This window comes from Ornithorhynchus anatinus, chromosome 2 (genome assembly GCF_004115215.2).
Source record: "Ornithorhynchus anatinus isolate Pmale09 chromosome 2, mOrnAna1.pri.v4, whole genome shotgun sequence".
Lineage (NCBI taxonomy): Eukaryota > Metazoa > Chordata > Mammalia > Monotremata > Ornithorhynchidae > Ornithorhynchus > Ornithorhynchus anatinus.
The window spans coordinates 35,950,479-36,094,239 of record NC_041729.1 but is presented as its reverse complement, the minus strand read 5'-3'; the positions used below and the strand labels follow the sequence as shown (position 1 = coordinate 36,094,239).

Sequence of the window (143,761 nt, the reverse complement as noted above, 5' to 3'; positions counted from 1 at the left end):
TTTTACAGTAGGAGCAATTAAGGCCAGAATCCTTCAATAAGTCAGACATAGACCTGAAAATAAAATAGATCAGTGGCTTTTATCGAGTGCTTACTGGGTACAGAGTGCTCTACTAAGCTACTGGGAAAGTACAATTCAACAGAGTTGCATTTTCCACAAGAAACTTACAGTCAAAGCCAGGTTTCTTGGCTCCAAGTTCTGGGTCCTTAACCGCTGATCGTGCTACCTGTGCAGTTTGATCAGCTACAAACCAAGTCTCAGGAACAGACATTTCACTATTAAAGAGAGTCAAAGTTCCTCGGAAAGGCAACAGAATCCAACATTTAAATGTCGGAATTTGAGAGCATAAATGTACTGGGTACTTTGCTTCTCAGAAAACCTTTCCTGACTGCTTGAAGCTTACATTCTAGAATCCTTTCACTCAAGAAGCAGTGCCTGAAACGAGTCACCCCCGAAATCCCTGTTCCCATGGTTACAAAGTAGCCACTCATTCCTGGGAAAAGCTGGTCCACTGAAAGATAACTGAAGGAGTGAGAAGCTCTTGCATCCCGGTAGAAAAGCAGCTTATCTGAGGCTCCCCTCGAGACCAGATATCGCCATCGACCTCTCAAGCTAATATCTTCACAGAGTCTTGTCCTGCTGCTCTCTTTCTCTCGCCCTCCCTCCTGCCTCCCCCTTTGGATCTAGCAAGTCACCACTCTCCCCATCTTCAAAGCGCTTCTGAAATCACATCTCCTCCAGGACGTCTTCCTTGATTAGTCTCTCACCTCCCCACACCATATTTCCATTCCAGGACTTCTGCCTCACCTAGTCACTTGGGTACCCTTCCCCACCCTCCCCCAGGAAGCACTTATGAACATACCTTTAAACTCTGTTCTTTCTCCAGCTGAAATGTATTTTAATGTCTGTCTCTCCCATTAGATTGTAAGCTCCTCAAGGGCAGGGATTGCATCTTACCCTACTGTACCCTCCCAAATGCTCAGCACAGTTCTCTGAAGAGAGTAAGTGTTCAATAAACCCGACGGATTGAATCAGCTTAAACGATCTGAGCCCCATGTGGGACAGGGACTGTGACCAACCTCATTAGCTTGTATCTACCCCAGTGCTTAGAACAGTACCTCACACATAGTAAACGCTTAACAGATACCATTATTAATTAAGAGGTGGGCCTGTGCCCAGAGACTGAGGGAGCAAAGAAGCAGAGGCTAGGGGAGCAGTAAGCCAGGCCTCCAGTGGAAGATTTTTCGCCGACGGTAACGGCTGGGGAAGGAAAACATATAGAAGAGTCGAAACAGTAGCAGCATCAGCCCCTGGTGAACTGCCTTCTGCGACTCAATTTCATTAGCCAGCAATCCTTTCTCCAGGCCTCGCTCTCATCTGAGTACAAGCACTATGGGACACTTGGCAGAATTAAAGGGTAATAAATATAGAACCAATAAAAGGCAGATGCGCTTTGCACAGAACAGAGGCATCGGGTAGAACTGGTGGCTGCAGGAGTCCAGCAAGACAGATAGAGCGGCTGGATTATTCCTTTCCTATTTAGAAAAGGGCCAAGTCAGTTTATGATTGCTCCCACCCGCCACATATATTCACTCCCCTCCTCTGTCCCGAATGCTGTGATCTCCTTACGAGTCAAGGGAAAGGAATTGCATGCCTCTTAGTCCTAAATGAGTATTTCTGGTGACATCAGAAGAGGGGTAGAGAGAGGGAGAGGGAGCGGAATGGCAATGCTAGCGGGGTGAGTTAAGTCACTGAAGTCAACTCGTCTTCTGGGCCAATTTCAGCCACGCTGAATCTTCTTGCAGGATTGGCCTAGCTGACCATATTGGAATGTACTCCGTTTGACCCTGGGCAATGGGACCCCACAGGTCTTTCTCCCCATCCCGCAATAATTGTAAGGATCCAATGAGAAGCATCACGGCGTAGTGGATAGAGCACTGGCCTGGGAGTCTGAAGGTCATGGGTTCTTATCCCGGCTCTGCCACTTGTCTGCTCTGTGACCTTGGGCAAGTCACTTCACTTCTCTGAGCCTCACTTACCTCATCTGGAAAATGGGGATCGAGACTGGGAGCCCCACATGGGACAGGGACTTTGTGCAACGCTTTTAGCTTGTATCTACCCCAGGGCTTAGTATAACGCCTGGCACACAGTAAGCGCTTAACAAATAACAGATAACAAATGTCATAATTGTTCATTTTTATTTTATCCAGAATCTGGAAAGTGGAATGGGTCTGTTATTGCTTTGTGCTTTATCCAAGCACCAAAGAACCCTCTCAAAGATCGGGAAGAAGGAGAATACCTGAATTGTCAACCCCCTGGGTAGACACCTAACCTGCCTTTTCTTCCCACTCTCGTCCTACAAAATCCCCCAATCTCTAACCCACCTCCACTTATCCCAAACCATCATGCCCCACTTGGACTCCCTGCCCAACTCTCTTATCTCAGTGCACCAATCAATGCGCCCTCATCACTCTCTCCCCAAAACTCGATTCCCTCGCCGCCCCCTCCATTAATCTTAATACCACCAACCTCCAAACCTGGATCATCCCCAAAACACGCTTTTTCCACTTCTTCCCTTGTGCTGGAATGATGTTGGTGGAAATCTATACATCAGGGTGACTTTGGCCACTTCAAGTTTATTCTTCCCTGTTATACCTCTACCCTCTCTTCGGCTGGGCGGGATTATCGCTCCTCCCTCACCAGCTCCTTCACCCACAGTACCCACCAATTATTTCAGCCCTTTAATTCCCTCCTGAACCTGCCAAGTCGCCTCCTTTCGCTCTCTCACATGAGACCATGTCAACTACTTTGCAGGCAAAATCAGGTCAAGCTTTCCCAGATTATTCCCTTCACCTCCCCAATTTACTCCCATGCCCATGCCACTGTGTCTCATCCTTCTCAGTCACTCTCAAAAGGAGATCACCCACCTACTTTTAGAATCCACCTGTCGCCCCCCAACTTCTTCCCATTCCTTTTCAAATTCTTCAAATAGGTTGTTTAGACCTGCTGCCTCCACTTCCTTTCCTCCAACTTCCTTCTTGACCTTCTACAATCCGTGTTCTGTCCTGTTCATTCCACAAGACTGCCTTCCCCAAGGTCATCAGTGCCCTCCCTTTTAGGCATATCTAACAGATTCTACTCTATCCTAATACTACTAGACCTCCTGATTGCCTTTGAAACTGTGGACCTAGAAATTTTGTCTAACCTTGGCTTTACTGACACAGTTCTCTCCTGCTTCTGCTCCTGTTTCTCTGGCCAAGTCCTTTCTCAATCTCTTTTGCCAATTTTCCATCTGCTCCACTCCCTCTAATGCCACCCCAGGCTCTGTTCAGTGTCTCCTTCTCTTTCTCCTTTATGCTCTCCCTCTCTGAGATGCTCATCCACTTTCACATCTTCAACTACCACCTTCATTCTAATGGCTCCCAGATCAACCTGCCATGTTCCGACCCCCTCTGCAATCGTACTTTTCTTCTTGCCTCCAGGACGTCTCGACATGGATGTCCCTCCACTGCCTAATCTCAACAGGTCCAAAATGGAACTCATCTTCCCTCAAAAACCCTAACCTCCCCCTAGCTGTCCCATCCCAGTCAGCAACACCATGCACTTTCTGTCTCTACAGCCCACAGCCTTGGCATTATCCTTGACTCCTCCCACTCATTCAAACCCCGTGTTCAGTCTTTCACTAAATCTTGTCCGTTCTTCTTCCATATCCAGTCTCCATTCCTTTCTCTCCTTCTGAAGACCACTTCACGCCCGGCTTCAGTCTCTCCCCTCTTCAGTCCTCACTTCGCTCTGCTTCCTGGATGGTTTTTCTAAAATGAAATCCACACGTCCCCCAGTCTTCAGAAACCTTCCATGTGGCCTATTTCTCTCCGCATCATGCAGAAACTCCTGACCTTTGGTTTTAAGCCTCTCATTCAGCTCTCGCCCTCCTACTTATCTTCCCTCTTCTCCCACTGCACCCCAGTACATTCAGTCACTGTCATATTTATTGAGCGCTTACTGTGTGCACAGCACTGTACTAAGCACTTGGGAGAGTACAATACAACAATAAACAGATATATTCCGTGCCCACAACGAGCTTACGTCGTTCCTCTCAAGCTAACTTACTCACGGTGCCTGGTTCTCATCTCTCCCATTGCCGACCTCATCTTCTCCAATTAATTTCTTTCTCCTTCTTATATTCCTCCAACTGCTACTTCAACAATTTGGGGCCACTTAAATATTCATACCCTTCCAGAGCACTTCAGTCCCTATTTTAAGTAACCTGGTATCTAAGCTCTAACTCTATCTCCTTTTGCTTTATCCAACTATCTCTAATTTATTTTAAAGTCTGCTTCCCCCAGTAAACTGTAAGCTCCTGGAATTAATAATATTGTTTTTAATTATATTATACTCTCCCAAACATTTAGAATGGTGTGTTACATCTTAAAAAAACCCTCTTTTGACCCCACTACCCCTTTCAGTTATTGCCCTATCTCCCTCCTACCCTTCCTTTCCAAACTCCTAGAGCAAGTCATCTACACTCGCTGCCTTGAATTCCTCAATTCCAACTCCCTCTTGGATCCCCTCCAATCTGACTTCTGTCCCCACCCTCCACCGAAGGTGCCCTCTCAAAGGTCACCAATGACCTTCTTACCAAATTCAACGGCACCTACTCTATCTTAATCCTCCTTGACCTCTTAGCTGCCTTTGACACTGTCGACCATCCCCTCCTCCTCCACACCTTATCTCACCTTGGCTTCACGGACTCCGTCCTCTCCTGGTTCTCCTCTCATCTCTCTGGCCCGTCATTCTCAGTCTCCTTCACGGGCTCCTCCTCTCCCTCCCATCCCCTAACTGGAGGGGTTACTCAAGGGTCAGTTCTTGGTCACCTTCTGTTCTCCAACTCTACTCACTCCCTTGGTGAACTCATTCACTCCCCGCTTCAACTATCATCTCTACACAGATGACACTCTAATCTACATCTCCTCCCCTGTTCTCTCTCCCTCCTTCCAAGCTCATATCTCCTCCTGCCTTCAGGACGTCTCCACCTGGATGTCTGCCCGCCACCTAAAACTCAACATGTCCAAGACTGAGCTCCTTATCTTCCCTCCCAAACCCTGTCCTCTCTCTGACTTTCCTGTCACTGTGGATGACACTAACATCCTTCCCATCTCACAGGCCCGCAACCTCGGTGTCATCCTTGACTCCGCTCTCTCATTCACCCCACACATCCAATCCGTCACCAAAACCTGCCGGTCTCACCTTCACAACATTGCCAAGACCCACCCTTTCCTCTCCACCCAAACTGTTACCTTGCTATACAATCTGTCATAATATCAGTCTGTACTTCACTCCACTGCCCAGATTATCTTTCTGCAGAAATGGTCTGGGCATGTCACTCCCCTCCTCAAAAACCTCCAGTGATCGCCTGTCAACCACTGCAAGAAGCAGAAACTCCTCACTCTTGGCTTCAAAGCTCCCCATCCCCTTGCCCCCTCCTACCTCACCTCCCTTCTCTCCTTCTACAGCCCACCCCTTACACTCCTCTCCTCTGCCACTAACCTCCTCACTGTGCCTCGTTCCCACCTGTTCTGACGTCAACCCCTGGCCTATGTCCTACCGCTGTCTTGGCATGCCCTCCCTCCTTACATCCACCAAACTAACTCTCTTCTCATCTTCAAACCCCTACTGAGAGCTCACCTCTTCCAGGAGGCCTTCCCAGACTGAGTCCTCCCTTCCCCTCCGCTCCTCTCCCTCTCCTCATCGCCCTTCCTCTCTCCCTCTGCTTTACCCCTTCCCCCCCCACAGCACTTGTATATATTTGTAAATATTTATTGGTCTATTGATTTTATTAATGATGTGCATTCATCTACGGTTCTATTAATCTATTTGGAAGGCAGTGATGCCAGTCTACTTGTTTGGTTTTGTTGTCTGTCTCCCCTTTCTAGACTGTGAGCCCGTTGTTGGGTAGGGATTGTCGCTCTGTTGCCGATCTGTACTTTCCAAGCACTTAGTACAGTGCTCTGTACACAGTAAGCAAGCACTCAATAAATATGATTGAGTGAATGAATGAATGAACAATAACCGCTCAGGAAATACTATTTATTGACTGACTGACTTTCCCCCTGACTCTAAGAGACTTCACCCATGGAGAGTCTTGCCAGAGATTTACATTGTTTTAGATTTTGAGGCATTAATAACCTGGAACCCACAGATCACCCCATGGAAACCAACTGGCAGTCAATGGCAACTACACCTGTTACTATAGGAACAAGAACTGAAACAAACAGAAATTACCTATTTCCCCTCCCTTAACATCATCTATGTTGCATCACCATAGTAACTAATTATCTGGTTAGTTATCCAAACTGTTGTTCGTGATGGTCCAGAAAAGCCTTCTCCAACCTATTTCCTGGATGCTGCAATCTCCTCAATAAGATCCAACTGGAAGAAGTCATTTTGAAGACACTGCTAAGTCTTTGGATCGTTGGGGAGAGGAAGAGGGAGGAGAATGTTCAGAAATGATGATCTTGGGGGAGATGGATGAATCCTGCCCTTTGGTGATGATGAAGTCTTGAAGTATCTGGCTAGTGGGAGTTTAGCCGTTTTTAAAATGGACGGCTCCGGTCCCCCTCTCAGTGGGTCGGGGGAGAAGATTCAATGGCAGAGGAGCAGGGCTCAGATGAAAGGGTGGAGAAAAGCTCACCCTACTCACAGAGCAAAGCCTTATTAAAGTCATTTCTCCTCCAAGAGGCCTTCCTTGATCAACCCTCTGTTCCCCTACTTCCTCTCCACGTATGTCACTTACCCACTTGGATCTGTACCCTTTGATCACTTGATAATCAAACTGTACATTCCAAGCTCTTAGTACAGTGCTCTGCACATAGTAAGTGGTCAATAAATACTACTGAATGAATGAATCCTGTGATTCACCAATCCCACCTCCACAGTGTCCCAGAATATGTGGTTCCTGGTTCTGCCACTGGCTCAGAACTCCCCTGAACCCCACTTTGAGGAATACCAACTTTGCCCATCCTAGAGAGACATGTGTGTCTCTTTAATGCTGAAACTAATTATTAGTCTGAGCCCATCACCGTGCTAAACCCTGGGTAAATACGAGATCATTCAGTGAGTCACGGACCCTGTCCCACACAGCGCTCCCAAATCGGAAGTAAGGAGAACAAACTCTTTCCAGATGAGGAAATGAGGCACAGAGGTTAAAAGAGTAGGCTGTGTCCCCTAGACACCCTAGATTGTAAGCTCGTTGTGGGCAGGGAGTGTCCCTGTTATATTGTTACATTTAGTACTCTCCCAAGCACTTAGTACAGTGCTCTGCACACAGTAAACACTCAATAAATACAATTGACCGACTGACTGACCCATCATTAGAACAAGGATTGAAATTGATTCTTTGACTCCTTGTCTCAGTCTCCTTCTCTTAAGCCTCACTACCTCTTTCTCCTAAGGGTTTCCAAGGAAAGAGATTCCACAACATAACAGGGTTAATATTTAAAATGCCGGCCGATGCTTCCTTATAGCCAACCTCTATGCCCCTTACTGGGTTGCCGTAACAGTCCCTTTTTCTCTTGTTTTGTCCTCAGTAGGGATGCTGGCGCATTGCTCACATTTTCCCTTATGACACTCCTTCATGCTGGTCTGGTATTCACTACTCCTCCCCACTTGGCTTCTCTCCTCCAGGTGAAATCAAGCCAGTGTCATTTAGCTTTCCTCAAAGCAGGAAGATCTCATTCCCCGAACCTTCCAGCCCCTCAGCCATTTCCGTTGTTCTTCTCTGGACCGCATGCAGAGTCTCCTCATCCCTTTGGGTAAAGGCCAGCTCTGTTTGAATCAGCCTGGGGTCCCTTGGGACTATCTGCCCGAAGCTCCTCTTCTCAGCCTTGGCTTTGGCTGCTCTGGAACTTCTTATGTGACAACTTCCATTTGTTCCCTCATCACCACCTCCCCGCTCCCCCGACCACGGCCTGCTGACGCCTTCTGCAGGGACCACTCGATTCCGCAGCCTCACCACTTGTCTGCTGTGTGACCTTGGGCAAGTCACTTCATTTCTCTGGGCCTCATTTACCTCATCTGTAAAATGAGGATGAGACTGTGAGCCCCACATATTTGCTTGTTACCACACCTGCGCTTAGTACAGTGAGTGGCCCATAGCACTTAATAAATATCATAATTATTACTATTATTATTATCCCATCTCCTCTGTAGCTCTATCGGTTGAGGACCTTTGTCTTTAGAGTCTGTGCTATTGCTAGAAGCTCCCAGGCCCGCTCTGCTTCAATCTCACAGCCCTCCAAGGAAGAAAGGAGGGAGGGAAGAGAAGCAATCTGGCCTAGTGAAAAGAACATGGGCCTGGGAGTCAGAGGACCTGGGTTCTAATCTTAGCTCACCAATTTCTTGCTGTGTGACCTTGGGCAAATCTCTGTCTCTCGGTTACCTCATCTGTAAAATGAGGATTAAATCCTCCTCCTGCCAATTCAGACTGTGAACCCCATGTGGGACAGGGACTGTGTCCAATCTGGTAAATTTGCATCTACCCCAAGGCTTAGAACAGTGCTTGATACATAATAAGGGCTTAACAAATACCATAAAAAAGATTAGGGATCCTTATCTAGGGTGGAGATGGGGAAATTGAGGCCTGGAAGGGGAAATGACTTATCTAAGGTCACTCCGTTCGGCGGCAGAGGTTGGACCCAGGTGACTGATATCCAATGGTTGATGTTCTTGGAGGGTGGTAGGTTGAGAGCCTGAAAGGACCACCTAGGGTACCCTCAGGGGTGGCGGGAGGAAGTTTAGAGAATAAAAAGCTAAAATGTTGTCTCTTTCTCTTCTATCAACCATCTGTGAATAGCTCAGGTCTGTCAGTCTCCTCTATAAGATTATAAAATCCCTGAGGGCAAGAACCCTTCTCTTTCTTCACTATACTTTAATTTCCCCTCCTCACCCTTCCCTCTGCATCACCTATGCACTTGGCTGTGTAGCCCTTAAGTACTTTGAATGCTCACCCCAGTGCCACAGCACTTATATAAATATCTCTGTAGACTGTAAACTCTTTGTGGGCAGGGATCATGTCTACCAACTTTGTTGTATTGCACTTTCCCAAGTACTTTGCTCTTCACACGATAAGAGAGCAATAAATGCCACTGACTGTTTGATATCGTCATACTCTACTGTTTCTCCTATTCATAATTTATTTGAATGTCTATCTCCCCCTATAAACTCTAAACCCCTTGTGCACAGGAATGGGGTCCACCAGCTCTATTGTACTTTCCCAAGTCAGTCAATCATTCAATCTATTGTACTTACTGAGCACTTACTGTGTGCAGAGCACTGTACTAAGTGCTTGGGAGAGTCCAATGTAACGATATAATGGATACAGTCCCTGCCCACGATGAGCTAGAGTCTAGAGGGGGAAAGCCAAGCCTTTAGAAGAGTGCTCTGCATATAGTAAGTGCTCAATAAATACCACTTAATGACTGACGGGTGGATTTATTCCCCCAGCACCATCCTCATCTCTGAATCGTGTAGCCTTGAGCCTCCACTCTTGCCTTCCCTCGGTGAAAGTACCAGGCCACACTGACTTCTAGGTTATAGCCCTTTGGCTTAAATAGGAGCCTGACACCTCAAAGAGTAGAGAGGACACTTCTTAATAACATGGGCAATGGGGAATCAGAGTGTCTTTAAACAAGCCCATCACTTTCACTTCACCTCCTTAGAGCTGAAAACTCACTTGACTTCAACAATGCAATAAGAATCAAAGGAAAAATGGAAAAAGGAAAGCACCCTGGGGGGTTAGTAGTTCATTTGTCTGAGTGACTCAGAGCAGTTGGAATATTAAGAGACGCTGAGATTGGCTCAGGTCAGGGGTCGGGGGAAACAGGACTGGCTGCCGCTTAAAGGATGTCACTTTCAATCTCTAAAGTTTTCACTGATACCTCACCCCTCTGGAAGGAGAGATTGGCTGGTTCAGAAAAGAGGGACTCATCACCTGTCAATCTCCAGGGCTCTCAGAATCCCCTCTGAGTCTCAAATGTGCCTAGCGGGAAGCTGAGAATCACTTCTCTGTAGGAAGCTTCACAGAGAGGTAAAAAGCCGAAGTTGAAATATGGTGAAATGCGGTGATGGGAAGAAAAAACGGTCAGGTCTTTTAGGTGGAGATTCCCAACCCCAAAGGTTCAGGATGGTAAGAGGTGTAGTACTTTCTCCCTGCCATTTTCTTGTTACAGAGTTCAAAAAAGACCTTTTCTACTTTCTTCCACTCAGTATAATTTTACCAACTGCTCCTTGAAAGCTTGTGGCCAAAAGCCCTGTCTTTGTTAAATTGTGTTTTCGCTCCATTAAGTCTTGCCTGCTACTCTGCTGTGCAGGTTGGCTCACCGTTTTGAGGCTGAGCTTGGGGAAGGGAGCCCCAAGCTACCAATGGTGATTGTAAGGCTCCTGGCCATTCCTCTATGTGATACAGGATTCCCTTTCATCTTGAGATGTCCCTGGGCACAGATGTCCATTCCACATGGGGCGAAGGGGACAATCGTCCCCACGGTTGGCTGAATTGGATGCCCAGACTGGCTGTTCACATCAAATTTCTGACTAGGCTTGAGAGTTTCCACTCAGGGCTGAAGAGGGGCTAAAAAGTGGCTTTCTGGCCTGCAGGCTCTATGAAACCTGCCAAACTCAACCTCAACATCACCACCATCATCATTATTATCACCATCCATGGTATTTATTGAGCATTTACTATGTGCAGAGCTCTGCACTAAGAATTTGGGAGAAAACAATAATAAAACAGAATGTTGGTAGATATGTTCCTTGCCCACAAGCAGCTTACATCTCCACTAAACTCCCTGCCTACTTCTTTTCTTTGGTATTTATCAAGTGCTTACTATGAACCAGTCACTGTACTAAGCACTGGGATAGACACTGTCCCACATGGGGCTCATAGTCTTAATCTCTATTTTACAGATTAGCCAATGTTTCTCCCCCAGCTCACAATGAAAAATAGGCATCTATGTGCCTGGGTGGGTCTGGGATCTGGAAAGAGAATAAACTCCATTTGAAACTTTTCTTACAAGTGTTCAGCTTCTTCCAAGAGAACTAACCCTTCATTGCTGATAGATCTTTCCTGCCTGGCCTTGAGGGTCTTCTCAGGGCCTGAGCTGGGACTCCCTGGGACAAATCACTTGGACTCTGGCCATCTTGATCGATGTATATGAAATGTGAGGTGACATGAGAGTCCCTCTGCAGAAGTCATTTTAACGGGGCCAGTCTTAGCAGTTACGGTGTCCTCTCTTGCCATATGACACAGAAATCCAGGCCTCAGAGTGGATTCCCAGTGTGCAAAATGGCTGCCACCTCCAGGCATAGGCCAGATGGGGAACCAATCCTTGGACCTTCTCATCCAGACCCTTTCTGGGAGGTTGCGGGGCCAGGGTGCTGGTTGGGTCGAATCCAACATTTCCAGGGCATCCAAGGTGTCAGTGGCACCCTCAAGCAGATCTAGGCAAGGCCCAGGTGAGAAGGGAAGGATCAATAACTCCTGCCCCATCAATGGATCAAAATAATATTAAAGTCAAAAAGAGGCAAATGCTCTGCAACATTCACGGATCCATCAGGCAAACTGATTTTATTTCTGGCTGTCTCGATCTGATTAAAAAGTTTCTGGTCGTCGTTGGCATGACAACCTGGGAACCAACCAACTCTCAGAATGTTATCAGCCCTACCCTGTCAGATCTGTAAGGACTCTGATTAGACATTTTTCAAGAGTACAAATCTTCTACAAGCTGGTAATCTCTAAGCACAGAAGCCATAGAATTAAATTCCTTTGGAGACCTTGAACTGAGCATTCATAGTCTGGCAGTGAATCAGTGAATATGTTGCAGGCCTAAAACATAAGCTGGAATATTTATTATTAGAGTATGTGCTTTACTGTCAGGAAGGTTTTCTGGAACCCCAAGGGGAAGAATTAGAATGTGACCAAAAAAAGAGAAATAACTGAAGGGGAGCCAATATTTAGAAAAATTATATAATTTGATGTTTTGAAACTGGGTGACATTTAAAATTGAATGCTGTAAATGAGTAGCAGACAGGTAAACCAGAGACCCTCAGTAATCCTTTCCCACATCTAACAGGAAAAAAACACCATTCTAAACTCAAACTACTTGGGAACATTGGCAAGAGAGAATAAATAGCTTACCACTGATCCAAATTTGTTTACTGTGTTGATTTTGGGTGAAATAAACACAATCTACTGGTATTTTACCTGTGAAAAATACGATGTACCAGTCTCAGAGTGACTTTGAAAAATTGTAGCCAGGAAAAGTTCTCCTCCAATCACAATGTGCTTCCCATCTTTCTCAAATAAACCAGCATCAGGTGCATTAGTAGCCTGAAGAAGCGTGTTACTAACATTGAGTGTCATGTTTTATTAAAACTTTTATTTGTCCACAACCTGATTTCCATTAGCCTCTGCCTGCTTTCTTTTAAGCCACTGATGTATGGGATTGCTATTGCCAACTCCCTGGAGGTCAATTTTATACCTCTTGGGCAGCCACTCTCCCCAAAACCTGACCAGTGGGATGGTAGCCGCTGTCCATTCCAAGCACCCCTTTCCAAGGCAAGACCAGACAAAACCTAGACTTGCAACCTGGTACTAACAAGGTTTGGGGAGAGGAAAGCTGTTTCCCATCCACAGGTGTCACTCAGGCAGCTTCCACTGTTCAGCTGCAGAGATGGTTTTCTAAATCCACCAATGGGAAAGGGGGCTGCTGTGGTGGGCAGAAAAAGCAGCATGGCCTAGGGGATAGAGGCCAGGCCTGGGAGTCAGAAGGACTTGGGTTCTAATCTAGACTCCACCCCTTGTCTGCTGGGTGACTTTGGGGAAGTCACTTCACTTCTCTGGGCCTCAGTTACCTCATCTGGAAAATGGGAATTGAGAATGTGAGCCCCAGGTGAGACACAGACCAACCTGATTAGCTTATACATATCCCAGTGCTTAGTACAACGTCTGGGACATAGTAAGCACTTAAAAAATACCAGATAAAAGAACCAAAAGAAAACTGGGAACTTCCTTGAGTTGAGTCCAGAGTGAGCAATGCAGGGCTGCGTAATTGGGGGAGAAGGGTGAAGTGATGTGCTCGCTTGTTGTCATGTGGCTGAGTTTAAACGGGTTATATCACAGTCATGTCATTTAGGATTATCCTCTCTCTTTCTTCTGATATTTAATCCTCACTGCAGTGCAGCACCAGGCTGGCAAGCCCAATTGGGATCTTTCGTAGAAGACTTTCACTTTCCCCATTCAGAGGTCCTGGCTTCAGTTTGAAAAAACCCCAGAGGACCCAAGCTTCTTGAATCAAGCCCTTTAGATCAGAGGGAGCTGTGGTTTGGCTACGGGACTGGGAATCGGCCAAGAGATTTGCATTCTTGTTCAACTTTTTTGACTTTTGCATCCTGGGGAAGTGACTTCTCCTCTCTGTGCCTCCATTTCCATGCTTGCATAAAAAAAAAAGGAGGAAAACTCTTGTCCCCCACACTCCCTCAAAGAGATGTCGGGGGCACAAATGAGACTCTTTGGTTGAGGGGCTCTGAGTTGTTCCTTCTCCACTCCTGAAAGGGGATTCATTCTTAAGATGAGCAAATAGAATGTTTTAGTCAAAATATTTAAATAGGAGCATAAAGCATTACTAAACCCTAAAAAACATGAGAGGAGGTACCTAGAAGGGTAAGAGGGTTGGGGAGATGGGGGAAAGGAATGGGGAGCTCCCTCTTTCATCCCTTTACCCACATTCCTTCAAACCACTGCTCCTTTCTCCAGCTACATGAATCAAGGAGTTGATCCAAAGATGGGACTTCTATCCCTGGATCCAGCTGGGCCCCAGTCATGGTGCTGGAATGGGGCAGAAGATGGTGGGGGAAAGAGGGGGTGCTGCATATTGAGGGGAGAGAAATGCAGGTGAGAGGACCAGGCCCCCAGCCCGGGTTTCTAGTTCCCATAGGGCCTTGCCTGGAACAATTCCCGGACCTCAAAGGACAACTCCCAGGGGGCCCAGTACGCCAGCCTCCTTCAGCGGATCCCAGTCCTGTCAGGCCTAAGCTTTATAAATTTTACATGTCTCAGCTATGTATAGCTTCCTCAGCCTCCAGACAGTTCAAAGCCTTCGTCTTCGAAGAGCCGTGGAAATGGAGGACGGGAGAGAGAAAAAGGAGGAGGAGGAAATGATGAACATTCACCCACAGCTTCTGCTTGACATTCTGGCAGGCCCTGGGGGCTCTCTGAGTGGAGAAGCTCCTTTGCAGGTTGGGCTCGGGGGATGGGAAGGGACCACGCAGAAGAAAAGAGGAGGCTTCTTTACTTCTCTGCTGGACGTTCATTAGGCACCGGACCCCCACTCTAGGCTGGTTGTGAGGAGAGGCCCAAGGGATAGGGGAGGGGAGTACTGTCTTTGAAGAAAGCCCCCTCCACCACCTTGTCACAGCCATGGCTACCCTCCAACGCCCCCCCCCCCCACCACCCCATGATTCTGCCACCGTAGTGCAGGAGGCGTAGAGTTTCAGAAATGGGCAAAGGTGCTACTCACTGATTTGAACTGCAAATCCCTCCTCCCGCAGGAAGCCTTCCCTCAGATAGAATTCCCTTGGATGATAATAATACTAATAATGGCATGTGTTAAGCACTGACCATGTGTGCCAGGCATTTTTCTTAGTGCTGGGGTAGATACAAGAAAACTGAGTTGGACACAGTCCCTGTCCCGCTTAGGGCTCACAGTCTTTATCCTCATTTTACAGGTGAGGGAACAAAGGCCCAGAGAATTGAAGTGACTTGCCCTTCAGAACCTAAATTAGAACCTAGAACCTTTTGACTTCAAACCTGTGCCCTACTCACTTGGCCAAACTGCTTCTCAGGTCCCTTCCACGTCCATGCATGCAACATCTATGACTCTCCCTTTTCCCAACATTCCACATCCCATGGCTCTCCCCTGCATAGGGATAAGGAGCCCATTCCTCCTCTCTGAATGGGAAAGGAGAGAGGCCCAGCCCAAGTTTAGACGGGACCATGGAGAAGGGATTCATTGCTCCATGGTGCCCCTAGGTCTTCCCGCATGAGCAATGTGTAGAGCTGCCTGAGAGGGGGCCGGGGGCCGTAACCCAGGAGAAATGCTCAGACTAAAAGGACGGGAGTTCTAATCCTAGCTCTGCCACTTGTCTGCTCTGTGACCTTGAACAAGTCACTTAACATCTCTAGGCCTCCGTTCCCTCGGCTGTAAAATGGAGATTAAGACTATGAGCCCCACGTGGCACATGGACTGTGTCCAACCTGATTAGCTTGTATTTACTCCAGCATTTAGTACAGTGCCTGGCACATAGTAAGCACTTAAATGCCATAAAAAAAATATTGCTTCCTGCCTAGTGAGCTCCCATTTGGCACCCAAGTTTGCTGCCAGAGCTCTTCGGGGAGGGGGATGCTACAAAGGTGGCCAGCGCCTGGAAGTTCCCTAGATCTGAGAAGGGATCGGGTCCCCGTGGAGTACCTGTAGAGGAACTTGGTTGGGGAGACGGTTCCTTGTTTGGGGGCTCTCACAGGGGGGCCGGGATGACTATGTGGCAGCTTCGGTGGAATCTGGGAGGGGAAATCAGCGAAGCCAGGCAGATCTGGAGAGGCCCAGCAGGCTGCAGTGAGGAGGGGTGATGGAAGAGGAGGTGTGTGTAGTCATAGTATCAGAGGGCTGTAAGGGACATCAGGAGAGCATCCAATTCAGCTCTCTGCCTCTAAATATATACTACTTTGCCTAAAAGTAGCTCTGGAGAAAGCCATGTCTTCTCTCTAGAGCTGAGGGTGTACCCTCATTCAGTTAAGCCCCAGGCACCGAACGAAATGAGTTCCAAATATCTCAATCAAGTTCTTAGCAGTTCAAAGCCAAAAGGAGGCTGTAGAACTTAGAGGAAAGTCGGAATGGGGTGGGGGGAAGGGGTGGGGGCGATGTCAGGAGACCTGAGTCCTAGTCCCAGCTTCAACTATCCGTGTGGTCTCGTACCATCATGATAACACTTTCCTTCTTCCCTGCTGTGAGGATTCGAGAGAGAATAGCTAGGAGGTACATTTCATTAACGTTCCTTTAGTGAAAGATGTTTTAGGAATCCGCTCATTCTCATGATTATTGAAACCATCTTTAAGGATGCACAGAGAAGTGAGGTGACTTGCCCAAGGTCACACAGCAGGCGAGTGGCAGAGCTGGGATGAGAACCCAGGGCTTTCTGACTCTCAGGCCCCGAGCTCTTTCCATTAAGCGTTATTGCTTCATTGGCAGGTTAGAAGGGTGGAAGCCAGTCGTGCAAAGGATAAGGAGAGTCAGCATCTGTCAATCCAACACTTGAGCAAGAAGCAGTGATGCCTAGTGGATAGAGCACGGGCAAGGGAGTCAGAAGACCCTGGGTTCTCATCCCAGTTCTGCCACTTGGCTGCCGTGTGACCTTGGGAAAGTCACTTCACTTCTCTGGGCCTCATTGGTCTCATATGAAAAATTGGAATTAATACGGCGAACCCCATGTGGGACATGAACTCTGTCAAATGTGACTAGCTCGTATTTATCCCAGCTTTTAGCACAGTGCCTGGCACGTAGTGAGAGCTTAACAGATAATACCACAAACGTACACATACACACAAAAAGGGTACCTGACTCATTAAACACTTCTAGGGAGAGAGGAGTTAGACAAAGAGCGTGGTATCCTCACCCTGGTCCCTCCCCACAGTCATTTTGCGGCCTACACCCCCTCCTCTCTCCCTGGCGGATGTTTAATACACAAACCGCCCTGGAGAAATCAAACAAGTGACAATAGAGTCGAGTCCCGGCCGCCTCCGTGCCCAGCACGGAGGGAACTGACGGCGAAGGGGGAGAGGGAGGGAGGAAGAACATCGTGACATCTCAGGAACAGTGGCGGGCGATGGAGGCCAAGAGGGAAATCTGGTACTGGGAAGAAGTGAGTCGCAGAAGCCGGGGACAGCTGGGAGGGATTCATCCTCACATGACGAAACACCAGAAGGCTCTCAGCCCAACACATTCCACCCACTGTTCTTTACCTCTGATGTCTTAATTAAGCATTCAATGGAGAGTTATCGGAGCCAGGCATTGTGGGATTCCTCCTGCCGATCTCACTGAAGTCTGCAGGCCTGCTGGGCCCAGCAGATCCCCACACCTCATCAAGCCATTACCTATCAATTACCTAGGCACTAAAAGCCCAATTAGACTCCCCAGAGGAAGGGAATTCTGCCCAGAGGAGGGGCCTTACCTTTCCCAAGATCCTTGCTGGATTTAATTGGCATTTACCCTAAAAGCTCCCAAAAGTTAAGTGAGCTATAGCTAATTGATTAATTTATCACGGCTTTATCTGTCATTCAAGTCTGCAGGATAAAGTGGTAGCTGATCCCAACCACAGTTAGCCACTCCGGGAGCTAAAGTGACATCTCCTGGCTCTTCTCTGGAGGGAGGAGGGGGCCCGGCACAGACCCTGCCGTAGACTTCCTTGGGGACAGTAACTAACAGAATCATCCAGGCCCAGGCTTCCCTCTCTCCTGGTTTCCAGAGGCTTCCAGGGCGGGAGTAATTTCCTGGTGCAGGGAGGGGATGCTGAGAGCATTGGAATCAAGCAACTTTTAGCTCAAAAAACCCACCTTCTGAGAACTCCATCTCCCCATCAAAATTCAAAGGAGAGGCGAGTTGTGGCCGCCTCAGCACTAGCACATTAGCCCAATAATTCAGGTTCCAAAAGTGGACTCGGACTTCCGCTGCCTGAATTTTCAAGGGAAGGGACCGTTTGGCTTGAAATAACCAAGGAATGGAGGTCAAAGTGAAACTTTCATTCAGTGGTATTTATTGAGCATTTATTGTTTTCAGAATACTGGGCTGAGTGTTTGGGAGAGTATGATATAAGAGAGTTGGTAGGCCCATTTCCTGCCCGCAGTGAGCTTACATTCTAGAGGAGAAGACAGACATTATTGTAAATAAATAAACGATGACTCTGTACCTTAGTGCTGTGGGGCTGAGGGAGAGGTGATAAAGGGTGCAAACTCAAGCTCAAGGGCAACGGAAGGGATTGGGAGAAGAGGAAATGAGGATCTAGTCACGGAAGGCCTCTTGGGAGATATGTACTTTCAATAAGGCTTTGAAGGAGGGGAGAGCGATCCTCTGTCAGATAGGAAGAGCGACGGCGTCCGAGGACAGAGGCAGGATGTGGGCGAGAGGTAGGAGACGAGATAGACGAGATTGAGGCACAGTGAGTAGGTTGGCATTAGAGAAGCGAAGTGTGCGGGCTGGATTATAGTAGGAGAGTAGCGAGGCGAGGTAGAAAGGGGCAAGGTGATTGACTGCTTTAAAGCCGACTGGTAGGCTTCAGGTCTGAGTCATCCAGGCAGTGTGCCTGTGTGGATCCGGACTTTAAATCCAAGGCGTCAATACTCGCCGACTTGGTGATAGTTGTTTGGGGTCTCTTGGGTGGCTGTCTAGATGCCTGCGTGGATCAGGGTCAGACTGCACACTGGGGAAAACCCTACTTAAAACTCACCTCCTCCAAGAGGCCTTCCCAGACTGAGCTCCTCTTCTCCCTCTACTCCCTCTACCACCACCCCCTTCACCTCTCCGCAGCTTAACCCTCTTTTCCCCCCATTTCCCTCCGCTCCTCCCCCTCTCCCTTCCCATCCCCTCGGCACCATAGTCGTCCGCTCGACTGTATATATTTTCATTACCCTATTTATTTTGTTAATGAAATGTACATCGCCTCGATTCTATTTAGTCGCCATTGCTTTTACGAGATGTTCTTCCCCTCGACTCTATTTATTGCCACTGTTCTCGTCTGTCCGTCTCCCCCGACTAGACCGTAAGCCCGTCAGACGGCAGGGACCGTCTCTATCTGTTGCCGACTTGTTCATTCCAAGCGCTTAGTACAGTGCTCTGCACATAGTAAGCGCTCAATAAATACTATTGAATGAATGAATGAATAGTGGGCCGCTGTCCGGGGGAAGGACCTGTTGGGCAGCCAGGTGGGAGGAGATAGGGCTGGAGCAATCGGCAACGGTGGGGCTGTTCAAAGCCGGGAAGCAGCTGTGGGAACAGACCACACAGAGAAGCAGAAAAGCAGAAAGGCCTAGTGGATAAAGCATGCGCTTGGGAGCCAGAAGGCCTAGGTTCTAATCCAGCACTCGCCTGCTGGATAACCTTGGGCAAGTCGCTTAACTTCTCTGTGCTTCAGTTTCTCAACTGCAAAATGAGGATTCGATACCTGTTCTCCCTCCTCCTTAGCCTGTGAGCCCCATGTGGGACAGGGACTGTATCCAACCCAAATAACTTGTTTCTCCCCCAGCACTTAGAGCAAGTACTGGACACATAGTAAGTGCTAAACAAATACCATTTTTTAAAAAAAAGAAAGAAAAGAGTCACTGAACATGGACAGCTTTCAGCACCTCAGACAACCCTCCGAATCCCAAGTCTTTACGCTGGGGAGACCTAAAAACCTCAGAGCCAACGTTTCGATGCCAGTCCAGCCCTGGAGCAGATCCTTCCATCTGTCTGTCCTTTTTATTTATGGTATGTGTTAATAATAATTATTATTATGGTATTTGATAAGCGCTTACTATGAGCCAAGCACTCTCAATGGGGCTGGTGGCATCAGTTTAAGATTATACACATTAGTTAATGACATTGTTTAGCACCGGCAGCACTTCGCCTCGCCGTTGTTCTGGTGGAAAGAGCACTGTGTTGGCAATTAGGAGACCTGGGTTCTAGACCCAGGTCTTCCCCTTGGGTTCTGTCATCAAGAGTGAAGGTTTCAGATTGAAGGTCAGTCTGCAAGGTGGACAGGCCCGGAAGAAATGCTGAAAATTAGTGTGCAAATGGGTGGCAGAGACCAGAGCAGCTACGGAAACAACTGCCTCCTGGGTCCCGGTGAACTGGAACAGTATTGATCCTCCACTGTGGTCAGTTTGGCCAGTCATCAGTAGGTTCTATACATAACAAACCTTTCCCTCAAGGATATAAGCCCTCTGTGGGCGGGGAATGTTATATTGAACTCTCCCAAGCTCTTAGTACAGTGTTCTGCACACAGTACGAATGCTCGTAAGTAGGAATTAGAAGTAGCGCTCAGTGAGAAGCAGCAGGGACTAGTGGATAGAGCATGGGCCTGGGAGTCAGAGCGCGCTGTGGGCAGGAATGTGTCTGTTGTGATATTGTACTCTCCCAAGCATTTAGTGCTTTGCACATAGTAAGCGCTCAATAAATACGATTGAATGACAGACCTGATTTCCAATTCCAGCTCCACCGCTTGTCTGTTTTGTGATCCAGAGCTAGTCACTTAACTTCTGTGCACCTCAGTTACCTCATCTATAAAATGGGGATTAATCGGTGTCCAACCTGATTAGCTTGTATCTACACAAGCTCTCTTTCTACCGCCCACCCCGCACGCTCCGCTCCTCTGCCGCCCACCTCCTCACCATCCCTCGGTCTCGCCCATCCCGCCGTCGACCCCCGGGCCACGACCTCCCGCGGTCCCGGAACGCCCTCCCTCCTCACCTCCGCCAAACTGATTCTCTTCCCCTCTTCAAAACCCTACTTAAAACTCGCCTCCTCCAAGAGGCCTTCCCAGACTGAGCTCCTCTTCTCCCTCTACTCCCTCTACCACCTCCCCTTCACCTCTCCGCAGCTTAACCCTCTTTTTCCCCCATCTCCCTCCGCTCCTCCCCCTCTCCCTTCCCATCAGCACCGTACTCGTCTGCTCAACTGTATATATTTTCATTACCCTATTTATTTTGTTAATGAAATGTACATCGCCTCGATTCTATTTAGTCGCCATTGCTTTTACGAGATGTTCTTCCCCTCGACTCTATTTATTGCCACTGTTCTCGTCTGTCCGTCTCCCCCGATTAGATTGTAAGCCCGTCAGACGGCAGGGACCGTCTCTATCTGTTGCCGACTTGTTCATTCCAAGCGCTTAGTACAGTGCTCTGCACATAGTAAGCGCTCAATAAATACTATTGAATGAATGAATACACAGCATTTAGTGCACAATGTAAGCGCTTAACAAATACCCTTAAAAAATAAGTATAATTGATTTATTGCCCACCTACTCACTTGTTGGACACCGTGCCCAAGAAGGAGCTTGTCCGGCAGGAAAGTGCCTGCCCAGGACACTACACTTTAGTCAACTCCTTTAGTCAAATCCTGAAGCTTCAGGGTTGAGGTTCTTGAAAGGTTGAAGGCTTCATCATAATCCCTTTTAACAGACAAAGTGAAGGAGGGAGGTACAAGGATTCATTCATTCAGGCAGATTTATCGAGCGCTTACTGTGTGCAAAACACTGTACTGAACGCTTGAGACTGTACAATATAACAATGAACTGACACGATACCTCATCAAGGGGGCTCAAAATCCAGGTGGGGAAGGAGAACATATTTCTGGGGCAAGAATGATGGTAAATTCAGAAAGACACCAATTCAACAGCCACACTAACAAGAACGGAAAAAAACCCAGCTCTGCACATCACCTCAGGGAAGGCAGAATCCTTGGGCTCCTCATTGCGCCGGGCAGGACTGCCTTGCTCCAAACAGCCCCAAACTCCCAGCGAGCTAAAATGGAGAAGATGACATCTGCCCACTGTTTCTTGTGGGCAGGGAATGTGTCTGTTTTATTGTTATACTGTACTCTCCCAAACGCTTAGTACAGTGTTTTGTACACAGTAAATGCTTGGGAGAATACACTGCAACAGAGTTGGTAGAAACATTCCCTGCCTACAAAGGGTATACAGTCTAAAAGGGAGGGGGCATTAAAATAAATTACAGATACATACATAAAAATAAATTTTAAAAAAATGTTGGTATTTGTTAAGCACTATGTGCAGAGCACTATTCTAAGCGCTGCGGTAGATACAGGGTAATCAGGTTGTCCCTCGTGAGGCTCACAGTCTTACTCCCCATTTTACAGATGAGGTCACTGAGGCACAGAGAAGTGAAGTGACTTGCCCACAGTCACCTAGCTGACAAGTGTCAGAGCTGGGATTCGAACCCATGATCTCTGACTCCCAAGCCCACTGAGCCACTCTGCTTCTCATAATAATGTTGGTATGTGCAGAGCACTATTCTAAGCACTGGGGTAAATGCAGGGTAATCAGATTGTCCCACATGAGGCTCACAGTCTTAATCCCCGTTTTACAGATAGGTAACTGAGGCACAGAGAAGTGAAGTGACTTGCCCACAGTCACACAGCTGACAAGTGGCAGAGCAGGGATTCGAACCCATGACCTCTGACTCCCAAGCCCATGCTTTTTCCTCTGAGCCATGCTGCTTCCAATGGTGGCAGAGAGGAAACGGGCCAAAGACAGGGTCCACGTTTCTTTAACCCACTTTCTAGCAGCAGCAGCAGCAGTAATAATAATTACCGTATTCATTAAGCACTTACTATGTGCCAAGCACTGTTCTAAGCATTGGAGTACATACAAGGTAATCAGGTTGGACACGGTCCCTGTCCCATATGAGTCTCACCGTCTTATTCCCCATTTTACAGATGAGGTAACCGAGGCACAGAGAAGTTAAGTGACTTGCCCAAGGTCACACAGTAGACAAGCGGCGGAGCCGGAATTAGAACCCGCGTCACCTGACTCCCAAGCCCATATTCTTGCTACTAGGCCATGCTGCTTCTCTAGTAGTAATACCAAAAGCATTCACAGTAATAATAGTAATAATCATAGCATTTACTGAATAATGGCAGATGGAGGTGAGTCTTGAGTATATTATTCCTGAAACTGGTATTTGTGAAATCCTCCTTATATGCTGAGCAGTGGGTCACTCAGACCCAAGCTCACAGCCTAAGAGGAAGGGGGAACAGATACTCTCTATCTGTTACCGACTTGTATATTCCAAGCGCTTAGTACAGTGCTCTGCACACAGTAAGCGCTCAGTAGATACTATTGAATCAATGAATGAATGAATACTTAATCACCATTTTGCAGATGAGAAAACTAAGGCCCAGAGAAGCCAGATGACTCGGCCAAGGTCACCCGGCCGGCCAGTGGCAGAGACGATGGTTTCTCCGTCAGGCTTCAGAAAGCACGCTTGGGCGTTCCCTCCCTCTTAGTTCGAATTTAACGTTTCCCTCAGCAAACTCTCGCATTTCTCCGTGCCCAGTAAGGCCACCCCGTTCCTGCTCAGCACAACCGGCTCAGCCGCTCGGGTGCCCCTTGGGAATAAATAATAATGTTGGTATTTAGTGAGCGCTTACTACGTGCAGAGCACTGTTCTAAGCGCTGGGGTGGATACAGGGAAATCAGGTTGTCCCACGTGAGGCTCACAGTTAATCCCCATTTTACAGATGAGGTAACTGAGGCACAGAGAAGTGACTTGTCCACAGTCACACAGCTGACAAGTGGCGGAGCAGGGATTCGAATCCATGGCTTCTGGCTCCCAAGCCCGTGCTCTTTCCACTGAGCCACACTGCTTCAGAGAATCAGGAGTCAGTGGAGCTGCTCCAGCCCTTCCCCTGGAGCTCTGAGAGTGTCCAGTGCCCTAAGGGGCCTAGCAGGGATCTGAGAAATGAGCTCCAGATTCAATGAAGCCCAGGGGGCCTAATGCATTATTCAGGGTTGACTACTCTGAAGAGGGAAACCAGTTTCTTCTCTTAAAAAGTTTCCATGCCTTCTTAAATGATTTTTCTTTCCCCCCTAACCTGCTGCAGTTGGAGCCGGAAAACCTCTGAAACAGTCAAACAGTCGCTGGCAGGAAGGAAAAGGGAGAGAAGGTGCTCTGGCTTGGTTTTCCCACGGGAGTGCGGCTTTCCAGAGAGCAGGTCACTTCATTCGATAGTATTTATTGAGCGCTTACTATGTGCAGAGCACTGTACGAAGCGCTTGGAAGGGACAATTTGGCAACAGATCACTTCTCACTAAGTAACCCCTGGGTCACTCTGGGACGAGGGGAATGGTGGGTGGAGACGGCGGGAGCGGCTGCAGAGGATCCTGACGGAAAAGATGCAGATGGCCTGGATACGAACGAGTTTTCCGTAAGGAAATTGGGAAGCCCACAAGTTATCTGCTTTCGCTGCCTGCCAACGTGCCCTACGACAGGAGCGTGGAAAATGAAGACATCCCTCTTCAAAAAGCCGATAACAGGATTGTTCCCAACCGATTAATGATCCCTTTCATTTATCTGATACTTTTGTTTAGAAACTTCTAGCAATCTGCAAGCATAGTTTCATCACAATCTGCGACCTAGGATTAATCGATCAACAGTATTTATTGAGCGCTTGCAGTGTGCAGAGCACTGTTCTAAGCGCTGGAGAGGATACGAGGTGATCAGCTTGTCCCACATGGGGCTCACAGTCTTAATCCCCATTTTACAGAGGCAGGAACTGAGGCGCAGAGAAGTTAAGTGACCTGCCCAAAGTCACCCAGCTGACAAGCGGCTGGGCTGGGATTTGAACCCATGACCTCTGATTCTCTGATTCCACTGAGCCACGCTGTACTAAGCACTTGGGAGAATACAATAAAACTGAGTTGGTAGACACGTTCTCTGCCCGCAAGGAGCTTTTAGATGCTAGGGAACTCTGGAAAACTTTTAGTGCTGGAGCGTTAAGCCAATTGTCCGGATTCCAGTGGTGCTTTGCTTGAACTCGAACCCAAATTTCCAGATTTCCCCCCCTTTGCCAGCAGCCCAGCTTGGCTCCCAAATTAAAGTATAACTCTAGAACTTCCTGAGGTCACAAAACTAAGAATTAGTGGAGACGCCCATGTTTTATAGGAGGTGGCTCGAGACTAGAGGAAGAAGAGGAAACCCCCTGAAATACTTGTGGTATTTTTTAAGCGCTTAGTATGTATCAGCACTGTACCCCACTGTACAGTGGGGTAGATACAAAAAAAAATAAGCATTTACTATGTGCCAGGCACTGTACTAAGCCCTGGGGAGGATACAAGCAAATCGGGTTAGACACAGTCCCTGTCCCACACGGGGCTCACGGTCTCAATCCCCGTTTTACAGATGAGGTGACTGAGGCACAGAGAAGTGAAGTGATTTGCCCAAGGTCACAGAGCAGACAAGTGGCAGAGATGGGATTAGAACCCATGACCTCCTGACTCCCAGGCCACTACACCTTGCTGCTTAGGTTCCACATAGGGCTTGCAGTTTAAGTAGGAGGGCGTATGTATTGAATCCCCATTTTGCTGGTGAGGGGACTGAAGCACAGAGAAGATAAGAGGACAGAGCCCAGGTCTGGGAGTCAGAAGGACCTGCGCTCTAATCCCAACTCTGCCATTCCTCTGCTTTGTGAGCTTGGGGAAGTCACTTCACTTCTCTGTGCCTCAGTTTACCTCATCTGTAAATATGGGGATTCAGACTGTGAGCCCCATGCATGGGGATTAAGACTGTGAGCCCCACGCAGGACAGGGACTGTGTCTAACCTGACAACCTTGTATCTACCCCAGTGCTTAGTACAGTGCCTGGCACAGAGTAAGCACTTAACAGATATTTTTTTAAAAAACCTGCCCCAGGTCACACAGCAGACAAGTGGTGGAGCCGGGATTGGTACCCAGGTTCTCTGACTCCCTGCATACAGCTTTTGGGCACGGTGAGAGGAAGAGGAGAAAATGGCAAATATTCTCACCCCTGACTGACAAAGAACCCAAGTGACCGGCCCTAGAACTAAGACCATCCCTGGAGGGAGAGATAGAGGAAGAGGTCTGCTGCCCTTAACTGCGTTCTGTGGGACAATGTGCGCTGGAGAACTGCAAGGGCCCCAGATGTTTGGATCACGGTAACTTCCATTCCTTCTCATCTCAAAATCAAATCTCATTTGACAAGGAAAAGAACTCGGTAGGCTGCAACCCAGATTAAAATCTTCCTCCCGTCAGATGAAAGGGGAGAGTCGGCTGGCGCTTCATCTTTCACTCTGTCGCTAGTTAAAAACAAACACAAACATAAAAAAAGCCCCGACGTGTCCAACGAGCCTTGCAATAGGAATGATAAAACTATCGTCTTCTGAAACGATCTTCTCCACGCTCCTTCCAATGGGCCTGGACTAGGAAGAGAAGGGACATAACAAAACTCGGGACAAACTATCATAATAAATATTAGTTCTGAAGAAGTTTGGTTGGCATTTGTAAGTTTAAATATACCTCCTAAATATCCCAAAAGGTTGTTCAAAATTTAGGGCACTGGGACCGCTCCGCTTTCATATACAGGCTTACAAGGCACATATTTTGTATGCGTGGTTATTTAAGCATGCAGTGGGCTTATTTCTAAATAGCAGCAACTGGAAATAAATAACCCACACATCTCAGCAATGAATGCAAATGTGAATCTCATCTTAAAAGAGAGTGGGTTGGACCATGTTTTCTTTCCCAATCTACATGATGGGCCTACAAATAGGTAACTAAATAGAGGGAGATTGGGGTCTAGTGGAAAGAGCAAAGTCCTCTGAGGCAGGTGACTTGGATTCTAATACTAGCTCTGCCATTGCCCTGCTGTGTGCCCCTGAGTTAATCTCAACCTCTCTGGGCCTCAGTTTCCTCAACTGAAAAATGGGGATAACACACCAGCTTTCCATGTATCTAAATTTTCTTGTATCTCCCCAATGCTCTGCTCATAAAAAGGTCTTAATAAATGTTGCTATTAGTATTAATACTAACAATAACAATAGTTATGGTATATGTTAAGTGCTTACTATGTGCCAGACACTGTACTGAGTACAGGGTGGACACAAGCAAATAGGGTTGGACACAGTCCCTGTCCCAGGTGGGGCTCACAGTCTCAATCCCCATTTTACAGATGAGGTAACTGAGGCCCAGAGAAGTGGAGTGACTTGCCCAGAGTCACACAGCAGACTAATGGTGGAGCCGGAATTAGAACCCATGACCTTCTGACTCCCGGGCCCGTGCTCCTTTCACTCCGCCATGTTGTTTCTCTCTAGGCCAAGCACAGGTTAATTAGATCAGATCAGAGTCCCCGTCCCACGTGGGCCTCACAGCCTAAGGGGGAGAGAGAACAAGTATTTGATTCCGTTTTATGGGGGAGGATATTGAGGGGCAGAAAAGTTAAGTGACTTGACCAAGGTCACAAACAGGCAAGTGTCAATACTAGAATTAGAACCCAATTCTCTTTACTCAAAGTCCTGTGCTCTTTCCACTAGGCCATACATTATTCTGAAGGAAAGAATTAGCACTGGAAAAAGTCAGCTTGGATTTGATTTATCCAAACCTTTAAAAATGTTTTAATATTGCTCTTATCTGATTATGTATGGCATTTTGGAAAAGAATACCAAGGGGAGGGTAGGTAATCTAGTGAATGATGAGAAGGGCTGGTGCATTTCTCTGTTCATTTAAGGGAGACTCAGGAGCCAGATATTTTTCTCTCGTCCAATTCCCTGGGCGATTGAAAATAATCCAAACATTGGGTTGTTGTTTTTAGTGTGTGCCCCACATGCTCCAAGCCAAACCCAAGGTCACTAGAACAGTCGTAAATAATGTTGTCAGGTTGAGTCTCCTATGACTGTCTATATGTAGCACATGATCAATCAGCAGTATCTATTGAGCGCTTACTATGGGGAGATAACTGCATAAAGCACTTGGGAACATATAATACAACAGAGTTGGAAGATGTGATCCCTGCCCACAAAGAGTTTAAAATCTTCAAGAGGAAACAGACATTAAAATAAAGTACAGGTAAAGGAAATAATACAGACCAAGGCTATTTACATAGGCACTGTGGGGAGTATCACAATACCAAGTCTTCAGCTGACCTGAAATCTTCTTTTTTGGATATTTGTTAAGTACTTACAATATACCAAGGACCGGGGTAGATAAAAGAACATCAGGTTGGTCACGGTCTCTGTACCCTAGTCTAATTGGGAGGGAGAACAGGTATTGAATCTCCATTTTACAGGTGAGGAAACCAAGGCACAGAGAAGTTACGTGTCTTGCCCGCACGGCAAGGCAAGTGGCAAAGCTGGGTTTAGAACCCAGGTCCTCTCCCAGGCCCGTGCTCTTTCCCCGAGCCATGTTGCTTCTTTAGCCAAAAGTATAAGCCTTACAGGTTCCCTTCAGAGAGCTAAGGTTTCACTCTTACCTGGTTCGGGTCTAGGATTGAAGGAGGTTAGGAAAGGTAATCAACCAGCCTATCAACCGGTAGTAACCAAGGGAGACGTGGACCCTCCTTCTCTGGGGACGGGTGGGAATAGAGGCTGGGGCACCATTTCCTCACGGCCTTCATCATCTTCACCCGGGTTGCTTCGCCTGGACTTGGCCATTGGGGTGATCGGTGAACTGTAGGGTACCTGGAGCCCAAGGATCTACGATCAAGGTGATGAGGAGCCAAGATGACAGTGACCTATTATACATATCACTGGTTCCACCCACAGGGGCTGGATGCCGTCTCCCGGTGGCCTATTAAAACGCACACCACCTGCTCTTAGCCATGTAGACCAAGAGAGAGCTGCAGAGAAGGAAGGGAACGCGAGAGTCATGCCTAATTTCACCGAATGAAAAATGCGCACCCCGGTAAATTGGAGGAGAGATACATTTTCCGTCAGCACTTTCTGGTGGAGCTTCATTAAAAAAGATGTATTGTCTCCGATACAGTTAATACCACCGGTGCCGTCTAATTGTTCCTGACATTTTCCTGTTGCTCAGCTGATTCATCATCCCAGAAGCACAAGTCCCAGCTAGCGATAGAGATAAAAAAGAGCCTCGCTCCTTGGGTCTATTTCAGGAAGAGCTCCAGCGTCCGTGGCATCGGTGCCTGAAAGTTGCCATCTTCAGCGGGCAAAGAACCGGGGCACAATCCTCCCCCTGATCGAACCCCTTGGGATGGGGGTCTCCCATCCAAGCTGGGGAAGCCGTTGCTGGAGAAATGCAGGCGGCCCGGCAATTTTGCCTCCTTTTTCTGGGGCTGCCACAGGGAGACTCAAAATGCGGCTCTCTGAACTGCTGAGGCAGATTAGGCTGACTTCACCACGTCCCCCTAAGACCCAATCTGAAAAGGGTCTCGGGACTGGGTAGATAGTAGAGCAAAATATCCTAACTCAAGCTTGCTGGGAAGTGATACAGCAGCGGAGCCCGAGAAGCAGCGTGAGTGAGTGGAAAGAGCCTGGGCTTGAGAGTCAGAGGTCATGGGTTCTAATCCCGACTCCACCACTTGTCAGCTGTGTGATGTTGGGCAAGTCACTTCACTTCTCTGTGCCTCTCCCAGATCCTGTGAGCCCCACTGGGACCACCTGATCACCTTGTATCCCCCCAGCCCTTAGAACGGTGCTTGGCATATAGTAAGCGCTTAACAAATACCATCATCATCATCAATCAGAAATAGTTAGAGACCAGCTATAGTGTGCGCGATGCACGTCGTCGTACAGAAGGATTAGAAGACGGGATCACTGGGAGCTTAGAATTCTTTCACTCGATCATATTTATTGAGCACTCACTGTGTGCCAAACACTGTACTAAGCGCTTGAGAGAGTATACTGCAATAGACACATCCATTCATTCAGTCGTATTTATTGAGTGCTTACTGTGTGCAGAGCACTGTACTAAGCGCTTGGGAAAGTACAATGCAACAGTAAACAGTGACGTTCCCTGCCCACAATGAGCTTACAGTCTAGAGGGGGGAAGTCGTCATAAGCCACGCTACCTGCAGTCTCTGTCGGGGCTATGGTACGACAAAGCACAACAGAGCAACCCATGAAGCCACGAGAGAGAGGAGCGGTTCTGAAATATACGCCATCCCAGACGTGTGCCTCGCTAAGAGGCAGCGTGGCCTAGTGGAAAGAACACAGGCCTGGGAGTCAGAGGACCTGGGTTCTAATCTTAAATCCACCGCTTGCCTGCTGTGTGCCTTCTCTGTGACTCAATTTCCTCATCTGTAAAATAGAAATCCAATACTCGTTCTCCTATTCCCTTAGGCTGTAAGCCTTATGAGGAACAGGGACTGTATCTAATCTGATTATTTGATATCCTCCTCAGCATCTAGTACAGTGCTTGGCAGGATGGCCTAGTGGAAAGAGCATGGACCTGGGAGTCAGAAGGACCTGGGCCCTAATCCTGACTCTACCACTCCTCTGTTGTGTGACCTTAGTCAAATCGCTTCACTTCTCTATGCCTCAGTTGCCTCATCTGTAAAATGGGGATTAAGACTGTGAGCCTTATGTGAGACAGGACTGCATCCAACCCATCTTGCATTTACTCCAGCATTTAATACAGTTACTGGCACGTCGTAAGCACTTTTTTCTTAAAAGTTTAATAATTACCACTACTATTAGTAGTAATGTCAAACGAGGTGGCTGCCTGGATCTTCTCACCAGTCTGATGACATGGAGTTGTGATCTGAGCCACTCCTGGGCTCACGATTTAGATTGGGTGAATCATCAGACCACCTGTCCTTGAGATGAAGGCATTTCGATTCATATCTCCACCTCAAGAGACCAAACCAGGACTACGAATTTCTGTGATGAGTGAAAGGATCATGAGATTCAGAACAGCAGTCTATCAGCTTGTAATTTTGACAGCCTCCTCACAAGCACACAACCCATTCCATTAAGAAAACATGAGAGAACAAGAAATCTCCGTTCTGAGAGTGTTCTATAAGCCTGAAATGGAATGGATTCCTGTGACTCCAGATGAGGGAAACTCCCTGAACTCAAATCTTCTTTTGATGGCAGGAAAGACCATAGGCTTCTTCAGATTCTCGGGTGACATCTTCCTCTTTTCTCTCTGGAAAAGGAGTCCGGGTTTGCGGTGAAACCCAGAGAGGTTAATGGATTTTAATTTAACAGGTGAAGATGTAAACTGAAAAAAATCACCAAACTGGTGATCGGGTTTCACGAGGCATGGAGCGAAACTCCTCTCTCCCTGCTCGTGTTGCGCTTCATCAATTTAAAGCAAATGGTGATACCCAAAGCGAGGAACAAAGAGGGCACAGCTGGCCCAGGATCTCCCCTACCGGCCTAGGAAAGCATTTTTAATTTGTGAGCAGGTTGGGTGGGAGAAAAGGAGAAGATTTCAGACACTTTAATGAAGCAGGGGTTGCTTTGGTTCTGCTGAGAGTCCCTTGGGTCACAAGGAAGAGCAGGAGTATAAGAACAATACAGCTCTTGGGGCTAAGAAGGACACGGGGACTCCAGAGGTGAGCCAGGCTGCTCCAAATTGCTCCAGAGGGGTTGTGTGGTCAGATGGGGGGCAGGCAAGAGTGAATGGGGGTGACAGGAACTGGCGACCACTGAAGAGGGATGGCTACTGGCTGCCGCAGCTGGGGAAATGGACGTAAGTGCCGGTCAGTCATCGAGAACGGTGACGAGGCCGAAGAGGTGAGGGAGGGGAGTGGAATTCAAGCAGGCACAAGAGGGAGGCTGCTGACAGTGGAGAGAAGCTGGAAATACAAGTTGAAGAGGGCAATACTAAAGAAGGGAGAAGTAAAAGAGAAGAGGAAACAGAGTTAAGGAGAGGGTGAGGGGAGAATAAGTTCCTAACTCCGGGTGAACAAGCATAATGCCTAGAGGGCCTTTGATTGTGTCAGGTGTCTGCTCTCCATCAGGTCTTTCTTTAAGCCCTGCCAGCTCCCACTCATCATGCCACCCTATTAGCTTTCCCCTTTCCACACCTCCCCATTGGCTTCTCTCAGCTTCTCCTGTTGGTTTTTTCAGCCCTCTGTTGGCTTCCCCCTTCACCATTCTGTTACCTTCCCCCCGTCGCCCTTAACCAGTCCACTTATTTCAGGATCAGAATGTCTGTGGGATAGAAGGAAATCAAGATGAGCATGGCAATTTCCAGGCCTCTTTACTATTTCCCTTCCTTCTTTTCCTGATTGAGTCAAGATTTGACTCCTCCAGAGGAATTATGGCCACTTGCCCATTGACTTGTGGGCAAGCTGTATCTTCCGTATTTTTCCGGTTGTTGATGGAGGTAACAACAATACTTCAAAATTGCCTTTATTTCCACTCTCTCATGATTCATTCATTCAGTCGTATTTACTGAGTGCTTACTCTTTGCAGAGCACTGTACTAAGTGACTAGGAAAGCACAATACAATAGTAAACAGTTGAATTCCCTGCCCACAACGAGTTTACAGTCGGGGGGGGGGGGGACACAAACATAAATATAAATAAATTACAGACACGTACGTAAGTGCTGTGGGGCTGGGAGGGAGTGTGAACAAAGGGAACAAGTCACGGCGACACACAAGGGAGTGGGAGAAGAGGAAAGGGGGGCTTAGTCAAGGAAGGCCTCTTGGAGGAGTTGTGCCTTCAATAAGGTTTTGAAAAGGCGGAGAGCAATCGCCTATCAGATTGGAGCAGGGAGGGAGCTCCAGGCCAGAGGCAGGATGAAGGTAAGGGGTCGGTGGCAAGATAGATAGGATCGAGGCACAGTGAGAAGGTTGGCATTAGAGAAGCTAAGTGTGTGGGCTGGGTTGTAGTAGGAGAGTAGTGAGGAAAGGTAGGAGGGAGCAAGGTTATTTAGTGCTTTAAAAGTCAAAGGTGAGGAGTTTTTGTTGCCATCCCGGCTTGGCATCCCATGATGCCAATCAGGATGCCACTATCTCCAAACTCTTCAGCCCTGGAAACTCTGGGAGGGGTCTGGCACTGTGGGAATTTAGCTCTATGGCTGTGGGGAGAAACAGTACAACCATACTTTGGGTATCTTCCCCGCTCTCTGCTGCATACTTCTGGTGCAGAGGGAACTGGGTCAAGGTTAATGCGGGGATGAATAGAGAAGATAATATTTTAAAAAATTAAAGGAAGCAACAATATTATTTTAACTTGAAAATTACCTCTGAGACTATCTTGTATAATCTGTGGTGTCTATTATGCAAAGACTATGCAAATGAAGTTGTGCTTCGCCTAGCTATTTTATGCAGCTCGTTGGGGCTCTTGGGAAAATCCACGGGAAGACCACTATCCCAAAAGTCTGGAATGCTGGCAGTGGTAACTCAAGTCTTGAGGGAAAACCTCAATTTTTTTTAAAAAAGAGTATTTGTTAAGTACTTACTAGGTGTCAAGCACAGTTCTAAGGGCTGGGTTAGGTACAAATTAATGAGGTTGGACACAGTCCCTGTCCCACATGGGCTTCACAGTCTAAGTAGGAGAGATAATGGGTATTGGGTTCTCATTTTGCAGTTGAGGAAACTGAGGCATAGAGCAGTGAAGTGACTGGTCCAACGTCACACAGCAAGCAAGTGGTAGAACTGGAATTAGAACTCAGGTCCTCTGGCTCCCGGGACAGGCTCTATCCACTGGACCACACCGCTCACTTCTGTTCTAGGAGAGCCTAGAGGCCCTTTCCCCATCCCAGCTTCCTTCCCCGGCCTGGGAGAGGAGATCCCGGATGGTGATTGGGCTGGAGGATGAAAGAGACTGTAGGAGAGACCAGCTGGATTTATGGCCCCAAATTCCTGAAAAACCCTCCCAGACTAGTCAGGCTCAGGACCCTCCTCAGACATTCCTCCTCCATTTCTTACTTGCCAGCCAGTTTACCTCAGAAAGGGAAACGGGGACCATCACAAATACTCAAAATCCAGTATGCTGAGCTGCTGCAAGAGCTGATGAAATGCCCTTCAACCCTGAGGGCACCCTTAGGGTGTCTTTAGGGAGACAGCGTGTCTGGTGCTTCTGCATTACCACGCTAAACTCTGCCCTCTTGGAGATTAGCGAGAGAGGAAAGGCAGGATGGGGAGGCAGAGGGCAGGTCAAAGGGGAAAAGTCCCTAGTCGAGTGAGCAGTGGCCGGGGGGGAGGGGGGAATCTTCTACTCAAAAACTGAACCTGTTTTTATGAATAATTAGTGCCCTTCAGCCCTCTCCCTAGCTCACCTGGGGTTTCCGGCTAAATGCAGGCTGTGTGCTGGCTGCAAGAACAATCAGCACAAAAAAGACTTGGCCCCCACTGGAGCCTGTCTGCCACAAATGAAAAGCTGATGGAGCGAGTGAAGGAGTGCAAAGCCTCCCAGCCAAGAGATGCTCGTGCTACTGAGCAACCCAAAGGCCCGAAGCTCAGTGGGGTCATCGACCTACTCACAAACCCAACGCCCCACTCTTTGGGAGAGGCGAGCTCACTCCCAGACCGTGTGGGGCAAAGATGGAGTTCCACCCTATTGCCTCATTGCTTCCTAGAGGAGGTGGCCACAGGTAGCTTGTAGTGAGTAGATATAATTGAAAAAAAAATACATCCAGGTGCCTTGGCAGTCAGTCATATGAACTACTAATCACGCTGAACTAAGCGCTTGGGAGAGTACAGTAAAACAATAAACAGACACATTCCCTGCCCACATCGAGCTCACAGTCTAGGGTACTTTTCATAAGCAAGTTTTTAATCCTAGTTATTCCTGAAAATCAGCTGGTCCTCCTACCCACGAATGTGCAGCTCTAGGTCAGGGTCTTCAGAGCCAACTGGAAATGTCAGCAGACTTCCCCAGCTCTTCCTCTCCTTTGTCAGTGTCCCTCTACGAGAAGCAGCGTGGCTTAGAGGAAAGAGCCCGGGCTTGGGAGTCAGAGGTCATGGGTTCTAATCCCGGCTCTGCCACTTGTCAGTTGTGTGATTTGGGGCAAATCACTTCACCTCTCTGTGCCTCAGTTACCTCATCTGTAAAATGGGGATTTAGGCTGTGAGCCCCATCTGGGGCAACCTGATAACCTTGTATCTCCACGAGTGCTTAGAACAGTGCTTGGCATATAGTAAGCGCTTAACAAATACCATCATTATTATTATTCCCCACTATGGTGTCCCTGCCAAGTTAGACTGAGAAGGAAGAAAGGGCAGGAGGTTCGTGGCATATGCTTTAAAAACATCCAGAGGGCTGTCTGTCTTCAGGGGAGGTTGAACATCCTTCAGAATAGCCATCCACGCTCTTCTAAGACACTGTTGATGCTACTGTGATAGTCTGAGACCCAGAAGGGTGCAGCGTCTCCATGATCTCCCTGGAATTGTAAACTTTTGAGGCAAGAACATCCCTCTGGAGTCACCTAGCCCATTCTGCTTCCATGCAGAGCTTCATGTAAACCATTCCAGATTGACAGACACCTATCCCTTTTTCTGGAAATGTATCAGCCTTCCTCCAGAAGGCTCTAGTGCTCGGTTCCCCTCACTAGCAGAATATCCTTCTGTATGAGACCTCAATTCCCCTGCTGTGGTTTCAGTCTATTTGCTTTTGCTCTGTTCTCTTATCAAAGGGAGTTTCAAAGCCTCCTCTGCAGCTCTGCTTCAGGTAGGCCTTCAGATTTTTTTTTAACTAGCTGGTCTGTTTCAGCTTTAAACCACAATCAATCTAGCCCCCCTCAAGGGAGATGGTCTCTCCTCGACCAAGAGTCACCCCAAAGCAACCCTCAGGTCACCTCTCACCCTCATTCCAGGGTAACCCTACTTCGGCATGCCGTAGTGGATAGAGAGCACGAGCCCGGGAGTCAGAGGTTGTGGGTTCTAATTCCGCTTCTTCCATTTGTCTGCCATGTGACCTCGGTCAAGTCATTTCGCTTCTCTGGGCCTCAGTTACCTCATCCGTAAAATGGGGATTGAGATTGTGAATTCCACCTGGGACAGGGACTGTGACCAACCCAATTTACTTATATTTACCCTAGCGCTTAATACGACAGTGCCTGGCATGTGGTAGATATTTAACAAATCCTACATTTTTTTTTCAAACCCAGTCCAATCCATCAATCAGCAGTATTTCCTGAGTTCTTATCGGGTGCAGAACACTGTTCTAAGTGTTTGAAAGAGGTTGTAAGCTCGTTGGGAGCAAGAAATGTGTCTGTTTATTGTTATATTGTACTCTCCCAAGCTCTGAGTATGGTGCTTTGCACAGAGTAAGCACTCGATAAACCCGATTGGTTGAATGAATGAATGCAAGATAGTTGGTAGGCACCATCCCTGCTCTCAAGAGTCTTACAGTCATCTAGAGGGCTTATAAGTCTCTTGGCTCAGGCCATCTGATCTTCTCAACCCAGGAATCACGTGATCAGTCTCCTGGGAAGTGGGGGAGGAAAAGGAGAATTCCTCTTTGGTTCCAAGGGGAGTGATCCTTCCTGAACCATGAACTTTTGTCTCCTATCACTCACCTTCCAGTGGATGTCCACTCATCCCGTCTCAGTATTCGGTTGCAGAAGGCCCAGTGGCAGATCCAGTAGCCCAGTGGTCCATGGAGGCAGGTCTTCCAGTCCTCTATAACCTGGGACTACAGGTAGCCCGTGGTGGGCTCACTTCCACTTGAGAGATTATTTTTCTTGTATTCGCCTCAGCGCTTAGGACAGTGCCTGGCACATAGTAAGTGTTTAACAAATGCCACAATTATGTTATTACTGGTAGTACTATTATGCTAATTATAAAAGGAACCGTGAGGCTGTTCCTACCCACAAGAGTAGCCTTTTCATCTTTGTTTGGCTGCCACAGATCTCTAGCAATATTCCCTCAACATGAAGGTAGCACATGTTCGAGCCTAGTTAAAAATACATCAAAACCCTATTTCTATTGATTTTTCCTCTGAATTGTGGGAAAGTCCCTGCCTTGCCCTTAGCTAGCTGCTTAATTCTCTGGTCCTGGAGGCTGCCGTCAGTGCTGGGAAATCAAGAGGTATGGAAAGCAGTGGAAAGAACACAGCCTTCAGAGTCAGAGGACCTGGGTTCTAAACCGGCTCCACCACTTGATGGAGCAGGTCAATTAACTTCTCTGTGCCTCAAATACCTCATCTGTAAAATGGGGATTAAGACTTTGAGCCCCCCATGGAGCATGGATTCGATTAGCTCGTCTCTACCCTCAGCAGTTAGTACAGTGCCTGCCACATAGTAACGGCTTAACAAACACCATAAAAAAAGAGCTTCTCTCATCCTGGAGAGATTTAAATTTACTGACCTGGATCCCCAGAGACCTAGGAAGCAAGTACAGCTGGAAAAAATTGCCCACACCAAAAAGAGCTCTTGAGCTAAGGAGAAAGAGCCACTTGGTAAGTGAGTTACCCAGAAGGGGCAATAAGGGGCCTGGTTCCAACCCCCATTCTATTGCCTGACTAGGTGGACCCTTGATCAAATCACTGAACAATGTCTTTGGGCTTTGGGGTCTCTACCCGCCTTGCAGGAGTAATGAGAAGCACTGGAAAGAGATCAGTACTAGGACCTCGGTGACGTTGGGCCATAGGCCAAAGGCCAGGAAGGTGATTCACCACCCCTCGGAGAGCAGGTAATAATAATAATAATAATAAGCCTTCCTCTCCTCTTCTCCTTCTCCCTCTGCACCACTCCTACTTGCTCCCTTCCTCCTTCATCCTCCCTCCCATCCCCATAGCACATATGTATATATCTGTTATTTATCTATTTATTTTTATTAATGTCTGTCTCCCCCGCTAGACTGTGAACTCCTTGTGGCCAGGAATATGTCTGTTTCTCGTTATACTGTACTCTCCCAAGAGCTTAGTACAGTGTTTCGCACACAGTAAGCACTCAATAAATACGATCGAACGAATGAGTGGTATTTGTTAAGGGCTTACTGTGCGCCAGACACTGGACTAAGGTAGGAAGCAAGCCGAACGCTTGCTGGATACGCCCCGTGACTCTGTCAGTGCAAGGACAACAGGCTGCATGCAAGACCACCACACGGAGCTTACAGCCTCCTGCCTCTCTTTTCGTCAATCCCGGGAATCATCCAACTGACAGGCACTGCCCGGAAGTCCTGCCTGCCTTATGCTCTTCCTCCATTCCAGGCTGCCCGGAGGTACGGTATTTGCTGAGGACTGTGCTAAGGGTTAAGGTTTTGGGCTAAATAGCTGAGATAGAGGCAAAATAACAAATTCACATCTGGTTCCTGCTCCCAGAGGGGCTAATAATCTGGGCGAAGGAGGAAAAAATCAATCATAGACAACAATCCACAGACAATGGGAGCACTGAAAATCCAAGAATCAATCACTAAGGGCATAGGTCAGTAAACCAGGGAATAAGCAGTCCTTGAAGGGGGCAGTCATCATCAGTCATATTTATTGAGCATTTACTGTGTGTTGAGCACTGTACTAAGCGCTTGGGAGAGTACAACGCCACAGAATTGGCAGACCCGTTCCCTCTAGTCTGCTGTTGGTACAGTGCTCTGCACACAGAGAAGCAGTGTGGTCTAATGGATTGAGCACAGGCCTGGCAGTCAGAAGGACCTGAATTGTAATCTCCGCTCCACCACCTGTCTGCAGCGTGACCTTGGGCAAGTTACTTAACTTCTCTGTGCCTCAGTTCCCTCATCTGTAAAATGGGGATTAAGACTGTGAGCTCCAATGTGGGACAGGGACTGTGTCCAATCCAATTTTCTTGGATCCACCCCGGCGCTTAGTTCAGTGCCTGGCACATAGTAAGCACTTAATATACCCCAATCGTTATTATTTGTATCCCTTTCAAAGCCTTACTGAAGGCACATCTCATGCAAGAGGCCTTCCCAGATTAAACCCCACTTTTCCTCATCTCCTCCTCCCTTCTTTGTCACCCTGACTTGCTCCCTTTGCTCTTCCCTCCTCCCAACCCCACAGCACATACGTACATATCTGTCATTTTCTTTATTTGTACTGATGTCGGTCTCCCCCCCGTCTCTAGACTGTAAGCTCACTGTAAGCAGGGAATATCGCTGTTTACTGCTGTATTGTACTTTCCCAAGTACTTAATGCAGTGCTCTGCACACAGTGAGTGCTAAGTAAATATAGCTGAATGAATGATTAATATTATAGTAGAGAAGCAGCGTGGTTCAGTAGAAAGAGCCCAGGCTTGGGAGTCAGAGGTCATGGGTTTGAATCCCAGCTCTGTCACTTGTCCGCTGTGTGATTGTGGGTAAGTCACTTAACTTATCTGTGCCTCAGTTGCTTCATTTGTAAAATGGGGATTAAGACTGTGAGCCTCATGTGGGACAACCTGATGACCCTGTATCTACCCCAGTGCTTAGAACAGTGCTCTGCACATAGTAAGCGCTTAACAAATACCAACATTATTTTAAGAAATCAGTAAATATGATTGACTGATTGTCCACAACGAGCTTACAGTCTAGAGTCCCGATGTTGCGCCATGTCCCAGGATTCCAGAAGCCCAACCCTCTGCCACATTCCAACAGATCTAAAGGTTTTTGCCGGGCCCTGGCCCCTGACCATCCCCCACCCCCAGCTCCCAGGGGGAGAGGGAGGATGGAGGCTGAGTCTTTGATAAAATGGATGGTCCGGTGGGGAAAGACTGACTGGACCATGATTGGCCCCATGAAGATCCTGGAGTGCACACTGACATGCTGACTTTGTGTTTGCAAGCCCTAGTTGTCCTTGTCCCCTGTCTGGGGTCTCTGGAGACAGTCCTGAAGCCCCCCTGGAGTGAAACCGGGGTAGTGGGCAAGGCCAGCAGAGTGAAAAAGCCAGATACAGTTGGAGAACAGTGCTTGGCACATAGTAAGCGCTTAACAAATGCCATTATTATTATTATTAAGATGGAGCGAGAGTTTCTGGGGCAAACTCAGAGGCAGGGCTAGTGCAGTCATAACAGTAAAAACAGTGATGGCATTTGTTAAGCACTTACTATGTGTCAGGCACTGTACTAAGCACTGGGGTAATTCGAGTTGGACAGAGTCCCTGTCCCACATGGGTGTCACCATCTCAATCCCCTCTTTACAGATGAGGCCCAGAGAAGTGAAGTGACTTGCCCAAGGTCACACAGCAGACAAGTGGCCGAGCTGGGATTAGAACCCAACGCCTTCTGACTCCCAGGCCCGTGCTCTATCCACGTCACCACGCTGCTTCTCATCATCATCAGTGGTATTTACTGAGTGCTCACTGTGTGCAGAACACTATACTAAGTGCAGAACACTATACTAAGTGCTTGGGAGGGTTCACTACAACAGAGTTGACAGACACGTTCCCTGCCCGCAGAGAGTTTACAATCTAGAGGCTCCACACCCACAAGACTTGCCTCCAGGGAGCAATTCTTGTTAATGCTGAGGATCAGCCTTAGGGTTGGCCTGGACAGAAGCAAAAGAAAAACCTATTTTTATTCCTGAAAAACTACCTCTGAAAAGCTCCCTTGCCCTGGCCAATAATACCAATAATTGTGGTATTTAAGTGCTTACTATGTGTCGTGCACTGTTCTAAGAACCTGGAGGGGGGAGATACAAGCTAATCAGGTCGGGCAAAGTCTGTTGGACAGACACTATCACAACCAGGTAGACTCTATGCTCCCTGTGGTCAGGGAATATGTCTCATGCTTTTCAATTTCTCTAAGGATTTAGTACCATATACTGTTCCCATTGGGTACTCAATAAATACAATTACTACACTACTAATACCGTAAGAGATGACCATAAAGAGAGGCATCTTATCCAAGAGCAAGGTTTGGCGTGGAGAGGAAGTTTTTCAACCCAAGAAGGGCCATGGGTTCCTTGGAATCAATAAAATTATGGAACGTATTGAGCGCTTACTTCACGCAGAGCATTTGGGAGAGTGTAATGCAAAGAGTTGATAGGCACAGTCCCTGCCCACAACGAGCTTAGTTTAGAGGGGGAGACAGACATTAATATAGTATTTTAAAGATACGTACGCAAGTGCTGTGGGGCAAATATCAAATGCCCAAAGGTTTCTTCTTCGGAAGAAGAGAAGGAGCTGGAGAGAGCAAAGGCGAGGTAATGTGATGTTGGAGTCTGGTTCTCTTCATGCTTAGGACAATGCTCTACACACAGTAATCGCTCAATAAATACCCCTGGTTGATTGATAAGGGCTCCCAGCACATTCACTCTCACTCTTTGCGGGCTTCAGAGCTCTCATCTCTTGGTCCCCGGCCAAGTTCATGAACCACACTGAGTGATGCGAGCCACGACTCCTGGTCTCCAGGGAGGTGGAATTAGGTGAAATTAGGAAAGTAAATTTGTCCCTATGGTGTCCGTAGGTATAATCTTGCCTAAGGGTTAATAATACCACTAGGATTCCCGGAAGAAGCAGCTACCAAAACCCGGGGAGGGAAAGAGAGGCAAACATCTCTAGTCTTCAACTTCCAGTGCAACTAACAGTAAAACTTAGGCAACTAATGAATAAAATGAGAGCAAAAGGTAAAACTTCTTTTCCTTTTTTCAGACAAACATCAAAACTGCAAGTGGGAAGGGCAAATTAGTCAATCAGTGGTATGTATTGAGGGTTTACTGCGAACAGAGCACTAAACTAAGCACTTGGGAGAGTACAATGAAATAGAGTTGGTAGCCACGTTCCCTGCCTATGACGAGCTCCTCAGCCCTATCCCCGTCTTTCCTAGCAAGCCCCCTTTCCACGAAAAGCAGCATGCCAAAGTGGACAGAGCATGGGTCTGGGAGTCAGAAGGTCATGGGTTCTAATTCTGACTATGCCCCTTGTCTGCTGCGTGACCTTGGGCAAGTCACTTAACTTCTCTGTGCCTCGGTTATTTCATCTGTAAAATGGGGATCGGGACTGTGAGCCCCATGTGGGACAAGGACTGTGTTCAACCCGATTTGCTTGTATCCACCCCAGCGCTTAGGACAGTGCCTGGCACATAGTAAGTGCTTAACAAATACCATAATAATAATCATTATTGTAGATTTTAAAGACCCTAGAGGAGAGGGACCGTATCTTTGGCACCTGATGTACTGCCCCAAGCGCTTAGTTCAGTGTTCTGCACACAGTAACATTCAGAAACCACCTTCGATGATGAAGAAAAGACTGGTGAAGGACAATGAATGAAAGTACGTGAATATGCATCAACGAGCCATTCGTATTCACCATGATGATGATCTTGCTGCTGTTAGGTACATTTTTGATTTCCTAGGGCACGGTGTGTGCAAGCCCTACTCCTATTTCCCATCAAGAGGGTTAGGCACAGGGAAGACTCCAGAATGCCCCCCATCCCACCCCCCTACTCACTCTTAAAGCTGCAAGAGAATCCTTTATTTAGCTGTTACTATCTCTTTTTTAGGCATGAACGTGAGAGTGACTCTTCCCCCGCACTTTCTCTGGGGAAGATTGAGCAGGGGAGAGCACATTCTGCTCACTAGAACCTACTCCACCCTAGGAAAATGGGATAATGTGTTTTTTCTGCTTTTACATCGCCCCCCATCCCCACCCACTACCTCCCCAAGTTTCCAATGTCTCCCCCCCACCCTGCGGGGACTCCAGGAACCAACTGGACTGAAATGCCGCTGACTCAGCGCTCTGTTGTCAGACACAACCGAGAAAACGATTCAGACGCTGGCAGAATTCCCACCCCAGAGGCAAACAACCGAGGGAGTCAAAAGCAGACTGGGAGGCAAGGCGAGAGGGACAGATTAAAGCAGAAAGGAGAAGTAACTCCTCATTACCCTGCTCAGTGACTTTGGGCAAGTCACTTCACTTCTCCGTGCCTCAGTCTCCTAATCTGTCAAATGGGGATTCAATAGAGAAGCAGCGGGGCTCAGTGGAAAGAGCCCGGGCTTTGGAGTCAGAGGTCATGAGTTTGAATCCCAGCTCTGCCACCTGTCAGCTGTGTGACTGTGGGCAAGTCACTTCACATCTCTGTGCCTCAGTTCCCTCATCTGTAAAATGGGGATGAAGACTGTGAGCCCCACGTGGGACAACCCGATTTCCCTGTGTCTACCCCAACGCTTAGAACAGTGCTCTGCACATAGTAAGCGCTTAACAAATACCAACATTATTATTACCCATCCTCCCTCCCATTTAGACTGTGAGTCCCAGGTAGGACAGGGACTGTGTCCAACTATCTTGCATCTTATGTCTTATCAGTACTTAGTATATACATACTATGTGCTTAAATATCACTATTATTATAGTAATAGTAATATTTGTATTATTGGTATTATTATCATCATTATTATTATAAGGGCAATGGGATCCAAGGGATCATGGAGGAGTTTTGTCCTGACAATCCTTGTCCTGTTGGCAAAGAGTATATACAGGGAAGCTCTCTGGTGGAAAAGGAGAATTCAGGCCCTGGCAGGGGTGGAGATTGCTCACTTAGAGGATCAGCATCTGGCGGGTGATTCGCCCCACCACCCCAGCAAACTGATCTCATGATTTTTTTTTAAAAGTCTGCTCTCCATTTCCATCAGTAACACTGATTGATTGATTGATTGATCACACCGATCATGGGGTGTCCTGCTTCGCAGCCTTTCTGCACTCCCCGAGAGACTGCCTGCAGCTGTCTTTTGGGGTGCTGCCCTTTCAATGGAAAAAATAAAACCTGTTCCCGATTGGCGGGGAGAGGGGGAGCGGACAGGGTGGGTGGGTGGGAGCTATTTGTATACTCCCTGTAACTTCTCCCCTGCCAACTCTTGATGCTTTCCTAAAAATCCTCCCCACACCAGCTGGGCCTGAGTTTATTTCCAGCAGCTCCAAAGATACCTGTGTGCTGAGACTCTTGGTTGATGCCAAGAGGTGGGGAGGTAAGTGTCTGGAAGCTGGGAGCAAGCGGAGAGGAGTCCAGAGACCTCCCCTCCTATCCCAGAGGCTGCTGTCTGTTTGCCCAAGGTAGGAGGAGGACTGCCATAGTAGAAAACCTCATCCCTATCTCTCTCTCCTTCTCCCTTGCTTCCCTACTCCCTTTTCTCTTTCTCCTTCCCTGTCCCTCTTTCCCCCGTCCTCTTCTCCCTCTCTATTTCCACTTTCTCCTCCTTTTACCCCCCATCCCTGAGGAGACCCCATCCCTGCCCCATTACAGAAACCTGAACTCTAGTTGCATTCCTCTAGTGAGGCAATAGAGAATCACTCAGGGGTAAAGGAAGATGAAGAACAGGGGAGACACAGAAGGAAAGGCAGCATTTCTGGGGAGAACTTGTTCCCCTTTCTCCCATCTCTGGATCTCAGTGGGGTTCAGGGAAGGCAGTGTGGCTCTGATGGAAAATTTCAGCTTAGGAAATGGGACAACAGCCTTAAACACTCTCCACCTTGCCTGCAGTGGCTGGCTGCAGAAGCAGAGTCCTGGCTGCCGGAGGCATCTGGAGGGAGCGATCAGGTTGTGCATACGCTGAAACCCCCTGGGGAGAAATCATTTGCTTTTTTCTCCTCTTGGCACAGGGACTTGACCTCCTGAGATCAGTTCCCTTCAGGGCAGCTCCAGGACAGGAGGCTCAGCCAGGAAGGGAAATTAAGATTTTGTTTCTTCAGAGAGAAGAGGCGGGATCCTAGGGTCAATGTTGAAGTGGGGACAGAGCCTGTTTCTCTACACTGTCTCTTCCTGCCCAGTGCTGTCACCTGGAAAACACCTTAGTCAATCTTCTTCTTCATCATTATCAACATCATCAGTAATTACTAATACCCTACTTATTATACTGAGCATTTGAAAATGTTTAGTAGAAATGAAAGAAGACATCGTTCCCACTCTTTAGTACTTTGCAATATTTTGGGGAAGAGAGAGAGAGTTGCACATTGTAAATTAAAAAGGAAAGGAATAAAAACGTAGATACAAGAGATTAATCAACCAGTGGTATCTGTTGAGCTCCTGAGAGTGAAGCACTGTACTGATAACAGAAGCAAGGCACCTATTCTTTACCCTCAAGGAGCACACAATTCAATAGGGAGCAGGCCCAAAATTATTTATAAATAGGGAAAGTAGAAGGATACAACAGTGTGATTGAATATGCTAATGGTAATCTAAATAAAAATATACAAATGAACACAATTGTTGAGGATAGTAATAAAATACCTAAGGGCTAAGGCTCAGTAATGGAATGCCACAATCAGAGAGGTGGGGTTTAGTTGGGGGAAGTAAAGGGAAGAAGAAAGACGTGGTGAGGAAAAAGTGTTTGGGATTGAAAACTCCACTGGAATGTAAGCTCCTTGAGGGTAGGGATTGTGTCTACTCTTCCAAGAGCCTAGTACAGGGCTCCTCACACAGTAAGTGCTCAATAAATACCATTGATTTGATTGATGGCAAGAATGATGACGTATTTTACAAAAGAAAGGTAGCTTAGTGGTTGAAGCACAGAGTGTTGAGGCCTGGTTATCTTGTTCACTGTGTGGTTTGAGGCAAAGTCCTTCCTGCCTCAGTTTGCAAAAATGGACCATCTGTAAAATGAGGGAAATCACCTCTTAGCAATGTGGAAATACATTAGATTATAAACGTGAAAGCTCTTTAGAAGAAAGGTGCTGTTTAAATCCAAGGTAATGCTTGCCCTATTGAAGTATGTTTTGGGATAGGAAGATGGAGAGTAGAGGAAGAATAAAGACTCAGAATCAGGAGAAGGAAAGGAAGGGTAAAAGTAGAGATATCTGCACTGGACTCAGCCACTCTGGCTGAAATACCTAGGCAGTTGATCAAATCTGAGGAGTTGAGTTTTGAATTGTTTTAATCTCTGAACTCTACTTTGTACTGAGCCCGATTAAAGTATAATGGCAATCTCACCTAAATCCTTCTCTTTATGCTTTTTTAGTCTACCCTCTAGTGTGTAAGCTCCTTGTAGGCAAGGAACATGTCTCCCAACTTTGTTGTATTGTATTCTTCTCCCAAATGCTTCGTACAGTGCTCTGCACACAGTTAGCATTCATTTAATTCGATTGATTGATTAACAGATGATTCTGTTTCAACTACTGAAACCATATGACTTCTGCGTTTCTTGCTTGGACCTGGGACTCAGCCTTAAATTTGTTTTCACCTAGGAATAAAATCAGTGGCAATAGCCAGCAGCATGCATTGAATTTATCCACAGAATTGGCTTCTTAATCATTCATCCTAAACCTGATGAGATTTTCATTACACACCCCCTAAAGAACTAAAACCTGGGACTGTCCTTCCAGGGGACAGGAGTCCTCTAATTAGTAATTTCCTTCACTAGGCTGAGAAAAAAAACATTTAAGGAGCTAGGATTCTAGTCCCTCTCCCACCCCTGACACAGTACACCTCTATTTTTATTATTTATCTAATATTTCTATTGGGGAAGCAGCATGGCTCAGTGAAAAGAGTCAGAGGTCATGGGTTCGACTCCCGGCTCTTCTACTTGTCAGCTGTGTGACTGTGGGCAAGTCACAACTTCTCTGTGCCTCAGTTACCTCATCTGTAAAATGGGGATTAATTGTGAGCCTCATGTGGGACAACCTGATTACCCTGTATCTCCCCCAGCACTTAGAACAATGCTCTGCACATAGTAAGCGCTTAACAAATACCAACATTATTATTTTAACGACCAGTGGGAAGGGTGATGATCAGAGCTCCACACTTATTGGGTCATATTACTATATCCCAGGACTTTGTTCATACAACTGTGCTTCTCTCTGGTCTGGGCTCATATGGCCCACATACGATACATGATCAAGAGACCTGTCCATCTTTCTGGCCACTGGTTGACCCAACATATATATGTTAGGAAAATAAGACAAGGGTGAACCCAAGTAACTTGGAAATGAATTAAAGCAAGCCTGGGGTCGAGAACCTTACACTTTTTAATTCACAGGGGGTCAGGTGATTCTCTAAAATGCTGATGAATAATCCACTTTGGCATTGCTCAGACCATACAGTGACTCACTTCCTTGGCCTATAGACAGCAGGGCCAATTGTGAACCTCTCAAAATGATTAAAGGTTTGAGAAGTTCCACTAACAGAACTGTGTTTAAAGCCAAAGAGAAGGCTGAGAGATCATTAGACCCCAGTGGTATTAAGTGGCAGGGATCACATATTCTTTATGCCTCCAGTCCCTAAAATTGCCAGGGGAGAAGAGATCAGTAAGAAGGAATAACTTCCCAACGACATTACCAAGAGAGTTCTGAAATTTCCTTCTAGGAGTCTCGGGGGAGGATCAAAATCGACCTTCCTGAGGGGGTTGAATGTAGGCTTCTACCAAGATGGTCGCTTGTTAGTTATGTAGTCTTCTTGGACAGCTGGGTCATGGTCACATTCCAATCTAACACAGGACCTCAGCAAGGTAGAGCACAGCCTACTGGAAAGAGTACGGGCTTGGGAGTCAGAAGGACCTGGGTTCTAATTCCAGCTCCGCAACTTGTCTGCTGTGTGACCTGGGAGGCGTAACAACTTCTCTGTGCCTCAGTTTTCTCATCTCTAAAATGGGGTTTAAAACTATAGCCCCCATGTGGACTATGTCCAACCTGATTAGCTTGTATTATCCCAGTGCTTAGTACAATGCCTGGCACGTAGTAAACACTTAAATACCCTTAAAAAAAAGTAGCCATCTTCAATATCAAAAAGTACCAGGTACTGTGCCATTAATAAGACCCCAGGCCTCTGGAAACTTATCGTCTAAAGCAGGAAACTGTTTTTTCTCCCCAGACTTCGTTTGGCCCAAGAACTTAATTTCACCCCACAAAACTGGCAGAAGGCAGCCTTCCTCATGGGTCTCATTATATAGACTCCTTTATTAAATAGCTGCTCCAATTGAGTCTAATATTCATCATTCAACCATTGCACTTTAAAAACACCCAGGATAATGTCTGCTTTAATTAAGTTAATAAATTGTACTCATCCCTCAACTCCTTTTCTCTCCCCCTTAATGTGAGAGTAACATACCTGAAATGCAGCCTGAAAGAGCAGAGAGAGACCCAAACTTGGCAGGTCCCTTCTCTTCTGTGCTGAGCCTCCTCATGAAGAGCTCGGGGATCACAGCTTAATCTGCCTCTGATTTGAAGATTGTTGTGATTGGCTGGTCTGGGATTTAAAAAGAGGTAGATCAATGGATGAGGCCTGATGGCTGGTGATCACTGCCTGAGCCACCAGCAGAGAAATCAATCACTCGATCAGCTGTATTTATTGAGCACTTAATGCGTGCTCATTAATGTACTAAGACCTTGGGAGAATACAATAGAACAGAGTTGGTAGAGAATCATTACAACAGGCAACCTCTGTGTGGTCTGAATGTCCAAGGATCCAGGAGTCTCAGGAAACCTATCATCTCTGAGGTTTTCATCCTGACGGAAAGAGTGAGGCTACAGGGAATTGGGTAAGGTGAACTGCTAACATCAATCAACTTTAGCACTTATGAACTGATTGAACACCCTCCTTAGCACTCAAGTATTTATGCCTGCTCAATTTATTTTGATTATTCAAATGGTAAATATTTTTACATTTGTCTCCCTTGCTAGAGTATGAGATCCTCTTTTGTAGTATAAATGTACCTTAAGGAACTTACAGTCTCAGGCCAAGCAAATAATAATAAAAATAATAATAATATATTGTGATATTTCTTAAGTGCTTACTATAGTCCATGCATTGTACTAAGTGTTGGGGTAGATACAAGATAATCAGGTCCCATGTGGGGTTCACAAACTAATTAGGAGGGAGGTTAGGTATTGAATCCCCATTTTGCAGATGAGGGAACTGAGGCCCAGAGAAGTTAAGTGATTTACCCAAGGTCACATAGCAGACAAGCAGAGGAGCCGGTATAGATCCCAGGTCCTCTGACTTCCAGGCCTGTGCTCTTTCCACTAAGCCACACTGCTTCACTTGTGCCACTGGGGCAGATGCATTATAATCACATCAGATGCAGTTCCTGTCTTTCATGAGGCTCTCGGTCTTTTTCGGAGGAGGAAACCAAGGCACTGAGAAGTTAAGTGACTTGCCCGAGATCACTCTTGCAGGCGAGTGGCAGAGGGAGATTAGAACCCAGGTCTCTCTTTCCTCCATCGTTGCCAGTTTCTAAGAATTAATGTAACTCTGGGTGAACTACCGGCATGTGAGAATATCAGACACCCCTGGCCCCTCCTGAAAGCAACAGATGCAATGTAAAATAGTGGCCTCGATAAAGACATACAAAAAATTTCTTTGCAGAAATCCGCAGGCCCGAGAGCGGGTCAGTAGGGCAGCGTGGCTCAGTGGAAAGAGCCCGGGTTTGGGAGTCAGAGGTCATGGGTTCAAATTCCACCTCTGCCATTTGTCAGCTGTGTGACTGTGGGCAAGTCACTTCACTTCTCTGTGCCTCAGTTACTTCATCTGTAAAATGGGGATTAACTGTGAGCATCACGAGGGACAACCTGATTACCCTGTATCTACCCCAGCGCTTAGAACAGTGCTCTGCATATAGTAAGTGCTTAACAAATACCATTATTATTATTATTATTAGGGGACACCTGACTCCCTCTCTCTTGCTTCAGGTTCTTTGGCCTCTCCAACCGAGCCCTTGTAAATATGGTCCCCGCCTCTAAGCCCCTGGGTTTGGTGGCAGAAGTGGAGAAAGAGGGAGGGAAGGCTGGCTGGCTGCTTACAGTGAAAATATGGCACATATTGATCCCGGACAGACTGTAGACCAGCTGAAAAGTGATCAGATGACCGCTCCTTCCAGACCCACCCCCCGCACGTTTTCAGACCAAGCTAATGGTGGGGGCTTTCTCGGGGTTGCGGGGCACATGGGTCCATTCACACAAACTTCGGCCCATTTCCTTCGAGTCTCACCATTCCAGTGACTCCTCTAAGGTAGGGCACACTTGTCATACTCAAACCCCCAACAAGTCCCTTCTCAGAAATCATCTCCCTCGACCCGTTTTGAGGTGCCAACCCAAAACCTCTTGGAATGTCCCAGCTCTGCCTGCTGAAGGCTCCCAGCGGCTGAAGAGGCTACAGTCTTTATTTAGAATGTTATTCCATTACACTTTTGACCTTTTATCTCAAATTTTTTAATGTGCCGATATTAGCTTATCTGCCGTCTTGCTCCTGCTGCCGGGGACAGAGCCAGGAGCCTCTTCCTTAGCCCTCTCCAGAACCACAACTCTTGCAGATTTTGCTGAGATTTGCCCGAGTCGGCATTCCTGGGCTAATGAAATTACATGCTTTCCCCTGTCAAGGGATACTGAAGCAGGAAGTGCACTACAAGTCCGTCTTCTCTGCCCAAGGTGCATTTCAGTATCATGCTACAGGGGCTAGAGGGCTTGTGCTCAAATTGCCTCTATTTTAATTCTTTCTGAGTGACTGAAGGAGACCTAACCCCACCCTGGAGATAGTGTCCTCCTCCCAAGTCCCGAAGCTGGTAATAATGTCTAAAGGCCCAGTTGGAATTCAGGCTGTGCAACCGCAGGGAGAGAATTAGGCAGATTAAAAAGCCGTGAGCTGCTAAATACATTTCTAATGATCTGAAAAATGGCCACCACTCCCGATATTATCTCCTTCAGGCTGCTCTTTGCCCCCTTTTCCCATTATTCTCGGATTACGTTCCAGGCTCCCATTTGCCCGAGTCTGAAGATGAAACTTCTCAGTCTCCTTCCTTTGGGTGGCTACAGTGCCGCTCTCACAACATCTGCTTCATCTGCACCCTCGGTCTCTTAACTTCAACCGAGGAAATCAACTGGGATGAAGGGATAATAATGGTGATATTAACTCTATGGAAACACTACAAGAGCAATTGCAGATGAAGGTGGGGTGTTCTGGGAGAGATGCGTCCACGGTGTCGCTGTGGGTCAGGGACGACTCGACAGCATAAGCCAAGACAATTTGTTAAGCGTGTACTTTGTTCCAAGCGCTGTATGAAGCACTGGGGTCCATCGTCATCAGTGGCATTTATTGAGCACTTACGAGGTTCAGAGCAACTGTTCTAAGAGCTTGGGAGATTATAACAGAATGTGTCTACCTGATGCTTAATACAGTGAAGTGCACACAGTAAGCCCTCAATAAATACAATTGATTGATAGTTGGTAGACAGGTTCCCTCCCCGCAAAGAACTTACCTCCAGTACACTCAAATTGGAAATAGTCCCTGTCCTCTAGGCTTCAAAGCCTTATTCCCCCACTTCAAAGCCTTATTGAAGGCACATCTCCTCCAAGAGGCCTTCCCTGACTAAGCTTTCCTTTCCTGTTCCCCACTCCCTTCTGTGTCGCCCTGACTTGCTCCCTTTATTCATCCCCCTTCCCAGCCCCACAGACCTTCTGTACATATCTGTAACATTTATATTAATGTCTCTCTCTGCCTCTAGACTGTAATAATAATAATAATGATGATATTTGTTAAGCACTATGTGCCAAGCACTGTTCTGTATGCTCATGGTGGGTAGGGAATGTGTCTGTTTATTGTTATATTCTCTCTCAAGAGCTTAGTATGGTGCTCTGCACACAGTAAGTGCTCGATTAAATCCAGTTGAATGAATGAATAAATGAAGATGGGATCTTGACATGGTCTGAACATCCTTATGCCTTTAAGGGAAAGACCTGAGGGAAATCACAAGGTCTGGGAAGCAACAGTCCAGTGATCTAAGCGGCTAACTGCTCAAGAACTGGTTCAACTGGGAGGTGAAGGTCTCCCCAGTGGCATCACAACCACCCCCACTGGCAACTCCTCCCTGCCCTTCCTGATGTGCCAGGGGAACTACGCACTTGGCTGGCAACTGAAATTGTGGGTCACCGGAGGAAACCGAATGTGTCCTTCTTGCCTCTCTCAGGAAGCAGAGAGAAGCACCGAGAATCAACGTGGCCTAGTGGAAAGAGCCCGGAAATGGGAGAGCTGAGTCCTACTTCTGCCTTGGCCACCTGCCTGTCCTTGAGCAAGTCTCTTAACTTCTCTGGGCCTCACTCTTCTCATCTACAGAATGGGGATTAAATACCTGTTCTCCCTTGGACTGTGAGCCCCCACCTGAGAGTGGGATTGGGTCTGATCGAATCGTATGCATCTACCTCAGGAACATAGTTACAAATACCCCAATTACTATTAGTTCTGCCTGGCTGGCTGCTGGGGAACCCAGAGTGCCTTTGTGCTGGGGGTTTGAAGGCCAAAGGCTAAGCTCAGCTCAGCTGAAGGAGATACAGACCCAGCTCTGTTCCTTGGCTGAGACAGACCTGAGGTGGTTTCTAAGTGGGCTGGCTGCTGCCTTCTGAGTTTCTACTCTGCATCTGAAAGGACAAAGATCTGTCTTCACAAACCGGCCCTCGGCCCCAGGATTGACAGCAGCTGCAGCTTTAACGCACTCCATCACCTTACCCCTCCTACTTCACCTCGCTCTTCTCATTCATTCAATCATATTTATTGAGCACTTACTGTGCGCAGAGCACTGTACTAAGTGCTTGGAAAGTACAATTCGGCACAACCTAGCCCGCACACTTCACTCCACTAATGCCAACCTACCCACTGTAGCTCTCTCTCGTCTATCTCGCCCACATCCCGCCTCTGGCCTGGAATGCCTCTGTCTTCATATCCGACGGACAATTACTCTTCCCCACCTTCAAAGCCTTATTGAAGGTGCATCTCCACCAAGAGGCCTTCCCTCACCGAGCCCTCCTTTCCTTTTCTCCCACTCCTTTCGGCATCACCCTGGTTTGCTCCCTTTATTCACCCCCACCCCCGTCAGCCCCACAGCACATATTGTACTTATCTGTAATTTATTTACGTTAGTGTCTTTCTCCCCCTCTAAATCATAAACTTCTTGTGGGCAGGGAATGTGTTGGTTGTATTGTACTTTGCCGGGTGCTTAGTACAGCACTCTGCACAAAGCACTCACTAAATAATGATTGATTGATTGATTGTGCCTGCGTTCCTCTGCTCAGGGGACATCCATCATAACTACATGTTCCAACAGCACTTCTCCCGCTCCGTGGTCTTCCTCCCTTCCAAAGCCCTCCTACTGAAAACAGAACTATCGTCCCAAGTGTGAGGCATAGTCTAGCTCTGCAGTATCCCTGGTGTGGTTGATATGTATTGAAATAGACACATGCCCACGTCTTTATAGCTTCTCTTGGTGGTGGTGGAGCAGCAGCAGCTAAACTTAGCCTGCAGCACATTTAGCAACTGGGGGAGAAGCTTTCCCTGGGAACAAAGACCGGGGTCCATCCCGGTCCCTGCTTGGCTGGGAAAGGAAGGAGGAGGAAGCGAACTGACGGCTATGGCTTTTTTGCCTCAGAATCTGAGGAAGACGTCACTTTTTTGAGCTCAGAGAGCCCTGCTGGGCCCAGGTCATGTCGGACTTTCCGTTATCTGTTCAAGGAGGGAGGAGAAATGCGGGGATTAGTCACTCTCCCTTCTGGAACTCCCAGGATGTAAGCCAGGAGGAAACTCAGAAACATCAAACCTCCAACATTGCTGGTTTTTCGGATCCAGCGTGATCCTCGAGCGAACCCTGGAAGACCTGCGGAAACTTGAGCCTGCCGTCTCTGCTGTGTGGGGAGGGGTGACAGGGAAATCCGGGACGGTTGTCTTCCATCCTCAAACTCCAAGCCCCCTGCTTCTCTTCACTGACCGGGTGAATGAACGGCTGGTTAACCGATTTTCTCACTCTCCCCAATTCCTTCCTACTCAGGTACACATCCTTCTTTACTCTGACATTTAACCCCTGCCCTCGTGCTGGCTTCACATCCCACTCATAGTACACAGAGAAAGGACCCCACAGGTTGTTTCTTCTTAATCTGAGGAGAAAGTTACAACCGCCCTACCCCCTGCTCTGAGTTGGAAAGAGAGAAATTAGAAGCTTTTTATTTGTGTCATTAGAAGGTTGGCCCTTAAAGATTTAGAGTCAAATCAGAGCCCAGATGTTAATTCCAGGCAAGAAAACAGATTGGAGGATTAGTGAGGTAGGGCCCTTACAGTAATGATTAATACAGTAATAATAAAAGCTATTAATAGAACTAATGATTTATAAACACCCTCTGCAGAGGAGTCGAGGGGGGGCGGTCACACATTATAATATCACACACATCCACAGAGCAAAGAGAAAGAAAGGAAAACTGAAGATTTTGAGGCTAAAACCACCCCAAATATAACACCTGTCTTTCCTCATCAATAAAATGTACCTATTCTGCATTCCCCTTACACAGTGAGCCCCTTGGGAGACAGAAACTGTGTCTGATCTGCTTACCTCGTAGCAGTGCTTAGCTCAGTGCTTGGCACGCAATGAGCTCTGAAGAAATATCACAATAATTATTATTGTAATTCAGTGAACGCTGTGGTTTTCAAACCCAGGAAGAGGCTTATGACAGAACCTCTGAAAGTTGAAGCTACTTGGTCTTGGTGTCATGGTGACTGAGAGGTATGAGCCTTTTCAAGCTCCTTTTGAGCTTGGTTTCTACCACCGACTCCCTGATGATGATGATGATGGATAGTGGATGATGGATGATGAGTAATGGACGATAATCATGATTATACTAATGATGATTACACCTCGGTTCCATCACTTTCCAGGGTTTGGGGACATGCGTGCACATGACTGGCTGAGAACTGGGTACATGAATTCATCGATCGATCATACTTACTAAGCACTTACTGTGGGCAGAGCACTGTACGAAATGCGTGGAACATTAAGGTTAATACTGCTTATTGTGCAGTGTTCTAGCCTCCTCTCACCTAGCATGTCCCTCTTTGGCTGCAGCAATGTGTTTGCCCTCAAAAGACAGAGTAGCCACTCAGTAGTCCTGACACCTGGAGGACCTGTCTCATGCCACAGCACTGCACGTTGGATCCTCCGTCCACGTATTTGAACGTCTCAATCAGCAAAGCAGAGAGCATTCTGAGGAATAGTTCTGTGCAAGAATATAGCATTGTTTGGGGTAGAGAAGTTTGTAGCTGATCATCCAACCCCATCCCTTCAGATCTTAGTAAAGTACTTGCTTCCTCCCTCCTTCCCTCTCTGACCGTCATCTTGAACCGTTCACTTCCCAGTGGCTTCTTCCCCACTTCTAACAAATATGCTCATGTCTCCCCATCCTAAAAAAAAATCCCTCCACCACACAGCTCCCTCCAGTTATCGCCCCATTTCCCTCTTATTTTTCCTCTCCAAATTCCTTGAGCAAGTTGTCTATACTGATTATCTCAAATTCCTTTTCTCCAATTCTCTCCTTGATACCCTCCAATCTGGATTCTATCCCCTTCACTCCCCACAAACCACCCTCTCAAAGGTCACGAATGACCTCCTTGCCAAACCCACTGGTCTCCACTCCATCCTAATCCTCCTCAACCTCTCAGGTGCTTTTGACACTGTCAATCACCGCCTTGGAAACATTATCCAACCTCAGCTTCACTGACGCTGTCCTCTCCTGGTTCTCCTCCTGTCTCTCTGACTGCTCATTTTCAGTCTCTTTTGCAGGCTCTTCCTCAACCTCCTCCCCCCTTAACTGTGGGGGTCCCTCAAGGTTCATTCCTGGGTCCCCTTCTATTTTCCATCTACACTCACTCCCTCGGAGAACTCATTCACTCCCATGGCTTCAACTACCATCTTTAGGGAGATGATTCCCAAATCTACATCTTCAGCCCTGATGGCTCTCCCTCTTTGCAGTCTCTCATTTCCTCCTGCCTTCAAGACATCTCTACTTGGATCTCTCCTGACACCTCAAACTTAACATGTCCAAAACAGAACTCCTTATCTTCCCACTTGAACCCTGTCCCCCTCCCAATTTTCCGATCACTGGAGACAGCACCCCCATCCCTCCTGTCTCACAAGTCGGTAACCTTGGCGTTATCCTTGACTCATCTCTTTCATTTATCCCACATATTCAGTCTATCACTAAATCCTGTCAGTTCAACCTTCACAACATCATTAAAATCTACCCTTTCCTCTCCATCCAAACTTCTACCACGTTAATCCAAGCTGTTATCCTATTCTGCCTTGTTGACTATATCAGTCTCTTTGCTGATTTCCCATCCACCTGCCTCTCCCCACTTCAGTCCATACTTCGGTCTATTGCCTGGATCATTTTTCTTCAGTCCATTTTTCCCTAATCCTCAAGAACCTCCAGTGGTTGTCCATCCACCTCCACGTCAAAGAGATACTCTTTACCATCGTCTTTAAACCTCCTACTACCTCACCTAGCCGTTCTCCTACTACAACCCAGCTCACACACTTTGCTCCTCTGGTGCCAACCTTCTCTCTGTACCTTGTTCTCGTCTATCCCGCCACCAACCCCTCACCCACATCCTGCCTCTGGCCTAGATCGCCCTCCCTCTTCATATTCTACAATTACTCTCCCCACTTTCAAAACTTAATTGAAGGCACATCTTCTGCAAGAGGCCTTCCCTGACTAAAGCCTTCATTTCCTCTTCTCCCACTCTCTTCTCTGTCGTTCGGATTTGCCCCCTTTATTCATCCGCACACGGACCACAGCCCCACGGCACTTTATGTACATATCTGTAACTTATTCATACTAATGTCTGTCTCCCCTTCTTGTCTGTAAGTAGACAGACATCTGAACAGACAGACGTACAGACAGGCAGGCATCTCCATAGACAGAGATGTAACCAAGTCTGTTACACTGTACTTTCCCAAGTGCAGAGTACAGTGCTCTGCACCCAGTAAGTGCTAAATAAATATGGCTGATTGATTGATTGTTTGAAATAGAAGCAGATTTGGTCCAGACTCTGTCTTTCCAACATGGGGTGATGGTGATGCAACAGGTGATGTTAACCAAGTTTCCCAGCCAGGCGAGCGTGCGAAGAACGGCTCATGGACCATCACTGTTTACTAAATTGAAAGCCTTCGTGTGGCAACAAAGGTCAGTATCTGCCTGGTTCCTCTCTACATTTCTCCTGTAGGTGAAACGATCATATCGATAATGATATTAATAATAGTAGTGTCTGGGGTATTTGTTAAGCAATCACTATGAGCCAAGCACTGAAGATGATCAGATCGAACTCAGGCCCTTACTCACACAGGGCTCACAATCTGAGGGGAGAGAAAACAGATATTTTATACACATTTTTGCAGGTGAGGAAACTGAAAATCAGAGAAGGTTAGTGACTTGATAAAGTCACACAGCAGGCAAGGGGCAGAGCCAGAACTGGAATCTGGGCCTCCAACCCCCAGTCCCATGTACTTTCTATTAGACCACACTGTCTCAAATGAGTACCACTGTTGTGGACGATGATGATGATGCAGCATGACCTAGTGGAAAGAGCATGGGACTGGGAGTTGGAAGGTCATGAGTTCTGATCCTGGCTCCACCACTTCTCTGCTGTGTGACCTTAGACAAGTCACTTCACTTCTCTGTGACTCAGCTACCTCATCTGTAACTCTGTGACTCAGTTACCTCATCTGTAAAATGGGGTTTGATATGGGATAGGGACTGTATCCGACTCGATTTACTTGTATCCACTCAAGCACTTAGTAGAGAGCCTGAAGCATAGAAAGCGCTTAACAAATGGATCATTATCATTCTGTAAGTGCTCAGTAAATACCACTGATTGCCTGCCTGATTGATGATGATAGTGATGTCAATGGTGATTTGTTCTGGGGCAAGGGGGTAAAGGCATTTTCAAATTTTAAGAAGCCTTCTGACTCCCATACTCCTCTCTGCACAGAAGCAAAGATTAAAACAGCTGTCTCTAAAGAGCAATTCGGCTCTTTGTGATGACACAAAGAAACCCACATCTGAAGAGGCACACAAAGTATGAAATTGTGTTTTTATCCATGGACCAAAATTCCTCTTCAAGAGACTTTGATTTCTCTCAGAGCCACCTTGGGGGATGAAAGTAGGGGTTTTCTACGTGGGGCCCAGAGACCTGTCCCACCTCACATGATTCCCATCCCGGGAAGTCACTTAACTTCTCTGTGCCTCAGTTACCTCATCGTAAAATGGGGATTAACTGCGAGCCTCATGTGGGACAACCTGATTACCCTGTATCTATTCCAGTGCTTAGAACAGTGCTCTGCACATAGTAAGTGCTTAACAAATACCACCATCATTATTATTATTATTATTATAATCCTCCATCTTCTCACCCATGATTCTTATTTCCTAACTACCTTTCACAGCTCAGTGACCAAACAACTAGTCACTCGACGGGATAGTTCTGACTACCCTTTTTCCTTTTTAGTTTAATCCATTTATGTAGAAGAGTCCAATGGGAAAGGTGTGTTGGTCACTGTGAATGTCTGTATTCAGCTTTTTAAATGATTCTAGGCTTTAGGGCCATCACCTGAGACTTTCATTTTTCAGCCATCAAGAATGATGATTCTCTGGGGTGTCATTTTGAAAGCAAAACTGTATTAGCACATAAGTCACTTAAGCAGCATGGCTTAGTGGATAGAGCAAGGGTCTGGGAATCAGAAGGACCCGGGTTCTAATCCCGGCTCTGACACTTGCCTGCTGGGTGACCTCGGGCAAGTCACTTCACTTCTCTGGGCCTCAGTTACCTTATCTGTAAAATGGGATTCAGAGTGCGAGCCCCATGTGGGACAAGAACTGTGTCCAACTGATTGAGTTGTTTCTACCTCAGTGCCTAGATGAGTGCTTGGAACATTAACAAACACCACAATTATTATTATTAGCAGTTATCAAGTACTGTAATTTTCATTATTATTACCCTTTCACCCCTTCTTACCTTTCCACTGAAACGTCTTTCAAAACACCACTGTCTACTCCCCCCTACAATTTCAGCAGTGAAAGCCCCTCGCCCTAGGAAAGCCCCTTTCCTGCCATAGAATTATTCGAAGAAAGAGCATGTCCTAATGGTGACTTTTCCGCCCCAATTCAGAGTCTCTGATGGAACTACAAATGCTAAGCACGGTGGTTGGCACGGTCAATCAATCACTCATTCAGTGGTATTTATTAAGTATTCATTAAGTGCTTAATGTGTGCAGCTGGTAGTAACCTCTCTCTCCTTACCATCGTCATCATCAGTGGTATTGAGTGAGCACTTACCATGTGCAGAACACTGTGAGTGTCCCGAATCTCGGGAGAATACAATACAATGAAGTTGTCAGACACATTCCCTGCCCTCAACAAGTTTATAATCTAGAGGGGGAGACGGACATTACTATAAATAAATTTACATTTGTCTGGAAAGAAATGGGCAAGATGCTCTACCCTTCTCCTCCCCCTTTATGGCACAACAACCAGGGGGATTTCAGAAACTCAGCTGGAGAATGTATTAAATCCCTTCAGAGGCCCAGCAAGGTCAGTTTCTCAGAAAATTCCCTTCTCTCCCATCAAACAAACTAGCCGGAGGCTAAAGTTGATTTCCAGAATAAAATAGTTCCTCCTAATGCAGTGTCCAAACCTTTCAAGGGTGTGACTCAAAAGTAATCCTGGAAAAAGGAGATGAATCGTGCACTAGCTCCAAGGTGCGGCTACAACAGGGAAGTAGCATGGACGAGTGGAAGGAGCCTGGGTGTCTGAGGACCTGGGTTCTAATCCCGCCTCTGCCACTTGCCTGCTGTGTCTCCATCGTCCTTGGTGATAATTAGAGGAAAAGGGTCATTGAAAGGCGGCTGGATACATCCTCAATACCCTCTCCTACAAGAGAAGAGAATCTCCAGGCTCTTTCTCAGGAAGAGAAACTTAGACAAAGGGTGGTCACATGACGGGAGGTAAGTGGGTGGAATTCCATTCTTCAGGGAGTTGTGCAAGCAGGAGAAAGCAATCTGTCCAAGAGGGGATTGGAGAAATTCATGGATGAATATCCTTGCTAGAAGAAGTGTTAGGAATATACAGGGGAAAAGTTAGTTAGGAGTGTTAAATGGCAGAGCTCCTACACATTAGTCAATTCATCAGTCAATTAATAGTATGTTTTGAGTCCCAACTCTGTGCAGAACACTATACTAGACACTTGGGAGAGTACAGCGTGGCCTAGTGGAAAGACCCCAGGCCTGGGAGTCAGACGACCTAGGTTCTAATCCCGACTCTGTTACTTTTTTTGTTAATGGTATTTTTTTAAACCTTACTACGTTCCAGGCACTGTATTAAGTGCTGGATTAGATACAAGGCAATCAGCTTGGACACAGTGCCTGTCGCACATTAATAATAATAATGTTAGCATTTGTTAAGCTCTTACTATGTGCAGAGCACTGTTCTAAGCGCTGGGGGAGATACAGGGTCATCAGGTTGTCCCACGTGAGGCTCACAGTCTTAATCCCCATTTTAAAGATGAGGTAACTGAGGCCCAGAGAAGTTAAGTGACTTGCCCACAGTCACACAGCTGACAAGTGGCAGAGCCAGGATTTGAACCCCTGACCTTCTACTCCCAAGCCCGGGCTCTTTCCACTGAGCCACATTGCTTCTCTTATTGCAGTCACTATCTTAATCTCCATTTTACAGATGAGGTAACTGAGACACAGAGAGGTTAAGTGACTTGCCCAAGGTCACATAGCAGACACGTGGTGGAGCCGGGATTAGAACCCAGGTCCTCTGACTCCCAGGCCCATGCTCTTTCCACCGGACCACATTTCTTCAATTGCCTTCTCTGTGACCTTGGGGAAGTCATTTAACTTTCCTGTGCTTCAGTTTCTCATTTGTAAAATGGGAATTAAATATCTGTTCCCCTCTCCCTGAGACTGAGTTCCATGTCTATGTGCAACTTATATTGTATGTACCTCAACACTTAGAACAATATGTGGCATATAGTAAGCATTTAATAAATACCACTAGCATTCCTGTTGTTGTGATTATTATTATTATTAATGCTATTATGATCTCTGCCCTTAAAGAGCTTAAAATCTAGCAGGAGAGACAGACCCTAAAATAATTTAGAAATAGGAGGAGGCAAAAGGAAAAGGGGATACGTATAAGAGTTGGAGCTTATGAATGAAAGCTCGGAATATTCCATTAAGCAGACCCTTACCCCTTTCGGAGATAGAATTCTGGGCCAACAGGCCACTGTTTTGACCTTGTAAAGGCATTTTTCATCTTCTGAGGGTTCCAGCCCGGATCCCGTAAACATTCTCCTCTGTGACTATGGCCACTTCTCTGCTCTCGTTATAAATGACAAGAGAGGCAGTGGAAGAATGGAAAGATTTTAGCTGTACTGAAATCCACTGCCCGGGTGAGTTTTGTAATGTGGGGTAGAAAAGGAGAAAAGGTTAATCATTTGCTGTAAAAAGCGCTATCCCTGCTAAATCGCTATAATAATGCTGGAACAAAAATGCTGAACAATAAAACATATTCATCTTGTTGATGAGGCCCTCGGGGTCATTGTCCACCCAATTTTTTAAGATAAAAACTACATTCAAAGAACAGGAAAAGTGCTAGTCAGAAAGGGATCCTGCAATGCAGGCTTGTGCAGAATCTTATTTCTTTTCCCACAAATGACAGTAATAATAATAATTGTGGGTTTTTAAGTGCTTGTTCTGATCCAAACACTTTTAATTAAGAGCTGGAGTAAATGCAAGATAATCAATCAGACAGCAGCCCCTGTCCCACATGAGGCTCACAGTCTAGGGAGGAAGGAGAATAGATATTTAATCCCCATTTAATCCCCCTCTATGAATCTCAGTTCCTCTGAGTTTTGGTCACTTGATATCCTCCCCATCCCCAACCCCACAGCACTTATAGACATACCTTTCAATTATATATTCTAAATTATTTATTCACATTAAGTTCTGTCTCCCCCACCAGACTGTAAACTCATTATGGGTAGGGAAAGTGGCTGCTAATTCTTTTGTATTCTACTCTCCCCATGCTCTGCACTTAGTAAGCGCTCACTAAATACAATCGATCGATTGATTTTACAGAGGAGGAAACTGAGGCACAGAGAAGAGACTTGCCCAAGATCACACACAGCAGGCAAGAGGAAGAGCTGGGATAAGGACCCAAGTCCCTTGACTTCCAGGCCCGTGCTCTTTCCATTAGGCCACATCGCTTCCCACTGTAGGTCTCCTCTCTCTCTGTCCCGAATTAACTCACGTAGGGCTCATAACTGCCCTTCTTATTGCCTTTTATTAGTCTTCATCCCGGTGCTACGACCAGTAGAGCTGTCCTTCAATCTGAAGACGACCCTACCAAAGACGAGACGGCCTTGCTGAGTCACTTTGAGGGAAAATCTCTTGCCCACTGTACCGTCATGAACCATCTCTGGCCTCCCGGCCGGTTGGGTGAGCACTGCTCGGACCCCAGAAGTGAAGAGCGGAGAGGTGTCCCCGAGAGCCTAGAGGACTCATATTTGAGCAGTCAGCCCATCACATTTAATGAGTACTTACTGTGTGCAAGAGGACTGTACTAAACGCTTAGGAGAGTACAATGCAACCATAAACAGACACGTTCCCTGACCACAATGAACTTAAGGTATAGAGGGAGCCCTTTGTGTAACAGTGGTGATGACTTGCCCTCCCACATTCATTCAATAGTATTTATTGAGTGCTTACTAAGTGCAGAGCACTGTACTAAGCGCTTGGAATGGACTATTTGGCAACAGATAGAGACAGTCCTTGCCCAATGACGGGCTTACGGTCTAATCGGAGGAGACAGACGGACAAAAACAAGACAACATAAACACGAAAAATACAATCAAGGGGATGGACACCTCATTCCATGCTCTCTCGCCCGATCCCCCTCAGTTCAGTGGGTCAGGGTGTGAAACGGCTGATAGGGAGAGCAGAGGCCATCCACAGACATAGAGCAGGATATCACTGAGCTCTCAACATCAGCCAACACCACTGGGCCTTCACTCATTTAGGAAACCCTCAGCGAGTATGAGGAGGGGGCTGACAGGGAAGGGGGAGGTCTTCCCCACTACACCCTCCGCCCCGGGCCCCAGACAGTGTCTTTCCTTTCCCCGTCGTTGGCCTTCTCCCCTGGCCCACGCCTGCTCTCAGCCCCTGGCGGATCCCCCCCAGGTTTCCTCAATCTGGACCAAGTGAAAGTGGAGCTGAAGACTGAAAAAAAGAGGAGTTAGAGTCCCTCAGATCCAGGGACCTAGTAGCCAAACACCCAGGCGGAGTGGGAAACTTTCTCTGTGATACTTTTCATGATATTTGTGAAGTGCTTACTATGCGCCGGGCACTGTTCTAAGTTCTGGGGTAGATACAAGAATATCAGAGTGGACACAGTCCCTGTCCCACATGGGGCTCACAGTCTTAATCTCCATTTTACAGGTGAGGTAACAGACCCAGAGAGGTTAAGCGACTTGCCTAAGGTCACACACATAGCAGACCAGTAGCAGAGCCGGGATTAGAACCCAGATTCTTCAGCTGCCCAGGCCCGTGCTCTGTACTTTAGACCAAGCTGCTGATCCCTGAGGAAACTAAAAGAACGTTTCCCTGAAAAGGGACAAAAAGCGCCATGGCAGTGGAAACAATCCAAAGGCATTTTTTTTTATTTTTGAAAGAGCAACAATCAAAGAGTAAACCAACATCTCAGCACTTTGCACGACTTAACCCAGTGGCTCAGCAGGGCCCCATCTCACTGCTCAGCTTATTTGCATTACAGATGAGGAACCACCTGCCCTATTGTCAGACCTTGAAGGATGTTCTGCTGCAGGGGGGTGGAGGGGGCTTAATGGAGTGAAGTTTCCAGGAGGGGGTAACACTCGATAGCACCAGTCCTCAGCTGACCCAACCTGACCCGACCTGACCCCGTGGCAGAACCGCAGAACCCGGCTGAGGGGAGAGACAGTGGATCCCTTCTCTCAGCACTGGGAGAGGTCAAGCTTAGGGTGGGAGGGAGATCAGAACACTCCTCATTTTTTCCTTTCCAGCTGAAATCCAGGAGAGGGAACTCACCCCCTCTCCACTGTAGGTTTTTAGGGGTTATCCCTGGTGTGCTCGGAAAGACACCGACCAGACCTGGACCCCAAATGAATTAGAAGCTGGATTTCCAGACACTACCCCAGAGTTGCATTCAGCTTGGCTACAGAAGACCAGCTGCAAAAGAGCCAAGACAGTCAATCAATCAATCATATTTAATGAGCACTTACTGCGTGCAGAACACTGTACTAAGCACTTGGGAGAGGACACTATAAAAGAGCTAGTAGACAGATTCCCCACCTCCTAGGAGCTTACAGAATAGAGGGGGAGACAGAGAAGTAACTCCTCCAGGGGGATGCTGAAAAGTTTGATTTCACTGTTGCAACCTGTTGTAGCTAACCTTACCCGACTCTCCACAGAAGTGTTAGTTTGAAAGGCGGTGCCATCTTTGACGTTGGACTTTTGGTTTTTTTATGATATTTGTTAAGCACTTACTACATGCTGGTCACTCTAGTAAGCTCTGGGGAGGATACAAGATGATCAGGCTGGAAATTGGCCCCGTCTGACATGGGGCTCCTCATCCTAATCCCCATTTTACAGATAAGGTAACGGAGACCCAGAGAAGTGAAGTGAGTTGCCCAAGGTCACACAGCAGACAAGTGGCGGAGACGGGATTGGAACACTGGGCATTCTGACTCCCAGACTTGTGTTCTGTCCACTAGGTCACGCTACTTCTCAAACTTAGACTTTGAACTTGAGCAACTCTAGCGACAAACTGTCGAGGGGGACGGGGTTGACACCGGAAGCACTTGAGAGGTGCGTACACGTGTGTGATTTGTCTGTGTGGGTGATGAGTTGCCATCCTGCTCTGTTGCCCTGACAGCATCATCACTCTTTTACAATCACGGAGACCAGAGAGAAATTTACCACAGTGGCATCCGATCTCAGTCGCTCCATCTCCACTTCATCTCCAAGCCCTTGGAAAAGATGCGGCCACCTCCACTCCTCTCGGGGTCACACCTGGAGAGTTTCCAGTACTCTACCGGTCGCGGCTACAGGAGGGAGAGTCAAGAGGAGGCCTACCCGTTCCATTTCTAGTTTGGGCAGTGGCTATCGAGTGGAAGGCAATCTGATACAAGTCAAAACTCACCCGTGCTGGGCAGCAGTGGCACGGGAGAGAGTTGAGAGTCGAGTTTACTGCGCAGAAGGTGGAAATGGTCAACCATTTCTGGATTTTGACTAAGAAAGATCTATGGATCCACCACCAGAACGATTGCAGATGGAGAGAGGGGCTTTCTGGGAGAGATGGGGCCTTGGTGTCGCTATGGGTCGGAAACGACTCGACGGCATAAGACAAGACAAGACCTCCACTACACTGGCATACATGGGTTCGAATCCTGGCTCTGCCACTTGTCAGCTACGTCACTGTGGGCAAGTCACTTCACTTCTCAGTGCATCAGTTCCCTCATCTGTAAAATGGGAATTAACTGTGAGCCTCACGTGGGACAACCTGATTACCCTGTATCTAACCCAGCGCTTAGAACAGTGCTCGGCACATAGTAAGCGCTTAACAAATACCAACATTATTATTGTTACAAATCTGCCTAATGTTGGGAAACACGTGGCTATGAGACTCTGGACTGCCCTACCTGATTAACTTGTATCTATCTCAGCACTTAGAACAGTGCTTGGCACATAGTAAGCGCTTAAATTCCATTATTATTATCAGGACGTTGAGAAGTCCAAAAACCAATCATTTGCCCTAATCGCCCTAGATCTCTTATTGTCAAGAAAGTGCTCAATAAACATCACTGATTGCTTGTTTTCATTGTTTTACATGCTTTGGTCATTTTTAATCACTTGCATTTTCTTTGTTGTGCCCCTTGTCAATTTCTTCTCCTGGGATTATTATTAGATTGTGATCCCCCTGGCATCTAGGGACTGCACCTAATGTTCCACTTTGAATGCTTTTCCTGAGCACTTAGTACAGTGATTTACACAGAATAGATGCTCAATAAATAGCATTGAGAGAATAATGATAAGAGGGTGAGTGAGAACACAGAGCTGGGATCTTTGGAAACTCTCTTCTGGATGTAAATTAGTTTTCACGAGTGGGGAAGGGAAGAGAAAGGCATTTCCAAAAGGAGATGGGTGAGCGGTTGGCAGGATCCAGGCTGAGGAGGAGAGAAAGGGGTGGGAAAGTCAGGATTCTGTGATCCTACCTTCGCTCCTCTCTCTGCATAAAGTCACGACGCGGCACAGGATACCCGGATAGAGCACGGGTCTGGGAGTCAGAAGGTCCTGGGTTCTAATTCCGGCTCTTCCACTTGTCTGCTGTGTGGCCTTGGGAAAGTCATTTCACTTCTCTATGCCTCAGTTACCTCATCTGTAAAAATGGGGATTAAGAACGTGAGCTCTCTGGGGGACTGGGACTGTGTCCAAGCCTATTTGCTTGTAATAATAATAATGTCGGTATTTGTTAAGCGCTTACTATACGCCGAGCACTGTTCTAAGCGCTGGGGTAGACACAAGGGAATCGGGTTGTCCCACGTGAGGCTCACAGTCTTAATCCCCATTTTACAGATGAGGTAACTGAGGCACAGAGAAGTTAAGTGACTTGCCCACAGTCACACAGCTGACAAGTGGTGGAGCCGGGATTCGAACCCATGACCTCTGACTCCACAGCCCGTGCTCTTTCCACTGAGCCACGCTGTATCCACCCCAGTGCTTAGTACTGTGCCTGGCACATAGTAAGCGCTTAACAAATGCTATTATTATCATCAGAAAACAGCACAACCAGGGGACATTATGGCTTGGGGTGACCCAGGGAAGTGACAGAGGATTTTGGCACAGGTACAGATCGGGCTTGATTCAGACCTAAAGTAGCAGAAGATGGGGAAGAGGAGAAAAAGCGTTTGGACTGACTGTGGGAGAGAAATTGAGGTAGCCAGAGGAGGAGAAGGCGGTTGAGATGGCCAAGAGAGCTTGGAAGCGGGTGTTTCCAGACTCTCGAACTCCGGGGGCCTCTGGCAGTTGTCTGAAGGTCTGCAGCAAGGGAAGAAAGTGCTTTAGGTTCACACCCTAAGATGGTTGTGGACAGGGAACCTACCAACTCTGTTATATTGTACTCACTCAGGTGCTTAGTACAGGGCTCTGCACACACAGAGCGCTCAATAAATACCATTGAATGATTTCTTGATTCAGGACTCTGGCCCTTTACCTTAAGTTGCTTCTTAGCACTTGTCGGGAAAGGTACAAGTAGACTGAACACAAGGAATGCTGTACACAAGTCACAAGGTGTCCCGCGTCACCTTCCCTGCTCCTAGGCAGAACCAAAGGAGACTCGGTAGAACCCGAAGGAGCGTGGCCTAACGAGAAGTACTGCGGCCTAGTGGGTAGAGCACAGGCCTGGGAGTCAAAAGGAGCTGGGTTCTAATCCCAGCTCCACCACTCATCTGCTATGTGTCTTCAAGCAAGTCATTTAACTCCTCTGACCCTCGATTTTCTCATCTGTAAAAGGACGATCAAGACTATGAGCCCCATGTGGGACACGGACTATGTCCGACCCGAATAGCTTGTATCTACCCCAGTGCTTAGTACACAGTAAGTGCTTAACAAATACCCCATTTAAAACAAACAGAAAGGAGTCTAGTTCAAGTTCAGACCTCAGCAAGCTCCAGGGAAGGAGATTTTAGCATCTCCCTTGATCAACAGCCCCAGATTTGGAGGTAGAGTGATTGATTTCTAAAATTGAAAGGACTGACAGGAATTTCATTACCCTCTTCGTACTGACCTATTCCCCTCTACCCTATCCTTCTGCATTCTGCTCCCCTTCATATTCTGTGACGGGAATGAGAATGATTCCCTCCAGGAAGTCTGAGTTAAATCATTCTTTTGCTGTTAAAAGACACTAAATGCACTTAATCCTCTGCTTGCTCTAATTAACGGGCGTTACTTATTTGTATATTTGTTATTTCTCATGATTGAACATCCTTAATATTTCCATTGGAGTCATGACTATTTGTCTTCAATTCTAAATTACCCTTGGGCAGGGATTCTGAATGCTAACTCTATGTGAACCGTATGTATTACCGCGTGACATGCAAAGAGACGTTTAATACATATGATGGTGGTGGTGATTTGCACGCTAATCCTGGGTTGTGTTTCCACCTCTTTGTTACCACTCTCTGCTGTTCCCCAGTCGATCAGCATGGGCTAGTGGAAAGATCAGAGGTCTGGGACTCAGAGGACTTGGGTTCTAATCCCCATTCTGACAAGTGCCCGCTGTGTGACCTTGGGCAAGTCACTTAACTTCTCTGTGTCTCAGTTACCTCATCTGTAAAGTGGGGATTAAATCTTTCTCCCTCCTACTTAGTCGATTGGGTTGGACACTGTCCCTGTCCCACACTGGGCTCACGGTCTCAATCCCCATTTTACAGACGATTCTGACACATGCCTGCCAGGTGACCTTGGACAAGTCACTTAACTTCTATGTGCCTCAGTTACTTCATCTGTAAAATGGGGATTAAATCCTTCTCCCTCCTACTTAGACTGGGAGACCCATGTGGAACAGGGACCATTAATTTATATCTACCCCAGAGTTTAGAACAGCGTGTGGCATCTAGTAGCAGCGCGGCCCATGAGAAGGAGCGTGGCTCAGTGGAAAGAGCACGGGCTTAGGAGTCAGGGGACATGGGTTCTAATCCCGGCTCCGCCACCTGTCAGCTGTGTGACTTCGGGCAAGTCACTTCACTTCTCGGTGCCTCAGTTATCTCATCTGTAAAATGGGGATGAAGACTGGGAGCCTCACGTGGGACAACCTGACTACCCTCTATCTCCCCCAGCGCTTAGAACAGTGCTCGGGACATAGTAAGCACTTAACAAATACCAACATAGCAAGCGTTTAACAAGTACAATAATAATAAAAATTACAATCAGTCAATAAATAGCCTTTTTTGAGCACCTATTTGTACAGAGCACTCTTGGGAGAGTGCAGGAGAGTTAGACACAGTCCCTGCCTTTGGATGTAAATATTTTTTATGCCAGTCTCCCCCATTAGACTTGTGGGCAGGGAACATGTCACTTTAGTTTTCTCTCCTTCCCATGAAACTAGCACAATCCCCCACGTTGAGTTCTCTCTCTCTGCTATTTACTAGTATCACTTCTACTAGTCTTCTGGAATTAGGCCTAGTAGAGAAAGAGCATGGTCCTGGAAGTCAGAGGACCTGGGTTCTAAACCCGGCTCCGCCATACATCTGCTGTGTGACCTTGGGCAAGTTACTTAACTTCTCTGTGCCTCGATTACTTCATCTGTAAAACGGGGATTAAGAATGGAAGCCACATATGGGACACGGACTGTGTCCAACCTGATTGTCCCTACGCCAGTGCTTAGTACACTGTCGAGCACATAGTAAGTACTTGATAAATGCCACTGACTGATTGATTGATTACGCACTTAGTGACGCTGCTGAAACCATGATACCAAGTAGATGCTGCCTAGCATGGCGTAGTGGATAGAGCACGGGCCTGGGAGTCCAGAGGTCATGGGTCCTAATCCCAGCTCTGCCACTTGTCTGCTGTGTGACCTTGGGCAAGTCACTTCATTTCTCTGGGCCTCAATTGCCTCATCTGTAAAATGGGGATTGAGACCATGAGCCTCACATGGGACAAGGACTGTGTCCAACCCAATTTGCTCACTATAGCGTGGCTCAGTGAAAAGAGCATGGGCTTGGGAGTCAGAGGTCATGGGTTCGAATCCCAGCTCTGCCCCTTGTCAGCTGTGTGACTGTGGGCAAGTCACTTCACTTCTCTGTGGCTCAGTTACCTCATCTGTAAAATGGGGATGAAGACCGTGAGCCCCACGAGGGACAACCTGATTACCCTGTATCTACCCCAGCGTTTAGAACAGTGCTCAGCACATAGTAAGCACTTAACAAATACCGACATTATCATTATTATTATTGCCTTTTACTAAATACCCCAGTGCTTAGCGAAGTGCCTGGCACATAGTAAGCACTTAACACCGCAATTATTATTATTATCATCACCAAAGAGAGAGCCTGAGTGGTCTGCGGTGTAAACCCTGCTAACTCCGAGAGACTCCTTTTTGAGGGAAGGGGAAGGGCAACAGCAGACCCCACCTATCTCCGCCGCCGGCCCAGAGGGAGCTCTAAAGAACTCCCACGCCTTTCACGGGGACTAAGAGTCAAAGGTCTGGAATGGGACCAGCAGTCTTCCAAGGCATTCTTTCATTCATTCAATGGGATTTCTTGAGCGCTTACTGTGTGCAAAGCACTGTACTAAGCACTTGGGAGAGTACAGTAGAACAATAAACAGACACATTCTCTGCCCACAGCGAGCTTACAATCTAGAGGGGGCAGTGCCCTAGTGGGAAGCCCCTAACGTATCCATGCCCTCAGATGGAACTGCTATGAGCACTGAGGTAGCGAGTTTAAACCCAGGGGTCCACCCGCCACAGGCTTCCCTACAGGGAGCATATTCCCTCCGGAGCCCCCCGACAGCTGGGAATATTTTCCTTGCTATCTGTTTTCCTGCCCCCGTTAAGAGCAATCCCTCTCCAGGACTGGTTCAGGGGGAACGTAGCAAGGCGGCGAGGTAGCTACCGACCAAACCGTCTCTCTAAGAGCGAGCTCCGCTCTTCGGGTCCCTAATCCTCCCAGCGCCTCCCACCGCTTCCTGCAATCGTGTTTCCAATCACGCAGAGAAGCCCGGGTGATCCCGGGGGCAAAAACGGCTTAGAGATGTAAGTGGGTTTGAGGAGCTTTACTCTCACCACCGAAAAAGCAATTTTCCCCTGGAAGGGGCCGTGCGGGGTTATCTGAAAGGGAAGCCTGGTGCTTAGGAGAGCCGAGAGGCCTGTTCTGACTGCCGGGCCCGAGGCCTGAGAGAGACTTGTGGCCTTCAGGGCCCTTAGGCGTCATCTGGCAGGCAGATCTCAGGGAAGAAGTGGACTCGTGTCCATTTGGTTCACTGCGATGACTGGTGAAAATTGCTCAACTTCCCGGAGCCTTTCTTCCACTCGGGACTATTATGAGGATAAAATATGGTAATGTGTGACAGATGCACCTTTATTACAGCTATGATTATCGAATATTTGTGATTATGATTATTATGATATGATTTACCTTGTTGAGCTAGAGAGGTGTTGTATGTGATTCCTGAGATAGCAGTGTGACCTAGTTGAGAAGCTGCATGGCCTAGCGGATAGAGCGTGGGCTTGGGAGTCAGAAGGACCTGGGTTCTAATCCATGGCTCCTCCACTTATCTGTTGAGTGACCTTGGGGAAGTCATTTCTCTGTGCCTGTGTATCCTAAACAGTGTGGTTTAGCGGAAAGAGCACGGGCTTGGGAGTCAGAGGTCATGGGTTCCGGTCCTGGCTTCGCCACTTGTCAGCTGTGAGACTTTGGGAAAGTCACTTAACTTCTCTGTGCCTCAGTTACCTCATCTGTAAAATGGGGATTAAGACTGTGAATCCCACCTGGGACAACCTGTATCTCCCCCAACACTTAGAAGAGTGCTTGGCAGCTAGTAAATGCTTAAAAAATTCCATTATTATTATAATTAAAATGGGGATTAAGACTGTGAGCCCCACATGGGACATCGACTGGGTCCAACCTGACTTAGCTTGTATCTACCCCAGCACTTGGTACAGCTCCCGGCATATAGTAAGCGCATAAAAAATACCAAAAAAATAAATCCAAAACCCAAAACGATCCTTCTAGAACTATGGATGCTAGAAACAAGGGTGAGCCTAATGTGACTCAGGTCCGACTCTGGACCCCCGCTATTGTTTGGGACTGTCGATGGCAGTCTTGGCAGGCTTGGAGAGCACAACCACAAGGTGTTATAGTGGATTACCCTGGGACAGTCGCCTCTCCAGAATTTGGAGGAACTCTGGGAGGAAGGATTCTAAATGGAGGCATCGGGCCATCCTTGCTCTTGGTTTCAGGATTTTCCCATGTAGGAAAAATCATGATGCAGGTGCTTCTTCAATGCATTTTCAAGCCTCCCTGTTCTCCATTTCACGGAGGGGAATCAGCGTCAGTCACTCAAATTGCTGGATGGCTGACGCCCACTTATTGACTAAAGATAAAAGACATAAATCCTCAGGCACTTACCTAGCAGCCCATCTCTTGATGCGCTGTCTCCTGAAGAAATGGAGGCCAGGCTGCTCACGGATTGGCCAGTTTCTTCATGGGGCCTTTTTGCGTCTCTGAGCCTGATCTTCAGGCTCCGTGCAGATGGAGACACTGAGGAACCAGGAGAAATGGGCCTGAAAAAGGATCCAGGAGTTCTGGGTCTTCAGGCTGCTTCTAGATGCTGCTCTCCGTGAGCTGAAGAGCGGCGGTCTCGGGAGCGTGCGCTGGAAGGTCACACTCACTGCAGCTGCTAAGGGCAGGCAGCGTGTCCGCTTATTCTGTCCTATTGTACTCTCCGAGAGCTTAGAAAAGTGCTCTGCACATAGTAAGCGCTCAATGAGTAACGTCGACTGATTGATTCAGGGGCTATCTGTCAGTAGGACCTCAGCGTTCTTCCGGCATCCTGATGACTTCTCCGGTGTGAATCATCTGCTCCTTCAGAAGAAAGGCCCCGGAATAGATTGTTGTCCCAGAGGCAGGAGTTGCTATCCAGTGGCTGCCCTGGCTCCAGTTCGAAGTGGAGTTCATTGGCCGGGAGCCTCGCTCTTGGGTCCAGCCGGCCTGGGCGGTGTCCGGAGAGCAATCCGAGCACACACTACTCAGGTGTCTGAGCTGGGGCTGGCTCAAAGACCACAGAGGAATTTGCCACTGGCTCCCTCGTGAGAGGGAGGGAAGACTTCCCGGGGCCTGAGGGGCTCTCTGGCTCCATTGCTTTCCTCTACTCATCCAAACCGGAGACGGCCAACTAGCCATCTGATGGAGGAGTTCCCAGCTCTTGCCTGGAACGAGGCCACGCTTGAGGCATCAGCCGGCCTTGTGCCTTTTCGGTCCCAGCGGCACAACATGCTGGGAAGGGCAGTGTCTGGGGGCCGTGTCTGACTTGTGCAGACAGCACTGCCCATTATCTGCCCTCTCCTTCCTTCCCTCCCACTCCCCCACACCGATTTCACTTCACCGTCCTCGAATCCCAAAGCAGCTCCCGCCTCCTGGAAGCCGCGAGCATCCTGCTCCTGACAGATGAATATCCTGGCTCCCGCCCAGACCTCCTGGGTTCCCCCGCTTCCCGTTGCCGGCTATAAGACCAGCCCGCTGTATGAATCGGGTCCAAGGATGAGTCCCTCCCCGGGAGAGATTACCACGTCTCCGTGTCCAGACTGGAGTACAGATCCCTCTCGGCCACAGCAGGTTAAGGTTACTGTGCCATCTCCCGTGCCAGCAGTAAAGGGCAGAGCAAGCAACCGAGAAGCGGTGTTTCCTGGTGGATAGGGCTGGGGCCTGGGAGTCAGAAGGACCTGGCTTCCAATCCCAGCTCTGTCGCTTGACTGCTGTGTGAACTTGGGCAAGTCACTCCACTCTTCAGTTCCCTCATCTGTAAAATGTGGATGATGGCAGTGAGCCCCATGTGGGACAGGGACAGTATCCAACCCGATTACCTTGTATCTACCCCAGTGCTTAGAACAGTCCTTGACATATAGTCAGTGATTAACAAATTATTATTATCATTATTATTATCCTTGGAGGAGTTCAGAAGGTCCAGTTTGGTCAAGCCTTGATGCAGTGGTCCAGCCATTACAGAAGGGAGAGAGGCCCACGTGGTAAGGCCAGAAGCTCCGGCTGCCTGGACACTGGGGGAAACACTAGTTAATACTATACCTTCTCTGAATGTCCCTCCTCTTCCTCTTTCACTTCCTCTCCTCCAGCTTCCCCTCTCTCAGGTCATCCCTCTATTGGGATGCTCTCTTGGGTTTATCAATCGATGGCATTTATTGAGCGCTTACAGTGCTCCGCACATAGTAAACGCTCAAAAAATACGATTGAACGAATGTCTACAGAGCGCCGTACTAAGCACTGGGGAGACGACAATATAATATCCTCCTGAGATGTTCCCCTAAACTTCCTTTGCACCTTCCTTTCCTTTTCTCCACTCTTCTGAAGGTTATCTTTAAAGCACTCAATCAGCTCATCCCATCCTACCTCAACTCACCGATCTACTACAGCCCAGCCCGCATACTCCGCTCCTCTAGCAGTGGCTTACTCACTGTGCCCCCTTCCTGTCCATCTCGCCGTTGACCCCTTTCCCACCTCCTCCCCCTAGCCTGGAACTCCCTCCTCCTCAATATTCGCCAGACCACCACTCTCCCCACCTTCAAAGCATTATTAAAGTCACGACTCCTCCAAGAAGCCTTCCCCTCTTTTTCCCAGCCCACTCTCCCTTCTACGTCATCTATGCATGACCTTTGGGAATCTGACATTCACCCCACCCCCGACCCCACAGTGGTAATGTACATGCCTTTAAATTATAAGTGTGTAAATTTGTAATCCAGTGGGATTACAAATCACTTATTTATTCATATTAATGCCTGTCTCTCCCTCTAGACAATAAGCTCGTTATGGGCAGGGAATGTAGCTGCTAATTTGGTTGCATTGTACACTCCCAAGCACTTAGTTCAGTGTTCTGCACATAGTAAGCGCTCAATAAATAAATACAGTTGTTTGATTGATCCCCATGATATGTAAAGAAGGCCACAGAGTCTACAGAGTCACCTTTCTTCAGGGTTTGTCCATTAGTCGAAACTCCCTTTGTCCCAGTGAGAAGAGATCATGAACCACTTCCCTTTAACGCCCTCTTCATATATAATGACCTATGACCTCGTCCATCCCGCTGGAAGCTCGGCGGCGAGTGTTTGCCAACAGGAAATGGGGCAAAGAAGGTTGTTCTTGGCTTCATTGATTTGAATATCCACCACTGCAGCAGAATTCTCCCGGGGCTCCCTTCAAATTGGTAATCGTTAAAATACGTCGCTATATACATCTCGCGAGCATGAGTGACGCATTTCAAGAAACTTATAGTATAATAAATGGTAGTAGAGATCATGCTTATTACTGGGTCCCCGAGAGCTTCAGAACTGGCACCGATCTTGAAAGCAGAAATAACTACTCCCATCCCGTACAGACCAGGATTGGCAGATGCTACAATCTCTTCGCCTCAAGGAAGCAACGAAACCTTTTGGGTTCTTCCGAGGGAACGCAGACTCCCTGGTTGACCCAATCCTGGTGCTGAATTTGTATGGGGGCTTCATTCTGAGCACAGTCACGGGTCCCTTCAGAAGAGCCCTGGTTCTTGCAGGTGCAAATCAATCCAGAAGGAACTGGCCAGAATCTATTCTCTCCGGCATGATTTCGAAACACTCCACTTTGAAACGCCATTCAATCCATCGGTGGTATTTAACGAGCCCCCCTTCCGAGGGAGAAGCTCTAAACTAAGGACGTGGGAGAGTACAACAGAAGCTAGATATCTGTTCTCTGCCCCCAAAGAGAAGCAACATGCCCTAATGGAAACATCATAGGATGGGGAGTTTACTTAGTCAATCGTATTTATTGAGCGCTTTCTGTGTGCAGAGCACTGTACTAAGCGCTTGGGAGAGTACAGTAGAACAATAAACGAACATATTCCGTGCCCACAACGAGCTTACAATCCCATCTCCGTTACTTCCCTGCTGTGTGACTTTGGGCAAGTCATTTAACTTCTCTGTGCTTCAGTTTCCTCATCTGTAAAATCGGAACTAAATACCTGTTCTTCCCTCCCCCTTATCCCGTGAGCCCCACATGGGACAAGAACTGTGTCCGATCTGATTATCCCTTTTCTACCCCAGCACTTAGCGCAGTGCTGGGTACATAGGAAGCGCTTAACAAATATCACAATCATCATTATTATTTCCAGCTGATGGAATAACGCAAGCTCTGGAACTGTGACACTGGATCCAAGAAGTTGAAGAGTTTCTGCTCCTTGTATTCTTCCCTGTTTCCCTGGCCGGCCCCCACCCTCGTCCCCTCTCCCTGAGGCCTGACGGCTGGAGACTGTCTGTAGGACCGAGAGCGGGAGAAATGTCATGTCCAGCCCTCTCCCAGGACAAATGAAGTTCTGCCTGGTCCTTTGAATCAATGAGTCAAAGCCTCTCTGATTCCCTCCCAGCATAAGAGAACGTCCCCTCCCGAGGAGTAGGATTCCAGCCTTGCGGTCTACGTTGGCCAAATCCTCCAGCCCAGCCCGAACCCACCTCAAACACGAGAACTGGCCGGCCGTCTCCCGGTCACCTCCCTGGGGCCTGAACCCACATCTCCCTTCCGTTCCCGGCCTTGCGGCCTGGGATCGTGTTCTACAAGACCCAGGTGGTGAGTGAGAACATCTGCCCCTACACGCCAGTAGGAAAAGGAAAAGTCTCTGGCTCCATCAAGGAACTTTATAACGAATGAGATCTTCAATCCGGCAGGATCTCCTGTCTCTCCTCCGAAGGGTTGTTTCATTTTTAATGTGACTTGATGTGGCTATTAAGAGTGTAATTGAAACAGAAAGTCCTACCCCAGCTCTGTCAGGGAGCGAGGCCAGAGAGCGATCGATCATCGTCCCCTTCCTGTCCAGGGGCCCTGCCTTCGGAGTCCACCCTCACCTCCTCACGGCCCTTTGTTCCAAGCCTGCCTGGGCCCCGTGGGGAGGCGACAGCTCTGCCTCCGGAGAAAAAGTGGGCAGTTATTGCTTCGCACAATAACTCTTCCTCCACACTCCCCACTCCCCCTGCCAAGCTACTAATAATAATAAAAACTGTGGTATCTGTTGAGCACTTACTATGTGCCAGGCACTGTACTAGGTACTGAGGTGGATATAAGCAAATCGAGTTGGAGGCGGTCCCTGTTCCATATGGGGCTCACAGTCTCAATCTCCATTTGACAGATGAGGAAACTGAGTCCCAGAGAAGTCAAGTGACTCACCCAAGGTCACACAGCAGACAAATGGCAGAGCTGGGATTAGAACCCATGCCCTTCTGACTCCAGGTCTGTGCTCTATCCACTATGCCAACCTCCTCCTCTCCCTCCCATCCTCACCTTTTGGGGAAATCTCCCAAAACCTCTCAGACCTAATCCACTGACCCCCCACTGCAGCCTTTCCAAAGTGTGGAATTCCAGTCCTCGGTGTCCCTTCCAGTCCCTCCCCAGCGTCCGGGAGAGGCAGGTGGAGAGGAAGCGCCAGTGGGAACTGGCTTCTCTCTGGCTGTTGCCCTGTCGGCCAACACTGGCACTGGGAGGAGTCGAGAAGGAAGCTCGGGGTTGAGATTCAAGGAAATGAGGCCCAAAGGCTATTTCTGCCGCTGCTGCTAATGGTGTTTGTTAAGTGCTTATTATGTAGTTATATTTGTTAAGCACTTACTATTGTCAGTCGCTGTACTAAGAGCTGGAGTAGATACAAGTTAATCAGATAGAAAAAGTTAATAATAATGATGGTATTCTTCAGGGCGATGTGCCAAGCACTGTTCTAAGCACAAGGTGAGGAGGTTGGCCCACGTGGGGCTCACAGTCTCAATCCCCGTTTTGCAGTTGAGGTAACCGAGGCACGGGGAAGTGAGGTGACTTGCCCAAAGTCACACAGCAGACAAGTGGCGGAGGCGGGATTGGAACCCTCGTCCTCCGACTCCCAAATGCAGGCTCTTTTCACTGAGCCACTGCTGCTCCTGTTGCTGTGAGCGCTGAGGGGTCTGAGGTGATGGAGGTGGAGCTCTGCTTTCTGTCCCTTCCACCCCCACCAAGGGTCAGGAACGGCTCACCTTGGTCCTTCGGCAGAGCAGCTCTGGCTAGAGCCAAGATCAGCCTGGCCACTGTGTTCCCACCACCCCCGGCCTTCCTCCTCCATCAGTGGTATTTATTGAGCACTTACTATGTGAGAGTATAACTAGTTGGAAGAGTTCAAGTGCTTAGTACAGTGCCCCGCACCCAGTAAGCGCTCAATAAATACGTTTGAATGAATACAACACAGCAGAATTAGCGGACACGTTCCCGGCACTCAGGGAGCTTACGATCTAGAGTCCTCACCACCGCTCCGCCAGCCCTTCTTTCCACTCCCTTCAGTCAACTAGTCAATCATTCAGTAGTATTTACTGGGCGGGGGGTCTACTGGCTAAGAAAAACTGCACTAAATCCTTGGGACAGTAAAGAAGAGGTAAGTTCCTCAAGGAACTTGGAATCGAATGGGGAAGACAGGGAGTTATTTGCAAATAACCCCTCCAGGGTAAGACTGTCTCAGGAAGAATGGAACTTTTGGGTGCTGAAGGAGGAGGGATCGGGAAGCCGCGTGCAGAGGTGAGTTTTTAAGGAGCAAGAGGAAAGCGGGGGACGGAATGGGGAGGGGCAGAAGGATGGGCTCAAATCTAAACCAACATCCCCGTAGTTGCAAGGGGAATCGCCCTTCTGCCTCCCCTTCTGGGTCAGGGCTTCTTCCCACCCATCTGCCCCCCACCTCTAGACTGTAAACTCCTTGTGGGCACGGAACTTGTCCACCAGCCCTGTTATATCGTATTCTCCCAAGTGTTCGGTACGATGCTGTGCACGTGGTAAACACTCGATAAATATCAGTGACGATGATGCTCTGCGTACAGGAAGCGCTCAATAAATACCATTGATTGATTGACCGGCTAGGAGGTGGTGGCCTTTGGGGGGCTGGAGGGTGTTGGGAGGGGCGTTAGGCTCTTCAGCTAGCTAGACCGCTCACACCCACTTTCAGTTCCCTCCCTGGAGGTTATTACAGTTCATCTCCCAAAAGCGTCAATCACCTAGACAATGAGAAACTGTCGCTCTAATCACCCCGTTTGATGGCTTTGTTTTTACGGTGGCACAGCGACCCCAGTAATAGAAGCGCACCCGGGAATGAACGGCAGCTCTTTGTGAGCACACTAGACGATCCCCCCTCACGCTCCCATCCCACCACACTCACACATCCGCCCATCAACAAGACCAGGCCCAGGACTGAAAGGCAGCCGTGTCCGCGGTACACCCTGCATCCGGGCCCCATCCGGCTGACGGGTGCGCTGAACGCTCCACCCCAAGATCCAAGGGCGAACCCCGTGGGGAATTATCCGCCCTGGCTTGCCTCGAGCCCCAGAGGAAGGTGTGGAGTGGAGCGGACCGTGGGTGAAGTGGGAAGGTGGCCCAGGCTTGGACACGGGGGCAGAGGAGGGCGGCCGACGACCTCGTTCCAGCATCTATACCCCACGAGGCAATGAAGGCCCCGATCCTTGAGGTTACTGGGCTCCTTCAGGCATCCAGTCACCAGGGGAAAAGCGGTCAACCTCATCCTGGTCCCAACCACTGTAGGGCGGGAGGTCTCACAGGAGTTTTCTGCCCCCACGTCTCCACCGGCCCCCCCCATCAAATGGGTGGGTCTAACTGCTCTATCTGTCCTGTTCAGGCCACAACTCTGCCACCTTCCCCCTGTCCACATGGGCTTTGAGGCAGGGGCTGGCAGGGTCTCAGCTACCCTGAGTTACTGCTCATTTTTTCCTCACTGGGTGGCTGACGACTCTGCAGGAAGGAAGCACAGTGCGGGTGCAGAGATAAGGGCGGAGACCTTGGGTCCTATCCCCGTCCCCCTTTCCCACTATTCAATCTGCAACTGGACAAACCCCACTTTCTGCCTCGATTTTCCCCCACTGCAACAGGGAGGAGAGATTCACAGGGAATCACGATGGCTTAGTGGATAGAACACGGGCCTGGTGGTCAGAAGGACCTGGGTTCTAATCCAGCCTCCACCACTTGCCTGCTGTGTGACCTTGGGCAAGTCACCTCACTTCTCTGGGCCTCAGTTACCTATCTGGTAAAATGGGGAATAAGACTGTGAGCTCCCTGTGGGACAGGGACTGGGTCAAACTTGAGAAGCTCGTATCTACCCCAGCGCCTAGTATAGGGCCTGGCACATGGTAAGTGATGAACAAATATCATTAAAAAAAGAGGTGAGGATGAAATTGAAGAACTCCCTCCCTCCTCATTCATCTGGCAGACCACTGCTCAACAAATACTTGCTAGCTGAAGATAATGTTGAAGGTTGTTGAAGGTTGGGGGAAAAGGTGTGCTAGTCGTCTGGTTTGTTTTTCGCCTAGGAGTATGCCATGTCAGACTCACATTCTGCTGAGGATGCTGGTGGTGCTGGGAAGAAAAGTGGGCCCCAGAGGCTATTGATCTACTGAGCTCCATCCCTAGGAATCATTTTGAGGGTTCCCTCCAAAACATCACCAAAATCAAGCAACCACTCAGATCAACCAATCACCCAAGACTCTTCAATAAAAACAAAAGTAAAGGTATAAAATTTTCCATCATATCCCCTGTGATTTTTTAGTTACGACTGGCTTTTTAAGAAACCCGATTGCGATTTCAAGGATCTTCAACCATTTCAGTTTGGGACCATTTAGCTGCAGTTGTTTTGATTTTAAAGCTTCAAAGTGGAAAGTTCAAGATAAACAAAAGGAAATACTTCACACAGCGGTGGGTGGTTAGCAGATGGAATTTGCATCCACGGGGAGCTGTGCAGGCAGAAAACGGCAGGTTCATCAGGGACTCGCACACAGTTTGTGGTGAAGCAGTCCATTCTGGGTTACCAGAAGTCCAGGTGTAGAGGGTGGGGGTTTGGGAGGGTCAATCCCAAAAAGTCAGGATGGATTATTTGAACAGTGCTTGGCACATAGTAAGCGCTTAATAAATGCCATCGTTATTATTAACTTGGAGTGGACAACTGCCCCAGGCATGTGGTTGGCACAGGATGCTGGGCTGCCCGGACCACTGGGCCGGTCCTGTAACGGTGCTAATGACCCCGTAAAAGAAGCTTTGATATCTTTGCAACATTAGGTGGGGAGCTTGGAAGGAATCGGGGGGCGGGGGCAGACTGACTACTAAAATCCTCCTTGTGCTTCTTTCTCTGGGGGTCCTGCAGAGCTGACCCAGGGAGAGGAAATCCCCCCTAGGAGAGGCGGAGGAAGAAGGGGATGATGAAAAGAAATGCTGGCTAGTGCCACCCAGGCCCTCCCCAGTCAACTCCAGCTCCTTAATAATAATAACGATGGCATTTCTTAAGCGCTGACTATGTGCCAAGCACTGTTCTAAGCGCTGAGGGAGATACAAGGTTTTCAGGTTGGCCCACGCGGGGCTCCCAGTCCTAATCCCCATTTTACAGATGAGGGAACAGGCACAGAGAAGTTAAGTGACTTACCCAAAGTCACACAGCTGACAAGTGGCGGAGGCGGGATTAGAACCCACGACTTCTGACTCCCAAGGTCCGACGAATTCCACTAATAATATCTTGAGCATTTTGCGCCGCAGCGGCAGGGCCTCTTTCAAGCAGCTAAGAGGAACTTTTAAGCCGTGCAGCCTGACAGTCTAGGGTTCGGTTCCAATTCCTCCCATCCACTCCAACAGCCTTTGGGGATATGGGATTTCCAGGATTATGGAAAAGCTGGGCTGTACTGTCACCTAAAGGCGGGAGTTAGGTAGGACACTGCACTCAGAGACTGGGAAAACCGGCGGGAAGCAGCGAATCCCTGAAGGGCATCACAGGAAGGGAGGCAGGCCCGTTTCCGTTGCAATATATTCTCTGATCCCCGGAAACACTGCGACTTCCAAGAGCGGGAGAAGGTGAAGAGCACCGTGTCCTAGTGGAAGGAGCACAGACCCGGGAGGCAGAGGACTTGGGTTCCAATCCCAACTCCACCTCTTGTCTGCCGTGTGACCTTGAGCAAGTCACTTTACTCTGTGCCTATTTCTTCTTCTGAAAAATAGGGATTGCACGCTACTCCCTCCTACTTAGATTGTAAATCCCATGTGGGACAGGGACCACGTCCAACCGGATTCCCTTGTACCTACCTCCAGCGCTTAGTACAGCGCTTGACACACAGTAAACGCTTTAGTACTGTGGAAAAAGACAAGTCGGCTGACCTCAGAGTGCCAGAAGTCTGCCTCCATCAACTGACTCCAGCACTGACCTTTTCTTCCTCTCTAACCTCGACTCTGAGTCCTCAAAGTCCGTTCCCGCTGGGCCCAGGCCCACGGCCAACAAAGCCCCCCTCAGACCACGGTCCAGCTCACTCCGGTCCTACTCCAAGTCAGAATTCACTAGTCTCCGTCTCCACGAGGGTCCACCTCGGTAAGAACCAGGCGGTTCTCTCCAAGGTGTAAGCTCAGCTAGTGCTGGCTGTAAGCTTGGGCAGGTCACCCCTCTGGCCCTCAGATTCCCTCTCTGTGGGATAAGAATCATTTCTATCCCTTCCAGTCGCCCAGGATATTGTGAAGAGAAAATAAGATAAGGGGCAGGAACACGTTTTGAAATTAGAGATGCTATTCTGTATGGAGTTGACAGGCACAGGCAGAAGTTTTTGTTAGCAAGGCGGTCGTTTTAAAGACTTTTGAGCGTATCCCTATTTTCACGCTGATCGGTTCACGAGGCCCCTCTCAGGATCACAGCTGGAGAGTTTCCAGCGCTCTACCAATCTCGGCTACGGGAGGGAGATTCAAGCAGGGGCCTACTGTCACATACATACAGTTTAGACTGTGAGCCCATTGTTGGGCAGGGATTGTCTCTGTTGCTGAATTGTATATTTCAAGCCCTTAGTACAGTGCTCTGCACATAGTAAGCGCTCAATAAATACGATCGAATGAATACCCATTCCATTCCTAGCTTGGCCAATGGCTAGCGTGTGGAAGGCAATCCGCTACCAGTCAAAACTCCCCCGTGCTGGGCAACAGCGGCAGGGGAGAGAGTCGAGGACGGAGACTCAAGTTTAGGTGGAAGGCAATGGGAAGCTACTTCTGTATTTTTACCAAAAAATTCTAAAACGAGTGCAGATGGAGGTGGGGCGTTCTGGGAGAGTTGTGTTCATGGAGTCGATATGGATGAGAACTGACTCGACCGAATGACAAGTTCATGGGGATGGGCTACTCCAAGCCTCAGTTTACTCCCACCTCCACTGAAGATGGCTTCTAGTTCAACCTTGGTGATGTGGCAGGGGTGACTTTGGTTTCTTCTGGGTAAAGAGGAAAGAGGGAGTCCAAACCCCTGCCGTGGTTGGAGGGATTCTCCCAGTACCATCCCCTGGGGAGGACCAATTCCTGGCCCTATTAATTAGAAATTAATTAGAGAAGTAGCGTGGCTCAGTGGAAAGAGCCCGGGCTTGGGAGTCAGAGGTCATGGGTTCAAATCCCTGCTCAGCCGCTTGTCAGGTGACTTTGGGCAAGTCACTTCACTGCTCTGTGCCTCAGTGACCTCATCTGTAAAATGGGGATGAAGACCGTGAGCCCCATGTGGGACAACTTAACCACCTTGTATCCTCTCCAGCGCTTAGAACAGTGCTTTGCACATAGGAAGCGCTTAACGAATGCCATCAATACTATTAATTTGTCCATTCAGAGCTAAGCTCATCTTAGAAAACCAATGGGGTCTTGTGGAAAGAGCATGGGCCTGGGAGCCGGAAGGGCCTGGGTTCTAATCCTGACCCCACCACTTGTCTGCTGCGTGACCTTGGGAAACTCACTTCACATCTCTGGGCCTCAGTTACCTCATCTATAAAATGGGGATTAAGACTGGGAGCCCAATGTGGGACAGGGACTGTTTCCAACCCAATGACCTCGAATCTACCCCAGCACTTAGTATAGTGCCTGGCACATAGTAGGCACTTAATAACCTATTATTATTATTCCATGTAATAACACAAAATGAATTTATCATTCACAAATCTAATCAGAGATGAGGCTGGCTAATGGCATTTTGTTCTACCAACAGATATTTATAAAAACAACCCAGGGAGGGCTCCTGCCTGGGGGCTTTTGGCATTCTGCCCACAGAGGAGAGAAGAACCAAATTCTCCAGAAAAACACACCTAGCTGCTCTGAATACCCAACCACCACCCCTGACCTGGCTGAGGAGGGAGTCCCACCCTACTTCCTCACCCGACCCCTCTTGGCTAGCAGTGGTGAAACTAAGCTCCTGTATACTTAAGAAGGGGGTAATAGTCGCTTTGATGATGATGATAATAATAATAATAGTATTCATTAAGCGCTTCCTATTTCCCAGGCACTATACTTGAGGCTGGGATGGAGATAAGCAAATCAAAAAGGACACAGTCCCTCTTCCATGTGGGGCTCATGGTCTCAATCCCCCATTTTACAGATGAGGTCCAGAGAAGTGAAGTGACTTGCCCAAGGTCACACAACAGACAAGTGGTGGAGCTGGAATTAGAACCCGTGACCTTCTGACTCCCAGGCCTGGGCTATATCCACTATGCCCTGCTGCTTCTACTTAAGCCAGAGATAAGGCAGCTCAGAGATGGCCAATCACAGAGGAATTCTCCAAAGAGGAGGCTCACTGTCTACCCAGTCCCATCGACTTCATGGGACTTAAGGAATATAGTCCCCGACAGAAAACAGCCAGGTAATAATAATAATTATAATAATAGTATTTGTTAAGCACTATGTGTCAAGCATGTTCTAAGCACTGGAGTAGATACAAGGTAATCAGCTTGTCCCATGTGGGGCTCACAGTCTTCATCCCCATTTTGCAGTTAAGGTAACCGAGGCACAGAGCAGTTAAGTGACTTGCCCAAGGTCACACAGCTGACAAGTGGCGGAGCCGGGATTAGAACCCATGACCTCTGACTCCCAAGCCCGGGCTCTTTCCACTAAGCCACGCTGCTTCTAGCTGTTCTGGTCACTGAGCCCCTGGGAAGCATTAGGCATAGCTCAGGCAAGAGACAGCAAAGTTGGCAAATGTCACACAAGTTCAAGACACAGATCAGCGCTTAGAACAGTGCTTGGCACATAGTAAGCGCTTAACAAATACCAGCATTAATATTATGTACCGTGGGGGAGGGCAGCAGCCACTCCACCAGAGACAAGCCCAAGCGCTTAGTACAGCGCTCTGCACCCGATGAGCGCTCAATAAATAAAATTGATTGACTGACTGCTGCTCCTGGCACTTACCTGAAGAAGCGGGGGAGAAAGACAGAAAGGCAGAGGGCCAGGACAAAGGAATCATGGCCGTGACAGAATACAAAAGACCTCGTTAATGATAAGCAGCACCATAATTACTTACTATATTTTTAAATGCATACCAATGGCAAGCACGTTGCTAAGAGCTGGAGGTATGTCCACTAGAATCAGGACGGACAAAGTTCTCGTACGACATGGAGAGAACAGTTTAAGCGGGAGGGACAACAGGTATTGGATTGGCATTTTACGGTAATAATCACACTCCCCCTTCTTACTGAAGGCTCACCTCCTCCAGGAGGCCTACCCAGACTGAGCCCCTCCTTTCCTCTGCTTCTCCTCCCCTCCCCATCGCCCCGACTCGCTCCCTTTATCTCCCTCGCCCCTGCACAGCACTTGTGTATATATGTATATACTTATAATTCTATTTATGTGAATGTGTATATATCTATAATTGTATTTATTTATATTTTATTTAATTTTATTTACTTATAATTTATTTATGATGCTATTGATGCCTGTTTTCTTCTTTTGATGCCTGTCTCCCCGCTTCTAGACTGTGAGCCCACTGTGGGCAGGGATCGTCTCTACCTGTTGCCGAACTGTACGTTCCAAGCGCTTAGTACAGCGCTCTGCACCCGGTACGCGCTCAATAAATACGATTGAATGAACGAAGGAATGAAACGGAGTCCCAGCGAAGTTAAGTGACTTGCTCCAGGTCACACGACAGGCAAACGATGGGGTCAGAATTAGAACCCATGTCGCCTGACTCCCAAGTCCACGCTCTTTTCTTTAGGCCATGCTGCTGAGAGCACGACCAGCTCTGGGACTGACTACACTGCTACCCAGGTGGGCAGCACAGAAGAGAGTAGCGGATGAATTGGGGAAAAAAAACACCTCGGGGGCTGGGATCAGCCGTGGGCTAGCCCTGTGTTGGGGTGGGGGGGACCCGAGGCCGGGGGCAAGGTCCTCTCAGTGCTTCAGCTATCCTCGGCAGCAGGGTCAGGTCCAGGACGATCCCATTTGATGGAATTCCCGACCTGGCTGGGCCCGACACCAGGGCCGTAAAGAGAACCGAGCTCCAGCCCAGCCCACGCTCCATCGGGGGTGGCTCTGGGCCCCTCAACCCTCTCCCCGAGAGTCAGGGGGCTTCTCTTCCCCACAGTAGCCCATAGAGGCCCAGCCTCAATCTATGCACGTCACTTGGGGTGGCTCCCAATTTTCCCTGTATTTCAACAAAAGCCAGTCCATCCCACCAGGCCGTGAGCAGCCCCTCCAATTCCACCCCCACCACTTTCCTTCAAGAGTCGGTATTACGCGGGCAGAGTTGCAGGCCTATTTGTAGTTGTCCCCGACGTGCTCGGGACTGCCAAGCTCCTGGGGGAATCCTATTCTGGAAATGAGGTTTAGGCCCCAACGTGACTAAACTCCCAAAATGAAGTCGCAAAATTCACCTTTTCGACGGCAGGGGAGATGTTTTTCCCTGTTGGTTCAAGACAGACAAGACAGACAGACACTGCTGTGTGTGTTTTGTTTTTAATTGAAAACAGCAACCACTAACGGCTCCAGCTGGCTTCCTCCCTCCCTCTCAGGCAGCAAAAGAGAGATCTGCGAGCTGGTGGGTTGGCTCCGCCTCCGTACTGAGGCTGGGGCAGGAAGTTACATTTACTTATATTACAATCCAGGAAGCAAAATCAACAGCACAATGTGCTTTTTCTGGAGGAAAGACCAATCCTCCAACACTACTCACCTGTGCCTAGGCCACAGAGTTTCAAGGCCCAGGGACCTAGGTTGTGTGGTGTGTCAACTAGAGGACCGGACCTTCCCGGGACTATTGTGAGGCCTTTTCCCCACCTCCCGGAAAAAAGGAAACCATGCGATAAAAACAGACAATCCCCGAAGCAAGAGAAAAATAAAAACTGAAGATAAATAAAACTTAACAATCCAAACCAAGGTGAAAGACTAAAATTTTACAGCTGGACAGCTCTCACTAGCATTCCTAGCCAACAGCGGGCCCCTTCCACATTACAAGGACTTGGGGTGGTTTGCACAATATTTGTTTGCTCCCTTGGGAGACTATTTTTTTAGGGGGTGGGAGGGAGGAGAGAGGAAAAAAAGAGATGGGGAGGGGGAAATAATGAGTCTTCCATGGATCCACATGTCCCTTCTCTGGCTTTATCTGGCCCTGAGCTCCCAGGGCAGCCTTGATTATGAGATGGAAGAGAGAGCCCCAGCTCCCATCATAAGGATCCTAAAATGAGGAGCTGGGCTTTCAGACTCAGTCAAAATACCCATCGTTCACAATTGGATTCACACATATAGAAAGGCCCGGGGCCGTGTCTGACGGCTTCCAGAAGGAGATGTTTGAAACACGGTGCAAACAAGATCTCTTCCGGTCCACTTAGGGTAGGCCTCAGTTTGCAATTTCAGTCTCGGTCACACCTGGAGACTCAACATCTCCCAGCTGAGCTAGTTAAGTCATCAGCGGTTTCGCCAAGCTAACTAGCTCGATTAAAGTCATCTGTACCTCCCCCGTTGATTACAAAAATATACAAACATCTTAGAAAGACTATTACCCATCAGAAAAATTCATCTCCACCACCCTTTAAAGCTTTTGACAGACCTCAAAAATTTTGGTTGAATGTACACGTGACTATACTCTCCTCCCCCTGCCCCCCACTCAGAACCAACTCTTCGGCCGCTGGCAAGCGTCAGGCCACGAGGAATGGTTCTGCAGGACAAGGAGGAAGGGAGAGGGGAGAAGGGTGGGACAATTCACGGGGGTTCCCAGTAACTGGGCACGTTACCATAGCTGATCCTCCCCGAAGTTGGGCTATTAAAACTTGGTTACATTTAAAAATTCCATTATATATATAGATATTAAAAATGTACAGCAGATATCATTTTCCCTTCTCCCTCCCATTTCATTATTTAAATAGGCTTTCGTCGAATGAGGTTTTTCTACAGACACAATATTTATCCACCCGGACATGCTGCTGTATGGACAGGACGGCCCCAGGACCACAGTCAGGAGGCTTATGGGACCCTGAAGGGGAGGAGAGTGGGGGGCGTGGGGAGTGGCCAGCTCAGTCTTGGGGCCTTTTATAGAGAAAACTCCAGCCCGACACCAGGTCCTCATGCCGGAGGAGAGTGAGGAGAGTTATATGATGTGGGTCCGAGAGTAGCTATCCTTCCCGGCCTCGCGCTCGATGTTACGTGCCCGCCCCGCCGTACACTCACCAAGGGTACCTATGAGGAAGCGGACAAACGAAACGTGCCAGAGGAGGGGAAGTACGAATTCCCCGGGCAGGTATCACTGAAGGCAAGGGGTGGCAAAGGCTTTCAGGGTTGGCATGGGACCCACTGCTCCTGGGAGGATCCGGCCGAAGGCCTCCAGGCAAGGAGACCTCACGGTCTGGGGCTGCTTCGGAGAAGAGAGGCAACGACCGGCCAGCTTCTGGCCTAACCGGAGCTCGCCCTCCTCCCAGGGCCTGGGGATGCTTGAGAAATGGCCCCAGAGAAGAAAATCCGAGTGTTGGGAGTGGAACGTGAGGGTGGAGACCCCGCCCGGGATCTAGAGGCTGCTGTGCTTGGTGGATTGGGGTTCTGGAGGAGAGATCCCCGAAAGACCCAGGAGGAGAGGTAGGGGGATTCAGGCGTGGAGCAGGTGAGCCTCAGAAATAGATTTCACTCGAACTGTTCAGCACAGCAGGCTCTTCAGTTCCGCTAGGCTGGAAAGCACAATGAAACAACGGGCCCTCTCAGGCCTCGGAAGCCCTGCTTTCCTCTCCTCGGTCTGTTCTACCGAGGCTCGCTTGGTGCCATCACAGAATTCTCCGAGAGCAGCACCGCTGCGGCTACCAGAGCAACTCCTCTTCCCACCCTGCCCCGGCCCCCGGGCCGCTTCTCACTGTCCAGAGGATCGAGTGATCCCAGTCAGCATTCCAGGACAAACCCCCTCCCTCCTCCCCCGATCCCAGCACTGCCAGGGCTTCTCCGGGTGAGGCGGTCCAACTTGGTTCCGTGCGTGACTTCTAGCTTATAGAGGCGCCTGATGACCCGAGAATACGATGGTGCTGAGTTCCAACGTGGAGATCCTCGGGGCTGGGTACCGTGGGACTTGTGCAAACCACCGGGAACGCTGTTCCTCATTTCTGTCGTCCGGGAAAGGGAGGGAGGGGAAGGAAGGTGAGGGAGGAGGGGAAGGAAGGTGAGGGAGGAGGGAAGGAGGGGGGAGGGGAGGTGAAGCCAGGAGGCTGCTCCGCTCAGCGGCAATGTCTTTCCCCTACGAGTCCTCCCCCAGGATCTCTATCACGAAGGCAGCGATGTCAGTCTCTTTGGTTTTGTGCAAGTTAAAGAAGGGGTGTTCCTGCCAAAAAAAAAGAAGAGCCCGGGGTGGGTCATTTGGGGACTGAAAACACGGATAGGGACTGTGTCCAACCTAATTAACTCGTATCAACCCCAGTGCTTAGTACAGTGTCTGGCACGAAGTAAGCGCTTAACAAATACCAAAATTATTATTCAAATAATTATTAAGGTAACTAGGGGCATCTGGGGCCAAGCGAGATTTGAGTTGGAGGGGATCGACCCTCAACTTCCCCACTCCACTGTTAATTCTTCCCACAGGCCAGCCTGGAGAGCTGATGAGCGGGCATGACCTAGCCCAATCTGGGGCTACATGGGGTGGGTGGGCGAGCCATTGCCTGAAGTGAGGATCCAGCCCAGCCAGGCCATCTCACGAGGCTGGGTCCACCCAAACCCCGGCCGCAGAAGCCCAGAAGCCTCAAGTCAGACCGAGGACATCGCATGCTCTGGACCAGATGCACTGGGCCCCCGTTACCCACCCCGGTCCAAAGGTGCCCACCCCAGGCCAGGAATAGGAGGGAAAGGAAAGTGTTCCAGCTAATTTGAATTTAATCAATCAGTGGCATTTACGGAGCGCTTACTGGGTGCAGAGCACTGTATTATTCGCTTGGGAAAGTACAAGATAACGAAGTCGGTAGACATGATGCCCGCCCACAAGGAGTTTACAGGTTTCCTTGATTCTGGCACTCCTGCCCATCTCTCAAACCTCAGACCTGACCCACCGGTCCCCGGAACGGGAAACCAGGTGAGACACACTGTTTTCTGGCCAGAACAACCCCCTTTGGATTTTCAACCTGGGCCCCCCAAGCATTATTCCTACCACGGATGCCTTAACCCGCAAGGGCGTCAGCAGGGCAGCCTGGGTTTGGTGCCCAATGTGGGGCTGGGTCAGGTGGAAGGGATGCCAGGGGTTTTTTCCCTTCTCTCATAGCACATGTCCAGCTGTAGTGCCGGAGAGGGGGAGAGTCCAGACACAAACACGCAGGCGGCCAACCGCCCCTCTGAGTCAAAGGCTGAGGCATATGAATTCCCCGAAGGATGCTGAGAGCCCAGTGTGGACCAGCAGTCTTCAGGAAAGTCACTGAGCGAACATTCCTGCTCCCCAGACACTTCCCCTTTGGAGCTAATTTAAGCTGTGGGTTTTCCGTCCGGACGCATTGTGACTTCACACCGCGGACTTCACAAGCCGACAGTAAAATTTTCCCAACTGGCTCCTCGCCCCCACAAACCCATTCGCCCAGGGGAGAGTGTGCTCTGCCAGCTGCCCACCCAAACAGGATTCCAAAGCAAATTTGCCGACGGACTCTTTCCCGGATCCCCAAGGCCGATAGTAAAACAAGGGTAGCTTTGTGCTGCTAACTAAATAGAGCAAGCGACTTAACCTAAAGCTAGGAAGGGCTGGTGAATTGGGGGATTTTAACGGAAGACTGCCCCTCTCAGGGTCACACCTGGAGAGTTTCCAGTACTCTACCAGTCTCGACCGCAGGAGGGAGAGTCAAGCAGAGGCATATCCATTCCTAGCTTGGGCAGTGGCTAGCGAGTGGAAGGCAACCTGCTACAAGTCAAAACTCCCCCGCGCTGGGCAGCAGCGGCACGGGAGAAAGTCGAGGGCGGAGACTCAAGTTGACTGCGCGGAAGGAGGCGATGGTAAACCACTTCCATATTTTGACCAAGAAAACCCTCTGGATCCATTACCAGAACGACTGCAGATGGAGGTGGGGAGTTCTGGGAGAGACGCGTTCCTGGCGTCGCTACGGGTCGGAGACGACTCGACAGCATAAGACAAGAATGGAAGACTGAGGTAGTTTGCTCCCCACATTCACACAGCTGTTCCCCCACAAAACAACCCGATATCGCTTCCCTTGTAGAGCCATTTCACTTATGGATTTTTGATGAGAGAGAGGCACTAAATTCACACTCACCATAAGTTCCAGGTAGCTCATCCGCTCTGCAGGGTTCTTCCGTAAGCTGCAACATAAAGCAAAGTGGTTGTGAAGCAGATTTCCCCCGGGCAGCGGTTTGTTGGTACCCAGAGGGCAGGAGCAAACTCTTGCTGCCTCTGGCCCGTCCCCTGAAGCTCATCCCAATGGGAGACCAGTGAAGCACCTTCTGGAGGAGGAAAGGAAGGGAGAGGAAGGACCTGCTATCCAGGGCCATCACCGCACCCAACCTGAGTCCATCCCAGCCCAGTTCGGCCCGACCATGAGTACTTCCCTCCAGGGCATCCCCTAAGGATGGAAACCACTGGGATACTTCCGGCACCTAAACTCGGCCAGGATCTTTAGAGCACTGGGTCTCCAAGGTTGCTTTCTCTCAGTGTTGACCTAAGTCACACCCCAGCTTCTAAGTCTTCAATAGAGAGCTAAATTCCTGCCCCCGGGGGAGACCCAGGAGCCGACTTGGTGAAAGGATGGGGCGGGAGGGGAGGGAGAGGATAGATATTTAGTCAGCCTGGGCAATAAGCTAAAACCCGGGATGACTTCTCCCGTCTCCAGCGGGGAAACGGGAAGGATGGGGGAGCATGCTCTCCGACTATCTAAACCCAACGTCCCAAGGGAGAGGGGCTCACCACTGGGCTGTGAAGTCCACAAACTCGGGGGAGAAACGGTCTGCTGGGAGTTGGGGCGAGGGCTCCTCCACCACCTGCTTCAGTTGCTGGAAGGGGGTTCCCCAGGACTCGTACGGGAACCGGAGGATGGCCATCTCGATCTGCAGTGAGACAACAAGCCCCCCGTGGGTGCTCTCCAAGTCGCCCCGTCCAGCCCAGAACCTCTGCTGCCAGGGCAGCGGTCGGCTTGCCTACAGAAGGCAGAGGCAGGAGGGGAAAGGCAACCGGTCACACCCCACCCGCCGCCCTTGCTTGTGCAGACTGGGGAAACAGAGGTGTGACCGCGGCCTGGTCGAGGATATAACCGAAAGAATGGGACGGAAGCCGAGTGGTGCAGCAGGCAGGATTCCTGCAGCTAAATGAGCTTCCTCCCTTGAGTGCACAGTTTGCCGACTGAGAATACCAAATCCCTCGGGGTGTTTCAAAGCACAGTAGAGGAGTTCGGCAGGCCAAGGGAAGAGATCAGAAGGAAGCAGCATGGCCTGGTGGAAAGAGCACTGGCCTGGGAGTCGGAGGACCTGTGATCTACACCCAGTTCTGCCACGTGTCTGCTGTGTGACCTTGGGCGAGTCACTTGGCTTCTCTGGGCCTGGGTTTCCTCATCTGCAAAATGGGCAGTCGATACCTGAACTCCCTCCTACTTCGACTGTGAGCCCACCTTGGGATAGGGACTGTCTCTAACCTCATTATCTTGAATCGACACAGTGAGGGCTTAACAAGTACCCTAATCATTATTATTACTATTATTACCCTGGGAACTGCTGGGGGAACCATGAGGAAGCAGATGCAGGAGCATACAATAGGAGTGCCTTGCTCAGCGCCGCCGCCGTGGGCTTTGAGCGGTTTTCTTTAGCTCTCTGTTACTACAGCTGATGCTCTTCAAGGCTCCACCAGGATGACTAATCCTTAATGAGTGTGCCTCCGTGGGTCAGTGGAGGTGTGGGGGCGGAGGGGTGGGAAGGGGTGGTGTATGATTCAGGGGCAGGGCACTTCAGGTGAAATTACAATTCCTTAAAAAAAAAAAAAAATTAAGAAACCTCTGCCAGTGGCCTTCCAAGGAGGGGAAAAACAACGAAGTGAGGGAATTCCTCACCATCTTCTCCACCTTCCTGGTCATGCCCCCAGATTTTTGCATCTCACTTCTTATTTATTGGCTTACTTGCATTATTTAACTTTGTACTTATATGTTTAACTTTTTACCTCTTTTTTTTTTTTAATTGGCAATTTAAATCTGTCCACCTTTCTCATTCAAATGCTGGCTCCTCAAAGACAGGGACCGCGCCTTTCACGCCTACTGAGAGTTCCCAAGCGCCTTGTAAAGTGCTCTGCCCACAGTAGGCATTTAGCACATAGTAAGCGCTTAACAAATGCCATAATAATAACAGTAATAATAATGAGCTTCTTAAAACCTGATCAATTTGGGGGGAAATTTCCAATAAAGGCCACAGGGGACCAGATCGCTTGGGAACAATCAGCTCCAGTTCATCCTCTGGCCTCCAGGATGGTTTCTGCCTCGGGACTGAACGGTCCATAAGGTAGTCCGGGGAAGGGCAGTAACTTAGTCCTCTTAGGACTCTAGTCTAGGCCTCTAGCCTAGAAACTGGAGACCCACCAGGGCTGGTGGCCAGATCCACCTTCCTGCCAAGATAGGAAATCTGTCTTTTCCCGGAGGACAGGGGGAGGGGGAGGAAGCATAAGGTGCAGTTCATTTGGCCGGCTCAGACCTTGTCAGAAAGCTCAGACCCTGGGAAGAGTTGAGCACCGAGCACGCGCCAAAGTCAACTTCAAACCAGGCCTGACTCACTGCCTAGAGTTTACTAAAACCTGGGATTTAGCACCTTTCCTCCTAAGGACTCCCGTGATCTTTTCGCCACAAACTCAGACGCACCAAACGATCCTTCTTATTAGATACCGGCAAATACTGATTAAGTACTTTTAAGCGGTTTTCCCATTCTGACAAACTTAAAACCCACTCAACCCCTTCCTGCCACTGCCCCTACCCTCTCCTGGTCCTCGGCTGCCCAACCTTCATCTGCTCTTCCACTCCCTGATCCTGTTTTACCACGCTTGCCGCATTGGGGATATTTTCCCCTACGGATTTTTGTTTTCCATTCTGGGGATTGGAAAACTAAGGCACATGAGCACAGAGGGTGTATGCACGTACATATGGACAGATGAGCATCTAAGGATCAAAACCAGTAACAGACACAGGAGGGCAGCAAGAAGCCACAGAGCAGCTTCATCGGCTCCACGCTGGCAAGTGGCTAGTTCTTCCTCCTGCATCCGGGCTGGTCGGCCCAGTTCCTCATTTACAGTGCTACAGGCTTCCCGGGTTAGGGAAGGGGAGGGAAAGGGGGCCTGAGGAGGAAGTGCCCATGACCTCACAGTCCCAAGCCCCTGCAGGTCCTAGCTAGTCCGGCCCCGGCCTTCTGGACTCACTCCAGAGAAGTGGCTCAGAAGTCAACACGAGACTACGGATGCTAATTCAGGCAGCACAGGAGGATACGGAGGAAGTCACGCTGACCAAAAGAGGGGACACTCAAGGGGAAAGAGGAGGGAAAACTCTCCGGACAAATGAAGCTGCCCACTGGAAAGACCGATGGACGCTTACTCCATGAAGCTGGAGGAAGATGGAGTGAGAGCAAGCCCAGAAATCTCCCCAATATGCCACATTCCCTTTCCTGCCTAGACTCCCCCAGAGGAAAATCTCACCAATCCATCCCAGTCAAGTCCAACTGGGTTGGAAAATACCTCCCCTCCATCACAAACTTCTCCCAAATAGTTCAAACGACCCCTCCCAGGCAAGAGTATGGAGGATGTTACCCTCTGACATCCTGGATCCCTTCAGCCCCACCAGACTTGTGGAAGAAACACCTAGGCAGGCCCCGGAGCCCTCTCCAAGCCCCTCCATTCCCCCCACTGTACCCCTGAAGGGGGCCAACAGAATATAACCACACCCCCGTGTGCACATTTGACATATTTTACCATGGTAATTCCCAGACTCCAGACATCTGACTTGACGTTGTAACCTTTCTGGTTCAGCTCGGGGTTTATTCTCTCGGGCTGGAAGAGTGACAGGTGGAAAATTAATGCCGCGCATTCTCCCGAAACAGGTTCGAAACAGGGGACAGTCTAAGGCTAAGGCGAGCAGCCTTCACAGAAGCTGACGGCAGACTAGTCAGCTCAGACATCGGCTTACTGTCAGCAACGGTTTGGGAAAGCCAGGGCCGCTTAACGGAAAAGCGAGAAGGTGGGGGACGGTGACTAGCTTTGATCCAGGGTCCCAGGTTGCATCGGGGATTAGTTCGCTCACTCTGACCCCAACACCCAGCCACCAGGCAACATCCCCTGACTGCTTGGATTTCCCAGTCACCAGAAGCCACTGTTGGATGTGGAGTTTGCTCCGGGGACGGCCTTTCAGTTTTCTTACTCAGGAGGCAGCAGGGGTTGAGCTCAGTGCCAGCGTGAAAATTTCTCTCGTCTTGAAGAACGACTTAATTGATAGATATCGGTTTCCCCTAAGAAGTTCAGACGGGCTTCCTAAAAGTCGATCTCTCTGCCTTGCAAATTGGCATCGCCCACGGGCCTGGTCCTTCAGCCTGCTGAGGTGGCCGACGTCCCTGACTTCAGCTGTAACATTGCTTCAACAGTGCTAATTGGGGTAAGGACTGGTGGCAACACGGAAAGATTTTCAAACCACTCTGTCAAGCCAAGAGGACTAACAATGGCTGCCGGCCTTCAGGAAATCCACTCAGGTCTGCCAGAACCCGGGTTTTCAATCCGTGCTTTGTTCGGAACAGTTAGGGAGGATGAGGGAGCATTCATCCAACAGCTCATGGCTGACTGGGCTCAGCAGGCCACGTTATAAAAGAAAGAGCTAGGGCGTGCGACGTTGGAAGGGGTGAACGCTACGGAGTGAGTTTTCCTTAACGGGAGAACAGAACTGGGTACGTATCGACTGCTTTAGGATTGGAAAGTACCCGTTAAAGCACAGGAAGTAAATCTGCTCTGTGAATCCTAGATCCCTTCCACGGACTACTTTATCTTTGACCAGTCTGGACAGAGTTTCTTCCTTCCTAGGCCATTTCTGCCTCCTTCACTAGACTTTAAGCTCCTCTTTTGTGCTCTCCCAAGCATTCAGTACAGTGCTCTGCACTCAGTAAATGCTCCTGTTGGTGAAGAGGAAGGGGAGAGAGACCATGTCAGCTTCCAAACTGCACTGGGGAGCTGCTCCATCTCCCTGGATTTGGGATTCTGCAGTGTGCATGCCCCTGCATGTGACCTCTCGTATGCTCTGGGACTCTGTACCTGTCACCAATCACAGACTGAGGTAATAATGATAATAATAACTGTGGTATTTTTCAAGTGCTTACTATATGCCAGGTGCTGTACTAAGTGCTAGGGTAGATACAAGCAAATTGGATTGGACACAGTCCCGGTCCCACATGGGGCTCACAGCCTTAATCCCCATTTTACAGATGAGGGAACCGAGGCCCAGAGAAGTGAAGTGACTTGCCCAAGACCGCACAGCAGACAAGTGGCGGAGCCGGGATTAGAACCCATGACCTTCGGACTCCCAGGCCTGTGCTCTATCCACTTCCCTGTGCTTCGGTTACCTCATCTGTAAAATGGGGGTCATGACTGTGAGTCCCACGTGGGACACCCTGATTACCTTGTATCTCCCCCAGAGCTTAGAACGGTGCTTGGCACATAGTAAGCGCTCAACAAATACCACCATTATTATTGTTATTATTATCCACTACGCCACGCTGCTTCCCTCAGGTAGACAGGGGATAATGGCCCATGCCATAATAAAGATTCCTGAAGCATCAGCGGGGTTGGTGAAGGGGCTCTAAGTTCAAATGGAATCTTGACCCTATAAGCAGCCTATGGGAGCAGCACTAAAGGCCAGAACAAAAGGCAGAGTTGACTGGGCATGCCATTCTCTAGAGGGCAGGACAGGAGCTGTTGATTCCTTTCCCAGCCTCGGTTTCTCCAGAGGGCCCCAAATACGAGTGCCTTAGACGGGGATGATAGTATCCCCAGTGAATGGATAGCGGACCCCGTAGGGCAGAGCGACAATCCCAGATAAACCCAAAGCTATCTCCGGATCCCCCAAACGCCATCTTCCTCCCCTTGACTGTCACCGATATGCTTGGAGACAAGAGAAGAGACAACAACTCTCTCTGCCCTGGGAAGAGTCCACTTACCGCCATGTAGGGCTTGCAACCGGCATCCATGGTCTTGGCAACTGAGTCCACCAAGTAGCCACTGATCCCGAAGTCACACATTTTCACATGACCTTCCTTGTTGATGAGAACATTAGATGGTTTCACATCTAAAAGAAATCAAATAAGGGGGAGTGGGGTGGAAAGAGAAAGCCTGCTTTGTTTTGCTTTTTATAAAGGGACTGAGGAAAGACACACAGAGGTTGAAGGTCTAGGAATATCAGGCCCCTGAGGAAAACCTAAGGGCTCTGGGATTATTTGGCCTGAAGAAGCAATGGAGTAGAGACAAACGCCTTCAAGTTTACTGACTTATTTTCAAGAAGGGGTTGACCGAGATCTTCTCCGACTTTATTACTGGCTTAAACTGCAGCCCAGGAGAGGCAGGCTGGATCCAGGACCCTCCAGCGGTAGAAGTCAACAAGTCAGAAAATGAGGACTGAGGAAAACCACATCTCTAAACTCATTTGCAGTCTGGGCTGGTAAATGTGGTGCTTTCTGGAGGTTAAAGGGTCCACAGAATCTTTTTAGATTGGCAGCACCACACCCAAAGTCCCAAAGGGATTTGTCCTGGCCCAGTCCACCTTATCCCCTTTATCTCTCTTCCTTTTTCTTTACCCACCACTCAGTGCCTTTGCACCTCCCCTTCTCTAGCCCCTCAGCCTGGCTACATGGAATTCTCCAGTTGTGGGTTTGGTTTCGAGTTATTTATAGGTGGAAAAGAGCAATAAGCTAAAAATGGGTGTGGGCAGCCTTATTGTTCCATACTGGATGAGAGGACACGTCATGGGAAAACTAAGTCGCTAAATTCCAACACCACAAGTTGCAAAAGATGAAAGGGCCAGGAGCTCATACGAGCCCCCCAGGAGGCCAAGAGTCTGGCAGAGGATTGATAGTTAGCCCTAAACGTTACCACTACAGGGAAATGACGGCCCGTTTATTCAGGGATTCTGGAGCCACCCTTAGCACGTCAATCTTTGAAGCCTCCACCTTAGCAACACAGTTCCAAGTTAGAATTTTTCTCCCTCAGAAGTTCAGGTTCTGGCTCTGCCTCCTATCAGGAAGATAGGTTGGGAAAGGTATCCTCGGGCCTATTTTTAGATGAGGAAACTGAGGTACCCAGGTCAGAGTCAAGCCTAGAACCCTAGTATCCAGACTTCCATTCTGAAGCTCCTTCAATTAGAGGATTTTGCCCTTAGCTCCAGATTTTCCAATCCACTAGTCTCAACTGCAGCCCCACCCACTCTGAAAGAGCCACAGCCAAAATTCCTACTGTTTGAATTAAGAAGGATGGGGAAAGGGCAAAAAAAAAATTGGAGCCCCTCCCCCCCCAAAAGGGTTTTTCTTGGAAAACGTCTAACTTCCAGGTATCTGCTGGCCTCTGCTGGCTAAGTAGTTACTCTAGCAACAGCAGTGTGCTGCCAAATCCAACCGAGACCCACAACTTGGTCCACAGACTCTCCCTGGTCTTGTTCAGTGTTCAGCAAGAGAATACAGGCCTGAGAAGTCCAGGCCCAGAGCTAATTCCAGCCCCTACTGCAGCGTCTTAGTGATTCGACAGCTGCATATTTGAGTGGGACGGCAACCCCGGACAAAATTCTGCTCACCAAGCATTGCACCAGGAATGGTGCCACTTACCTCTGTGAATAACCGACAATTTACTGTGCAAATGCTCCAGCGCTCTCACAATCTTGGATTTCAGTGGTAAGAAGAAGGGGAAGTTGGGAAAAAAGAGAGTGAGAGAGAGAAGCACATGTCAGTTTGATTCGATTGCAAGTGTGAAAGGCCCCAATATATTACTAAAAGGCAACAGGTCAGCTTCACCTACAGGTAAAAGACCTGCTAGAGGCAGTTTCCTAACACAGAGGCACTTTGGAAGGAGATAAAAGAAGAGAAAGGAAGCCACTGCTTTAGGCTTTCACACCGAGTGGGGGCTCAAGGGGTAAATTTAATGAGTCCATTAGTGCTGAATCTTAGAATGAGTGTAAGTACTGGAAACCAAGGGTTAAATGAAATAGAAGCTAAGAAGGAGAGGGTGCTCACATCCAATGTCTCAGATCCTTTCAAAATTATGAGGCAACCCAGTCTGGACTCACTGAGCTCCATTTGCCAGAGGCTTGGCATTAACCATGGCACTCCTGGGCAGAGGGATTCTCAGAACAGTCTGAGAAATAACAGTTCTTTCCAGCCTCATTTTATCAGTTTCACCACCAAGGGGTTTAAGACGCAACAGTGAGCTGCACCAAGAGGATTAACCTCTTGGGAAAAAGGCCCCTCCCTCCCCAACCCGGCTGGGATAGGCGATGCAAAACCCCCACTTCCCGGTCATCGGACTGAAGCGATGGTCGGTTTAATGGGTCAAGAGCCCTGGCATTCTTCCTGGGTTCTTTTCATTTCAAAAATCAGAACACCAGAGAGCCACCAGGAACATCCCTGCCCCCCATCCCTCTTAGCGCTCGGTCCTGAAAGTCAAATTGTCAACACGGCCACTTACGGACACTGCGATCTCTCCCAAAATGTCTTCCGGGATTGTCATATTCTTCTCAAGAACCTTCTTATAGAATTTGTCCAGGGAAGTGTCCATCAGCTCCATGCATATCCACACATCACCCTGGCAGCGATGGAAAGCAATCGAATCACCATGAAACCGGGTCACCAGGGGCTCCTGTTGTGTTTTCTCTTGGCAAAGTACGTGATATCACATATGAACACAGCTGTGTGAGCTTGGGACATGGCAGAGGGGGTGGGAAGAGCCAAGGTAGGAAGGGAAGAGGGGAAGAGGACTGCTGAACGTAACCACCACAGAGTATTTTAATAATAATAATGATGGTATTTGTTAAGCGCTTTCCCTGTGCCAAGCGCTGTTCTAAGCCCTGGGGGGATTCAAGTTAATCAGGATGTCCCACATGGGGCTCACAGTCTTAATCCCTATTTTACAGATGAGGCAACGGAGGCACAGAGAAGTTAAGTGACTTGCCCAAGGTCACACAGCAGACAAGTGGCGGAGCTGGGATTAGAACCCACGTCCTCTGCTTCCCAAGCCTGTGCTCTTGCCACTAGGCCACGCTGCTTCTCGAAGTGACCGGGATCAAAGGAGGGCAAGTCGAGGGGGTGAAGTTCGATGGGTCTGGGTCAAGGTGATGCTGAATGGTCGATAGCAAGTGGGGCGAGAACATTTTCTGGATCTTTTCCTTCTCTCTCACACCCCGTTTCCTTCCCCCCCAACTAGAAGCGAACCCCTAACTCTGCCAAGATGGCTCAGGGTAGCGCCAACATCCAGAGGTCACCCACACCGCTCCATACCTCTCTGAACAGGGCTCCATAGAACGTGACAGTGTAGAAGCAATCCACTGTCCTCATTGAAATGTCCAGGTCCATGAGCAGCCTCTTCTGTTCCTGAGTGTTCACAGTTGCACGGATCCTCTGGGGAGAAGAAAACTCAGGCATTCAACTTCAAATACCCTTCTGGGAAACATTTCATTTTCTGGACCATCCCACATTCCACGAGGGCTCGGGGGGCGGTGTGTGGTTGGGACGGGGCGGGGGGGTGGTCGATCCCCTGCTTCTAAAACCACAGCCGATGGAACCAGCAGTGTGGGGAAGCTCTGCTTCGACACTAGAATGGGTTTCCAAGATCCAAGCTGGAATCCCCTTCTCTGAAGTCCTAAACTATTCCAGAAAATGGCTTTTAATTCCTGAAAGTGAGGGGGATGGATGAGAGCCGTACTATTTCTGACCCTAGTGCTTCTTCCCAGTACACCAAGCCCCTCCATCTCTGCTTTGCTAGAGCAAATCAGATAATCCTTATCTGAAGAGAGTCTGTGCCCTGTGCATTACTGTGACAGATACATCAACTGCTTCCGTCTCCACTCTCAACCTACCTAAGGTTCGGGTTAGGAACAATGTCCCCAAAGTGATACTCTCCACCACCAGGTGCAGGTCAGGGCTGTTGGATTAATTATCTCCCAAGTGCAAGTTGAAAAGGTCAGATGACTTCTATAGGCCCCTTCCAGACCTTCAATTCTCCCAAGGACCCTGGGGTGATTCGCCAAGACATCTACCCCCTACCTATCTCGAAAGAGGAGATCGAGCCAGAGGACGTCTCCTCTCGAGGGATGTTTCTTCCTCTGAACAAGCGGCAGGCAGACTAATAATAACAATAATGGTGGTATTTGTTAAGCGCTTACTATGTGCAGAGCGCTGTTCTAAGCGCTGGGGTAGATTCAGGGTCATCAGGTTGTCCCTTATTGAGGCTCACAGTCTTAATCCCCATTTTACAGATGAGGGAATTGAGGCACAGATAAGTGAAGTGACTTGCCCACAGTCACACAGCTGACAAGTGGCTGACAACCCATGACCTCTGACTCCCGAGCCCGGGCTCTTTTCACTGAGCCACGCTACAGAAGCAGTGGTCGGTCCCCCAAGGACCCCTTAATCTGACAGGCAGCCAGGCCCTCCCTTCCTCCCTCCCCTCCCAGCCAGCCACGGGTGTTACCTTGACAGCCATGATGGTCCCACTCTGCGCGTGCCGCACTTTCTCCACGACTCCGTACGCCCCCCGACCCAGTTCCGAGATGGTCACCAAGTCATCGGCCTCCACTTCAAAATTCTCGTGGGAGAAAACAGAGGACAAATTGGCACCGGCCAGCTGCGGGTAAAATGTTCGCCCAAGAAAATGGTCCAAGAGCCAGCAAACCAGCTGAGGAAAAGCCCTCCCCCTTCTACACCCCCAGGCCTGGATAGGTCAGAAGACGTGGAGAAGCTTTATCTGCTGAGGACAGAGCCAAAGCCTTCACGCGCCCGCCAAGTGGCCCCTAAGAACCAACGGGTCCACATCTCCCCGCCAGCGTCGGCAGAACCCTGCCCTCTTCTTCAGGGAAAAGTCCTGCACGCCATCCAAACGAAAAGCATCGTGACGTAGTGGATAGAACCCTGGGAGTCAGAAGGTCACGGGATTAGAACCAGCTCCGCCACTTGCCTTCTGTGTGACCCTGGGCAAGTCGCTTTACCTCTCGGTGCCTCAGATACCTCATCTGTAAAATGGGGATTGAGACTGTGAGCCCCAAGTGGGATGGGGACTCTATTCAACTCGATTTGCTTATATCCACCCCAGCGCTTAGTAGAGTGCCTGGTACACAGGAAGTGCTTAACACATAACATCATTGTTATCATTATCATTATTATTATTATTATTATTATTCAGAAATCTAGTCTAGTGGCATGGGTAATGCTGTCCTGGTTGTGCTGCATGGCAACCCCTCCAGTCTGCAGAAAGACCCAGGGTCAAAATCTCACCAAGGCCACCTGGATGTGTACCCTTTAAGCATTTGATATTCACCCTCCCAACACTTAGGCACATATTTGTAATTTCTTTAATCATATGTGTCAAGTGCTTTCTATGTACCAGGTACGGTACTAAGTGCTGGAGTACATACAAGATAATTAGGTTGGACACAATCCCTGTCCCACATGGGGCTCACAGTCTTAATCCCCCTATTACAGATGAGGTTACCTAGGCACAGAGAAGTGAAGTGACTTGCTCAAGGTCACACAGCACACGAGTGGCAGAGCTGGGATAGGAAATCAGATCCTTCCGACTTTCAGGACCATGCTCTCTATACTAGGTCATGCTGCCTCTCTGTAATTTATTTGTAATTTATTTATATTAATGACCATCTCCCCTTCTAGACTGTAAACTCCTTGTGGGCAAGGAACGTGTCCACCAACTGTGTTGTAAGCTCGTTGTGGGGAGGGAACATGTCTACCAACTCTGCTATATTGTACTCTCCCATGCGCTTAGTACAGTGTTCTGCATATAGAAAAGCATTGATTGACTGCATCATAATCTCCTAAATGCTTAGTACAATGCTCTGCACCCAGTAAGCACTCAATAAAACCACTGATTGATCGATCGCTGTGCCAGTCAGACCTGGGACAAAGTAAATGCGATTAAGAAGTGGGAAAAAAGCTCTGACAACCCCTAACTCGCTCCCGGAGGGTTCTTCTCTAGGCCCGCCCCCAAGCAAAAAATCGTCACCTGGAACACAGACTTGAGACAAAAGAGAATTAGGGAAGGAGATGTCAGTGAGGCCACCTAGGCAAAATAAAAACTTTCCTCACTTCTCACTCTTCTGAGCCTCTGGCCTCATTTCTTAAACGTGAGTTTCTTGTGTGAGGGCCCTTCCCAACTTCACAACCCTCCTGGAATCCCACCGCCTCGACTCTCCCCCCGATTAATCCCCAACAGTTGAATCAATCCAAAAACTATCCTTGGAACTAGTTTATACGGATCCTCAGTACTTTTGTATATTCAACTGTACATTCAATTATTGATTCTGATATTTCACTCTGGGAGAGCTACTTCCTATTTCGTCGGCGGGGGAGGGGGGAGGGTGGTTGGGGAAGCGGGGAAGGGGTAGAGAGGAAGCCGCTTCTTATTCTAGGAACAGCGGATGGGACTTGCGGTAAGGGACAGATCTGTCTGGACACCAGATGGGGGAACGGCGGAGGTCTACTCCCTATTTCACCCTTCTTCTTCCCACTCCCCATTATTTGCAAATCATTTTTGCCTCTCCCCCTCCTCCCATTAGATTGCAAGCTCCTTGAGGACAGAGAATGTGTACTTCGCCTCTGTTGCACTCTCCCAAGTGCTTATTACAGAGCTCTACACTCAGTAAATAAATACTATCGATTGACTGGGGACAGATGAGGTCAAAGGGTGACCTCATCCGACTCCAAAAGGGAGCCCCCCAGGGTTTGATCTCGACCCCTAAAACTACGAGGCTGTCAAGTTCTTTGGGGCAAGAGCCTCTCAACTCTCCCCTAAGCAACTCCCTCGGCACCATCTGTGCCCGTCGGAAACCTACAAAAGCAGAGCCCGTCCGTCTCCCACACAGACACACCATTTAAAGAGTTGGATGCCCATCCCGGGTCTCCAGGAAAGCCTCAGCCTCCCAACCCACGGGGAAAGGCGTTGCACGGGTTCTAATTTATTTTAATCTTTAGAGAAAATAATCTACTTTCAAAACATTTCGGAGTCCACGTAAATGGCTGAAACACCCACACTCTTACCTTGAGCTTCCTGCCAGTTGGATAAAGAGGCCGATGGGGTTTCCATCCCTTCAGCCAACTTAGAGTTGAACTTATTTACGGGCATTTACACCCTCCTGAGACACTCGGGCTTTTCTGCCTGTTAAGTGTATTTCCTTCGACCGCCCTGGCTGTAAAGAAGGGGACTCAACTGAAGGGAACGATCCTAACGCGCTGCCTCAGTCACTGGGAGGTGTCACCTTGAAGAAGCCCAGAGGGGTGAAGAGGCTTACGGTCCTGTCTGCTTCAAGCACCTCAAGGAGAGGGGGCTCTGGCCAACCTCCCTAAGCAGCTGTGGTTTCGAGGGGACTTTTCCTGTTCTGACTAATGTTTTATTTCAGGGAGAGCACCAGCCCTGACCTGCCAAGGCTCCCGAGTGAGTCAGCGCCTCCCTTCCCTAACAGGGGAAAGGGCCACCGTCTCCACTAGGGAAGGCTTTATCCTAGGCTGTGCAGCAGCTCCTCCCAGCCCTAACACAGCATGGCCTACTCCCCTCTACAGGGCCTTGACTTCTCAAGGACAAGAGACAGGGGTTGGACTCATTATTTCAGGTAGCTGTCCTGCGGGCCCAGAGGCTCCAATAATAATAATAATTTTCATTACTATTATCATTAATAAGAATAATTGGGATATTTGTTAAGTGCTTAGTATGTGCCAAGCTCTGTTCTAAGCACCGGGGTAGACACAAGGTTGTCCCACGTGGGGCTCGCTGTCTTAATCTCCATTTCACAGCTGAAGTAACGGGCAAAGAGAAGTGAAATGACGTGCCCAAGGTCACACAGCAGACAAGCGCGGAGCCGGGATTAGAACCCACGCCCTCAGACTCCCAAGCCTGTGCTCTTGCCACTAGGCCATGCCGCTTATTGTACTTGCGCTTACTACGTACCGAGCACTGTTCTAAGCACTGAGATAGATACAAGTTAGGCAGGTTGGACACATGGGGCTCCCAGGCTTAATCCCCATTTTACAGATGAGGTAACCGAGGCCCAGAAAAGTTAAGTGACTTGCCCAAGGTCACACAGCTGACAAGGTGCAGAGCTGGGTTTAGAACCCAGGTCCTTCTGACTCCCAAGCCCGCGCTCTATCCACTAAGCCACGCTACTTCTCTCAGGCAGCTGGCGAGGACACCTCCCACTTCGTAAGAAAGGTTTTTATCATGAGCTCAGAGAACAGCCAGATCCTTCGCTCTCAACTACCCCAGGATGGCCTGGGACGCCAGAAGGGTCGGGCCAGCGTGCCACAGAAAGTCCCGTCGGTGGCCGCTGGGCCTCTGATCATCTGGAGTCCAGAGCGGTTGTCCTTGTGTCAGGGAAGGCCCCGTTGGTGGGGCGAATCCCACTGCCTCCCGCCAGATGACCCCCAGGGTCCCGCACAGAGTGTGGACGGTGTGGACGCCCACAGCCAAGGCTAAGTGTCGGGGTCTGGGATAGCTAGTCCCGGAGCAACACGAGGAAGGATTCACTAGGTGCCCTCGGTCAAAACCAATTTTAAATGCCTCTGTCAGAAGGGGTGGAGACAAAGAACCAGGAGAGGGCTGCCAAGTCCGGGGACGGGGTGTGGGTCTGGGTGAGGCGGGGTGGTCCAGCAACGCCATTCCGCTTCAGGCTCGGGAATACCCCGGACACAACCTTGAAGCGGGACCCATCGCCAAGTGTTTACAAAGAGCCTAGGCTGGGGACCCGGGGAATGGACACCCTTGGGACGGTCCACCTGGCCCAACGCAAGCACAGTCAGGCGCTCCCTCTCTCCCTCTTTCCCCCCGGGTCAGCAGATGGCTGAAGGGTCCAGATTCCACCCAACTCACCGCCTGCCTGGGGGAAGGGAATCGGCCAGATATAGCTCCGCTCCCAGAGGGAGGAAACTCTATCTTCGGTCCCCCCCTCACCTCCTCACGCAACCCCCAGGGAGAGCCGCAGCCAAGAGGCGGCGGCCGTTTCAAGCCAATCCCTGAGCCGACCGGAGCCGGTCAGAAAGGAGAAGCTGCCCGGCGCGACCCAAGTTAGTACCAGCCGACCTCCCCGCCCGGTCTGCTCCTATGGACTGTGAACAAAGCCAGCCCTTGAGATCCTGTGGTGTGTGGATTTAGGGCTTTTTTTTTTTTTATGGGAGGGAGAAGGGGTGGAGAAGAAGCTCAGGAAAGTCTGGCAAAGAGTCACAATGACAGACTTATGCTCTTCAAGAGGTAAGAGAGTAGCCCGCCAAGGCCCCGGCCACAAGCTGGGTGGGGATAGTTCAGGAAGCTCTCTGACCTTTAGGTATACAGTGCTCTGTACAGCTGAAGCGCCAGAGCTAGACACTCTGCCTGGAAGATCTTGCAGAAAAAAAAAACCAAAGAAAAAACCTCAAATGTCCTTTGATGTTTGCTCACAGGATCTCCATGTTCGCTCTGGACCCGGACCAACAGTCAGAGCCCCAGATAAATCGTTCGCTTGTGCACATGGCCCTCACACAAACCATCAGTCCTCACCGTGCGGCGGCAGAGATCGAAACCCTGGGGGGGACGCAGGGAGGACATACAATAGTGCCTTCTCCTCTGGCCTTCCCACTTCACACCCACTTGGGAGGTTGAGCGGCTTGGTGGGCTAAAGAAGTCGGCCCAGAGGACGGATCAAATCTCTCTGTCTAGGAAGCCGGCCGCCCTCCTCCTCCCTCCCCGCCCGAACCAGAGAGGTACAGTGGTGCCGCCTTGTTCCGGAGCCAACTGGGGCTGGATGTAAAAAAGTTCCTCTCGTGGCCAGCCAGGATTCTTTGGAGAATCTTTGCCTGCGAGGGCCAGGAGCACTTGAATTGAAAGGTTGACTGACATTTTAGCTTCTTGAGGGAAAGAAAGGGAGTGTTCTTCCAGGCCAGGACGGAGTCCGGCCCAGCTCTAGTCCAATAAGGGTGGTGTTCCCTCAAAGCCAAGTCAGAACACAGGCAACGGGGAACCAGGGAAGTGAAGCGGAACCACATACCTTATCCCCGATGGTAATGAAGGTCCTGGAGTCCAGGTTCCGGGGAGGCCTGGGAAGAAAGGACACATATACACGTCAAAGTCCCTGTGGGTCCCCAGATCAGCGAGAGGCTGATCCTCACCATAGTCACCGCGTGGGTCCTCTTGGTCACTCTTAGAAAGGGGTCACCAAGAACGGGGGAGGATCAAGGATGACCGGCTCATCAATGACCGAAGCAATATCAGTCTACCAATCAGTGAGTGCTGTGTGACGAGCACTGTAGTGAGCACTTGGGAAAGAACAGTGCAACAGAGTTAGTAGATGTGATCCCTTCTCTCGAGGAGCCCAAGGTAGACAGTGGGAAACAGACATTAAAATAAATCAGTGACTTACCACTGATGTGGGAATTAGAGCCATATCAGCTGCTCTCTACAAGTCAGCTAGGTGGGCTTCAAGGTTTTTCTCTCCTGCACTGGGCATGTCCGCCTCTTCCCCCACCCACTGGAGGTCTCGTGCCCCAGAGGTTCTGTGCTTTACAGTGAAAGTTGAATAAGGATTTAGACTAAAGGCCCTGGGATTGGGGCAGCCTTGACGATAACCTCTTGCAGATTCATCCAGAGTGGGTAGCAATTCACCAGGTAAATAAAGGGATTGCTGATGAGTACATTCACCATACAACCAGTGTAACTTTCATGGAAGAAGGAGGGGGGAACGTATGGACTGGCGAGTTTTATACAGTTCAATCTTGATTATCTTGTATCTACCTCAGCGCTTAGTAATACGTGATAAGCGTTTAACAGATATCACTATTATTATTGACAAAACTGGATTAAAGAGGCCCGCTTTTGCCTGCAGAGGCCAGGATCAAATAATGCCACTGATCAGGAGTTTGCCCTCGGAATCTGTCACCCAACTGACTCAATCACCTAGGCCAGAGAGGTCCAGGCTGTAGGGGATAGTAGCTCAGGTACAGGATGAGCCCGAGGGGCAGCTAAACCAGCCTTAATGAGATTCGAAGAAAATAGCAGAGAGAGTCAGGACGTGTTTAGGTAAGTTCTTCGATTAAAGTCCATACTAGATTAGTTGAAGATAAAGTTAGAGATGTCAGAAGGAAAATTGAGGGGCACTAGATGGCCTGAGAAAGGTTTTTAAATAGATTTTTGGATGGCAGGCCCACAAAGTTAAAGTTCGAGACGTTGGAGGTCCATCCTGAATCACGAGGATGGATGCCAATGGGGGAAAACCACCACCATGTTTCTCCAAGCACCCCTTGATACCACGGTTGAAGACAAAATAATTGGGCTGGATGGATCATTTGGCTGATCCAGCATGGCGTTGCTTAGGTTCTTTTCTCATAATCTCACAGTGACCCAAAGATGGTGGGGAGGGCAGTCCTCAAGGCGTACAGAAGTAGTAATAATGAGAAAGCTACCATAAGCCCAGTAACATGAAGCCTACACTACACAAAGCCCGCAGATGCACAGGAGTACGAGAGTCTGTTTCCTTTCACTAGTCTCCCGCGTCTTCTGCTCCTCTCCTCTCCTTGGGGGACTTTCAGAGAAAAATTCTAAAAATAAGCACACAGGAGAGAGAGTAACAAACTTACGTGGGGTTGGAAACTGGTGGCTTGATGGTGACTATTTTTAAATCCTTCCTTTTCTTGGGTTTTCCTGAAAGAGAAGAACATGCAGGGCTTTGTGCAGGAACTGAAGGATCTTTGTTCCATGAGGAACGAATTTCAGGGGCAGGGAGGCTGCAGCAGCAACAGACAGTTTGGCCAGCAGGGAGGGCAGGAGAGAAGAAGAGTCAGATTTACGATTCACACCCTGGGTAATTCATCCACCGACAATCAAGCACACACAAGATACTTCCACTGTGGACCCATCGAGCCCATAGATGCTCTCCTGACCCCTTAAGTTGCGAGTCCCAGATGGCAGAGGGTCTGTGACTGCTGAGATTATCTCGTATTTACTCCAGTGCTTAGCACAGTGCTGGGACAAAGTATTGGAATTAATTAAATCCTTATTTCTAAGGAAGAGTGGTGATTGCTGTTTACTTTTATTTCAATTCATTCATTCGAGTCAGGAGTGATTCGCCAGTACAACCTCTTTCACCAACTCCCACTTCAGGGATAACCCCATCCCAAAATACAGTGCTTAGCTTGTACACACCTTATCATCTGTCTCCAAAGCTCCCATCTCACCCGCTTAGGTTCTTTCTCAAGCCTCATGAATTGGGTTCCTCCGTCCCAGCTTCAGGAGACTGTAAGCTTCTTGTGGGCAGGGATCAATCAATCAATCATTCAAATTTATTGAGTGCTTATTACGTGCAGAGCACTGTACTAAATGCTTGGGAGAGCACAATACAACAGAGTGGAAGACAGGTTCCCTGCCCACAAGAGGCTTAGAATCTGAAGGGGGAGACAGACATTAATATTAATAAAGAAATCACGGCTAGATACGCAAGTGCTGTGGGGCTGACAAAACCACCCAAAGTGCAAGGGTGACACGACGCTTGGATTGCATCTACTATCTGGTACTCTCCCAAAGGCTTAGTACAGTGCGCTGCACAGAGTAAGCGCTCAGCATGGTTAGTGGACAGAGCCCGGGCCTGGGAGTCAGAAGGTCGTGGGTTCTAATGCCGACTCCACCACTTGTCTGCTGTGGGATTTTCATTACTATTATCATTATTGATAATAATAATAATAATAGTGGTATTTGTTAAGCGCTTCCTATGTGCCAAGCTCTGTTCTAAGCACTGGGGTAGATACAAGGTAATCAGGTCGTCCCACGTGGGGCTCACTGTCTTAATCTCCATTTTACAGCTGAAGTAGCAGGCAAAGAGAAGTGAAGTGACTTGCCCAAGGTCACAGAGCAGACAGGTGGCAGAGCCGGGATTAGAACCCATGACTTTCTGATTCCCAGGCCCGTGTTCTAGCCACTACACCATTCCAACTACCACAATTCCAGCCTCGCTTCCCCAAGACCCGGATGTCAAATTAAATCGTGGGAAGGGAGACCATCACCGACCTGCCCACCGGGTCCTATTTCGAATGCAACTTCAGCCCTGTCTCCCGCAAGCATAAACCAGGCCAATGATGGAGGATGCCAGGACCCAGACCAGTCCCATGTGTCAAGGAATCGGGCACTGAGCTGAGCAGCCAAAGCGAGAAAGCCAGTCCAAGCCATCAGCCCTGGGTCTGCCTTTGCCCTGATCTCTAGTGTGCCGACCCTCGATGGGATCGACCCTCGGGGTGTCGATCTTTAATGCATCCTAGTCTTCTGCTGACACCTGCCCCGGCTTCTTCACTGTTAACCAACACCCTGGGCTCCCTGTAAGAAATCTTCACCGGCTTCTATTAACTACTGCAGATGTGCAATTGTGCGACTGTTGAATCACGAGACAACTTTCTGCTTCGTGGGGACCGGAACCCCATTTCTTCCTTCTCAAACACTCGTGGAGACATCTTGACTCACAGTCTTTGTGACCAGCCATCACGACTTCTGCAGAAATATATAAAACTTTTCACTTGCGTAAACTCTTTATTTCCACTGCACCCAAAGGACAATTGTCTCCCCAGTCTTCTTCGTCCTGTCCCTCTATCTAGAGCTGGTGAGGAAACTGAGGCACTTGGGCACAGAAGAGAAGAAAAGTGACCCGTTCAAGGTCGTCGCTCATTCCACAGCAGAGTCGGGATTAGGACTCTGAGTTCCTGGCTCTGTCCCCTGCTCAGACCACCAGCCCATACTTAAGGCATGAAGTAACACAGACACAGCCAAACCAAATAGTTAACAGCCAATCAGCCCGGCCCAGGGTTCCTGAGGCCAGCCAGCTGTCCGCCTCCATCCCCACTGTCTGCCATCCAGAGCCGGGACTCTGACACTCAGGCTGAGGCAGGAGGAGAAACCGAGGACGGAGAGCCCCCAGAGCCTGCTTCTTCAAGAGGCCATTTTCCTCTCGAGATCAAGGGAACGAGAAGATTCCTTGTCCATTCCCAACAACGAGGACACTACCCAGCCAGATATGTAAAACGAGAACTAGCCCTCCCACGTTTGAGCTGCATTCGTGCTGAAAGATCATCACGGGCCGGGGGTGGGGAGGTGGCCCGGTGCAGACTCCACACCAAATCAGACACCAAACCCCTGCCTCGAGACGCAAGCGACCCAAGCCAGATTTCGTTCGCCCCCTTTCTCCGAACCCTCAGCACAGGGTTCTCCCTTATTCTTTCCAGGATTAGTCCTGTCAACCAACAACGATTTCAGAGCAGCCATATCCAACCCCACGCCAACAATGGGCGTGGGTCAGGGGCTCCCTCTTTCACCCCAGTCGGCACAGAAAGTCTCCTCCAAGTCCGTGGACCTCTCCAAATTAAAGGTATCCCTCAAACGACGGCATTTATTGAACACTCACTGGATGCCGAGCAACGTGCCAAGCACTTAGGAGAGCACAACAGAGTAAGCAGACATAATTCCGGCCCTCAAGAAGTTTACAATCTAGCAGATTGTCTGGTGGCAGAGCTACCAAACCCTCGATTTGTCAAAGCACTGATTGTAGGGCAGAGGGGAGTGCAGCTGCGTGGCCCTGGAGTGGGAGGAAGGCTGATGAATGAGTTTCTCTGTGCCTCAAATTTTCCAGTCCGTGAAATGGGGACACCACCTGCCTTAAGTCAGTCAGCGTCTACGGCTTTCAATTAAATTATCAAAAAAAAAGAGGCGGTAACTAACGCCCGGAGAAGTGAGGTGACTTACCCGAGGCCACACGGCAGACAAGTGGCAGAGGCGGGATTAGAACCCATGAGGGAGATTACAAGGTAGCAGAGCCCAGAATGAGGCTTTTGCATTCTGAAACTCTCCCCCATTGAGTCGTCCTTCAAGGTTACTAACAAGGCGTTAATTTGAGTTTTAACTTTTTCTCTGCGTCTTCTAGTGGAGGAGCTCATTATCAAAAGGCAGGATGGCAAGAGAGCAAGGAGAAGAAAAGACCCCAGAGAATTCACTCCCTGGGATCATCAGACTTGGAACAATCGGGAGTTCCCTGTGGCAACCCCTTCCCTAGAATCTCTCTTCAGGCTTAGGAGCCTCTTTGCAGGGTGAAGGGAGCAAGGAATCCGAGATGAGGAAAGAGAGTAGCCCAGTCCACAAACTGGAGCCTCCGCCCACCCAGTAAAATGAAATTTGACGGCCAATGACCTCTGGAAGGCTCCCCAGGCCGAAGAGGTCGTGGCCAAAGGAGATGCAGTTCAAACTCAAGGTTAATGCAGCGCCCTGAGGTCTCTGGCTGGGGCTGGGGCCCCAAACCACAAAACACGGTCATCTGTGCAGAAGATTTGCGGAACGAGTCCCTCCAGGGTGCCCACGAGTGGAGCCCCGCACGGACCGGAAGGCTTCAGCCTGCTTGGACCGTAGCCCTTTCCTGGTGTGAGTAGATCCCTGGCCCTCAGCCTCCAAACCCGGGCCAAATCCGGCCAGACCAAAAGGGTGCCCCGGTCCAACTGGAAATGAACCCAGCCTCCCTCCTGGGAGTGCGGTCTTGCAAGAACTGCAGGCAGCTGTGGTGCCCAGAGCCCAGGAGAGAGCAGGATGGCTGTGAAAGTGCCACCTAGGGGAAGCAGCGGGGCCTCCGGCAACGAGGCCGAGGTCCATTTCCTCTTCAGCTCAAGTTCTCTTGCACGCTGGAGGTGAGCAGGCCACGGTGCCCGGGTCCTCGGGTCCCAGACAATCCAGGTGATGAGGGTCCTGGGTTCTCAGCCATTGGGTTCGGCTTTGGCTCATTCCGAGCCACGGGATTGGGATCCTTGGGCCGGGCACGCACACAAATGGCTCCATGCGTGGCCGGCTCTAGACACACGGGGTCGCCACCCTCTCAGGATTACGTTATTATCTTGCCTTCGGGAAAAGTTCCTCAATTCCCCACCTCTCGGCAGCTACAGCCAGAAGAGAGTTGGTGATCCAAACGGTCTACGGCCGGCTTGCCTCTGCAGCGTTCTCACCCTGGAGCTAGAAAGGGGCCCCGGTTCCACAACACTAAAACGCTAATGATATACCTGTTCCCCCTCCTCAGACCGGGAGCCCAGGTGGGAGAGGACTGTGGTCGATCTGCATATTTTCTATCAACCCCAGGACTACGCACAGTGCTTGGGACATTACAAGCGCTTGACGAGTAGCCCAATTGCTAAAAGCAATCGAAGGACTTCTATTAGTCTGGTACATGGGACATTTGAGCTCACCTCCAGCACGAAAGAGAACTTGGGCTGAAGAGGAAGTGGGCCTGGCTTTGTAGCTTCTATTTGACCCGTTGATCCGATGATGAATAATAACAGCCATCGATCGATCAGTGGTATTTATTGAGGACCTAGAGTGTGCACAATACTGTACTTGGTCTTTGGGAAAGTTCGGTACAATAGCTGGAAGCTTCTGTCTTCCGCGGAAGGGGAGATCTGGGGGGGTTACAGACGCTTGCTAAAGTAGTCACCCCACCTAAAGGGCAGCTCAGAGAGGCTCCGAAGGGAAGAGAGGAGCAGACTCATCTGTGAGACCCGAGCCACTGCCCGGCCTAAAGGGCTACTTACTCGGGCGTTCGATTTCAATCCTCCAAGCGGGCATCACCGAGCCGCGCTTCGGCAAGCTCTCTGCTCAAGGAAACGCCTTCACCAGATCAGCCCCGAGCCTTGGCCCTCCACACACGCAACACCGCTTCCCCCCACCGCAGCCCCCTCCAGCCATCAGTCCCTGGAGCCCCCGCGTGGACGACCCGGGCCCCTGCCGAACGAGCTTCACTCCAAAAACGGCAGGAAGGAGAGGTGAAGGCTAAAGCGGTCACACGTGGGGAGGAGCAGAGAAAACAGTTTGTGGGCAGGGAGTCGTAGAGGGAGGTGCGAGCGAGAGGAGAGCGAGCGAAAAGGAAGCAGATGCCACCGAACCTTCCTCCACGAGGCTCGGGAAGCAGCCGGGGAGGAGGTTCCGACTGCTCCTTGGGGCTGGGCGTGCGTAAGGGATAAGGGTCATTCAAGGTCACAAGCCAGGTAACTCCCAGAATTTCTAACCTGACCAACAGGCACGTGAGTGATGACACACCCAGCCAGAGGGCAATTAAAATATCCCAAATGCCGCTGCCACAATACAATACGAAGGACTGCACTTTCAGCAGGTGGGGATGGTTCCAGAGTTGCCCAAGGAGACACGGTGGGGACAGAAAGCTGGCACGGGAAGGAAAGAACTAAATTCCGGGCAGCAGCGAGAGACGCGGTTGAAGCACTCGGCCGTGGCGGCATAAGGGGAGCGGATGTTCTGGGGGAGCCCCGGGTTCCCCCTGCACTCCTTCCCTCCCACTGACACCCCTGGCAGGGAGGGTGGGAAAAGGTCCTCGGCCTATAACCCGGGATTTTATTGGTTACCTGCGGAAAGAAAGGACTGAGGCCTAACGTGAAGAGGTCTCGGTCCCTCTCTCTCTAAGGGCGCTACCCAATTCCAGGGGAGACTTGCTGAATGGAAAGCAGCTTGTCCTGGCTCAGAGCTCCCCGACGTTTGCACCCTCTGGCTGCCACCTAGGCTCGGGGCACGGAAACCCAGGCCGGAGTACCGGACGAGACAGCGGGGAACCGAGCGAGTCTGCAGCCGTCGGCTCTGCTTCGAGATAAGGCAACTTTCCTCTGAGATCTGTCTTTGGAGAAGCCTCCTTTCCCACTTCCGACCCTGACGACACCCCCCGACCAGACTGGAAACGAGAGACTCACCCTTCCCTAAAATGCAGGGCCGCAGAGTTCTGAGCCGTCAACTCTGAGGGTGGCTGAGGGTGGGCTCCACACCAAATCAGCCAGGCCCCTGCCTCCAGACCTTCTGATCCCAGCACAGACTCCGCTCCGTCGCCCTCGTCCTAAGCTACCCCCTCACTTCTCTGCCCCGAGCGGGAAGGGGAGAGGAGGCAAGAACGCTCCAGTGCAGCCGAGCTGCTGGAATCCGGCAGCCGGACGGTGGGATGACAAGCCAAACGTGGGCCATGGTGGCCTGTCTCCTTGGCTGTCCCCTTTGTGGGGTGGTTGGGGGGGTCACGTAGCCCAGGGCCTGGAAGCTCCAACATCTTGCTCTGCATAGGAGGGGCAGTTGGGAGCAAGATGTCCCTCTTCCAGAGAAGACCCCAGCCAGCGGCGCCCGGAAATGGACAGCCTCTGTCACTGGGACAACCCAGGCCGGAGACCCGTCCGTAGAGTTGGCTCGGCATCACCTGCGAGCACATGATCCTGGGAGTCAGTACTCAGCTGGGTTCTGAACGGGGCTGGGGGGCTGCCCTCCTCCGTCTCCCTCCTCCAGAAACTCTTCCTCCTCCCTCTCCAGATCCAGGAGCTTCCCTCACTTTCATACACAGAACAGGGAGAGTCTCGACTGATTTGGCGGTAAGAGAGCGGTGCGTGTGGAGCCTCAGGTCCCGAGCTCCTGGGAAGTGGAGTGGGGAGTCTGTGGCGGCTGGCCCCCCGCCGGGACGTGAGCTGAGAACTTCACAAGCCCTAGGGCTACTGGAGGGGCCATCCCAACACCTGCAGGCTGAGGCACAGACGGGAGGAAGTCAGCTGGTCTGGGAGAATCCCTCCTCTGTCCTCCTGAAAACTCACCACTTTCCTTCCTCCTCCCTGCGACGAGCACCGGGGAATAAGAGGGCTGCAGGGAAGAAGGGCACGACAAACACCACGCTCCCACTTCCACCTCCCCCTCACGTTCCCCGGCCCACCAAAGCTGAGAGCTCCACTGCACCCCCGGTCACGTGACCTGAGAAGCAGGTACAGCACTTCCTCCTCGCGGGTTCCCCTCTCTTTCCCGCCCCCAAGCCAGTCGTCTTCTTTTCTAACCGACAGGGTCTCACCTCCTTTTCTGGAGGACCGTGAGCATAAACGGCCAAGACTTTTGAACTCCGCAGGTTCAGCCGCTTGGCATTTGAACCCTCTCTCCCCAGCTGAGCTGACCCTCCTGTCACCTCGATTCCACCTGCTCTATCTACCCCGCTCCTTGGAACCCGAGTTCCCTGGCATGACGGCTCTCTATTTCATCCGCCCCTCCTCCCGTGCACCGATGGGAACGGCGGGTGGGGAGAAACTGGAAGGGCAGGGCTCACAGCTGCAAACACAAGTCGGCGACGGCCCCGACCTTTGAAACACCCCTCCCCCCCACCGCTGCCCTAGCTACCCGCAGGTGAGGACAGTCGGGTGAGGTCCAGGACTCCCTGTGCGGACCAGATCCTGAGTGTTGGCAATTCTTGACTTCCTGGAACTAGTGCAGCCCATCAATCAACTCTGAATTAGCTGGTCTCTTGCCCTTTGCCCTGGCACCCAGATTTTAGGAGGAGAGGAAAGAGAAGTGGGAGTGTCTAGGGGGAAGGGTGGAGAGAGCAGAATCCTTCCAGTCAATCAGGGCCCCCCTTCCGTCCCCAGCACGCTCGAGAAGCTACACAGAGCAACTGAAAATAGTTTGAGCTAAGGAAACCCCAAACCGGGGCAAAAAGGGAGGCTGCGGGTCACGGCAGTTGCTATGCGAATAGCCCCAGAGCAAAACCACCAGCTGGCAACGGTGCAGGCTAGAAAGAGCAAATCGATGTGGTCAAGCGAGCAAGAATGTCGGGGAGGAATTCTGGTCGCCGCCGAGACTTTCGGGGCCGGACCCTCCCATCTCTAAAACCCCTGCCCGGATCCAGCCGGAAAGGGGGGAAAATATTATGCTGTCTACATAAATGGCTCATTAGGATCAGAATCGGGAAAGCGCCACTACTTGTTCCAGCCAAGAGGAAGACACAGAAAAGGAGTAGGCCACCTTCTCCTAAATACACCCCCGGGAACTTTGACAGACTTGCCGAAGAGGCCACGGACGGAATTAGGCATGCACGATGATGACCACGCTCATCACCTGTCCAGCCTCTGCTGAATCAGGGACCTGGACCGCAAAGCCTGCGGGTTCCATCCACACTGGACCTGCACAATGTGATGGTCCATGGCGGGAGTGGGGGAAGGGCAGATGGGCAAACACAGAAACTTGTCCCGGCCAACTTGCTGCACGAAACCGAACGCACCGACTCCGCTGGGCGGATCTTCCCGGTAATCTTCCGCTCCCTCCCTGCGGCTGCCCCTCGGGCTCTCCCTGCCGAAATGGGCTTGGCCTTTTCCGAGGGCTGGCCTCCCCGGTGGCCAGCCGTGCCGCTGAGCGACCCCACCGACCTCCACAGCAAAGGTGAAACTTTAACCCGCTCAGGTTACGTAATGTGTTTTTTTAAGAAACGAGTGGGATTTTAGCCCCGGCGCCGCATGCTTCTGACATTGGAAAATCTACCTTGTTTCTTGTCCATGGCTTCTCGGAAACGAAGGACTGAAAACGGCAAGCCTCAGAGGGGACGTCGGAAGGAGCAAATTCAAAAGTTTCCAGCCAACGGCACCGGTCCCTATTTTCAAAGAGAGATGCGGATTCCACGGCACTCGGTAACCTCTTGCAGGTAACCTGGTTTTCCTTCCCCCTCCCTCTCTGTGCACACCTAACAGCGAAGCAATTAGATCATTCCAGGTTTTCTAACTCTGCAGCTCTGGAGGGTGGAAAAAAATGAGAGGGAGAAAGAGAGCGCGCAGGAGAGGGAGAGCGAGATAGGGAACGTAGAGTGCAATGTTCTTTCGCAGGAGGTGGCAGGAGCAGCTGAAGTTGGGCAGTTCCAGCTCAGATTACACTTGAAAGCTCACCAGTTGTAAAAACCTGCAGCAGTTAAATAGCCAGTGACGTCAAACAGGAAACTGGACAGAGGCCAAAAAACATGGAGGCCACTGAAACACGGGACTACAAAAAAAAAAAAGAGCACAATCACCCGCACAACTTTCTGGATCAAGACACGTGCTTTGACACTGACTGGGGACTTTTAAAAAAAATATAATAAAATGTTCTTTTTGAGTAAAGAAATGCAACTGAATGGTAATCTCTTCCTAGCACTCACCAGGAGTAGCCCTACCTCCGTGATTAGTTTCAGTTAGGCTATGAAACTAAAACAATCTGAATTTCTACCAGATGCCTGAATTCATATTCGGTAGATTCCTCTTGAAAATCCTATTCAGGTCCCGTGCAAAAAATGCCTAAAGAAGGGTATTCTTTGTAAGAAAAGGCACATCCCGATTTCATTAACTTCTACATGGGTAGGTTGATGCATGAAAAGAGGCAAATGCAAATTCCTTCTGCAACTATTTTTACCTCAGAGAGAAGATGCCAAAGGGCAAGATGGTTGTCATTTTTCCACAGGTAGTGAGTCCGCGGCTGCAAGAGGCAGCGATTTCTTGCCCAAACTCCAGGCTCTCTAACCCTTTCGGGGCTGGGCCTGGAGTTTATTTGTTTTTCCTAAGTGCTGCTTTCTGAGTTCCCTGAAGCTGCGAGGGCAGGCCAACGGCTGAGAACATGTCTTGCAAAAGGAGTTGTGTTTTCCTTCTTGACTGCTGATGATTCATCTCCCTATCGGTTTCGGCAGCCCGCAGTCCGGCCCACGGTATTGCAACCTGCGTCAGGAGTGAAATGAGAGCCCCTCGGAGGCTGCGAGGGCCCACCAGCTGCCAGCGTGAAGAAGCGCAGGCTCCCGGGGTAATAAACCACGCTGTGTTTTCCCTGCCTTGAGCAAAGATATGAAGAGGTAGGCGCACCGGAGGGGCGCTTTGTTTATCTGGGAGAAGGCCACAGCCGTGCTCTGGGAGGATCGGGGATTCTGGTCTCTGTCCGATCCTTGGACGTCGGACAAATCCTGCCATCGTTCCACTCTGACATCAATGACCACAACGAACGGGGGACGTGTCATTCCTTACGACGCCTTTTGAAAAAGCCACACGCCGTGATGCGCTACAGAAAACAGGTCACCGGGATTTAGTTTTCAAATAAGACAATCCTTTCTGACAGCAGCCCCGCTCTCCTTCCATTCAACTCCTCCTCCCCAAACTGCTACTTTGCTTCCTGGACGGTTCAGGGCAGGCTTGCTGAGACCTGGGTATGGGCGCTTCTTGCCAAAGTTGGATTTGTTTTCCAAAACAGGTGAAATGGCTACTACCGGACGCCAGATGGAAGCTCCGGGCATCCAGAGCAACGGTGGTGGGCGAAAATGGAACCCGCTACACGGGACAGTGGAAATCCAAAGTAACCACCAAACTCCTTTATCGTCAAAGACAAAGAAAAACACCCATCTGTCTGGTCAGTTATAAATGCCGCTCCGTTACACAGTTTGCCGATCGCATCTAGGTGTGTGGGCAACCGTGTTGGTACGCGGTAGCCACGATCCAAGTTACAGACACTCAACAGTCAGGCGGATCTCTTCAGACGAGGACTCGGAGAACACAGAGTCTCGGGAAGGTTGAGACCCCCACCCTCTGCCGGCCCCTCTGGGTTTTCTCACCCGTCGCCCCACTTTTGGGCTTCCCCGGGGCCTGCACACCCCAGGAATTTCCTCAGACTTGACCTCGTCGGAGCTTTCTGTAACTCGGGATTAATGGAGTTCTTCCCAGCTAGAGCATCCCGGAATCACGAGATCGTCCCTGCCACCCTCGGGCGACTTGAAAAAAATTGCCTCAGCTCAGCAATGAAAACAATGAAAGCTTGGGCTTAGGTGTTCAGCCCAGCCCTATAACTAAAAAATAACCACCTCTTGGAGAGTCTTCTGTCGTGTGGTTATAAACAAGCACAAGGACACCAACGTGCAGGTATTTCTTTTTATGTCGAAAAGGTATTAGGTCTCATGGTGGTGTGGACAGAGCATGGGCCTGAGAATCAGAAGGTGATGGGTTCTAACCCCAGCTCTGCCACTTGTCTGCTGTGTGGCCTTGGGCAAGTCACTTCACTTCTCTGTGCCTCAGTTACCTCATCTGCAAAATGGGGATTAAGAACTTTCTGCGGGACAGGGACTGTAACCAACCCGACTTCCTTGTATCCACCCTAGGGCTTAGTACAGTACCTGGCACACAGTAAGTGCTTAACAAATGCCATCATTATTATTATTATTATTATTATGTAAACGACAGTCGATTTTTAAATTAGGTAGGAGAGAGAACACTATTAATGAGGATGGACCTCCCGACTCCTGAGCATTCCACAGAACTCACACTGAAATCCAATCTCTCCCTTTTCTAGACTTCATCCTAAACTAGACAACAGTTGCAGGATTATACAGAGATTCACTCAGCCCCTCCACATCAGTCAGAAGTCTCTCTGCCATGGCGTACTTCAAGCTCCATACACTTTCTCCAAGATTCATTCACTCATTCAGTCGTATTTATTGAGCGCTTACTGTGTGCAGAGCACTGACCTAAGCGCTTGGGAGAGTACAATCTGAGATCTCGGCAGTAGTCTTGTTCAGCCACATCAATCCATCAGTGGTATTTACTGAGCGCACTGGAAAATGCAGTACAGTAGAGTTGGGAAATACGTTCCCTGCGCGCAACGGGTTTACAGCCAAAGACCCCAGACGTCCCGTCTGACTTCAATTTTCCCCTCATTCTAATCCTGATTCCCGACCCCAATTCCCCACCAGGTATCGGTTCAATCTCCTGCAATGTTACCCAGGTAGAAACGTCCCCTAAGGGTGCTAGAGAGCGCGGCACCCAGGAGTAGCTCAACTAATACCGTGGGTGCTGACGCTGAATACTGAGGGTTTTCCCGCTAGTTCTTTTTTTGAACAGACAGAAGTCTGGAATCTGTGAAATTGCAGATTACGTTCCCTTGGCGGGTCCCTGACGCTGATGTCTTTACTTCAGAATGAACTCCAGTCTGAGGAAACCCTCTCTGATCGTTCAGAAGCTCCAAATTTAAAATACATTTGAGAACCCATGGACGCACAGTGGAAGTTTAAGAGAAACACTTGGATCTAGAACCATTTTAAAGTGTTCTGGCCCACCCTGTCACCAAGGGTAGGTTTATAATCTAGGCCCTGATTCCTTTTTTTTTTTAATTAAAAAACTCAAGAAATAGCTTGGCCAAATCTGACACAAGGGATATTTTTCCCCTTTGTGAAGTTTCCTCCCCAAGATCTGAGCCCTTTACCACCCTCCGTACCCAGTGAGGTATCATCTCCACTTTACAGGTGAGCGGGCAGAAACACCAAGAAGAGCAGAGATTCCACGTGTCAACCACGCCTCTCCAAAGAGCTCCAGGCACCGCCAGATATTCTCTGATTTTATCTCCTTCTTTTTCTCGTCACGGTACCTGTTAAGCACTCACTATATTACGGGCACTCTACTAAACACAGGGGTAGATACAAGATGATGAGGCTGGACAAAGTCCAGGGCCCCCAATGGGTTCACAATCTTAATCCCCAATTTACAGATGGGGTGACTGAGGCACCGAGAAGTGAAGTGAGTTGCCCAAGGTCACACAGCAGACAGGTGACAGGCAGACCCATTTCCTCTGACTCCCTGGCCCATGCTCTATCTACTCGTCTTCAACCCTCCCTGAGGTAGGGTGATGGCAAACACTAATCCCAAAACAGATCCGACTCTTTTCATACTGGACGGTGTACATTTCAGCTGATCTGTTTCCCGCCCGGTAGAGACAGGACAAAGATCACCTTTATGTCCATTATTCATGCTTTAACCACTCAGCCTCCTTCCTCCACAGCTCTTGCTTCCGAGTCCCAGAGCTTGGAAGCGACGTCTGTGTTTACAGCGAGGTGGGAGGGGAACGCACGGGCTCGGGAAGTTCTCCAGATTCAGGTAGCCTCAGCAGCTTTCCACAAAAGTGGCGCGGACGATGACCTCGTGTCACACCGACAGCCCAGGATAACATGAGACGTCACAAACACCTCCTTGTCTGGGATTTGCAAGGACCACCCTAATGCAGATTAAGAGAAGAAAAAGCCCTCCGGGGAGACGGTTGAACTTTGGTTTTGTTGTCTGCCTCCCCCCTTCCAGACTGTGACCTCGTCGCTGGGTAAGGATTGTCTCTACGTGTTGCCGAATTGAACTTTCCAAGCGATTAGAACGGTGCTCTGCACACAGGAAAGCGCTCAATAAATACAGTCGAATGAATCACCAGGATTAGCGTTTGCCATCACCGGGCCTGCCCCCGATCCCAGCTCACGTTTTTATTGTTTTCATGGTATTTGTAAAGCGCTCACTAGGTGTCGAATACTGTTATAAGAGCTGGGGTAGGTAAAGTTAATTACGTCGGATACAGTCCCTGTACCTTGTGGGGCTCAAAGTCTAAGAGGAGGGAGAAGAGGAATCCCCATTTTACAGTTGAAGAAAGTGAGGCTCAGAGAAGTGAAGTGACTTGCCCAAGGACACGCAGTAAGCAACTGGCAGAGCTGGGATTGGAACCCAGGTCCTTCTGACTCCCAGGCCCAGCCCCGTGCTCTCTCCACTACACCACACTGCTTTTTTTCCCTAACTCTGGTGATGACCACAACAGGAGAGGAAAACCCTGAGCTGAACTTGTTTGGCAGCTATTTCCCTCCCGGGAGCTTCCACAGAAATCCCAGTGCTGCCCCAACTCTGTAGGTTCAGACCGGGATCAGTGTCTCCGGAGACGGCCCCCAGGGTCTACAGCCACCAGCTACTGCACTGAGGATGAAGATTCTGCAACAGAGAGAGCCTTGGGTGTTTGAGTTGCTATTTATGGCCCATTCTGAACGCCCAGGGCATGAGGAAAGCGCTTAGTACGCAGCGAGTGCTCAATAAATACAACTGAATGAATGAAAGAGGGATGAGGAATTGTCCTGTACCTTCCCAGGACTGGGGCAGAAGCAGACCATTCTCAAGACTACAGGGAGGGAAGCAGCATGGCCTAGTGGACAGAGCATGGGCCTGGGAGTCAGAGAGACCTGGGTTCTAATCCCAGCTCAGCCGCCGGTCTGCTGTGACCTTGGGCAAGTCACTTTGCTTCTCTGGGCCTCAGTTACCTCATCTGTAAAATGGAGATTACGACTGCGAGGCCTATGCACGTGGAAAGAGGGACGCGGAATTGTCCTGGGCGTCTGCGGGATTGGATTCATTCTCAGGACCGAGGGCAGGGAGGGAAATGACGAGCAGGCCCGGCCTCTCTCCTCAAGTCTTCACGCCTTTGCCTCTCGCTGCTGCCTGCCCTTTCTGGTCGGTCTCTGGTGCTCCTCCCTTACTCTTCCCCGTCTCCCAAATCACCCACACTCAGCAGAGTCGTTAAACAAAATACGACCTTCATTTTTGTACAGCGTTGGTCTTCCTAAAGCACAGTCACCCCACTCATCTCATTTTGTCCCCTCGCGACCCCCTGTGAGCTATCCCCATATTGCAGATGAGGAAACTGAGCCCCTTGTCTGCTGGGTGACCTTGGGCAAGTCACTTTGCTTCTCTGAGCCTCAGTTACCCCATCTGTAAAATGGGGATTAAGCCTGTGAGCCCCATGTGGGACAGGGACCGGGCCTTACCTGATTACTTTTCAGAAGCAGCATGGCCTAGTGGCAAGAGCACAGACGTGGGAGTCGGAGGCCGTGGGTTCTAATCCCCTCTCCTCCACTTGTCTGCTGTGTGAACTTGGGCAAGTCCCTTCACTTCTCGGTGACTCAGTTACCTCATCTGTAAAATGGGGATTGAGACTGTGAGTCCCATGTGAGACGGGGATTTGTCTAACCTGATTACGCTGTATCTACTTCAGTGCTTCCAGTGCTTCGAAGCACAGGGCTTAAAACAAAGTAAGCGCTTAAAAAGTACCATAAGAATAATATTATTATCATTATTACTATTATTAAAGTGGCCTGACCCTGGCTCCACAACCAGCCAGGGACAGCGCTCTGACTCAAACCCAGGCCCTCAGGTTTCCAGACCTCCCACTAAACCATGCGGCCTCCCCTAAAATAAGGTCTTGTATTCCCCACTCTAAAAACTCTTCCCTCCTGACTGTGGATAAAAAAACCTCCCTATATGTTTGTGGGCATCAGTGTCGTTCTTTCCTTAGAAAGCAAGCACTTACTGAGCAGGCACTGTGCCTTCATCTGTACTTAACCTTATCACGGCACCCGGAACCACCGGGAGCGTACCTGGGCCCCAAATATTATTTAGTGCTAACAGGAATAACAAAGCGGCAAGAGGTTAAATGACTTGTGCGGGTTCTTGGTGCCAAATCCTGAGTTCCAAATAGAGCTCAGGAGTCTTGATTCCTGGACAGAATTCCTGGAATTCCTGCAGATTCCACCGCACCCCCCTATTTCTGTGGCTGCTCGTCCGGGAAGAGACAGAGTTTGGGGAGGGGAGCTCCAAAGCCCCAAGTCCTGGAAGCAAAAACTATCAGTGACCCAATGCAGCAGCATTTCCACTGGTTCCTTCCACGATGCCTCACCCCAGTATTTCCAGGCTCTGGCCACTGGATATAGCCTCCCCACCCAGCTCCTCCCCAGAGCGTTTACAAAGAGTTTACAGTCTCTAAAAATAAATTTAGCTCAAAACATAGCTGTCACCTTAGCAAAAACGAAGTTCTAGACCGTGTGCTCTTTGTGGGCAGGGAACATGTCTTCCGACGCTATCGCACCACACGCTCCGATAAGCGCTCGCCGATAAGCAATCGGTAAATACCACTGATTGGTTGACTGATCTGATCGACCACTCTGTGCCAGGTTTCTTACAGAACTCGTGGAGGACTTGATGGAAGTCAAGGAACGAGCCTCAGAGAAATGCAGTATACTGCCCTTCTCCTTCATCCTTTTTAGGTTCCGTTTTCCCAGGAGTCGCTATACGTGAGGAAGTGTGCTGGCTTCAGATCGATCCTCGGCATGGTGCAGTGGATAGAGCACGGGCCTGGGAGTCAGAATAATAACAATAATGATGGTATTTGTTGAGCGCTTACTATGTGCCAAGCACTGTTATCAGGTTGTCCCACATGGGGCTCACAGACTTAATCCCCATTTTACAGATGAGGTAACTGAGGTACAGAGAAGTTCAGTGACTTGCCCAAAGTCACACAGCTGCTAAGTAGCGGAGCCGGGTATTAGAACCCACGACCTCTGGCTCCCAAGCCCGGGCTCCTTCCACTAAGCCACGCTGCTTCTCAGAAGGCCATGGGTTCTAATCCCGGCCCCGCCACTTGTCAGCTATGTGACCTCGGGCAAGTCACTACACTTCTCTGGGCCTCAGTTCCCTCATCTGGAAAATGGGGATTGAGACTGTGAGCCCCACAGGGGACAGGGACTCTGCCCAACCCCATCTGCTTGTATCCACCCCAGAGCTTAGAACAGTGCCTGGCACATAGCAAGCGCTTAGCAAATACGACGATTATTATTGTTGTTATTAGGAGATACAGGAGAACCTGTAAAAAGAGGTCGGGAGGGCTTGGAAGGAATCACATAGGCAAGAGGGTGGGCCGGGCCAGTGAGAGGGTTTTTTCTGGCTAAATAGAGACTCTCGCAGGCCCAGCGAGTGTTGAAATCCAGCGGCCAGGATGCAGTACCAGGGGTATTCTCGAGCCACATCCCAGAGAGAAGAAAGCTTCTTTCCCCCACCAGAGGGCAGGGGACGAGCTACCTTAATCTGAAGGCACAGGAAGCCGTCAAACAGATGGACAGACAAAAAGGCTTTTGTGGAAATGCAAGGAATTCTTCCGTTACTGAGGGAACACCCTGTCAACATACAAAACCCAGGCTGTTGGGTAGGATCGAGATTTTCCAATTAAAACACCACACACATTCCTCCTGGGAAAAGGCCAGCCCACTCGGGCTGAAAATTCCGCTCCGCGCACGCATTCCGAGCCGAATCGAGGCCCGCAGAGGAGCCGGCTTCTCCGTAAGCTGCACGGGCAATTGGGTGCAAGCACAGAACGCTCTGCTTCGCGGTTTCACCAGCTCTGAAATGGAACTGGCAATTCTGTACAGCGATAAGGGGATCGAGGGTGACCTAGTTTTTCAACGAGCTCAGGGCCTCCTGCATACCAGAGCTGCAGGGCCCGGGAGGGGGACGGACTCCCGTGGGCCACAGCGAGGGAAATCTCCCCCAGCATAACCCAACACACTGACGTCTCCAGCTCTTCCTAAACCGCCACCCTCGGGCCCTGCAGTTAATAATGTAATAATGTTGGTATCTGTTAAGCGCTTGCTATGTGCCGAGCACCGTTCTAAGCGCTGGGATAGATACAGGGTAATCAGGTTGTCCCACCTGAGGCTCACAGTTAATCCCCATTTTACAGATGAGGGAACTGAGGCGCAGAGAAGTTAAGTGACTTGCCCACAGTCACACAGCTGACAAGCGACAGAGCCGGCATTCGAACTCATGACCTGTGACTCCCAAGCCCGTGCTCTTTCCCCTGAGCCACGCTGCTTCTCTAAGTTAAGGCTCGGACACCCCAAGAGCCTGCTTGAGCGACCGCCCAGAGTTGAGCCCTGAACGGATGCTCTACGAGTTGACCGGCTGGCCTTATTCCACCTCAGCAAGCCACAGAAGGGGATGTTCCTGGAAAAGAAAATTGAAAAGAACAAGAGCAAAACCAAAACCCCAAAGTCAAATCAGCTCAACTCAAGCCCCCTGGCTTCAACACTGAGCTCTTAGGAAATCCCTTTGCTTGTAGCATCTGGACACCGCCTGCCCGCAAGCCGCTTTCAGAGTTGACGCGAGCAGTAGGAAGAGCTAGGTGTGTGGTTTTACCAGAGAATGCATCATCTCGAGTGCACTGAAGAGGAAGAGGAGGAAAAGGAGGAGGAGAAGGAGGCGAGGGAGCGGAAGGGCCCGAGGCACCGGGCCAACCGCGGGAACTATCTAGTGCAACTGTTCTTCCAGGATATTGCTCTCCCAGCCATGACGGTCCATTCCCTGAGGGCCGGCCGTCCCTGCCAGATTCCTCCGTGGGGCCCGGAGGTGTTGAAGTCCAGGTCCACGCTGCCCAAATACAGAATCATCTTTCTAATCTGCATACGCCATTCTGCGTGCCTGTTTCATCGGGTTCCGGTGTTTGTTCTTTAAATAGAAAGCAGCTGATTTGCAGAGGTCTCCTTGATCTGCTTAGGATCATTTAGGTGGAATTTTTTTAGCATACCAAGGTGGGGAGAAAAAAAAAATCAAGCCTGGGGACAGCACAGTCTTGATCTGCTGAGGCACAGCTCCAAAGAAACATGCTTACCTTACTAGTCAGTTCTGGAAAGAGAGAGAAAATGCCACAGGAGACTTGTGCTTGATCAGTACAAAATGGCCCTATTTAAAGCTGCTCTAAAGAGTCATTTAAACGGGGATTCCCTGAGAAGTGTCCTTTTGGGGAGTATCTGCTAAGCGCTTACCGTGTGCCCAGCACCATACTAAGAGCCTTAGATGCAAATGTCGAGAGACTGCCACAGTCCCCAGCTCGCTTCTCCTACTCAGCCCTTGTAGGTTCCTTTCACTCTGCCCTCTCTGGTTTCTGACTGAAGAGGAATGAAAACTCTCTCCTCCACGGGCTCCGTGGGCGGGGTTCGGGATACTCTCAGAGACCTACGGTGTCGCAGCCCACCCTAGCGTTTTCTACCACTCAGCACGTACCGCCCAACGGCCTACCTACGCTCCCCTTTGGGTTCAGAGAGGGAAAAGGGGAGAACGATGGCACTGGGATTTCCGCTCCAGATCGGGCGGCCTCACGTCCCGGGGCTGGAGGCTGCCCTCCGACCAAGCACCTTGAAAGGAATGAAAGGAAAAAAACAGAGCAAGAAAATCCCCAGGAAATGAGTTCTTGCCCCACATCTCTTCGGCCTCAAGGGGGAAAGGATGAAAGGCTGTCCCAGACTGGTGAATGAGGATGGGAAACACAAACGTCTTGCTGTTCCTTTTTTAAAGAACCTCTTTATCTGTTAGATTGTACTCTCCCAAGCGCTCAGTACAGAGCTCTGCACACAGAAAGCACTGAATGAATACGACTGGTGGATTGACATCTCGTAATAATAATGATGATGTTGGTATTTGCAAAGCGCTTGCTATGAGTCAAGCTCTGTCCTAAGTGCTGGGGTAGATATGAGCTAATCGGGTTGGACACAGTCCCCGTCTCGCCTATTGCTTAGTCCCCATTTTACAGATGAGGTAACTGAGGCACAGAGAAGTTACGGGACTAACCCAAGGTCACACCGTAGATAAGCGGCAGGGCTGGGATTAGAACCCAGGTCCTCCTGACTCCCAGACTCGTGCTCTATCCACCGGGCCACGGTGCTTCAAAAACGGGATGGTAGAGAGGACTTGCAACGTGACTTCTTTTGATTACTACACATGTCCATCTCCGGCTCGGTGACCATACCAATCATCTGCTTCACGCCCTGGCGTCTTCTGAAACGCCAATCAAAAAAAATCCCAGCTTTCCGCCTCCGGGGCAAAGCCTGAAGGAGCCAGGTGTGCATTTGCCTTGGACGCTGTGAATGCGACCACTCTTCGGGCACTTCGAATCACAAGTCTCCTGAGAGGGACAGCGTGTGGGACCTCCCCAGTGTCAGGCTGGGATTGGGGGGCGGTGGGGGGCAATGATTCCCAAAGGAAGCTCTCCCTTTCTGCAGAGATCCGCTCGTTCCCCCACGGATTTTCAGGCCCCCACGAAGAGGCTCCACCTTAGCATGTGCTAAAGTGGACCATCCTCCTCTCCAGCCATCAGTCCAGGTCTGAAGACTCCTGGGTAAACGAGAGCGAGGAAGAAGGGTGTGTGAGGGGCCGAGGAAGAAGCCCGGCCACCAGCAGGACCGGTGCCAGGAAGAAAACTCGAGGGCGAGCAAACGGCAGCTACCCAGACTTTTGTCTTCCGAATTCACACTTGCACCGGCCCAGCAGCTTCTCTCGTGACTTCACCTCAGGGGAGAGAGAGAGACATTGTTTGGTGCAGCAAAGCGGAACAGGGTTAGCTCCAAAAGTGGGCCAAGGAAGCCCGGGTCTTATTCACTGCAGGGGGTGGGGGGAGGAGGGGCAAAGCCCCACTTCAGGAGCACAAGGCCACAGTCCACTACAGTCCACAAGCCACAGTCCAGTTTGCAGTCCACTGTATTCGCTTCTACTAAGCATGTGTGCGCTATAAGATCAACTTGTCTGATCAGACACTGTCCTTCCCCGCCCCCCACCCCGGGGGACCCCTCCACGCCCCTGCCCGCCTCTCCCCCACACACACCCTTCCTTTTCTGCTGTCAGTAGTCTGGGGATTTTATTTTGGCTGCTGCAACGTATGTACTCGGATCAACAGGGGTTCTGCAAGCCCCATTTTGGTTGTGTTTTTTTTGTTTGACTCAATATCTTCCCCGAGCTGCAACGGTTTATTGCACCCTCTCTCCTTCCATTGTTCTGGTGACACTGACAGGAAGAGATCAATAACAGCAATAACTTGTTTTAGAAAAGTTCGGAGGGGGGAGGGGGGAGATGTTATTTCCAAATCCCTCGGCACCACAGGAGCTAGCCGAGATGTCCCAATGGCAGACCCGCGGGGCTCGGTCAGGTTGTCACATTTCAAACAGGGCACCTCCCTCCCTCCCTCCCTCCCTTCCTTCCTAACTGTTCTCCCTCCCCACTAAATATAGTGTCTCCACCCTGATGGTCCATGACCAGAAAGCCAGCAGTTAGAAGCTGCAGGAAATGGTTTCGTAACATGCTTCGATCAGTAATGTTAAATTCCCAACTCCCCCCTTGGCCTGGCCCCATCCCAAATCCCAGTATGCAATGGTTAACCTCTCATTCCTGCCCTAGGCCCCTTGCTGTTCCGCCTGACCACAAACCAACTCTCTTCTATGGCCCTCAAGGCCCGCTGGGACCTCAGAGGCCGAGGGAGGCGGAGGGCTCTCTACGGGTGCACTGAGGAGGCCGTGCAATGCCTTTCCAGTCGAAGACAGGATTTTCTTCCTTCCTCTGGTTGGGGGCACACCATGGCCCACCCAAGACCAGGGGTTCAGGCTCGGGCTCCCAGATTGCTCATCCTGTGGGCAGAACCGGACTCCGCCGACGATGATTTCGACCCTGCAAGCGTAGGAAATCCAAGATCATGCAGGATGCCTAGGCACACCCCAAGGAAATTCCAAAGTCCTAAGGGCAGATCAGCTAGAAATTACAGCTGTAAGGGGAGAGGAGAGAGAGAAAAGGGAGGCGGGGGGGGGGGGGGGGGGGGGGGGGGGGGGGGGGCAAGCCATGTGCTTCAGTTGGATCTGAAGGGGAAGTAGCATGGCATAATGGACAGCGTCCGGGCCTGGGAGTCGGAAGGTCCTGGGTTCTAATCCCGGCTCTGCCACGGGTCTGCGGTGTGACCTTGGGCAAATCGTTTCACTTCTCTGTGCCTCGGTTACCTCGCCTGAAAATGGGGATTGAGACCGTGAGCCCCAACGTGGGTCAGGGACTGTGTCCAACCCGATTTGTTTGTATCCATCCCAGCGCTTAGTATAGTGCATGGCACATAGTAAGCGCTTAATAAATACCACAATTATTATTATTCTTCTTATCTGTTAGGAGTGGACAGAAGCTCATTTAAAACAGGCTGGCCCAAATGGAGCAACCTCTAAGCCTTTAAACACCCCACACTGAACCTCCCATTTTGGAAGGGGTAGGGTCTTCTCAACTGAAGGCCTCCAGCCCCATTTTCCACACACCTAACACACAGTTCTTCAGAGCGCCTGGCTGAGTTGAGGCAGGACCATGACCCCGAGGGACTCCCCCCGCCTCGAGCCCTAGAACTGCAGGCAGAGCCCAAGGGACTTGGAGAGGAAGAGGGAGTTAGTGCTCAAGCGTTTTAGTACGGCGTTCTGCACACAGTAAGCGCTCAGTAAATACGACTGAATGAATGAATGAGTTTCTCCCGCAGTCTGTGGTCAGAGGACATCACACCTATCCAAGCATATCATAAAACCATTTCCTGCCGCTTCCAAACTTTGTCCTCCTCCGAGCTAGAATCACACCTGTAAGAGGAGGGCGGAGGAGGGATGGCAGAGAAGACCGGTCTGCTTCGCCTACCCTGCGTTGCCACTTTGGTCTGCCTTCGACCAACTGGCTACACTCAGGCACCTCACCAGACGATGGCCTCACTAGGCACACGATCTCCCTCCCTCCCTTTCTCTGGACCGGGTTTTCTCTAACGGGCTAGTCCGCACAGGCCTGGCTCCCGTCCCAGGTCAAAGCCGGACGGACCGCGGGCCGACGCCCAGCGGAGTAGGCCGCAACCTGCGGGCGGCCCAAATCAGGGACCAGCTCCTCGACAAACCAGGGTCCGGGGTCGTGGAAGAAAGAAGAACGGCACTCTCCCAGCAATGGGCAGTGGGAGAGAGAGAGGCTGATCCAATTAAACCGACCACAGCGCGGAAGTGCTTGAGGAGAAAAGCGACTCTCTAAACCGTGTAATAATAATAATAACGAATGATTAGGGTATTTGTTGAGTGCTTACTCTGTGTCAAGTACTGTGTTAAGCAGGGTTAGATACAAGTTTATCAGGTCGGATACAGACCCTGTCCCACATGGTGCTCATGGTCTACATAGGAGGGAGAACGAGTATTGAATCCCCATTTTACAGCTGAGGAAACTGAGAAATTAAGTGACTTGCCCAAAATCCCACAGCGGGCAAGTGGCGGAGGACCCAGGTCCTCCGACCCCCAGGCCCGTGTTCTTTCCACTAGGCCACCCTGCTTCCTGCAGAATTGCTGCTTCTTCTCTACAGCTATTCTGCTGTAAAGCCTCATTCCATCCCCAAAGGTGAAAGTACCATAAGTCACCAACGTCCGGTGGGGAATCGGTCCCTCAGACCGGTCATTCAGCCGCTTCTCGGGGCTCAAAGGGAAACCTTCCTGGAAAAACGGCTGAGAAGTTCTAGAAAGGGAACTAGGGTGGCCTCTGGTGGCATTCAAGGACCCCGGACCCATCTCTGCTGACGCAAAAGTTGCAGATGTGCGTGGCGGGTCATTATGCAACAACATAACAGGATGGCATCATAGGGAGGAGCCTTTTATGGAAATCCACTCACTCGCCTCATCCCATTTCCACAGCCCGGTTTTGCTGCCTCCAATCCCAAATGGCTCTCTTGGGTTCTGCAGCTCATCTGGCCTGCCTTGGAATTCCTCCGGGACCACCCCCGGCCACCCATCCACCCCTCCCTAATCTGAGACGTACAGGCCCAACCGAGCTACCTGGGGTAAAGCTCAGTCCACAGAACAAAGTCTCTCGTAGCTGGGACAAAACCAAACCTGGCTGGGCTTGAACTGGCTTTTGATTAAATGTGCACATCCGCAGATGCGGTTGCTTCCCCTACCCGTAAATTTCTTTTTAACATCTGTCTGCCCCGGCTCGACCATAAATTCCTTGAAGGTAGGGATCGTGTCTACTAACTTTACTGTACTCTCTCAAGGGCTCGGGGTCCGCACAAAGTAAGCACGCAAATACCACTGGCAACCCCTTCCCTCCCGGCACTCCCTTTTTATGGCTTTTCTGGTTAGCAGGAAGGGAAACTGCACGGTGGCAGGGTCGCCAACACAGCTGCGTCGCTGCTTATACATGTAAAATACTAGGATGAAAATTCACAAGCGGACACACTTATACTTGGACCCTAGAATCTCCTGCAAGATAGGCCTGAGACCGGCTCTTTTGAGTCCTCCTTAGGTCCTCCGGTGTGAATGTGAAGCGGCCCCTCAGGCTCATAATCCTGGCCCGGACAGGGATTAATAATAATAATGTTGGTATCTGTTAAGCGCTTAGTATGTGCAGAGCACTGTTCTAAGCGCTGGGGTAGACACGAGGGAATCAGGTTGTCCCACGTGGGGCTCACAGTCTTCATCCCCATTTTACAGATGAGGTAACTGAGGCCCAGAGAAGTGAAGTGACTCGCCCACAGTCACCCAGCTGACAAGTGGCGGAGCCGGGATTCGAACCCATGACCTCGGGCTCCAAAGCCCGGGCTCTTTCCACTGAGCCACGCTGCTTCTCTAGCCACGCTTCTTCTCTAATCAGAGGATTTAAATACCCTGTCACGCCAGACCCGCTCACTCGGAATTGCCCCCTTGGCTGCTCCTGAGGACGTGAGCACCCCAAGGCAGGGGCCTGGCCCTGGATAACTGTTTAATGGCCAGCCTAAGTGCTCGGTAAATATCATCGGAGAGGATGTCCAGAACGCGTTAAGTTCCGCTGCTGGAAATCCAAAAAGACCCATTAGGTCAAGAACCAGAAGAGGAAAGAGTTACTGGAGCAGAATCCGCTTCCTCCCACAACCCCAGCCAAGGGCCTAGTACTGGAGAAACTTTAAGCGACTCCCGACCCGGATCAAGGGCTCTCACCAGGAGACATAAGGAGATGGCATCGACTGCCACAGAACAGGGGACTGAAGTTCTAAGGACAAGAAGACAACCCAAGAGAGAGGTGAGTCCTGGGTGGGTCAGGGGCCGGGTCCAATCTGATCATTCTGCGACTACCCCGGTTATTTGGCCCTTAGAGCGGGTTTCATAAATGCCACTCACTCCAACTATCATCACTTTAAAGATCTTATTTAGGTGGCTACCTCCAGCTCGCAAGGAGGCTCTTTAGAGCACACCACCACCCACGCTCCCCTCTGTCCTCAGCAGGCTGCCACAGAGCTCACATCCTCCTTTTTATATGTTGCTTTTTTGGGTTTCTATGACCACTACCAGTTAAACCAATAGAGAAGGGAATCAACAGGAAGCATCACGAGTGGACTAGATCAGACTTAAATGGGCAATGTGCACGACAGAGCAGTGGTGGCCCAGCTTCCTGAGCCTCAGAGGCAAGCGTGGCCCAGTGAAAAGAGGACAGGACCGGGCATCAAGAGACCAAGGCCCGTGGTCCTGGCTTTGCCATTCACCGGCTGTGAGGTTTTGGTCAGATCACTTCACTTTTCTGTGCTTTCGTTTTTTCATCTGCGAACGGGGATCAGTCGCCCGCTCTCCCTCCTTCTCAGACGGTGAGTCCCATAAGAGACCGGGACTGTGTCCGATCTGATCATTTTGAATCGACCCCACCGCCCGGCACAGGGCGAGCGTTTGTTTAATAAATGCTACCTGTATCACTTGGGAGTTGGGGATGTCCAGACGCTGATCCTGACGGACGAAGATCGTTTATTTCAAGGGCAAACCCTTCTGCACAAAGCACAGTAGTGTGCTTTATGGAGTTCGAGCGGTCTCCCCTACTCTCTTGGCTGGATTTCTCCTTTTCACTTTCATTTCCACCGTAAAAGACGTTATTACTATTCTCGTCCCCCAGAACAAATGTGATAACCAAACTACACTCAAAGCTCAAAGGCAAAGCTCGAAGTTGCTCTTCCTGGTCTTACCACCAGAAGAGTCACCCAGACCTCACACTTACACTGCAGTAATAAAACCTCATCTGGGATACCGTGCCTTTTTTCTGCTAAAGTACTTTCAGGGCCATTACTTCATTCTAGTCTTACAGCAACCCTATAAGGTAAGAAGAGGTAGGTATCATCCCCACTTTTCAGATAAGGAAACAGAGGGCCAGAGAAGTCATGTGACATACCCAACTTGTCAGCCGTGTGACTGTGGGCAAGTCACTTAACTTCTCTGCGCCTCAGTCACCTCATCTGTAAAATGGGGATTAAAGACTGTGAGCCCCACGTGGGACAACCTGATTCCCCTGTGTCTACCCCAGCGCTTAGAACGGTGCTCTGCACATAGTAAGCGCTTAACAAATACCAACATTATTATTATTACCCAAGGTCACACAGCAGGCCGGGGGGCAGGGCCAGGACCAGAACCCAGATCTCATCAGACCATCAGCTCCCTGAAGGCAGGGATTGTGCTTATGGAGTGTACTGTACTCTCCCAAGTGCTTAGTACAGTGTTCGGTAGGCACTCGGTAAATACCATTTACTGATTGAGCGTGACTCCGAGAGCCACTCTCTGGCCCGTCAGATCACCCAGAAGGCCCAGGCATCTGGTCAGAGTCGGCATCCAAACATTTAGAGGGATATAGAGCAGTTGGGGATGGGTGCGCAGTAGACTCCCAGCTTAACTGGGTAGCCCCAAATACAGGGTATTTTTTTTTACATTTCAAAAGTCACCCCTGACCTTTTTTCCTCGACTCCTCTCTCCCATTCAACCCTGTCCTCCCCGTGATTTTCCCGTCACCGTGGACAGCACCACCATCTTTCCTGTCCCTCAGGCCTGTGACCTTGGCATTATCCTTGACTCTTCCCTCTCATTCAACCCGCGTATTCAATCGGTCACTACATCCTGCTGATTCAACCCTAGCGACATCGCTAAAATCTCTCCTTTCCTCTCCGTCCACACCGTTACCACATTAACCCAAGCACTATACTAACCGATCTCGAATACCACGTCGGCCTCCTTGCTGACCTCCCGGCCTCCCGTCTCTCCCCACTCCAGGTTATACTTCAGACCGTTTTTCCACAAAAACGTTCAGTCCCCGTTTCCCCCCTCCTCAAGAATCTCTAACGGTCGCCCATCCACCTCCGCGTCCGACAGAAACGCCTTACCAGAGGTTTTAAAGCGGTCAGTCGCCTTACCCCTTCCTACCTTACCTCCCTGATTGACTACTACAACCCAGCCCACGCACACTTGGCTCCTCTAAAGCCAACCTACTCGCTGTACCTCGATCTCATCTATCGCACCGCCGAGCTCTCGCCCACGTCCTGCCTCTGGCCCGGAACGCCCTCCCTCTTCGTATCCGACAGACGATCACCCTCCCCACCTTCGGAGCCTTACTAAAAGCACATCTCCTCCGAGAGGCCTTCCCCGACTGAGCCCTCATTTCTTCTTTTCCCACTCCTTCCCTGCATGGTCCTTGCACTTGAATTCGCACCTTTCATCCACCCCTCCCTCAAGGCCGCGGCACTTCTGTGCGTATCCCTAATTGCTTTATTTATATTATTGTCTGCCTCCCCCCTCTAGACCGTGAGATCGCTGTGGGCGGGGAACGGGTCCATCACCTCCGTTATGCTGAACTCTCCCAAGCGCTTAGTACAGTGCTCCGTGCGCAGTAAGCACTCGCTAAGATCGACTGACTGACTGATCACCTGCAGAAACCCAGGGCTGTCCTGTCTTAACCAGAATGCGTGGCCTGAAGTCACCAACTCTACATTATTATAAATCGACTTGTCATCATCCTTCGGCGTTTACCGAACATCTTTCCCCAGTGAGTTCATTAATACCTTAAACATGAGTGTGAAGGGTCCTGCTTTAGCCGTGTCAAAAAGATAATGCCACAATTTCTGGGAGGAGCAGCGTGGCCTAGCCTATAGAGCACGAGCCTGGGCATCAGGAGGCCACGGGTCCTAATCCCGGCTCCGCCACCTGCCTGTGTGACCTTAGGCGAGTCGCTTCACTTCTCCGTGCCTCGGCGACCTCATCTGCAAAATGGGAATTAAGACAGTGAGCCCCACTCGGGACAGGGACCGCGCCCAACCCGATGTGCTCGGAGCCACTCCGGCGCTCCGTACGGTGCTCGGCGCCCAGTAAGCGCTTAACCAGTGCCACAGTCGTCAGTATTATCATCACCCGGGATCAGGCCCGGGGAGCCATCACCGCCAGCCTCGATCCGGGGAGATTCCCCAGAGGCAGATGCGAGCCCCGGGAGGGGAACAGGCCGAGCAGGACGATTTAAGGCCTCCGTGGATAATAAAAACGGAGCCACCGGGCTGCTCCCAGTCGAGTCTCTCCCTCTCTCCCGCCCTGCGCGGCGCCCCTTCCCAGCCGGGAAGGCCTGCGCTCGTTAAGGCGTCTTAAACTGGTTGCCGGCGGTGGCGGAGGCGGGGGAAGAGCCGGCTGTTGCCCTTTTAAGTTGGGAAGTGTGCAGACAGGCCAGTTTCAGCATGCATGCCCTGCCTGTGAGTCAGCAACTCCACTCGGGAGCATTTTATCACTGCTGAGTCACCTGGGCTGCCCTAGAGGCCCCGGCGTCCACTCTCCCCTCCCCGAGGAGTCGGGCGCCCCGCTGGATCGGAGCCCCCGGAGACGACGCTTCCCGTGCGTCACCCCGAGGGAGGGGGAAATCCCCCTCCAACTCCACACTCCATCCATTTCGGGGCGACTCGGGATGAGGAGCAGCAAGGGGTCAGAGTTCAAGAATTTCCCCGGCCGTGACGCACGCTCACACGGCGGCCGGCGGCGGCCGGAGGGGACGGCCTAGAGTGAACACCGCACCGTCGATAACGGTCGGGGCCGAGACGCCGACAGACTCGACTCCGAATGCAACTCCACGCAGTTCCGTGCCGCTGTTTTGAGCTCGGTGGACGGGCAGGGACCTGACGCCCCCTTCCTTCCCCCTCCCCCCCTCGGGCGGTTTTGTTTTCACTCATCTGTATCGGACTTGCAGGAAGGCGCATCACAAGCTAAGCTCCGGAGGTTCAGAACCGTGAGGCGTGGAAAATCTACCCCGACTCTGCTTCAACCGACGGCGACATCTGATAAAGGAGAACATGGGTTTTCCTTCGAAAAGACAGCAGCTGATAAATCTTCTTGCTTGGCCACTAACCCCTTGCCTCTCGAAGGAGAAGCACGGCCGGGTCGGACGGGCCGGGGAGAAGACAGACGCGTGCCTCTGTGCTGCACCCTTCTAGAGACGTTTAACCTATTGACCCTGAAGAGCTACCACCCCGGCTGAGTGTCACTGGCTGCAAAGAATCCGGTTGCAAGGAGGAGTCAAAGGAGGAAGCTGAAAGATGAAAAATGTAACAGATCCTTAAGGTCGACCAACCACTCCCCGCTTCGTTCAAATTCTTTTGGGTAAAAAGAAAGGAGAGGCAGAGTCGACAGAGAAGACGGGCATTCGCGGACACGCACACACACCGCCCCCACCCAGTAGGGAGCTAACCGCGACGGCTTATTTGCATCATTCGATGGTTGACCTATCTAAGCACATGCAAAGGAACTAATGCGGAACCAGTCTACACTGAAACAAGAGCCGGGAGAAGCAGCCGTGCAATTTGAATGTTTAGAGGGATTCAGACCTCAAGTGCACCGGCAAAGAGCAAGCGCTCTTTGGATCTGATGTCGGGGACCTGGTCTAGGGGCAAGCCAACTTGGAAGGAATGACGCCAAATCACACGGGCAAAGAAGTTCGGCTCGGCCTTCTCCAACAGATACCTCGGCCAACAGTGTTGCGGGGTTAATGCATCCTTGGGGTGGCGATGGAAGAGGACTCTGCCCCTCTGGACTCCTTGTGGGCAGGAAATGTGTCTAGCACCTCTGTTATACTGTACTCTTCCAACCGTTTAGTACAGCGCTCTGCATACAGTAAACATCCAATAAATACCATTGATTGAATGAGGAGGAGGAGGAGGGGAAATCTGGAGTGCCTCAGGGATGGGCAGAGCACCCATCGGCCCCCTAATCGACGACTTATTAAATAGTCTTTCTCTTTCAGGACATCACACATAATATGTTTATGCCTCTTCCTGAGCAACTGCAATCACTGTCATTTATAGTCAACTACAGATGTTACAGCACTGCCCAGAAAAGATCTGTTTCTGTCACGTGCAGCTGCCAGCCTCGAGCTACGGTCCTCACCCACACCGCACACTGGGAACCGCAGCTTCCCACCCCAGGCCCAACGTGCCCGCACGAATGGAGCTGCATGAGGGAGGAAGAGAGGGGGCCTGGGTCCTGAGGGGAGAGGGACAGAGAGTGACGGACATAAACCCGACTCGCCGTCCTTGAGCTCCACCTCGGGCCAGAATTCCTCCCCAGAAACATCTCCATCTCTCTTTCCAGTACACCCCTCAAGCCACAGTCTTCAGCCCCATCCTTTCACTCATTCATTCGATCACATTTACTGAGCACATAACTGTGTGCAGAGCACTGTACTAAGTTTTTGGGAGAGTGCCTCCCCCCTCCCTTTGCTCCTCCCCATCCTCCTTCCCCCTTCCCTCAGCACTGTGCTCATTTGTATATATTATTTATTACCCTATTTATTTTGTTAATGAGGTGTACATCCCCTTGATTCTACTTATCTTGATCATGTTGTCTTGTTTTTGCTTTGCTGTCTTCCCGGTTTAGACTGTGAGCCCGTCACTGGGCAGGCAATGTCTCTATCTGTCGCCGAATTGTACATTCCAAGCGCTTAGTACAGTGCTCTGCACCTAGTAAGCGCTCAATAAATACTATTGAATGAATGAAAAATAAACTGAGGCAGTCCCTGCCCACAGCAAGCTTACAGTCTAGCGGGGGAGACAGACATTAATATAAACAAATAAGTTACAGTTACGTACATAAGTACCGAGGGGCTGGTGGAGGGGTGGATAAAGGGAGCAAGTCAGGGTGACGCAGAAGGGAGAGAGGAAGAGGACGGGGAGCTTAGTCAAGGAAGGCCTCTTGGAGGAGATGTGCCTTCAGTCTTTGAAGGAGGGAAGAGTCATTGCCGGATTTGAGGAGGGAGGGCGTTCCAGGCCAGATGGGAGACGTGACCGAAGGGTCAGTGGCGAGAGGGATGAGATGTAGGTGCAGAGAGAAGGTCAGCATTAGAGGAGTGGAGTATGCGTGCTGGGTTCTGGTAGGAGAGCAGTAGGGTGAAGTAGGAGGGGGCAAGGAGATGGGAGTGTTTTAAGAAAATGGAGAGGAGTTCCTGTTGGATGCGGAGGTGGGTGGGCAACCTTCCTCCCTCCTCCCTCCCCTCAGACTCACTCCAGGGCCCGGGAAAGCATCCAAAGTTGCCGCGGAACACCGGCCAGACAACCAGCCAAATAAAAAAATACTACTACTGAACACCAACTGAGTGTGGAGAACTACATTAAACACTTTGGAGGGTACAAAAGCGGGTGTGCAAGCAGGTACCTAGAGATGCACACGCAGCTAATATTAATAATTGTATTTAAGTCGTTATGGGCCGAGCACGTAGTAGTAACGGTAATAATAATCGTGGTATTGGCTAAGAAACTTACTATGTGCCACGCACCGTATTAAACGCCGGGATGGATACGAGAAAATCGGGTTGGGCACAGTCCCCGACCCACGAGGGGCTCCCAGTCTCAATCCCCATTTTACAGATGAGGTAACTGAGGCACAGGGAGTGAAATGACTTGCCCAAATTCACACATCAGACAAGTGGTGAGGCCAGGATTAGAATCCATGACCTTCCGACTTCCAGGCCCGTGCTCTACTCACTACGCCATGCCGTTTCTGTTGTCTCGTACTGGGGTGGAATCAAGATAATCTCGTCAGACACAGTCCCTGTCTTCCACAGGGCTCAGTCTAAAGCAGAGGGAGAACAGGAATTTAATCCCCTATTTACAAATAATGAAACTGAGGTACAGAGAAGTCTGGTGACTTGCTCGAGCTCACAAACCAGGCGCACGCCAAGGCCGGGATTAGAACTCAGGTCCTCTGACTCTCAGGCCTGTGATCTTTCCATTCATTCATCCATTCGATCGTATCTATTCAGCGCTTAGTGTGTGCAGAGCACTGTACTAAGCGCTTGGGAAGTACAGTTCAGCAACAAAGAGAGACAATCCCTGCCCACGACGGGCTCACAGGCTAGAAGGCGGGGAGACAGACATCGAAACCGGTAAACAGGCATCAATAGCCTCATGAGGCCACACTGCTGCTCCGTCCCCAACTATCCCCACCCTAGCTCACTTCATTTCATAGGCTCGCCCCCCCAAGCCCCCTATATCATAACGTAACCTCCCACCCACAATGCTGAAGCGTTCAGCAAGTGGCAGGGGCCGGGCATTCAAAAGTCGGTACGTCAGGAAGCACGACTGTCTCGCACAGATATCTTCGGGCGACAAATTCCTCAAAATATTGACCCGATCTCCGTCACCGAACTTCAGCGGCCAAAGAGCTGAACTCGGGAGGTCTCCTATTTACCCGCTTGTGAATGCCTCCGAAACTATGAAAAGCATGTTATTCCTTGACATGCCAGCTCCCCACGGTTCCTTTACTGAGTATTTCATGCGTTACTCACGGACAGTTGGGCAACGGTCAGGTATCCTGGCATCGGCATTTACGTAAGATGTAATTACGCCTTAAGATCCTGCTGACCTAAATGATGTACAGCCCCCAGCCAGTCCATACTTGAGGACTCGGGTCATTGAAAGTTATGCAGCAGAAGCCACACAGGCGACAGATCCAGCCTCCCCCGACGCCCACCAGCCCCGCTGCCCAATATATATAACCTAATTTCCTTTCACAGTTTTGTTGGGGTTTTTTTAGGGCAGCATTTTAAAAAGTGAGAAACCTGCTCACCGAGGGGCTTCCCCTCCTTTCACAATCCTCAGGAAACAAAACTAAACCGAGACCTGTAATTGCTGCCTCGGATCCCTGGGCCCCGACTTCAGTGGTATTCAGAGTTTACAAACCAGTCAATCGGAAAGCTTCTGCTTCTTCTCCCATCCCGCCACAGGACTCTCTACTAGGACCCGCCTCCTCTCTCTTGAACCAACTCTGGACTCCGGAGGCCCAGGCACTGAAAAATCCGTTGCTAGGACCCCAACTGCCGCTGAACCACGTGAAGGATTCTTTCTCAAAGGAGGCTGAAGGGCCAAGTTAAATGCACCTTCTCCTTTTCTGCAAATCTCCCCCTTGTTTCCCTGGCCACCTCTGGACTCCGGAGGCCCAGGCACTGAAAAACTTGTTGCTAGGCCCCCTGACTGCTGCCGAACCAGATGAGGGATTCTTTCTCAAAGGAGGCTGAAAGGCCAAGTTGAACGCATTGGGAAGACCTGTGTTCCCCCCCCAATGACAAACCATTCTCTGCTTCTGCCGCCTCTTCTGAATTTCCAGGAAAGAGTCTACACGGCGGAGAGGCGGAAGAATGAACAGGACACGGTCACCTCTTCCCAGAAAACCTCCGTCGGTCCCGTGGGCAGCCCAACTCCGCTAGGGGGATGGCAAAAATCACCGGAGAGCCGAGACGCGACCGGCGCCTGGCTTTACCTTTCGGAAAGTTCTCGGAACCTGAGGCTGGAAGGGGGCCCTGCCCACGGCTAATAAGCGATGTTAAATTCATCTGTGACATCTGAAGGCAGGACAGAGAAACTGCCACTACGGGCAGAGAGGATGGGGTGAGGAGCAGGGTAGAAGAGGGGCAACCGTCTTGGGCCGGGGGGCCAAATTTGACACTAATGACACCCAAGCTGGGCTTCAGGGAGAGACCGAGCGCCCCGCGTGGGACCGGGCCTGGGTCCAACCCGCATCCACCCCAGCGCTCGGAACAGTGTTTGACCCGTAGTAAGGAGAGTGGGGCAAAAGCTGACATCAAAGACCTCGGAGCTGGGCTTAAGGAAGAGACCGGGCGCCCCATGTGGGACCGGGACTGTGCCCAACCTGTATCTCCTCCGGCGCTCAGAGCAGTGTTTGACTCATAGTGAGGGGAATGAGGCAAAATATGACACGGGAGCTGGGCTTAAGGGAGAGATTGGGCGGCCCATGTGGGACCGGGACTGTATCCAACCTGTATCCAGCCCAGCGCCGAGAATGGTGGTGACCCCGGGAGTGTGTGTGTGTGTGTATGACCCCAGGGATGACCCCGGGATGTTGGGGGGGGAAGGGACCGCAGGGTGTGTGTGTATGTGTGTGTGAGAGACCCCAGGGGTGTGTGTGTCTGGATGTAATGAGGTGTCCATCCCCTTGATTCTATTTATCGTGATTATGTTGTCTTGTTTTTGTCCCTCTGTCTCCCCTGACTAGACTGTGAGCCCGTCATTGGGCAGGAATTGTCTCTATCTGTTGCCTAATTGTACATTCCAAGTGCTTAGTCCAGTGCTCTGCACGTAGTAAGCGCTCAATAAATAGTATTGAATGAACTTCCTACCTCTCCTCCCTTCTCTCTTTCCACCGCCCACCCCGCACGCTCCTATCCTCCGCCGCCCACCTCCTCACCGTCCCTGGGTCTCGCCCATCCCGCCGTCGACCCCCGGGCCACGTCCTCCCGCGGGCCCGGAACGCCCTCCCTCCTCACCTCCGCCAAACTGATGCTCTTGCCCTCTTCAAAACCCTACTTAAAACTCACCTCCTCCAAGAGGCCTTCCCAGACTGAGCTCCTCTTCTCCCTCTACTCCCTCTCCCACCCCCCCTTCACCTCTCCGCAGCTTAACCCTCTTTTTCCCCCCTTTCCCTCTGCTCCTCCCCCTCTCCCTTCCCATCCCCTCGGCACCGTACTCGTCCGGTCGACTGTATGTATTTCCATTACCCTATTTATTTTGTTAATGAAATGTACATCGCCTCGATTCTATTTAGTTTAGTTTTATTGTTTTTACGAGATGTTCTTCCCCTCGACTCTATTTATCGCCATCGTTCTCGTCTGTCCATCTCCCCCGATTAGACCGTAAGCCCGTCAAACGGCAGGGACCGTCTCTATCTGTTGCCGACTTGTTCATTCCAAGCGCTTAGTACAGTGCTCTGCACATAGTAAGCGCTCAATAAATACTATTGAATGAATGAATGAATGAATGAATGAATGAACGAACTACGGAATGAATGTGTGTGAGAGACCCTAAGGGTGACCCCAGGACTTTTTGCGGGGGGGATGGAGGGGGGGAGAGAGAGATAGAGAGATGGGAAGCAGCGAGGTTGAGTGGAAAGAGCTCGGGCTTGGGAGTCCGAGGTCACGGGTTCGAATCCCGGCTCTGCCGCTTGTCAGCTTTGGGACCGTGGGCAGGTCACTTCACTTCTCTAGGCCTCAGTTCCCTCATCTGTAAAATGGGAATGAAGAGGGGGAGCCTCCTGGGGGACAACCTCATCACGCCTGTGCCTCCCCCCGCGCTTAGAATAGTGCTCGGGACATAGGGCTTAACAAATACCATCATTATTATTATTATTATTATTATTATTATTATTATTATTATGACCCCGGCGTGACAGCCCCCCAGGGGTCGGGAGGGGTTGTGTGAGAGAGAGACTCCAGGGGTGACCCTGGGTTGTGTGGGGAGGGGATGGGGGGGGGGGGTGACCCCGGAATGTGTGCCTGCCCACTTGTCCATTCCCAGCGCTTAGTCCAGTGCTCTGCACATAGTAAGCGCTCAATAAATACTGTTGAAGGAATGTGTGCGCACGCGTGTGTGTGTGCGTGTGCATGCATGTGTGTGCAAGCGTGTGTGTGCATGCCTATGCCTGCATGCCCTTGGCGAGCCCGCTCTTACCTTTGGGCAGGGACATGGTGCGGCGGCGGCGGCGGCCGGAGGGCCGGAGGAGGAGGAGGAGGAGGAGGAGGAGGAAGAGGAGGCGGAGGAGATGTGGGGGGCGGGCGGCAGGTGCGGGGGCTCAGCGCATCCCCGACGGCCACGCTGCGGCCCGCGCCCGACGACCCTGCCCCCTCCCCACGGCGCGAGCGCGACCACCGGCGCGAGCACCAGCGCGGGAGCCCGGGCCAGACTGGGCAGGGCGGGGGCGCCCGAGCGCGAGGCCCCGCACGCGCACGGCCAGGACCCGCCCCCCAGAGGTGGCCACGCCCCCGAGGGGGTGAGGTCACGCCCTCAGGGAAGGGAGGCCACGCCCCCAGCCGTAGCCCCGCCCCGGCGGGGGAAGGCCACGCCCCTACGTGGTGAAGTCACGCCCCGACGC

General features: G+C 49.9%; 1 protein-coding gene and 1 non-coding gene across 3 annotated transcripts; one reads left to right on the top strand and one right to left on the bottom strand.

Moving 5' to 3' along the window:
* Window positions 1-85,684: 85,684 nt before the first annotated feature.
* MAP2K3 (mitogen-activated protein kinase kinase 3) lies at window positions 85,685-143,549 on the bottom strand. Of its 2 annotated transcripts, none has more exons than XM_029053902.2 (12): window positions 143,341-143,549; window positions 107,991-108,054; window positions 106,406-106,454; window positions 100,858-100,971; window positions 99,666-99,785; window positions 98,857-98,973; window positions 98,001-98,052; window positions 96,348-96,475; window positions 94,123-94,200; window positions 91,099-91,238; window positions 90,452-90,497; window positions 85,685-88,533 (listed from the first exon to the last, which is right to left on the bottom strand). In XM_029053902.2, exons 1-12 carry the CDS (start codon window positions 143,354-143,356, stop codon window positions 88,450-88,452), a joined length of 1,008 nt encoding a protein of 335 aa, XP_028909735.1. In that variant the 5' UTR covers window positions 143,357-143,549; the 3' UTR covers window positions 85,685-88,449. The 2 variants fall into 2 exon arrangements, with proteins under 2 accessions (XP_028909735.1, XP_007654940.1); XM_007656750.4 differs by lacking the exon at window positions 143,341-143,549 and adding an exon at window positions 116,692-116,809.
* On the top strand, window positions 89,960-90,092 carry LOC114809389. Its single transcript, XR_003757176.1, has one exon. It is a non-coding gene; the product is annotated as a small nucleolar RNA SNORA7 (small nucleolar RNA).
* Window positions 143,550-143,761: the final 212 nt, after the last annotated feature.

Bases quoted from the DNA above. Each gene is read 5' to 3' on its own strand.
- MAP2K3 (XM_029053902.2), bottom strand. The intron at 90,498-91,098 runs GTGAGCCCCTCT...TTTATGTTGCAG, and splicing joins GTGGACTTCACAGCCCAGTG to CTTACGGAAGAACCCTGCAG. The intron at 88,534-90,451 runs GTGAGTGTGAAT...TTTTTTTGGCAG, and splicing joins TGAGCTACCTGGAACTTATG to GAACACCCCTTCTTTAACTT.